At 39.3% G+C, this 144,179-nt stretch overlaps 2 protein-coding genes across 2 annotated transcripts in view; both read right to left on the bottom strand.

Annotated features, from left to right (window-relative positions):
* Positions 1 to 10,064, bottom strand: part of SLC39A12 (solute carrier family 39 member 12) — a 68,621-nt gene extending 58,557 nt beyond the window's left edge. Inside the window, exons 1-2 of the mRNA XM_027122110.1 lie at positions 9,657 to 10,064; positions 1,539 to 1,820 (exon numbers count right to left, since the gene is read on the bottom strand). Of these exons, the coding sequence (XP_026977911.1) occupies positions 1,539 to 1,820; positions 9,657 to 9,917 (543 nt within the window). The 5' untranslated portion in view covers positions 9,918 to 10,064. The remainder of the gene's footprint in view (positions 1 to 1,538; positions 1,821 to 9,656) is intronic.
* A 19,522-nt stretch (positions 10,065 to 29,586) lies between these two features.
* MRC1 (mannose receptor C-type 1) lies at positions 29,587 to 125,613 on the bottom strand. Its single transcript, XM_027121983.1, has 30 exons — positions 125,479 to 125,613; positions 112,118 to 112,519; positions 108,332 to 108,505; positions 104,242 to 104,406; positions 95,828 to 95,941; positions 92,533 to 92,679; positions 87,907 to 88,092; positions 84,435 to 84,592; positions 81,991 to 82,101; positions 77,033 to 77,148; positions 73,616 to 73,764; positions 70,861 to 71,060; positions 68,392 to 68,519; positions 67,822 to 67,909; positions 66,500 to 66,644; positions 64,558 to 64,599; positions 63,131 to 63,294; positions 62,030 to 62,097; positions 60,651 to 60,751; positions 59,163 to 59,305; positions 58,426 to 58,540; positions 53,831 to 53,997; positions 50,947 to 51,049; positions 47,042 to 47,274; positions 44,692 to 44,857; positions 43,678 to 43,827; positions 33,755 to 33,868; positions 33,064 to 33,228; positions 31,619 to 31,660; positions 29,587 to 30,508 (listed from the first exon to the last, which is right to left on the bottom strand). Exons 1-30 carry the CDS (start codon positions 125,537 to 125,539, stop codon positions 30,258 to 30,260), a joined length of 4,368 nt encoding a protein of 1,455 aa, XP_026977784.1. The 5' UTR covers positions 125,540 to 125,613; the 3' UTR covers positions 29,587 to 30,257.
* Between the last annotated feature and the right edge of the window lie 18,566 nt (positions 125,614 to 144,179).

Here is a 144,179-nt window from a genome sequence, read left to right as displayed (position 1 = left end):
AGGAACCCCATTTTATCCCTTGGAAATAGAAAGAAAAAATATAACCATGTTTGAGAGCCACAAGATTAGAGTTACTGAAATGATAGCCACAAAGTCCTTAGTAAACAGTCCTTCCATTCATTCTGCCAATTACAAGAGAAATTTACAGCAAATTGGAGGACATTTTTGCTGGCATTAAGTTGTAGCATGATTGCACAGATACCTTTGAACTCCTAGAAACCAGAATTGAGGTCAAGAATCAAATTTATCACTATATGTTGGTATAGAATGAATGTTTGTGTCACCCCCCAAAATTTGCATGTTGAAATCCTAATTATCAATGTGATGGTATTAGGAGGTGGGGCTTTTAGGAGGTGATTAGGTCATGAGGGTGGAGCCCTCATGAATGGAATTAGTGCCCTTGTATAAGAGATCCCAAGAGCTCCCTTGCTCCTTCCACCAGGTGAGGACACAACAAAAAGATGACCATCTGTTAACCAAAAAGTAGCCTCTCACCAGACACCACATCTGCCCAGCACCTTGATCTTGGACTTCCCAGCCTCCAGAACTATGAGAATAAATTTCTGTTGTTTATAAACCACCCAGTTTATGGCATTCATGTTATATCAGCCCAAACGGACTAAGACACATGTCAATGAATAATTCAAGAGAAAAAAAAAAAACACATTCTGCCACAGTCTTCAAAATGTGCTGGTGGCTCCTCAATTCATTCTTTAAGAAAATATGGCTTAAAAAACCCCCTGTTCAGAGAACGTTTTCAGCTTAAACTTCCCATCACAAAGCAGAAAGCAAAAAGGTAATTGAAAGGCCAGCTTTTGCTGGAATAGTAATGAAGGCAACAAGACACCCATTTCCTAAGAGTGGGAACTGTGAGAAAAGAAAAGCACTTGGGACCCCTGACCACATGCAGCACCAATTACAAGCCACAAAAGAGATAATGTCTGTGCTGTCATGAATAATGCTTTTTGCAAGCTGCATCCTCAGGGAACTAACTAATGACTAATTCATCTCTCGCCAACTCTTAATGCCTAATCCTTCCCTTGCCAGAAGGCAAGGCAAATAGACACACTGCTCTCACCGCTACAGTTCAGTCCTTGGAGACTGATCAAAAGCCACGAGTCACACTCACTTTAGTGCTCAGGGGGACTCAGAACAGAGCTGCCCCGTCACCTGGTCTGCCTGCCCACCCACCCAGCTTCCGCCTAAAACTCATCTGACAACTGATTAATCATTACATCCACAGCCCCTTCTTTTTTCTTTAAAAACAAAACAGCTTTGTTGAGGTTTATTCTGAATTATTTTAAACAAAATAAAAAATAAAGAAACATTTTTGTACATTCACATGATTAGTTGTTACATTTCCCCCTTCAGACTCAGAATTTTAAATTACATCACTTAACATCCCATCACTAAAAACCACAATTACTTACCTCTCAGAAGTTTTTGAGCATACTAGGAATGAATCAGTGACAAAAAAAAATCATGCTCTGAGACTGTATCTTAGCAGCAGAGCTAGTTAGCAATTCTGACTTTCTTACCTGGCTTCTGGAAGTGTCAAAGTACTGCCTGGTGAAAGCCAGGATATCTTCCGTCTCATTCTGTGAAAGGAAATAGGAGTCTTCATCCTGCCTGAGGCTCAGAAGGCTGTGTAGGTAAAATGTATACTCCTTATTACTCATGTTGAGCTTGGAAGAGCAGATCTCTTCCTGATGAATGATGTAATAGAGGAGGAGAAGAGAAACTCTCTGGACCACTTCCTCTCTGGGCTGATCCTCGAAATCTCCTCCAGCTATTAGTAACAGGGCATCTGGTTCGAAGCACTGTGCAAAAAAACCCCACAAAATAATAATAAAAAATAAAAAACAGAAACAAAGCTTGACAAATAGTCCCAGAACATTAACAACCACAGTCTCTGTTGCTTATTATTTTATGAATAGGAGGGAAAAGTAGGCAGCCTCCATAGCCCATTCAAGTAAGACAATCATGGTTGGACTTTTATATAAAAAGGATGTCCTCCCAGAAGCCCTTATTCCCTAAATGCAACCCTTCTATCTCCAACTATATTAACGCAAGCTGTCACTTCTCTGCCTTGGTTAACACCAGCTGACTCTGGCTTTTAAAGTGATGCCTCATTGCGTTTAGAATGAAATCCAAGCTCCTTATAATTTTCTCCTCAGTCTGGCTTCTGCCCATCCTACCTCTCTTACCTTATCTTAGCCTCCCTCCACCTCTCTCACTCAACTTCTGCCCCTGCGATTTTCTGTCAGTTCCACCAGGCTCTTTCCCACCTGATTTCTCAGGTCTCAGTTTCAAGTGCCACTTCCTCAGGGATGCCTTCCCAGATACCATTTCCAAAGTCCCCATCCCTGCCCCGTGTTCTCCGGCACAGCACCATTCAACAAAAATATCACACAGGCTACAACGTGAGGCACGTTTTAACTTTTCTAGTAGCCACATTTTAAACCGTAAAAAGAAACAGGTGAAATTAATGTGAATAATATATTTTCTGGAAATACATGCGCAAGATATGATCATTTCAACGCATAATCAAAACTCTAAAAAAGTATTAATGAGCTATTTGATGTTCTTTTTGTCACACTAAGTCTTTGAAATCTGCTGTGTGTTTTACATGTATCAGCATATCGCAACTGGGATGACCCACATATTAAGTGCCCAACAGCCACAGGCAGCTCTAGCATTACCATTTTTCCTTTTTTTCATAGAACTAGGATTCTAAGGTTACTATGTCTCCTTGTTTCTTTTCTATTTCCTCTTGAAGACAACTGGCTCATTAAGGCTGGATTTTGTCTCTTCTGTGCACAGGTCTGTCCTCAGCCTCTAGCACCATGCCTGGCACTTAAGAAGAGTCACAGTGGAATGAACGAGTACCATCTGCTTCTCTCTTAGCCTACCTAAGAGAACTGATGTCAGTCCTTTCTGAGACTCAATCAGTTACCACATCCTGCTATTAACAGAAATGCTGGTGGTTCGAGAATTACTAAAAATGCTTCCATGATGCTTTGTTTCACAACCCACAGGCAGACAGCTGGCTTATCTCATCTGGGAAGTTTACATGGCAGAGGAAGGTGTTTGGGATAATGGGCTGGGACAGTGAGAAAAAGATAGACACAGGGGTTGTGGAAGAGAAGCTCTCCCAGCAAGATAAGAGCTGTGTTTCTTCGAAGACAGTTGGGTAGCTTCTGGGAATGCTCCCAGCGTCTGAGAAGCAGCTCATGACACGGCACCAGCCTCAGAGTGAAGGCATCAAGAGATGCCTATCTGAAGGACATCCCTGGTGGTCCTGTGGTTAAGAGTCTGCTCTTCCAATGCAGGGGACGCAGATTTGATCCCTGCTTGGGGAACTAGGTTCCCACATGCTGCGTGGTCTGGCCGGTAAATAAATACATACATACATACATACATAAAATATGCCTATCTTGAGCCCCAGGGGAGTTGTTCCACTGTGGGATAATCTACTATGAAATCTGTTCATCTGTTCTCTGAGGTGGAAGTTTCAGGGGTCCTAATTCCATGTCTGCTGTGTGTCCCACTGGGTAACATCTGGAAAATACCATCTGAGCCAGAAAGAAACATGTCATCCATCCGTGAAGCAAAGCATTAATCACGTTCTTCACAAGCCACACAGATTCCAATTTCTCCCCAACTCAACTGTGAGAGGCCAAAACCTCAGCAAACAGAGGCAGGCTTCCCAACGAGATCAACTCTGAGTGTCAATATTAAACTCAGCCACCAAACCCGCAGCAGCCCTTTCCTGTTCCATCCTCAGCCCCAGAGAAAAGTCCATAGGTTGGTAGCTGTTAGACGGGACTGACAGGACCCAGGGAGGTGAATCAGCTGAATCGAGCTTTGTGCCAAATAACCTCCTGAAACTAAAGTATCGGGAAAACCATCGGTCACATCAGCTACCATTTATCGGAAGCCATGTGTCCAAGACAGTGCTAAGTATCTTCCATATCAAGGCATCCCTCAGAGTATAAATCTCATTGGTTCTGGAAAAGGTGTCGGATGATCAATTTTTCAAAAGGGGGAAACTCATTGCATTATTTTAAATGGAAAAAAAAAAAGCCCACATCATAATCCACCACGTATTTCTGCACAATCAAAAGCATTCAGAATACCAACTACCCAATTACTTAATTCATAAAGAATTAATTAACAGGTACATATATATGCAGTATGCAAAGACCCTGCACAGAATTAAGTATGAAGCATGCTTTCCTTCTATGAGGAAAATATACCCTTAGTATATGCGTCAGCCAAGTTTAAGAGAGGGTGAGTAACGTACCTAAAGCCACACCGTTAATAGTGGCTGCCCAGTCTTAATTCCTGCTCTGCCAGTGATAGACTTTGTACTTGCTGTGCAGCCCCTCACCAGGTAACTTCCTCTCCCTCCTGTTTGGTAGGAAGAGATCTGGTCCATTAGGAGGCTAGGGGATTGGCAAGGTTATAATGCCCATCAGTGAGAACACGGTGCAGCCAGCGGGCAGGACAAGTTCACCTTTAGAGGCTTCCAAGTGCTATGCAGCTCGTCTGATGGCGCCGGGTAGGTGGGAATAAGAGCGCCAAGCACATGTAGGACCTCCGTGAGCCACCAGACCACGTGCATGCGGCCCAGGTGTGGTCGTGTGCTGGTTGCACAGTGTCTGTGGCCACCCTGTATCCCATCCAAGCAGCCCGAGACCCTTGTCCACTCGTGGCTCCTTCTCCAGGCTTTTGCTCTGTGCCTTTCTAGGGGTGAGGCAGGAGGTAGCAGAAAAGAGGGTAAGATAGAGTCCCCTCTCCTATCAGGGCAGGTACAGTCCCCTCTCCTATCAGTCTAGATAGAGTCCCCTCTCCTATCAGAGTAGATAGAGTTCCCTCTCCTATCAGGGCAGGTAGAGTCCCCTCTCCTATCAGAGTAGATAGAGTCCCCTCTCCTATCAGAGTAGATAGAGTTCCCTCTCCTATCAGAGCAGGTACAGTCCCCTCTCCTATCAGGCTAGATAGAGTCCCCTCTCCTATCAGAGTAGATAAGAGTCCCCTCTCCTATCAGGCTAGATAGAGTCCCCTCTCCTATCAGAGTAGATAGAGTTCCCTCTCCTATCAGGGCAGGTACAGTCCCCTCTCCTATCAGAGTAGATAGGGTCCCCTCTCCTATCAGGCTAGACAGAGTTCCCTCTCCTATCAGGGCAGGTAGAGCCCCCTCTCCTATCAGGGCAGGTAGAGTCCCCTGTCCTATCAGGGCAGGTAGAGCCCCCTCTCCTATCAGGCTAGATAGAATACCCTGAACACAATCAGGCAGATGTTCACTCCAGAATTTTTTTGTAAAAGGCTTACATGTTGGAAGGTAAATCAGTTTCTGACTTGGAAAAGTTTAAATAAGTTGTGGAAGCAGCTCATTTTATCTTGCTAGAGATTTTGGTCATCTTGAATGAACAGAGGTAGCCTACCCCTTGCTTAAGTTTTTGAGGCCTGCTGAAATGGAACTTAATGGTGAATCAGAGGACCATGTGGTGAAAACTCTGTGCTCTGATATTTGAGTCTTTGACAAGTTACCTTAATGCAGAAGGTGGTGGCTTGAGGACGGAGTGGTGCAGGGAGAATCGGAAGAGCTAACAAGGTAAAATCTCTTCTGGGCGTGGACGTGACAAAAATTGCTATGGGGGTTGGTGGGGGGCCTGGGATTTTCAGTTCATCACCACTAGATTTGTTTCAGTTGTTACAGTTTTCCAAAGTGGCTCAGTTGTGGTTTGGGAGAGGATGTTTAGCAAAATTTTGCAAATACTGGCACCCCACAGGCAACAGATCTGTCCCAGGCTCTGACTCCAGTAAAGTGATTCCTTTTTTTTTTTTTTTTTTTGCGGTACGCGGGCCTCTCACTGTGTGGCCTCTCCCGTTGCGGAGCACAGGCTCTGGACTCGCAGGCTCAGCGGCCATGGCTCACGGGCCCAGCCGCTCCGCGGCATGTGGGATCTTCCCGGACCGGGGCACGAACCCACGTCCCCTGAATCGGCAGGCGGACTCTCAACCACTGCGCCACCAGGGAAGCCCCTAAAGTGATTCTTTGTTGAAGAACAATGGCCTCATTCAGAAATAATCCATTGACTTCCTTTGAATCTCGTCAGGTGGAGGCATAAGGTTTAAGAGGAAAAGAAAAACACAGATTCTGGGAATTCATTTTTCTACTTCATAAGGAAACAAACTTTGGTAAAAATAAAAAAGACTAGTCAAATTGTGAGAAGTCCTCTCTACTAAGCTAAATGGACTACTCAGACGTTTGGTAGTAATTTTCTATGAACCCTGAAGGCAAATCAGATTGCCTTTTCCCAGCTGCTTAATTCAGCTTTGTTTACTGCTTGTGTATTTCAGGCGAGAGCCTCAGCGACAAAGGGCTATATGAAATCTTCTGTGTTAGTAAGGCAGCTGTCAGAACCTGCAGGGTAAGCTTGAGGAATTTTAGACCAAGAGATGTTTAGAATTTGATTTTGCGTTATGGGTAAGTCAGCTGCCTTCTTTTAAGTTCTTAGATTTTTAAAGTTCTGTTTTAGGAGGGGGTAGGGTTGCTAACAATTGACTATACAACACAAGAGGGAAATTATATTTCTTCCTTTTCCTCCCAGACAAAGATCTGGAAGGATGTCAGCTGATGACGGGCGCTAGCTTTTTGTGGGTCTGTACTAGATTTAGTGGCATTTCTAAGTGACAGAAAGGAAAGTCTTAACTGAGAAGAGTTCAGATAAACTTTCTCGATAAACAGGTTAAGATAAAGCTTGATGCTTTTCAAACTTTATCCCATCACCATTATGACAACTCGGGGATGGGGGAGGGAATTAAATGGAGGACCTAAAAGCATTGATTCTCTCTGAATGTGTCTGAGAATCGCCTGGAGATCTTGGTTAAAATACCCAAACCTCGGGCTTCCCTGGTGGCGCAGTGGTTGAGAGTCCGCCTGCCGATCCAGGGTACACAGGTTCGTGCCACGGTCCGGGAAGATCCCACATGCCGCGGAGCGGCTGGGCCCGTGAGCCATGGTCGCTCAGCCTGCACGTCCGGAGCCTGTGCTCCTCAACGGGAGAGGCCACAACAGTGAGAGGCCCGCGTACCGAGAGGAAAAAAAAAAAAAAAAAATCCCCAAACCTCTGGGGACAGTCGAGGTGGGCGGGGCCGGGGGACGAGCAGGAGGGGGTTGCGGGGGCTGCAGAGGAAAGTCTTGTTTTCTCAGCAGCACTGAAAGTCCTTCACAAAAGCTGCCCCAGAGACCTGGAAAAGGGGGCACTGGACATTTCCACGAATATAACAGGGGAAGAGAGCTTGAGCTCGTATATGCATTCATAGATGGTCATGTGACCTCACAGGGAGCCCCCTGAGAAAGGAATCAGCATCTCGGCATCCTAACAGCTAGACGGTGCCAGAACAAGGATACGGACCCAGTGACGGACTCCAAACCAGATTCTTTTCCCTTCCCCACGCCTGGAACCCAAGGAGGCTCGTGGTTCTCATCATACCTGAAGTGGAATTTATTCTTTCGGAGTTAATTAATCCCTCGTTAAATGTATTTAAACCCCCTTCTCACCCTTCCCGTTAAAAAATTTAAAAAAAGAAAAAGGAAAGCCATGATCAGGCAAGAGTATCCATGTTCAAAGGCGGCAGCTTGAATGGATTTACTTTTAAACGTGCAGTGCCCTTAAAATTCAGTTTTTTTTGAAAATTCAGTTTCTACCTAGATCTGAAATAAAATTGGGAACTTTTTTTTTTCTCCCCACAAATTCAGGATACACACAGGTCTCTTTTTCAGACATTTAAGGACCTGAACTCACTCCCTTGCCCTCTTTTTATCACGGAACTTCCGATAGGTACCCTGCCTCTCAGTGGACAGAGTCCCTAGGAAGACAAAAAAAGATTCAAGAACATGGTGAAAACTTCTGGTTTGCACCAGAATGTGGGTGTTTGTAAAACCAGGGTGTTTCTCCCTGGTTTCTGTGAATTGACACTGAGAGATTCCGTGGGCTCCTTGCTTAGATTATGATGATTTGGGTAAATTGGAGACTTCTGAGCAGGTGAAGCTGAGATCAGCCTCTTTTTTTAAGCTTAGTCTCTTAGAGAAAGAGAAACAGCGGCAGCAGGAGGGTGAAGCTATTACAGACAGCGTTTCACTTCCTAGGAATGGAACAGAAACTAAATTGGCCAAATACTTGTTAATGTCATAGAAATCAAGAAAATGTACAAAACAACCCATTCCCCCCCCCAAAATGGAGAATAATCTTGCCTGTTTACATCCCCCCCCCCAAGCTAAAGTAATATCCAACCAGCCTTAATAAGGCATTTCATGTCATTAGAGAACATTTCTCTGAAGCGAATTCTCGGAGGACATTAATAAGATATGACTCCTAGTTATTTCCGGTGGGAAGTCCTCTGTTGCTATATATATAAATTACTGTCATCACAGATGAGTTGCCTTTACAACACATGTTTTCTCTGGGAACCCTTGGGAGTTTTACTGATTACTGAATTATTCACTGTTTGCACAGAGAAAAATTCTGTTAGCAAGACCCTTCTGTGAAAAAAACAAAAACAAAAAACAAAACATTTGGCCAAGAAATGTTTCCCCCAGAACAAAGCGTGATTGAGAAGATCTGCTAAAATTTATTTTGGGGAGAAATGATTTGCCTCTCTTATTTAGTTAGTTATGTCTTCATTTATTTACTTATTTGTGAGTGAGTTCATTCTGAAAAATCTCATCTCAGGAAAGGGATGCTCAGACTGTTTTGGTCTGTTTTTTGTCTGAAGTCATTTTAAGACATGGGCTCTTGCCTCTGGGGCTGCTCTGGTCATCCCCCCCTCCCCCCACCCAATGGAGACATTCTGATTTTACATTAAATGTTGATTTTACAGTAATGCTGATTTTACATTAAAGTGGCCTGCAGAGATTTTTAAAAATTCCATCCAGGGAAAGTGAAATCTCAATCTCTGGAGAGGAAGCTCCAGCCTGGGTATTTTGTGGAACCTGGCCAAGTGATGCTAATGGACAGCCAGGGTTTGAGAGTCACTTGATACACTAGGAAATGCCTGGAAAATGGGTTTCTGGGGCCCATTTTAGCCCCACTGGGAGCACTTCCCTTCCCCAGCTTAGATTCCTCATTTTTAAGCAGATGATAATCCAATTCATTAACTCCCCACAATGCAAAATATTAGAACACACATACCGATATCCAGGAGAAAGTACTTAAAAAATTCAACATTAGATAAATATCAGATTGGTATTATTATGCCTCAGAAAACAAATGGCATCTATCTAACCAATCATGTTCAAGGTCACTGCAAGCTCATTAAAAGGATTAGCCAATCAGAAAGAAAAGGGATCTAGAAGTGCATACCTGCAAATAAATACCTCTAAACCTGCAGAAGCATTGTAGAAAGGCTTACTGAAGCATTACCATTTTAATAAAAACAAGTTCTCCCTGTCTCTAAATGCCATATGCAGAATGCTGTATGATTTGTCATATCCCAAATATGGGCGTTATTACACCATAATGCATTGCCCACTCGGATACTGGAAGGTTTGCAATGGATTTTTCTTTCCTAAAGTAAGCGGCTAAGGAATGCATGGCTCTCTTTGGAAAATGCCCTTGTCCCTGATCCCATTCTATGGCACTAACCAGACTGCAATCTCCTTGCCTTCCGTCTGTCCTCCGTGGGCACCCGGTTTTCTCTAGCAGCGTTCTGATGAGGCTTCTTGAGTGGTTCAGGGGCGTGGGCTCTTCTGCTGAGAGAACATGTAGGATTTCCGTCAGTTGCCCTGGACTCCAAGTGCCGCTGCTGTCTGGAGTTGAGGGTCTTTCCGTCTCAGTCAAGGGAACCAGGCTGAGTAGCAGGAACAATGACCCCCCGAACACAGAGAGCTTGCTCCAGAAGCACATTTCCACTCTTCCTCTAGCCCAAGTCTGCCTCTGATGGCGGTGGGTGGGTTGGTGTGCACAGTGTCAACTTGTAACTGGAGGAATGTCTGTGCAAAGAGGAAAAATAAAGCCTTTAATTACTGTGCCTGCAACAGGTTTGAAAGGATTCATTAATTGGGTGGCTAAGCTGATTGGCAATGACAAGCTGTTTCTGAACAACTGGGGGTCTGTAGCTCACTTATAACTCCCACCAACCGGCAGGAAACTGTGGTGGGTGTAGACTTTCAAACTGTACAACAGCCAAGAAGTGTGTTATATTGTCTCTCTCTGAAATAGACACAGAGTCAAAAATTAGGAAGAATGCATTTCACTGTCCATCCTGACGGTGCTACAGGTCATAAGACCCGGGGCAGGAAACACCCTCATTTATTTTTTTATTGGAGTATAGTTGATTTACAATGTTGTGTTAGTTTCAAGTGTACAGCAAAGTGATTCGGTTATACATACGTATATATATATTTTTTTCAGATTCTATTATGTAGTTTATTACAGAATATTGAGTATAGTTCCCTGTGCTATATAGTAGGTCCTTGCTGTTTACCTATTTTATGTATAGTGGTGTGTATACATTAAGCCCAAACTCCTAATTTATCTCTCCACCCCCGCCAACAGGAAACGCCCTCATTTTATGCCATTGATTTATGGGCCTCATCAGTGAAGTAAGTAAATAAAAGTAAACAGAAAATACATTTGAATAAATTACAGCTATCATGTTGAGTTAGAAGATTTTTCGATAAGGAAGGGACTAAAAGAAAATAGTAACATCGAGAACATACTGGTTACTTTTTAGTTTTCAGTTGATTAAAAGTATGAACTATCTTGGAAAAACAAGAGAGTTTCAAGGCCACACGAGCCATGATACATCCACATATTCAGGCCTCAGCAAAGAAGTGAAAGGACAGCTTGAGAACCAATCAGCTTTCTGGAAAAAAATTAATATCTTCAACCGACTGCTTAAGGAATGCAAAATGTTAACAGCATCTCATGGCAGATCTTGGCCCAGAGATGAGCTAATAATGACTGTGGGGTAGTGAGAAAAATACTTTCATGGTTTAAAAAGAAAAAAGAGAGAGTTTAAGATTCTTATGTTAGCGTTTAAAAAATGACAGACGATGATACAAACATTTCTAAACCCTGTGCTTACCTTCAGACAAAAGACAAATGATTATTTATCTGGAGCTCTGTGGCCTTTTAAATCTCAGAGAGTATTTCATGGTTACAAAGTCCTCTGTTTTTAAAATTCCTTGACTGTGTGCTGGGAGCTAGAGAGGATTATTTCAGCCCAGAACAGTTTTCAGTTGCTATGGAGAATAACAATGAAGGTGGATAAAAGTGAGAACTTTCTGTCTGGCCGATTTTCAGGAAAACCAAATTAGTGTCGCTAATGAACCTGACTTTTTATATCAATATTGACCAACTGTCTTAGAATTCTGAGAAGAACCTTAGAATTTCCTACAGCCACTTGTCCTTTAAAGGACTGAGCTAGGTCAAAAAAGTTCCCCTTGTAGAATGGAAAGGCTTTTGTGTTAGGTCAAGACATTTTTTCCCCCAGAGGATTCTGTGATAATTGTTTTATCCACATCTCAAACCAACGATTTGTTGAAAAGATAGGCTCATTAGAATTTTATTTTATAAGGTGCAGAGGTTTAAACGATTTCAGGCATTCGTGAATTCATAAATAGATTTTTCAAAGAAAAAGTGTTTGCTGGAGGAATAAAGTTCTTACCTGGGACGTAAGTGGGAAACTTTAAGTAGCTATATATATTCTGATCCCAGAGCCTGTGGTAGAGGTCATTGCATAAGGCCCTCGGGTCCTGTGAAAAGAGCTCTCACTAAGTTATTGGGGAATAAATGACTGAAAGAACAAATGAAGTGGTGAATTTTATAGGAGGTAAGAGACGTCAAGACCCAAGATTTCAAAGTGGACAGTGTACGTGGAAACAGCACACAGGCTATAGACACACCGAGTGAACCTGAAGAGTGTAGGAAATGGGGAGAGGCTTGAGTCTGCTGCTAAGGTGCTAGCTGAGTGAGGAGGGGAAGGAAATACAGAGAGAAGGAAGGCGACATCATGAGTGTCCTCAGCTGCTCATTGGATATGAAAATTGGGAGCAACCGGGTGAGAGAATCCTAGGCCCACACTGATAACCCTGTCAGGAATACGGAAGGCTGACACTCCCAGAAAATGGCCGGCTGCTCTGAATTACACAGCACGGAGCCCTCGGGTTTAGCTAACTGTCAAGGGAAGGGCCTTGGCCTGTTTCTCAGGAGCTCTGCGGGGAGATTACCTGGAGTTAGAGTCCAGAACCAGCGGTGCAACAGAAGAGCGAGGAGGCGGTCAGGCCCTTCCAGCCGTGGATCCCGAGCCCGCAGAGAAGCAAAGGGACTGAGGACCAGAGGGCGGCACTGCGAAGCTCGCTGCAGGCTCCCGCCCCTGGCCTGTGGCCCCGCCCCCCCCGGCGGGGAACACCTGAGCATCGTTCCCAGGCTCCACCCTAGCTAAGTCTCGGGCACTTGGTTAGGAGGCAACTAAGGGAAAGCGGCCCAAAACCCACTGAGCAAATTATCCAGTCCTGCCATCACCTGCTACTATTAAGAACCTCCACTTTGCCTTATTTCCGGAACTAAGCCCTTGCTTCCTGGCCCACCTCCATTAGCAGGTCCCCAGATGGGCCCTCCCTGCCCGAGTCCCACTACATAACCTTCTCGGTTTCGGCAGAACTGGATCTTGACTGGCTGTGACCAGTGGTCCCAGGACAGTGTCCTCTGCTGGGACTTCGGTATCCTTTACCTGATTCCCTGATGGATGTCCAGGCTGGAAGTCCCGTATTTCCTAGTCTGAGATGCCCTGTGCCTAGAGAGCCCCTCCTCATAGGGTCCCAGCGAGTTATCTCCTGCAGAAATTCTTCAACACCCATCCCTAGGCTCAGCTGATCCCAGCACCTCCACCAGCCCAGCCACAAGCCAGGAGGCTCCCAACTACGCGAACTTCTCCCCCAGGTCACAGCCTGTATCATTTGCCCCCCAAGACTTGCTCTCCTCTCACAGTCATACCTAAGTCAGCTAACAACCAGGTTCCTCGTCCTGTCCCAGGGTGAGACAGCCATTGAGGTGGGGGTGGGGTGGGGTAAGGAGAAGCCTGGAAGGCAGGCTGGAAGGCAGGCAGATCCCGGGGAAGAAGCAGGAAGCGAACACGGGGGTGTGGCTTCCTTAGCCTGGTGTGGGTGGTAGCTGTAACTCTACATCCCCAGCCTGCCTGCTTCCCCAGCAAGCCTGAAATCAACCTTCCTTAAACACCATTATACTTGCAATCCAAACCGACCTCTAGGGGTAATGAGTTTCAGGTGTGAACTAACCCACTGTACAAAGAAGGAGCTCATTGACTTCTGATTGACATTTACAAGGATTTAACCCGCATGTGGGACCAGTCTCACCTGATGCAGTATCTCCTGATACACAGACCCTTTTTTTGTGCTAACGCAGGAAGATGTAGTGGATGGGAGGTGGGAGGGAAGCAGGAAGATTGATTAATCCATCCTTCCTTCAGCTCGGATTCTTTGCCTTTTGGGGTGGCCTGAGTTTCAAACTTCTACCTCATGTCAATATAATGTATTTACATGTGTACTCTGCCTTGACCTGGAAAGAATTTAAAGGGGCCACCAGGTAAAAAGAAATACAAGATGTCAACTCCTTAAGAAGAGACTGAAACAAGAGTAGAACCATCTTGTATCGTTCAGGGCTGCCATGTACAGTTTTGCAGGTTGCATACTGTACGACTCTAGGGCTCATCATTCACTTCCGTAATCACCACAGATTTATAGATTTATTAAAACACTTTTCCAGCAAATGTTCTGAGGAAAGGAGGCTTTGAGCTTGTGGTAGGACTGCATGTGTTCCTCTTCCTCCGCGTCCAGCCTACCCCTGGTGGGGCCATCTCTGGCTGTAAGATGCGGTCCTACAATCTGAGCTACCTCTGGGCCTCACTTCTCCCCACGTCCTCCCTTTATGCTGTCTTCTTCCCTCTTTTCCAAGACTCTAACCTCTCTAAATCATAATTATAATAATGTTTATTAACATTTTGGAGTGTCTTTAATGCCTAGGCACTGGGCTAAGTAACCTTACATGTATTTTCTCATGTAATTTCAACTGAACCTAATGAATTTCTCACTGTACATTTCAGAAATCCCCGGGGTCACACAGCTAGTAGATGCCACCAGAAATCCAGGCCTGTCCACATCAAACTGGGTGCTTATACCACCAGGCAACTGTCTGTTGCGATGTAATCCCATGTTTTTATTTGTAAGTCCAAGCTTCTTTTTACAATGAAACCTGGGATACACAAAAGAAGCAGGCAAGAGTACATCATAAAGAAAAGAATCCTTTTCCATATACGTCATTACACAGTATCGAGTAGAGTTTAAAAATTTTTTTTAATTAAAAAAATTTTTAAATAAAAAATTCATGTGATAGAGCTAGATTAGAAAAAATAATAATAATCTGCTACATTGTGATTTTTGCATACTCACCAAACCCCCTTCAGCCCAAAAGTTCTCAGGAAAAAAATTTTTCAGAAAAAAAGTAGAACTTTAAAATGAATAGATCCTCAGGCTCTCCTTTTCTGTATTACTTAACAGGACTACCCAGTAGGCATTTGAAACAACGCTACTCCTTCTTCAACTGCTCTCTCAGAGGAAAAACAGAATATTCAATTAACAAGGCAGCATCTACAGAGTAAATACTAGTTTTATTTCTCTCCTGATTCTACATCAATGTATTTCCAACAATTAGAAAATGTCAACTGTTTTAAATGTAGACATTTAGATTATCTTTGATTTGGAAACTGATAGTAAACATGATTTTTTACAAAACACACATCTCATGTGCAACTTTCAAACAACATCTCTTTCTCCTTATGAAAACCATGTATGATTACTAATAGAAAAAAAAACTGTAGAAAATACCTAAGAGCATTAAAAAAAAAGAGGGTGGTCTCTCCACCAGAGATAACAGATGGATTATGTTGTGTGAATGGTTTTAAAGCTCACTGTTTGTACTCATTATACAGTGTCGGTCCTGCTAGAAATGGATATTATTTTATTAGTCATTTCAAAAATTCACCTTTCAGTTTGGTTTTGATGATCCTCATAGCTGGCTTTCCACATCCTTAATTTCCACTCTTTTTATTTCCTGTCTTTCCATAGTTCTTTCTGTGGGAAAGGAGCTTTGAGTGCAGACGTTGCTAGAGGTCTACCCGATATCCATTCCTCCTGCCTTCATTTGTTGGGCAGCAAAGTGCCCAGCTAAAAACTCTCGCTTCTGCAGACTCTTTAGAAGAAGACACGTGACACAGCTTGGAGATGACGTGAGTGGCAGGCTGCTGGGGGCATCAGAGAGGCCCTCCTGCCTGAGGTGCAGAAGTGACATCACATGTGGCCCAGGGTGAGGTAAAGAGAAAGAGAACAAGAGCCTCCCCCTTCAAGTTGAAGCAGGAAGACAGAAGAAGGGGAGCCTGGGCCCTAGAAGTATCATCCAGGTCACCCCAGGAGCCCTGGTTGCCTATTCTTGGAGCGTTGGTTGAGTGAAATCCACAAACCCCATCTGTGAAATCCTTTTTGTCAAACTCTCTGTTGATCTGCACCAAATGCAAACACTGGTACCCCTTGAGACAACAATGATACGTCTTGCCATCTTTTTCTGCCTCTTGAAATGACATTTGCAGACATGGAGAGAGCTCATGGAAATGGAGAGTTGGAATGAGGAGGCCTGGTGGCCAATTAATTTCCCAGCTACTTCCTGAGTCACTCTGGGTGAATCACTGTGTAAACAGATATATGAGTCATCCATTTCTGTACCGCAGGTTACCACAAGCTTGGGCTATGAACAGGACACGTTTATTATCGCACAGTTTCTGGGGTCAGGAGTCCAGGCGTGGCTCACGTGGGTCGTCCACTCCCAGCCTGGTTTCATCAGGCTGCAATTCAGGTGGCAGCCGGGGCTGGGGTTTCTTTTGAAGACCGGACTGCAGAGGATCCCCTTTCAAGCTCACGTGGTCCTTGGCAATCTAATGAATTCTAATCACAGGGTGACACCCCCTCATTGAACTGGTCAGAAGTAAATTACAGGTTCAGCCCACACTCCAGGGGAGGGGATACCCTAAGGGTGTGAATACCAAGAGGTGGGGATGACTGGGGCCCATAAGGTATCAAAGGGAGCAGAGCAGAATCACTGTGCTGTACACCTGAAACTAACACAAGATTGTAAATCATCCATTTACAGAGCGAGAAGCGTGGGAAATGATGTGGGTGAATATGATAATTAACATTCCAGAGGCTGTGGTTTGCATCTGTAGTCTTTTCTGAGGGGGTAGGGAAGATGGAGCTTCTGACATCTTTCTTCATCTCCTAATCACTCTCCAACTGGTTTCGAAGTCCTCCTGGAGTTAGCTACAGATATTACCAATCAAAGGCTGTATTTAACATTTCATATTTACTCAGAAGCTTGAGTAACAGTCTAAAACACTGGGAATTGTGTTGGTTTTTTTTTTAATTTAACTTCACATTTGTTTGATCCTAAAATTGAGAACTTATCCTTTGTCATTTGAAAAGGATATTTCATAAAGTATATAACCATCAAACATATTTTTTTACTCCACACACTAAAAATATTGCAGTTTCTAGAATATTTTTAGGAAAACAGCAGAATCCTTATTGAACACTTTATTCTGCTTTTAAGATTGAGACTTTGGCATTCATTGTCAAATATGTCAAATTATGTGACTTGGGCTGAAATTTCTATCTTTTGAATATCCTTTAACATGATGACTTTTTAAAAAAATTTCAACTCAAATATTGCCAAGAAAAAGTGATTCAACATTTATGTTGATTAAACTAATGCCATTCAAGAGCATTGTGTAAACTAAATTGTTCAGTGCTTAGTACTCAATGGATTTTAGTCTCAGCATGAAAAATAATCTCATATTTCTAATATTTGTGCAATCTTTAGGCACATGATATAATTTAAAAAGTTGTTGTTTAAGCATTTATGTACAATGTTATATAGATCATAACTATGTCAAATATATTCACGGCAAAAATATTGACTATAAAGTATTAATAGTAGTTCCCCACTGGTGGTAGGAATATAGGTGAGTTTTCTTTCCATTTCCAATATTTTCCAAAGTTTCTATAATAAACATGTATAATTTTGCGCAACAGGGAAAAAAAGCATCATTTTTAAAAGAGAGGATTTGACTAAATCCATGGTTTTCCTTTTTAAATTATTTGTTTAGGCAGCAAAACTCTTCTTTTAAAAGAAATTCTTAGAAGTAACCACATATGCGAATCTGAGAAGAGTGATGATTGTGTTTTGGAGGTGTTCTTTCTTGTTTCTGGAACTCCACAACATCCAAGCGTTCTTCAGAACACATTTTTAAAACCACTAGACCAGACAGTTTCTAGAATTCCTTAGAGCTGGCTGCAGTGGTAATAGGAGCCTAACAGACCTGGGGGAAAGGCCCCAAGTAGGACTTATGGGATCTCTGAGCCATTTTCTCTTCATTTTTAAGATGGATATATCATCTGCCCTCAGGGCATTGGGTACAATGGCACATTTATGAGCTCAGTAAATGGACTATTGTCACACTGCAATCATTATCTAAGCCCTATGGTGTAATTCCATGAAAAGTCACTCTCCGGTCCCTCTCTCTGGCTCTTTCTCCAGGCCACTGAATTTCCCCAGGTTCTAGGATTCATGATAATCTCTCAGGCTGAAATGGTCCTTTCTCCCCTCAGCTGATTAACCTAGAGTTAGTTTTAAGACCAACTCAAATACCACTGCTTTCGAAAAGCCTTCCATGAGTCCCATGTGTGGTAGAACCCCCATCATCTGCACCTTGTGATACTCTTTTATCCTACTTGTCCAATGGTGTGTTAATTCACATGTTTATATCTTGTTTATGCCTCAGCTCACCCATTAATGGGGCACGGGTCTTAATCATTTTTATATTGCTAGCATTACACACTGTATCTGATAAGTAGTGAGGGCCCATCAACAGAAAATAGTGGCCACAAGCAGTGAACAGTAATACAGCCATTTTGCTCCACTAGATATAAGATTATTAGCAGTTGAAAACAAAGAGAGGAATCTACTGATCAATGTAGTATCAGAGTAGGTCTATGATTGAATGGACTTCCTACTGTTATGGACACAGGGCAGGAACTGGCAGTGGAAGATGCCAGCATAGGCAAGATACGAAAGTACAGAAGTGCACTTGAGTCCTGAAGGTGGGCAAAAGTCCCGCCCTTTGGAAATACACCTCAAATCAATCCAGCGAGCAATTTTCCCTACAAGGTGTTAAAATGTAAGTCGTCGAGGCATGAGAACACACTGTCCAGTTAATTTGTTAAGCTTACCTATCCAGTATTGAGGAAAACCATTACTTTTCCAAATGGTTTAAATTGTTCAGTCGCTATTAACTCACAAAGCTACTGAAAGTCCGAGTAGCATACATGTGTGTGAAAAATATGGCTTTTCTTTATCTTCTTATGTCAACTTCAGTCTGACTCTGAGCCTCCACGTCGACTGGCTGCAGAGAAATTCTATCCTAAGCTGGGGCAAAAGTCCCAGGTCAAACACCCGGGAAACCCTCTAATCAGTGGTACACTCTGGTGATTGTTAAGAATCTTCTCATCCCAATTCCTGTGGTCTGCTTTTGTTCACTTCCTCTCCTGTTTCCATTCTGCATCTGGGACTCAGAATCTTTGCTCAGACTGAAGCCTCTCTGTCTCAGTTTGAGGCACTCCTCTGATGTCTTGTCACCCCAAGAGAGCAAATTCTCCCTTCCTTTGCCTTTTTGTCAACAGATGGAACGATGATCCCTACCCACGTTAAGGAGGGCAACCTGCTTAACTCAGCCTACAGATTCAAGTGCTGATCTCATCTAGAAACATCTTCACAGACACACCCAGAATAACGCTGAACCGATTATCTGGGTACCCTGCGGTCCCATCAAGTTGAGGCATAATATAATAGTAACTACCATATCGACATCTGATCGTTTATTATTGAAACCCAGCTTCCTGTTACGTTAGAACTTCTGGAAACTCAGCTTCCCTTGGGGGCTATGTAGCATTTCCCATGTGAACTTCTTTATACTTTAGAGTTTAAGAGAGCATAAATCTCAATCTATTGAGGGCCTGAATAAAACAAAAAGGCAAAGGAAGGGAGAATTTGCTCTCTCTATGTGACAGTCTCTGAGCTGGGCCATTGGTTCTTAGATATCCTGAGGCTTGGCACGGTGGAATACGCCTGGTTGAAGACAGTCCAAAAGAACACAGTGGCTTGGATTCTCTGAAGATCAGCTTCAGGAAAGGCTACCTGATACTGTCTGGCATCCCCAGACTTGTATTCCTTGCTCCTCTCTGCCTGCATGGAAACCCCAGAGGATCGAGATTTTGCTGCTTGTCAAGGAAGAGACGTGGCTTTGAAACGTGAGCCAGGAGGAAGCGAAACAAGCCCAGTGCCTCTACACATCTTGATGTTGAGCTCCGAGGAAAACAGCAGCTTCCCAGGCTCCAGTTGGCCAAGGCCTCTCAGAGGCTGTCCCAGATTCTCTGTCGCTTGGCAGTGGAGTCCGCATCAGCTGCTCAGGCTGAGGTCCCAAACTGGGTCTGCTTCCTTCATGCTCTGCAAGTTTGGCTTGGGTGTCCTCATTGGGTGGGGAGTGGCCCTGTGGATAGTCAAAGCAGGAGTCCCAGTTCCTGCTTTGTGACACACCCACCGTAGGTGCTTGAGACCAGCACAGGTGTATCTGGCCAGGCTGCAGTCCATATGGGGAGGTGGCTCACGGCACAGGTAGGGGGCTGGTGGGGTACGTAGGATATGGAGAAAGACTCCCAACAAAAGCAATTCTTATGTAATCCATCTCTAGTTACAGCCTACCGACACATGGCAGCAAAGGCCCAGACCAAAGCCTGGACATGCCCAGAGAAAATTGCAACATTTTATTATAAGACCCAAGATCAATAACACAAACACAGAGAGACTGTAGAGGTTTAGCCCATCTTGCAAGCTGGTGTCTCCTGGACGGAGTCAAACCTTGCCAGGTAAAGGGAACGTCATACAGAGAAGTAGGTCCCTGGAGACTATCAATCCCACACCCTCCTTTCTTCTTCATTGGATATGTCAAATTCCCCTCCTGTGTCCCCAGTTCAAGAGCCAGGGCCTTTGAGTTTTGGAGTTAAGCCCCTGGGTGGCACATGGCAGTGAGCAGAACACATTCCAGGACAAGCTGGAATTCATTTGATAACCTGTCTCTGTGCCTGACATTTGATAGGTACTTAATCAGTTTCCCTATTAGAGCCTTATTATTATTATTTCCTTTAGAGCCAAGGGTTACTCTGATTTCCAGAAAACTTGGGCAAAATAAGAGACAAATTCCTCTTTGAAAGATTTATGGCAAGTTTTCTCAAAGAAGCAGATGAAGTTTCTTTCGCTCTTTCACTTCTCAAGAGAACAAAGCTGGATTACAGAGTTAAGATGGTCACGAGCATGAGAAGGTTTCCATTTACTTCCTTTTATAAGCTGAGCAAACTCTGACCCAAGGAAACTGACATTTCCATGAGGTGAGCGTCTTTATGGTGATAAACAATTCTCTGTTATCGCCAACAGTGTAGAGAAATGGTTCTTTCCACAAAGATCTAGGGTTCTGCCCAGGACAACATAATGTCTGGCTTTTCCCCTCCTTGAGTTTATGTTCTAAGATTGGATAAGAGGGACAAATTGTCAACTCACACATCTTCATTCATGGTGATTGTGAAGGGAATGTATAAACACTACAGCATTGGGAGAATGTCTTAATCCATTGGGGCTTCTATAACAAGATATATGGTGGTTTATAAACAACAGAAATTTATTTCTCACCATTCTGGAGGCTGGGAAATCCAAGATCAAGGCACCAGCAGATTCAGTGTCTGCTGACAACCTGCTTCCTGGTTCATAGATGGCCATCTTCTCTCTGTGTGCTCACATAATGGAAGGGGCAGGAAGCTCTGTGGGGTCTCTTTTATTTTATTTTTTAATATTTATTTATTTACTTACTTATTATTTTGGCTGCTTTGGGTCTTCGTTGCTGCACACAGGCTTTCTCTAGTTGAGGCGAGCAGGGGCTACTCTTCCTTGCGGTGCGCAGGCTTCTCCTTGAGGTGGCTTCTCTTGTTGCGGAGCACGGGCTCTAGGTGCACAGGCTTCAGTAGTTGCAGCACACAGGCTCAGTAGTTGTGGCACACAGGCCCTAGAGCACACGGGCTTCAGTAGTTGTGGCTCGCAGGCTTAGTTGCTCCATGGCATGTGGGATCTTCCTGCCCCAGGGATCAAACCTGTGTCCCCTGCATTGGCAGGCGGATTCTTAACCACTGCACTACCAGGGAAGTCCCTGTGGGGTCTCTTTTACAAGGGCACTAATCCCTTTCATGGGGGTTCCACTCTCATGACCTAATCACCTCCCAAAGACCTCACCAATACCATCACCTTGGGGGTTAGGTCTCACATATGGATTTTGGGGGACACATACATTCAGACAATAGCAGAGGATATAAGGGAGTTCAGAAAAGAAGTGAAGAAGTGGATTTTAACACCTACAGTTCCTGATTAAGTAACAGAAAGAATAGAAAAACTGCAGCTTTCGTTAACTCCCATGCTGTATGGCTATAAGGCTTTGACCTCACGGATTATGTGAGATTTCTAATAGCTTTGGGGAGAATGAAACCTCAATGTAAAGTGATTCCAGAATGGAGTGCTCATCAAAATCACAGCCTGAGGGCATCAGAATCCCTTGGGATGCTTGTTGAAATGCAGATTCCAGGATTGGACCCAGGTCTACTTAATCAGAATCGCAAGCATGGGCCCAGAGGAATTGGTATTTTGAATAAGCTCTCCATGTGACTCTTATCCCCATCAAAGTTTGAGAAACCCTGCCTAAACTCCAAATCAGGACCAAGCCCAGGCAGTCTTGAACTTTCTTGCCCTTAAAGAAAACAAATTAAGTCAACAGAAAAGAGAACATGGTAGCTTCATAGGTTTCTTGAAAATGAGGGAACTGTATGTACATGAGCTGTAACCAGACCCATAAGGAGAAAGGTTTTCTCAACCCGCAGAGCGAGTTGAATGAGATCAGTAGTTTTTGCCAAAACCTAATCCTGCAGACCTGCCATGAATAACTTTAATATTTTAAAGCCCTCACAGCATAGCCAGGATCCCCAACCAATTCAGAAAGCCTTTCCAATGTTAGTGTCACCTTCTGCTGAAAGAAGTTGCCTGTCAGGGGTCCCTTCTAAATGAAAAACATTATTTACAGAACGCTAAAGAAATTCTAATACCAAAATATGTGCTCCTGGTATGTTGTTGAGAGGTTTGGGCAACGTTTCCAGCAGAAGTCTTCTAAAACATTTTTATGATAACATTTAAAATCCAAAACAATGTTTTAAGGAAATTGTCTTATTTGATAGTTGGAGACAATAAGAAAAACCAGAAGTATGAAGAAACAAATTATAATGTTACTATTTGGGGTCATATCTTCTCTTTGGTAACAAATTAAAAAGTAATTTAAAAAAATGAAATGATATTAAGGGTAGCTTTTCTACATCAGAAAATTCACCAACTGCTCTCCCATAACTGTGAGTCATACTACTGTATTCATGTTGTCAAGAATTTTGAACTAATAAGGAATCCTGAATAATTAACCTTCTCAGTAGTACTATTTAACATATTTCTTCATCACCAAATTCATGGGAAGTTCTTATCTGTTTGCTCTGTTCTGTTTTGCTAGTCAAGCCAATGCCTGAGTACCACACCTAGATTCTAGTTTCATGGGTCTGGGGTGACGTTCAGGTGATTACAATGTATAACCAGTGTTGAGACATCCATTTATAGCCAATGCAATAGGTTTTCCTTAAGTCATTAGAAGACAACTTCTCAGCAATATAGGTGCTTTACATTCCCAATAATACAAAGGTTTCTAAATTCAGATAGGACTCTCCACCTCCAATTTTGTTATGGAGACAAGCCAGTAATTGTTCTATGCATCCCACAGTTATATGACCTAAGTCTCGGGGGGAGGTGGGTCTCTGAGCCTAATTCTTACCAAGTTTACTGGAGTAACTTAAAACTCCAAATTTGAGTGTCTCGGTAAAAAAGAGTGTTATTTCTGAGGGCCTCTCTAAATGAAGCCAAGTCACACATGCAGCTTTGATTTTGTGGGTTTTAAGGCAAAGAAGTAGTTAGACATGTCATCAGGTCAAGTGGGCAGAGCCTGACATGACATCAGGATGCTGTGAAAGCAGGTCAAGCAGAGGGAGGACCGAAGAGAAGATGACTTCCTGTCAGTAGCTGAGCCAGTTCCTAAACTCCAGCCCCTGCCCACATGCATCTCACTTTCCTCCCTAATGACAATGAGCTGCTTCTCATCTCAGTGGCTTTGCTCAAGTGTTTCCTGTCTCTGGCATCCATTCCTACCTTCCCTCCTTACCCCTCGAGATACTTTCTATCATCCCGTCAGACTCTGCTCAGTCTCTACTCAGATGCCACCTCTCAGCAGCTGTTCCTGACACTCAGACTGGTTCCATAGGGAAGCGAATAAAACTTAAGCTTTGGGGCCCCTCACTCACATGGGTCCCTTCCAAACCCCTGGGAGGGGCCCCAGAAGTGCTTTCATGTGGTCATGTTTCTTAAATAAAATCTGCAGAAGTAAGACGTTTTAACCATAATTGTTCCAGACTCTCCACTTCAACTACCCTTCTGTCAAACTTCCTCTTGGGTTAAGTCTTGTTAGAGTGACCATGAGAAATTTTGAGAATCAGGGTAACCCCAAATTCCTACTCCATGCCTCTCCCATCTGGGGTTAGCAGATGCAAACTATTATATATAGAATGGATAAACAACAAGGTCTTACTGTATAGCATAGGGAACTGTATTCAATATTCTGTGATAAACCATAATGGAAAAGAATATAAAAAAAGAATGTAGATATATGTATAACTGAATCACTTTGCTGTACAGTAGAAATTAACACAACATTGTAAATCAACTATATTTCAATTAAAAAATAATTTAAAAAAGAGAGAATCATGGTAAATGGACACTGAATTTGGAATACATGCAGTTTAGGTATAGTGGAATAATATGTTTACTAATAATATAACTAGTGGTATCAGTATAAGAATAGCATGTCAGTCAGGATTCAGAGAAATAGAACCAGTAGAAAATATTAACACAGACAGATAGATAGATGATAGATAGATAGAAAGAAAGATAGATAGATGGTTAGAGGCAGGAAGATGTATATAGAGAAACTACAAGAAATTGCTTTATGCAATTGTGCCAGACTGGCCCAGCAAGTTCAGAGGGCAGCCCATCAGAAAGCGAAGGTCAGGAGCAAGGTGAAACCTCATGGGCCAAAGCTGTTAGCTACAGCAGTAGTCTCTCCCGCCAAAAAAAAAAAAAAAAAGCTTAAGCCCAATTTTAAGACCATTTAATTGATTAAGTCTGGCCCACCCAGAATAATCTCCCTAATTTAAAGTCAGTTGATTAGGGATTTTAATTCCTTCTGCAAAATCCTTTCCCAGAGCTCCTCGATTCATGTTTGATTAACTGAATACTGTAGTTCAGCCTAGTAAAATTGACACACCAAAAAGTCACCTCACAAATAGCTTCTAGTAATATACTTAATCCACTGTACCAAATTATCCAGTCTTGACTGAAAGGTTGAAGACCAGGGTTTACACAGCAATATAAGTGTATTGTAATGTACATGGGACCAAAGTAAGTTGCAATTAGAGGAGAAACAATTAAATACATGAAACCAGAAGCTATAGAAATTCTTTCAATTTCCAGAGTGTAAAAATGTAAGTAGAAATTTCAGTTATCATCAATGCCTAGTCAAAATGGAAGATCTAAGTAACATAGTATATACAATGATAAAAGAACTACACTTATTTTCTTTTTTGATAGGACTGTGATATTGGAGCTTTACCAAATATACGACTTGGAATATGTAACTAGGAAAACATTTTTGGAACATTTCAATGAAACAGCAAATTCTTCCATAGATACTGGCAGACTGCAGATTTGGATGTATAGAAAATATACTTTATTTTTTCATTTTAAAATTTATTTATTAAATAATTAGGAGAAAATGCAAGTAAGTTAAAGGTAATATGAAATAAAGCAAAAACCTAGCCACAAAACCGATAGAAATTATTCTGAGATCAGGATAGAAACAAGAACAAGAGAATTTTCAGATAACTCCAAAAGGAAGGAAGAGCTAAATTTCAAGTTGAAGTAGGGAAGAGACTCATAGGTTTTATGTCAACTTAGTTAATGAAGGGAATGAAGAAAAGTGAATCATATGAACATATTAGAAAAAGATTTCAATTTTTACTGATTTGACACAAAATACCAACCTCACCAAAACAATCAAAATATGCCATTAGAAAAACAATATCAACAAACTGATTAGTGAGTATCATCAAATTCAAAGGTATTTGAGATTACTTATCGCACAAAAAAGAAAAAAAAGACTCAAAATGAGTGCCCTGAAATTTAGCATATGAATATTTAGAAATATTAGAATATGAATATGTATATGAATGAAATTTAATAGAAATGTTCCTATATTTGACCATAATCCTAAAAATTTATATCATGTTATCAATAGCAAGTTGTATGGTTAAAAGAACCTTTTCTAAACTATCAAAGATTTTTAAAAATTCTGATCAATTGTACTAAAGACTGCATCATCTTTCTTTTCCCTTTATAAAAAAAAATGACAAAACCATTGCCATATAAAGTGGTGTGATGGTTAATTTTATGTGTCCCCTTGGCTGGGCCCTGGTGGACTTTTAGTAAAGCAGATTACCCTCCACAGTGTGGATAAGCCTCATCTAATCAGCTGAAGGCCTGAAGAGAACAGAGAGCCAGAAGAATTCTGCTACCAGACTGCCTTTGGGCTCAAGCTGTAACTCTTCCCTGGGTCTTCAGCCTGCCGACCTCTCCTGTATATCTGGGACTTACCAAGCTCCAAGTTGCATGAGCCAGTTCTTTAAATAAATCTATAGAGTATGTAGGTAAGTAGATTAAAATATGATAGATGATAGATAGATAGATAGATGATAGATAGATGACAGATAGACACAGATAACTGATGGATAGATGTATAGAGCCCTTTGGTTCCACTTCTCTGGAGAACCCTACAAATACAAGGGACAATCAAAAAAAAAGCATTATAGAAGTATGTTATGGGCTGAACTGTGTCCCCCGCCAAATTCATATGTTGAAGCTCTAACACATAGAACCTCAGAATGTGACTGAATTCAGAGGTAGTGTCTTTAAAGATTCCATTACGTTAAAAATGAGGTTTTGGAAGTTCATATAATTCAACATCAAAAAAACAAACAACCTGATTTTAAAAAATGGGCAAAAGGCCTGAATAGACATTTTTCCAAAGAGGAAATACAGATGGCCAACAGGCGTATGAAAAGATGTTCAGTGTTGCTAATCATCAGGGAAATGCAAATCAAAACCACAATGAGCTATCACCTCACACCTGTCAGAATGGCCACCATCAAAAAGAACACAAATTGCAAACGCTGGAGAGGATGTGGAGAAAAGGGAATCCTTACACACTGTTGTCAGGAATGTAAACTGGTGCAGCCAGTGTGGAAAACAGTATGGAGGTTTCTCAAAAAACTGAAATAGAACTACCATAAGACCCAGCAATTCCACTCCTGGGTATATATCCCAAAAAAGAGAGAAAACACTAATTCTAAAAGATACCTGCACCCCAATGTTCAAACCACCATTATTTACAATTGCCAAGATACAGAAGCAACCTAAGTGCCTGTCGACAGATGAATTCATAAAGAAGATATGGTATATATACACAATGGAATATTATTCAGCCATAAAAAAGAATGAAATTTTGCCATCTGCAACAACACAGATGGACTTGGAGGGCATTATTCTAAGTAATAAGTCAGACAGAGAAAGAAAAACACTGTATGGTATTACTTACCAGTGGAATCTAAAATATACAACAAACTAGTGAACATAACAAAAAAGAAGCAGACTCACAGATATCGAGAACAAACTAGTGGTTACAGGCTGGGGGGCAATATAAGGGTAGGGGATTAAGAGGTACAAACAGTTAGGTATAAAATAAGCTATGGGGATATACTGTACAACATTGGGAATATAGCCAACATTTTATAACTATAAATGGAGTATAATTTTTAAAAATTGTGAATCACTATATTGAACACCTATAATTTATATAATAGTGTACATCAAGTATATATCAACAAAAATTTCCCCCAAAATGATCTTTTGTGTCTGGATGTCCACTAGACTGTGCAGTTCTTGTGGACAAGCAATGCTTCTCACCCATATTTGAATCTCCAGGACCTAGCTCAATGCCTGGCATATGTATTAGGTGCTCATGGAATATTTCCTGAACTAATGGGTAAATGTACAAACAGATGGCTGAGTGAACACTGAAAATGGATGAAGCAAGATATTACCAGTCTCTCAAGATATCATCTTTAATTTTAGAGTTCAAGTTACAGACTATTCACATTGTTTTGAGTTCACCTGGGAAAAAAATATCCTTAAGAATCTTCTGGCTGCGGAATTCTGATGAAAACAAGTGCAAAGCCACTGAGGAGAGCACTTAAACATTTAATCCCCAGAAAGAATTTCCAGTTAAAAAACAAAAACAGGGGCTTCCCTGGTGGCGCAGTGGTGAAGAATCCGCCTGCCAATGCAGGGGACACACGTTCGAGCCCTGGTCCAGGAAGACCCCACATGCTGCGAAGCAACTAAGCTCGTGAGCCACAACTACTGAGCCCATGTGCCACAACTACTGAAGCCTGCGCACCTAGAGCCCATGCTCCACAACAAGAGAAGCCACTGCAAGGAGAAGCCCGTGCACCATAATGAAAGAGTAGCCCCCGCTCGCCGCAACTGGAGAAAGCCTGAGTGCAGCAATGAAGACCCAATGCAGCCAAAAATAAATAAATAAAATAAATAAATTTATTTAAACAGAAACAAAAACAAATCAACTACAACAACCAAAACCAAAAAGAAATGCAAAAAAGCAAACAAAACAAAAACTGCTCTTCTCTGCTTTATAAAACTTCCCCCCCTGCAAAAAAAATGCTTATTAATATGTTACTACTTAATTTGGGTACATATATAGATACAGGTGACTTATCTATTTGATTGTATGTTTGAGTGGATAATGTGAGGGTGTGAAGCATAAAACTCAGCACCCTGCCGAATACAGTTTCTTGAAAGGATAAGACATTTAAGTCTGAGATATATGTTGTTTGAAGTCCAAAATATTTTCTGCAAAAACGCAGCTCTGAGTTATGATGAAAATGACTTGTGTAAAGAATTTGTAAATCGTGCCCACTCATACACTCCTCTTTCACATCTTTCTCTTGTATCTTAAAAGAAAAAAATATGTATATATGAAGATTTTTTTCAGTATAATTAACCACATGCTCCTTTGACACCATAGCCATTGTTTCCACTGGAACTTCCTCTAATGGAATATGTTGTGTTCTTACCAGGAAAATAAAAGCAATTGGTTTTCTATTGTCTGAAGCATGAGAGTTGCTTGTTCTCAGCAAGCTTTCCCACAATTGCCCACCTCTCTCATCCTGTTTCTTTGTACCTGTCACCTATCTAAGGTGGGGTATTGCAAACCTCACCTTACCTCCTGTGTACACAGTACACTACGTAGTCCTTTTTGAATTACAGACTCTCTTGAAAATCTAGCTATTTTCTTCCCAGAAAAAAAAAAGGCATAAACACAAATAGAGATTTTGCATACAATTTGGGGGGCCTTCATAGACCCCTTAATGCCATCTAAGGAGTCCTGTTTAGGGACCTCAGGTAAGGAATTTCTGCCCGTGAGCAACCCCTTGGAAAAGGCAAGAATGAGCTGGGAGCGTGGTACCCTGCAAGATGTGACACCTCCAATGTATTTCACAATGTACATAAAGCTTTATCTAAGGCAAAACTTTTTAAGCAAAAAGGAATTGTTAAAGTGAGAAAATGATATTAAAGACCTAATTCCCAATAACAGCGCCTTTGATTGTTGAATTCTGAAATAAGTCAGTGTTACAGGGGAAAGATCCAGGGAAACTGGCCAAGTCATTACAGTAAAAAATTCATTTTATGCACAGTGTTTTAACAATCTTTTTTTTTTCCAAACAGATGAAGAGTTTAAAGAATTCCTCTACTAATAATATCATTTATTTTCAGAGTACAGTGAAGTGTAAAGTAAACGGATAAATAAATCTCAGTTAAAAGAAAATTTACACTTACCAAGATCACCAAAATACAAATCCATTAAAAATAGACCTTGTTTTTTTTTTTTTTTGCGGTACGCGGGCCTCTCACTGTTGTGGCCTCTCCCGTTGCGGAGCACAGGCTCTGGATGCGCAGGCTCAGCGACCATGGCTCACGGGCCCAGCCGCTCCGCGGCATGTGGGATCTTCCCGGACCGGGGCACGAACCCGTGTCCCCTGCATCGGCAGGCGGACTCTCAACCACTGCGCCACCAGGGAAGCCCTAGACCTTGTTTTTGATGTCTATTTCACATTATCTAAATACATCCAGTTATGCAAATTTATATTTTTATTTCACATCTTTGCATTCTTGATATACATAAAACAGGACAAAGAACACATTTGCAATATTCAGCCTGGAAAATCCTGCTTGGGGCAAACAAGATTCTCAGCTGCCCTATTCTTTCTGCACATGTAAAAATATAATTCTAAATCATTGGGGTAAAAATCAAGATGGGTATAAGAAAAAAAGTGACTAAATTTTTGTGTCACCCGAGGTTATTTGTACTTGGCTTTTAAAATGCTCATCTAATTACCGAATAACTATTCAATGGGTAACAGTTCTTTGGGAGCTCCTTAAACGATTTCAAGAAGCTTAGCTGGTTGTTTCTGGGGTTCTTGTAATCTGTATGCAGTTGACACTAGCTACACACCAGTGCTGTATATTCACCTAAGATCTTTTTAAACATAGTAGTCAATGTCGTTATCCTTTTTTTGTGAAAATATCTTGCCAGGCTAGAAAATAAACAGTTATTTTTTCCATGAGGCAAAGGAAAAGGACAGACCAGTGTAATACAGCACTAATTTGAAAGGAAATAATCACATTGAATGAAAGACTTTACCATTTTAGTTATAATCTTATGAAATTCAAATATACCTAAATCACACCGTGATTCTAGATGACTGCGTGTTCATTCTGTTCAATGTTGCCCATGAGATCTTTTGTATCACTAGTTCCTGGACTCGATCCACTATTAAAATAGAGAGTGTTCTCAAAAGTGTCCTCTCGAGGGAAAGGCACACGTCTTTTCTTATAAAAGAAATACGCAGCGAAGCCAGCACCCGTTATAATCAGGAGGACCACTATGACTACCACTCCTGCCACGTTGGAAGATGGTTTGGAAGGGCCCATCTTCCTTGGGTCAGCTGTAAATAAATAAACATGTTAGGAAATGAGTTAAGGGGAGGCAGAGAGTAGAATGCTATGGAAACAATACAACTTTCTTCTTAGGAAGACTAAAATTCACAAATTTTCTTTCCAGTGACATTTGCCAAACAGAATGCAGGACATGAAAACAGAAGTCCATGTGATACAGAAGATTATTTTACATGTTAAGATGATTATGCAGTTGCAAGAATATTTCATGTATCTACGTAGCCCTGAACTGGTATAATATTTTATTTTATTTATTTTGTGTGTGTGTGTTCCTGTGACCCTTATTTTATTTAATAATGGCCCCAAAGCCCAAGAGTAGTGATGCTGGCAACTCCAATATGCCTAAGAGAAGCCATAAGGTGCTTCCTTTAAGTGAAAAGGTAAAAGTTCTCAACTTAATAAGGAAAGAAAAAAAGTTTGCTGAGGTTGCTGAGATCTACAGTGGGAATGAATCTTCCATCTACGAAATTGTGAAACAGCAAGAAAGTTGTGCGAGTTTTACAGTTGCGCCTCAAACTGCAAAAGTTACGGCCACGGGGCAACATTTTATCATTTTAAAATATTTACACCTGTTTCAAAATAATTCGGGGAAAAAAGAAAGTGAGTGATGGAAATCTGAACACATGAGTATTAGTTCACAGACAGCACTTACGAAGTTAATAAGGGGGCTTCAGGCAAGCTATAAATCTCACTTTGAGATTTATAGCAAACAACATGAGTGAAAGAGGATCAGTTCCTTATTCAAGCTGTCCATAAAATCAAAACTTAAAACATTGCTTAAAAAAAAAAAGAAAAGAAAAAAATCACAGGGATTTCTAAGAGAAATGTCCTCGGTGGGTTCTCATAGGGCAACCCTTGGTAACAGAGCGATCAATGTCCTCAGTAAGATCTACGATAAAAACACCCACCTGACGCCAAGGCCTGCTCTCCTAGGGCATCACTTAAGGAAGGTCGATGTCATAATGACAAAGGCTAGTATAGCTCAAGAAATGCGACTGAGAGTGCAGGGCGGATAGGAAGGGATTACTGTGGTTTTTAAAACAAACAAATTTGATTGATATATTACTAATAGGGAAATTAAAATTTCAAAATGGTCTTACCTTTTGTTGTAATTAATGTATGAGTAGGTTCAGCATCAACAACTGTTTGTAAAATAAGAAAATAATTAAATACTGTTTGTAAAATAAGAAAATAATTAAATACTTATTAAAAACCCATAATAGTTGCATGTAGATAGTGAGCATTATTTGGTTTACCAATACATCAAACCATCCGTGTTGGATTGATGGTGATATATGATATAGACAGACAATAAATAGATGATAGATAGGTAGATAGATAGATAGATGGATGATTGATTGATAGATAAAATCTGCATATTTATACAGATTGATCTATCTATCCATCCTATAACAGCATCCTATAGCTGCATGATGAGTTTGAATACATTGGAAGATCTGAAAATATGATCTCCCCGGTTGCATTTGAGCCACTGATACTCACCCTCAAAATATACCCAATCTACCCATAAATAATGTATCCTAGGCTAGCAGTTCTGAAAATGGCTCACTGAAGCATAAGGTACTACAAGGCATTTGAATGAAAAATAAAATAAGATTCCAACACTGCACCAAAGGGTGTGGTATCTTAGAAAAGAGCTTTCAAAGAATGAAGAACTACGCAATTCTAAAATAAAATAAAAATCTACTGGGGATGGAGTGTTAATTTATCCAACTCATTTATTTAAATCTCTTATCTAATTTATAATTTTGTCTCTTGGGAAAGATATTACATGAAGTAGAATAGCATAAAACATTATGGAAGTCCAGAGAGTATCACAGCATGGGCATATAATATTATTAATTCCCCCAGCCCCTGTCCTGACATGGTCTGTCATTCACTCTCCAAAGGACACTTAATTGGTGTTACATGATTTATTCCTTAATAAATTCTCATTCCTCCTCACCGTCCACTTTGGTTTGGCCAGGGTAAGTATTTCACCCATTCTTCTCGCACGCCATAGGCCTGGCTCTCCTAACTGCTCACAACTTTGCAAATCCATATGCATGGATATCCCATTATAAATGTATTGATATACCAAAATCATTATGTCAGTTAAGCAGAAAGAGAGTGTTTTGTGCTCACTCAAAACTGCAGACAGCAACTGATCACCACGGCAGATTGGATTTCTCACTTATAAAGAGGGAGATGGACTTCCCTGGTGGCGCAGTGGTTGAGAGTCCACCTGCCAATGCAGGGGACACGGGTTCGTGCCCCGGTCCGGGAAGATCCCACATGCCGCAGAGCAGCTGGGCCCGTGAGCCATGGCCGCTGAGCCTGCGCGTCCGGAGCCTGTGCTCCGCAACGGGAGAGGCCACAACAGTGAGAGGTCTGCGTACCACAAAAAAAAAAAAAAAAAAAAAACCAGGGAGAGGTTTCAAGGAACCTGTAATCGCATTATATTGATAATTACACACCTGATATCAATATGTGAAAGAGATGGGAGCCTGGAAACACACATACCATAGGACAAATTCTAACTTACATTTTGGTCTTTTACAAATGTATCCTTTGTAGGAAGAACAGTGAATATTACTCCAAAATCCAGAAGATGCATACAAAGCGACACAATCATTTCTTTCTCCAGAGGGATCTCCTGTCTTCCAGTTGACAAAAGAGAGTGGGTTGTTGTTTATCCATAGCCACATTCCTGATTATCAGAGAAAGCCAATAAAAATAGAAGTTAAAAATAACTTGCCTTAAAATAAATTCAACTTATTCATGTAAAATTTCTAAACATGTTATTTTATACTGCAATCAACAGCTGTTTTACAACCAAACTTTTCACAGGCAAGAAAATAGTAACTAGTTGTTACAGGGAAACTGAGAATGTGTTTCTCATGTAGTTTTAGTTGAAAATTTATTCCTAATTAGTATAAATATGTAAACTTATCCTCCCCTAATTGTTTTTTTCCTGGCAAGAGATAGAAAATATTTTTTAAAACTTCTTTAACTTAGCTACAGTAGATATTCTTTAATTAGCAACTTTCAAGATAGTCTAATATGTGAGTCATTTAAATTTTCACTTCTTACCTCAAATGAAAATATGAGTTTGAATTTTCAAACTCTTCACAAATTAATCATTACTTAAGGCAAGACTTTCTAGGACTGAAAACTTGTTTTACCTACAACATTTTGAAATGTTTGTGATTCAGTAATCATGGTGCAAAGATTACCTTCAACGTTTCTATACAATCCTATCCAAAAGTTGGCTTTGCTTTGAAGTGGCTCAACTCGATATGACAGGAAACTCGATTCAGCAGCACTTTCAATGGTAACCAGAGAGGAACCTGCAGAGCACAAAAGGGTAAATATGATGGCAGTATATTTAAGTAGTTGAAAATATTTTTATCATGATAGTATTGATATTAAGAGCAATAAAAATCATCCCACTATCTCCACTTAAGGAGAAGAATTTCAAAGAGTGGCCATTTGGCTTCTAAGAATTTGTTTCCATTCTGAAAATATTATTTTTTTAAGCATCATTTGTGTACAAGCACTTAACGACTCACTGCAGGATATACAATGATGAGTAAGACATAGAATGTTTAAGAAGGTTATGGTTCAGTGGGTAGTAATGAGTTGAGAGTACAAAGAAATGTATTAGGAGAATATTTGTTTTAGGGGAAGAAACTAAAAGGGAGCATGGAGGAGACAGAATTTAAGATACTAGGGAGCATAATATTTCAAGTAGAAAGGATAGAAAATAATTCCAGGAAGAGGAAGAATAAGAGAAAAGATGAAGAGAAAGGGAAGCATAGAGCTTCTTCATGAACAGAGATAGCTCACAGATGCATGGAATTCTCCATATTTGGTTTTTAGTAACAGGATTTGAAATAGATAGGTAGGTAGGTAGGTAGATAGATAGATAAGGCAATTATTGGGGTAAATGAATAGTGTTAATAGATAGTTCAGTTTGGCTGGATGAATCTGGTCAATGGGTGAAAAAAGACTTGGGTTAGGTCTCACTGCAGATGGTAGGAGACTGGTATTTAGGGTAATGTGGTGATTAAAAAACAGTTTTTTTTCAGGCAGCAGAATGATGCAATGCACTCTGGGAGTATTAATCCAGCTGCACAAAAAGGAGAGAGGAAACAGAAAGACTGCTTAGATGACTATGGCATTGACAACCCAGTCAAAGATTGATTCAGAGCCAGCACTGTATTTTATAGTTAAATTACAGAATTTTAAATAATAACAACTTAAAATATAATTTAAGCAGTTTATGCCAGACATTTTGCTTTGGGCTTTATAAGCACGATGTCACTAAAATTTTACAACAATCTTATTAAATTAGTACTACTGTTACTCCATTTTACAGATAAGGAACCTAAAGTCCAGAGGGTAAGTAATTTACCAAGATCCTAATGATAGAGGAGGGCAAAGTCATGGCATGATCCAGGCATCTGGACCTTGAGGACCTATACTTAACCATATGCTTGCACCCCACGTTACTGGGTCCTGGATTATTCTCTTGATGACTGTTTTCATTGCATAATTTCATAATCCATTATTAAACATATTTCACAGACAATAGCCATTTCAATATATTTGTGACATATTTTGATGAATGTGAATCATTCATTAATAGGAAAATATAGTTATCTAAAGTTGAAAACGAAGTTTCTACACATTCACTGCAAGATTTTTTAAAAAAAATATTCAGCAACATGAAAGAAAAACATTTTTTTAATTAAGAGAAAGCAGGTTTCAAGTGACATCATAAGGACTGGCAGAGTAAGTACCCCTGAAATTCCTCTCCTCTACAAAAGCAATAAGAACACTAACAAATTTTTCAAAATCAACTTTTTCAGAACCCTGAAAGTTAACCAGCAGCTTGTAACAATCCAGGAAGCATTTATTCAAGAAAACGCTTGACTCGCAGTAAGAAAATAAGCTACATGGTGTTTTAACTTGTCCTAATCCCATAGCTTTATCCCTAGCTCTGTGACTGCGTTAAAAACCAACGGCCTCAAAATCACAGTGAAAACCAGAAGCCAGGAAGACACTGGGAAAGTCAGAATGGGATTGGGGTTCTTTATAAGTCACATTCTCAAAGAATTTCCATTATTTGATCTCTCTGACATTTCCCTGGAAAACCTCACTTGCCTTGATTTGACCTGACTCAGAGCTCATCCAATGTAAACAGCCTTTTCCTTGGGGGTATTTGTCAAAAACTAACAGTGGCAAGTACCTAATATCACAGCTGCCTGAAGCAGTGTGGGAAACAATTTTAGGTTAACAACAAGGTAACCAAAAAACTAAAAGGAAAAACTATGGAGTAAAATGTCCATAGGGAGCTTTAAGAAGCATTGACCTATTCCTGGGAGCCTAGAAGGCCACAGACACACATTGGGGTGTGTACACGCCCAGGACTATGTGCATGCCCGTGAAAGATCTGAAAAGTCCCTACGCTCTCACCTCTGGCTGACCCTGAGGGTCTGCACAAGCAGGAAGTGAAGGCTAAGGCAGAGTTTTTAACTGCCTATATGAGTGTTGAAGGCATGTCTTCAGACCGAGCCCTTCAGTAAAACCTGGGGAACCTTCTGGTTCTAGGCACTAAGGAAATACGTTCCCAATCATTAGCTGACCACTAAACTAAGTAGGCAAGAGACTTCAGTAACCGCACTTGAAAAAGAATACAAAACTTTACAGAATTCATGAGGGAAAGTTACTGAACAAGCAAATAACAACAAACAGCAACAAAAAACCTTGTGGAGTGGAAATAAACTTATTTCCAGAGTTAAATAGTCATTTTTCAACAAAAAATTATAAGAAATGTAAAGAAACACGGAAATATGACCCATACCAGCAAAAGAAGCAGTCAATACAAACTGTTCCTGAAACAGCCACACCTCTGACTTACTGGACAAAGACTTTTTAAATCAGCTATTTTAAAGATGTTTAAAGAACTAGAGGAAAAAATGTCTAAAGAACTAAAAGAAAGTATGAGACAATTGCTCACCAAATAGAGACTATTAATAAAAAGGTAGAAATTGTTTTTTAAGAAATAAAATTCTGGAGTTAAAAAGTATAATAATTGAAAGGAAAACTTCACTGGAGAGGCCTAACAGTGAGTTTGACTAAGCAAAAGAAATAATCAACAAACTTCAGATTATCCAGTCTGAATAATGAGGGAAAAAAAGAAGAAAAATTTACAGAGTCTCAAAGATATTTGGAACATCACCAGTCAAATCAAGATACACATAATGGTAGTCCTAGGAGAGGAATGAGATAAAGAGGCAGAAAGAATACTTGAAGAAATAATGGCCAATAGCTTCCCAATGTTGATGAAAAACATTAATGTAAACATGCGGGAAGCTCAACAACATCCAAGTAAGATAATCTCGAGAAGCTCCACATCATAATCAAATCAAAGATAGAGAATCTCAAAAGTAATAAGAGAGAAGTGATTCATCATGTCCAAGAGATTCTCGATATAAGTAACACTGCTTTCTCATCAGAAACCCCAGAGACCAGAGGCAGTAGGATAAAATATTCAAAAGGCTGAAAGAAAATGACTGTTGACCAACAATTTTCTGTCCAGCAAAACTGTCCTTCAAAAATAAAGGAAAAGTTGACATTCTTTTTTATTTTTAACATCTTTATTGGGGTATAAATGCTTTACAATGTTGTGTTCGTTTCTGCTGTACAACAAAGTGAATCAGCCATATGTATACATATATCCCCATATCCCCTCTCTCTTGAGCCTCCCTCCCACCCTCCCTATCCCATTCCTCTAGGTCGTCACAAAGCACCGAGCTGATCATCCTGTGCTATGCGGCAGCTTCCCACTAGCCTTCCATTTTATATTTGGTAGTGTATATATGTCCATGCTACTCTCTCACTTCATTCCTGCTTCCCCTCCTCCCCATTCCCTCAAGTCCGTTCTCTACATCTGCATCTTTATTCCTGCCCTGCCACTAGGTTTATCAGCACTGCTTTTTAAAATTCCATATATATGTGTTAGCATACGGTATTTGTTTTTCTCTTTCTGACTTACTTCACTCTGTAGGACAGATTCTAGGTCCATCCAACTCACTACAAATAACTCAATTTCTTTCCTTTTTATGGCTGAGTAATATTCCATTGTATATATGTGCCACATCTTCTTTAAAGACATTCTTAGATAAACAAAAATGGAGAGAATTTGTCACTAGCAGATCTACTCTACAAGAAATACTAAAGAAAATCCTTCAGGCCAAAATAAAAAGATAGTTGACAACAACTTAAATCCACATGAAGAAATAAAGACCACCAGTAAAGGAAACTACATAGGTAAAAACAAAAGACAGTACGAATTTATTTTTTGTTTATACTTTTGTTTAATCTTATATGATTTAAGGACAACTGCATAAAACAATAATTATAAATCTGTGCTGATGGGCATACAGTGTATAAAGATGTATTTATATGATAATAATAACACAAAGGACTGTAGAGGGAAAGGGGCTATATAAGAGCAAAATTTTGTACTCTATTGAAATTAAATTTATATTGATTTGAACTAGATTGTTGCATATTAAGATGTTATTTATCATCCCCAGGGCAACCACTAAGAAAATAACTAAACAACACATAGTAAAAAATATAACAAGGAAATTAAAATGGTACACTAGAGATTATCTATTTAATGTTAAAGAGGGTAGAAATGGATAAATAGAGGAACCAAAATACATAAGACAAATATAAAATAAATTAAAGGGCAGATTTAATCCTACCTTATCAGTAATTACATTAAATGTAAATGGATTAAGTACTCCAATCAAAAGACAGAGATTGGCAAAATGAATAAAAAATAAAAATAAATTTTAAAATAATACAACTATATTTTATCTACAAAACACACATTTGAGATTCAAAAACATAAACATGTTAAAAGTAAAAGCATGGAAAAAGATATTCCATGCAAATAGTAAATAAAGAAGAGCTGGAGTGGCTATACTGATACTAGACAAAAGATTTTAGACAAAAATTGTTACTAGAGACAAATAAGGATGTTTTATAATGATTAAAGTTTTAATTCATCAAGAAGATATGACAAATATAGACATATATGCACCGAACAATAGGCCTCAAAATACATGAAGCAAAAACTGACAAAGTAGACTTCTCCTGACTCAGAATTTAAAGGAAAAACTCATAGGGAGTTTTTAAACTCCCTGTGGCAACATATAAGTCTCCTGAAATTCCCTTCTCCCACATACACACCAGCAAACACCTACACATAGAGCAATTCTATCAGTAAAATCCAGAAACTCAGTGACTCCTACATATAGGGCAACTGAGAAAACACAAACATCTAAATGAGTAGGAAAGGCTGAGACACACTCTCTTCATAAACCCCACCCATGGCACAGTGCCGTATAATCAGGAGGGAGCCCCTAATTGCCAGCTTCTCCCTGAATAGAGAAGGGTTTCAACCATACATCTAGCACCCCAAATTTTTAGGCTCCTGTTCCTCTATTTGAAGGAATAGGCCCCCCAAATGCCTAACTCTGGAAGCTAATGGGGTTTGCAGCCACGAGACCCATAGGACCACAGAAAATGAAGCAGCCGTTGTTAATGGGCACCGAACACCTGCCATGGCTATTCTCCCAGGGCTCAGCTAAGAGGGAACAGATAAAAATGCCCGTCCCTCAGTCTTTCCCTAGAAGGGGACTGACTGCATACTTTACAGCCTGCTGCCTGGGGGGTCCAGCTGCTAATTTGCATGCAGCAAGGGGCTAGCTGTGATCCTCCTGGGGGAGCTGGTGGGCCCTTCTGCCACCTTCTTTCTCCGACTTGCTGCAATGATAAAATCAGGTCACCAACAGGTCTCTGGAAGGAGCTTAGACACACACCTGGCTTATCTACTTTCCCAGGTGCCCGAGGGTCCAGTTTCTAATCAGTCTGCTTTTATGTGCTAACTGTGATCCTCTCCTTTGGGATATCATCAGGTTTTGGCACACCCTCAACCACTGGGAGCCACTAAAAACAAAGACAACAGCTGGTATAACCACAAAGTTTTGAGTGACAAACAGGAACTTGGGCTGGATTGACTGATGAGGTTCATCTCCCACACAAGACCACTCAAGACTGGGAGAGGTGCCTCTTTTATCTAATGTGCAGAAACCAACACAGAGAGTCAAGGAAAATAAAGCAAAATGTCTTCCAAGCCAAAGAACAAGATACATCTCCAAACTGATATTAATAAAACAGAGACAAGTAATTTACCCAATAGAGAGTTCAGAATAACAGCTACAAAGATACTCAGTGAGGTCAGGAAAGTAATGCATGAGCAAAGTAAGAATTTCAACAGAGAGAGAAAATATTAAAAAGTACCAAAGAGAAATCACAAAGCTGAAGAACACAGTAACTTAAATGAAAAGTTCAGTAGAGGTGTTCAACAGCAGACTAGAAAACTGGAAGAAAGAAACAGTAAACTCAAAGAAAGGGCAGTCAAATATATCCTGAAGCAAAAAGAAAAAAAGAATCAAAAAGAGTCAAGCTAGCTTAAAGGACTTACAAGACAACAGCAAGAGGATCAATCTACACATTACAGGAACTCAAGGAGAAGAGAGAGATGGGGGCAGAAAGCTTATTCAAAGAACTAATGGCTGATAATTTCCCTAACCTTGGGGAAAGAAACAGACATCTAGATCCAGGAAGCATACATAAGGAGTACCAAATATAATGAATATAAAGAGACAAACACTGAGACACATTATATTAAATTGTCAAAAATTAAAGACAAAGAGAGATTCTTAAAAACAGCAAAAGAAAAGCAACTTGTTACATAAAAGGGAACCCTTGTAAGACAAAACAAATTTTTCAGGAGAAACTTTGCAGGCTGGAAGGGAGTGAGAAGATATATTTAAAGTGCTTAGAGATAAAAGCTTCCAGCCAAGAATACTCTACCTAGAAAAGCTGTCATTCAGAATTAAATGAGAGATAAAGAGTTTTCAAGACAAACGAAAGCTGAAAGAGTTCATCACCAATAGACCAGACTTATAAGAAATGTCAAGGGGAATTCTTCAAGCTAAAATGAAAGGACACTAATTAGTAATATGAAAATGTTTGAAAATATAAAACTCAACGGTAAAGGTAAATGTATAGGAAAATCCAGAATATTCTGATACTATAATGGTGGTAAGTAAATCACCTATAACTGTTGTATAAAGGTTAAAAGACAAAAGTATTAAAAATAACTATAGGGCTTCCCTGGTGGTGCAGTGGTTGAGAATCTGCCTGCTAATGCAGGGGACACAGGTTCGAGCCCCGGTCTGAGAGGATCCCACATGCCGCGGAGCAACTAGGCCCGTGAGCCACAACTACTGAGCCTGCGTGTCTGGAGCCTGTGCTCTGCAACAAGAGAGGCCGCGATAGTGAGAGGCCCACGCACCGCGATGAAGAGTGGCCCCCACTCGCCACAACTAGAGAAAGCCCTCGCGCAGAAACAAAGACCCAACACAGCAAAAATTAATTAATTAATTAATAAACTTCTACCCCCAACATCTTAAAAAAAATAATAACTATAAATACAATAATTTGTTAATGTATACACAATATAAAAAGATGTAAATTGTAACATCAACAATATAAAATGTCGGGGGAATGTAAAAATACAGACTGTTTGCATACATTCAAAGTTAAGTTGTTATCAGCTTTAAATACACTGTTATAACTCTAAGATGTTTCATGTAATCTTCACAACAACCACACAATAAAACCTATAGTAGATACACAAAATAAAAGGAAAAGAATCTAAGTAATACTACTGAGAAATCATCAAATCACAAAGGAAGTGAGCAGAGAGGAAGAAAGGAACAAAAGAAGGTCAGGACAGATAGAAAACAATTAACAAAATGGCAATATTAAGTGCATACCTACCAATAATTACTATAAATATAAATGGACTAAATTTTCCAATGGAAAAACATAGAGTGGCTTAATAGATTAAAAAAACAAAAAACAAAAAAACACAAGACAACTATATGCTACAAGAAACTCATTCCAACTTTAGGACATACATAAGCTTAAAATGAAGGGATTAAAAAAAATTATTCCATGCAAATGGTGTTGAGAAAACTAGACACCCACATTCAATAGAATACAACTGGTCCACTCTCTAACACTATACAGAAAAATCAACTCAAAATGATTAAAGACTTGAATGTAAAACCTGAAATCATAAAAATCCTAAAAGAAAACACAGGCAATAAACTCCTTGACATTAATCTTTTTGTATTTGACACTAACAGCAAAGGGAAAAAAAGCAAAAATAAACAAATGGGACTACATCAACCTAAAAAGGTTCTGCATAGCAAAGGAAACCATCAGCAAAATGAAAATGCAACCTCCTGAATGGGAGAAATTTTCTGCAAACCACATGTCTTAATAGAGGTTTAATATCTAAAATATACAAGGAACTTATACAACTCAATAGCAAAAAAATAACCCAATTCAAAAAACGAGCAAAGGACCTGAACAGATTTTTTTTTCCAAAGGAGACTTACAAATGGCTGAGAAGTACAGGAAAAGGTGCTCAACATCACTAATCATCAGGGAAATGCAAATCAAAACCGCAATGAGATATCACCTCACACTTGTTTAGGCTAGCTATTATTAAAAAGATAAGAGATAACAAATGATGCAGAGGATGAAGAGAAAAGGGAACCCTGCTAGTGTGAATGTAAATTGGTACAGTCCTTTTGGAAAACAGTGTGGAGGTTCCTCAAAAAATTAAAAATAGGACTACCGTATGATCCAGCAATCCCACTTCTTGGTATATATCCAAAGGAAATGAAACCACTATCTCGAAAAGATAGCTGCACTCCATGTTCATTGCAGCATTATTTATTATAGCCAAGACATGGAAACAACCTAAGTGTCCATCAACAGATGAATGATGAAGAAAATGTAGTATGTATATACAATGGAATATTATTCAGCCTTTAAAAAGAGGGAAATTCTGCCGTTTGCAACAGCATTGATTAACCTGGAGGGCATTATTCTAAGGAAATAAGCCAGATAGAGACAGACAAGTACTACATGATATTACTTATAGGTGGAATTTAAAAGTCAAACTCACAGAAACAGAGGGTAGAATGGTGGTTGTCAGGGGGTTGGGGGGTGGGAGACATAGAGAGATGCTGGTAAAAGGGTACAAACTTTCAGTTATATGATAAATAAGGTCTTAGGATCTAATGTATAATATAGTGACTACAGTTGATAATACTGCATGGTATCACTGAAATTTGCTAAGAGATTAGAACTTAAGTGTTCCCACCACACACACACACACACACAAAGGTAAATATGTGACGTGATGGTCATGTTAACTTGACGGTTAGGAATCCTTTCCCAACAAATATGTGTATCAAATCATCATCTCTTACACTTTAAATGTATTACAACTTTATGTCAACTATACCTCAATAAAACTGAAGAAAAAAACTAAACATAAAAGTAAAAAGAAGTGAAAACTCCAGACTGACTTTTGAGTGAATCTGAAGGAAATGAGCATGTAACCCTTGCTCGCCACTGCTGAATGAAGAGCCCTGACTTAGGACATAATCAAAATTTAGCCACAAAGTAATTCAGTCAAGTATTCGGTGGGATTTAATTAAGTAAATTTTTTAATGCACCCTGAAAAGTTCACTTTATTTGACATTTTTATTTCAGGAGGGAAATTGTTCATCTATGTCATGTCACTTGAGTTTTGTTTCGTATTTATTCACAAAGATAATCAGATCTAAATGCTTTTCTATTCATGGGAAAGCAAAATGGTTCCTGGGCACTTGTGAAGCCTGAGCCGATCAGTGATAAAAGATGAACGCGACACTCTGAATAATAATCCTAACAATTTAGAATATTAGGGCAGCAAGACTTGTTCAGCGAGTCACTGCTTTCTGGCAGAATTCTTTCACCTTTTGAGGCTACGTTAGAAATTATATTTGGGGGGCATGATGTCGACCTTTCTGTTACAATATAAATTATTAAGACAAAGAAACAAGTAATTTTACTTTCCTTAGGTTTTTAATATACAGTGTTACTAGCATCCTGGTACTCTACATAGATGATTGTGGGATTTTCTGACGGTAAATGTGGTACTTACCCATTCGAAGACATTCCAGAGAAGCTTGGCCCCAGTTCCTTGTATATGAAGACTCGATATAGTAGCAGTGACCATGGAAAGGAATCCACGCTGTGTGCTCTGACTCGGGGCATCTACCAGGCAGCTGTGGAGGTTCAGTGGCAGGGATTTCTGTTAATAAAAAGACATTTCAAATAAAGTAAGACCTGAAGTTTCTTTAGTACATAGAATAATATATCAGCCATTAAGGAAATTTTCATCGCCTATCATTATTTTTTTTAAGCTCTAATGGTAATCATTTGGATATGCCATTTCTATTATTGAGTATTCTTTTTACTTTATCATTTTGTTTTCATACAAAATGTATTTCCATAGAAGGTACTATGGTATAACGGTGGTCAATCACATTCATAATTAAGCATGAGGATCTATAGATAACCTACAAAGACATTAATAAGTTCCCCTAAAAGGTCAACCATAAATAATTTGCAAAGGCAGTCTTCCTTCTAGACAGTTTTCTTTTTCTAGGATCCTAGCCCTTATAAAACCTTCTTAGCTATGGCTGACATTGATGTTATAACTAAATGGTATAGGTAGAATTCTAGGACTTTACCACTGTCCGACTCTATAACTGTATTCTAGGACTGTATCACTGTATTATCACTGACTCTGATGAACCTAAACATATTCTGATAAAATTATTTTGATATAGCTGTGCCGTCAACATCAAAAGTAATCATCATTTCCTGAGGACTCTGACATCATAGATTCAGAGGCCTGTCCCAATAATAAAAATTCAGAAATGTATAAAGAGGAAATAAATTCTAGCAACGAAGAAAAATTTCTCTCTCTGTTATTTTGATCTCTCTATATTTGTTTATTGCCAGGTCAGTCTTTGGTTAGGTGAAGGAATATGTTTTATATTATCCTTAAGCCACCCCAAAACATGTGACTGTTTAAGAATATCAACGGTGGTTTGTATTAGCTTATTGAGAAAATTTCAAATCCCTTGATTGTTTTCGTGGATTCAATTACCGTCTGATCTTTTGCAGAGAAAATAAAAACTTTCATTGCAACGTGCTGTCTTCCAATAGCCGTCAAGATCCATATAAACACACGCTGACTTCAGTCTGGGCTCATCACTGGCCCAATTAGTGTATCTCACCCTCCATTTATCGGTCCAAACATACTCATTATTGGTCTGCAAGAACAAGAACAACTATTAACATGGAGCCTGGCTTCGTTTAGAAAATACCAAAAGAACCCAGCAAGGAGTAAAAAGTATATTTAAGACTGTGATTTGACAAAGAATCTTCAACATTTGGGAATTAAAAGAACATTATAAATTTTTTCTACCAAATCAAATTCAGCCTTTTTTAAGAAAAAATGACTTCTTAAAGCTCCCCATGAAGACATCGTTGGAAGCTATTCTGAAAAACACAGACTTAAAATCCTATGTCTTATTCTAGAAAACTCTCTTTATTTGCAGGCCCTCAGTGCAAAAGAGGGGTTTTACCTTTGGAACAAATAAAACACGTATTATATTATCACTGAAATGATAATAAAAACGAAGTCATTTTCCTTGCACTCATGGACCCGAGAGAAACACTTTTCTAATCTTCTTACTGTTTGGCTGTTGAAACAGGGCCAACAACAAATGACTTATGCAAGGTGACATGGCTGGATAAGAGAGGAGCCTAGGTCTCTTACCTTCCAGTTAGGTGGTCTTTCAACCAACTGAATCTGATGGCATCTTTTAAAGATAATTGTTTTATTCAATTTGCATACTTCTTATTAAATTTATTGGGGCAAATTTATGGTCACATACAAATTAACTGACAACATCAAAAAGACTACTTATCAATAATGTTCTTTTGACATTTTACAGGTAAAACCTCACAACAGATGCTGTATAACTTTAATCAGAGATAAGTGAATTTTTAAACCATTCAAACAGCTGTCCCCTTTTTAACTGCATTATTTAATTTACCAAAGCAATTACCAAAGATTTAATGACAAAATCAAAAGCATGCATTATCTCGAGTTAGAATTTTGTAGTATTCTACCATATTTAATCAAATAATGCTGGCATAATCATTAACTCCATAGATGTAATAAATAGAACAGTATTGTTTTAGCTATAAATGTTGGGATAATGGAAAGCTATTTAATCTTTCTAACAATAAATAAAAGCCTATTTTAAACTCGTAAGAGAATTGGGACCATATTTGTGAGAAGAAAATATATGAATTATCAAGAGAATTAGTTACTAAAAATAGATTCAACATAGAAGTAAAGATGCCGTGCTTAAGTTTAAACACAGAAATCATTGTGTAACTACTTACTTTTAAATGTTTACTAACCTACTCGGGAAATACGCATTGCAAGAAGTGTAAATGTTGAGCTCTGCATCATGGTGGAAGAAGTTCTACAAAGTCTGGCACCAGTCTGCTTTCCAGCTCTACCCCCTTACCTCCTTTTATTTCTTCTTGGTACTGCTTCCTTATGAGCCACCATCCTAGACCACATCTGTAAAGTTTGACTTTCTCAGAGAAGCCCTGTTGGTCCTCTCCCCTTGCACAAATGATCGCTTTTCTCTCCTCTCCCAGCACTTTGTATATACCTCTCTTTGACACTGTATTATCTCTTGATTACTTGTTGACATCTCTATTTATTGTACTAGGAAGTTTGCTGATTGACTAGTTAGATGGATGGATGGATGGATGGAGGATAGATGGATCCCCTGGCATCAGAGAAGACTCATTTCAGGAAAATTTTGGCAACTCCCACACCACTCTTAGTTCTGTGTCTCAACCCTCACTCTACACCATCTTCTGCCAACCTTCCTTCTCTGTTATGGAATACAGGGAATTGACCGCAATGAAATCTGTCACACACGGATGGAAGCGGCCCAGCTTCAGAACAGATAGCAACTCTAGAATGACTTTCCACAAAAAATAAGGAATATCCTCATCGCCCAGGAACTATGCCCCTGACGCTTTCTTAATTCCTTTCTTAATCCCTATGGCATAGTTGTAATCATGACACTAGAAAGAAATAAGTTAATAAATAAAACTGTTTAGATGCAGAACTTAATTTTCATACTCAAAATATACAGTAACACTGTATATAAAAAACCTAAGGAAAGTAAAAATAATACTTATCAGTTAGGTAAGTCTTAGTTTGATTTCTGACATAACATCACGAACTTGCTAGATCCTTGCACTGGGTCCTAGAGAGATTGGGTCTTGTACATGTCAGTATCATTTCTAAAGCCCAGCAGGCTTTTACACACAACAAGTATTCAACAGAATGAACAGAAGAGAATCATATTCAATCACAATTTATCAATCATGTCAAGTCGCACGTGTTTCCAGCATCTCACCAAGTTACTGTTCAGGGCGATCCACACAGGTTCATTCAGCATCTGCATCTGCATCCACGCAAACGCATTACTATAGGGATCTAGAATGCTAGCGATCAGGGAAGTGTGAAGCTTGCAATAGTCATCTGCTTCATGCCACTGCAGCTTTAATTTCATGAGTGAGTAGCTACTTTCGCCATATTTAATAAAGCCATCTGTTGGAATTGTTGTTGGAGAACTAGGCAAGGAAGGGTCTGGAATAAAAAATTATTTCCATTAATATTAAACATTACCTGAGCGCCATCTGTACATGACTTCTGTACCTCACACATCCTAAAAAGAATCTGAACAGCACCATTCAAACTGTCAGGGGTTAAACATATTTTCATGAGCCATTTCACACCAGAACACAAAGTTCTATTTTTTAACCAGTATGCCTGACTGAATTAAGTCATTTCCAAATGCTATTTAGAATATTAAGGTAAATACACGATCAAGTTTCTAAACTCTAAAACCAAAAAGACTTGCAAATACTATGAGATCTAGTATCTGGATGAAAGACACGCCACAGTTTAATCTCATAAATTAAAGAACATCTATCATCCTGTCAACACGAATCTTTTTTTTTTTTTCCATCTTGGTCAAATCTTAAGGTCAAGAACAGTCTTCCTCTCCTTCCCTTCCCCCACCCGACTCTGTTCCATTCCACCCATGAATTTGCATCTATTTGTATCTATTTGACTTCACCTGTGAATCCTGTACCTTCAAGAAATTGGTTTATGGTCTGGAATGAAGCCATATAACAGTTTCCACTTCATTTAACCTTGATCTCAGGATCAAGCTTTAATCTTATGATGATTTCCCATGTGAGCCCCATATCTTATCCAAACTGAAGCCTTTGCAAGCTGGCGTCACTCTGGCTTTCTGATCTTTCCTCCTCAATCTCTCAGCATGAGTTTCTAATAACGACTCTAGACCCACCCATACTTTGGGCCACTTACTGTCAAGACCCCAAAAAATCTTGTTTCTGGGCGCCTTAGCTGATGCCTTAGGGCAACAGAGGTCAGCGGATGACAGCCAGAGGGTGAAATCTGGCCTGTTGTCTGTTTTTGCAGCCCATGAGTTTTTAAATGGTTGGGGGAAAAAAAACAATGAAAAATATTTTGTGACATGTAAACAATACATGAAATTCCAATTTGTGTCCATAAATAAAGTTTCAGTGGAACTCGGCCACGCTCATTTGTTTACATACTGTCTGTGATTGTCTGCGATCACAGCAGAGTTGAGTCATTGCAACAAAAACTTCATGGTCTACAAAGCCTGCAATATTTATAATCTGTCTCTTACAGAAAAAGGTTGCCAACCCCTAGTCTAGGGTTCTAGATGTCCCTGCCTACTGATGTTGTCTTGGTCAATTCTCCAACCTGTTCCACTGCATACCAACCCAACCCACCATGTGCCCTGTTCTGTCACTCCAAGAATGCCAAACTTTCTTTTGAAGAATCTGGTAAGGCAACAATTTTAATTCAGCAAGGAGGGCAGCCTCCCCTTTCTTCTGCTGTTGCTGCCACCGTGTGTTGATAGAATAGCATTAAACCAAGAGATCCAGCCCCGGATCCTTACATGTTACAGCCAGTAGGAAGTAAACAGTCTCATCGTTTCCCAGCTTGGAGAGAGCTGGGTTTGTCTTAACAACATGGGAAGAGTTTTGGACTGCTATAAGTGCCCAATGAAGCTTGAGAGAAAGCTTTAAGAAGCTTCGCCAAAGGCTATACGCAGCCAGGAAATTAGCTCATTTATCCAATTCGCTTGTTTATTAAAACACTCATAGAAAAAATTATAAGGAAAAAACTAAATCACTGAGAGGTTACTTTCAGGTGGTTAGATTATGGGTAATTTTTTCTCTTTATGCTTTTCTGTATTTTCTAAAATTTCATCAAGGGATTGTTCTTAAGTGTTTTATATCCATATGTATTCATTCACGTTTTTATTTAGGTATCTTTATATATTTACATGAATTCATATATATTCATTCATACATACTCATATATATGAATAAAAGCAACACTGTTTTACTTTTTATTTATTTAATTTTATTCTTTTGGCCACGCTGCACAGATTGCGGGATCTTAATTCCCCAACCAGGGATCAAACCCAGGCCCCAGCAGTGAAAGTCCTGAGTCCTAAACACTGGACCACCAGGGACTTCCTGAAAACAACACTGTTTTAAAAAAATACTGAACACACATTCTTTATTGAAATTTTAGAAAATATAGAAAAGCATAAAAATGAGAAAAAAATTACTTAGAATCTAACCACATCAATATTTTAGTGTTTCCTCATAATTGTTATATATATAGAGAGAGATATAGATGTATAGACATATTATATATAATATAAATGCAAATATATATACATAGAGAGAGAGCGTTAGAAAGAGACAGTTTTTGATAAACGAAGAAAAATACAGTAGTACAGTGAAGGAACGAAAGGTCTTAATCCCACGATGCAAACACATCCACTATTCCTATTTTGATGCATTTCCATCGCCTTCTTGTTCTTTTTCTTTAAGGGGGTTCAAAGTGTTTTTTGCATCATCAGTAGTCTACAAAATTTCATATTCTGCCTTTTTCACGTTAACACTGTCGACCTTTCCTGAAACCTAAGTCATTAAAAATTGTCAAAATATCTTTTGTTGGCAGCAAATATTCTATCCCTTGTGTTTACAGGAAGAAGAAAAAGAAGATTTTAAACAAGTTTAGGAACCATCATTCCCTCCTGGAAGAGGACTCCCCTCTTTCCCCAAAGTGTGGAAGCACAGATGCATTACCAGTGGCCTAAGATTCTGGTGCTCGAAGGGTGTAGCAGAGAGAGAAAAGTGGCATGGCCTGGACCTTCTTTTGGATCAATAGGAGGTTAGAATTCCTGCAGGACTTTGCAATCACCTGAAAATATCTTCAGTGATTTTCAGTCGTTGTCAGAAATTGATATCAGTTCCCTGATTCCCCAGAAAGTATAGAAAAATTTGTTAGATCCGGGAGATCAAGCAGCTTCTAATTCAAGCTCCTCTGAGAGCTCTGCTCAGGGTGACAGCAACCCACCTCAACTTCAACCCTCATCTCTAATCTTTTATTTTCTGAACCTCTTCTTATGTAGCCAAATGTTTCTATTCTAATTTCACTCAAAACTAAAATGCACACGACCATAATCTTGATTCTTGGTCGATATCCACATATCTGTTTTATTTTCTTTGCACCATAGTTAGGCTTCCTAAGATGAAAAAAGGACCACAAATAAAACATCTACATTTTTAGAGACACAGAATATATAACAAGTAATGAGGCATATAGGGTGTTTGGGGGCAACGGTTCTCAAATTACACAAATTGAAGTGAGGTATCCCTGCTCTGACATTTTTTACTTTTAAGGTAGAGGTAAGCAAGCATCCCAAATTTCTAACAGGATTAGAAAAAGTTTCAACCTCTAGTTTAACCTGTGCAAACTTTCTGGTAATGGATGAGGGGGCACATTCATGAATAAATTACGGAAAATATCCTTTTTGTCTGTCACAGCCATCCATGGATGAAAGTGAGAATCAAATAAACATGTTGATGGGGACTTCCCTGGCGGTCCAGTGATTAAGGCTCCGTGCTTCCACTGCAGGGGGCGCAGGTTTGATCCTTTGTCGGGGAACTAATATTCCACATGCCACACGGCACGGCCAAAAAAAAATTTTTAATTATTTAATTAAAAAAATTTTTAAAAAACAACATGTTGATGTGCAAGGGAAGGGTCACTTTTTTAAAACAAAACTTAATTTTTTTAGAGCAGTTTAAGGCGCACAGCAAAATTGAGAAGAATGTCACTTTTTAAAAAGTATGGAAAAACCCCACCTCTTCCAGCCCAGCGTGGTCCAGTAGGACTTACCGGGAGGTGTTCGGCATATATAACCTCGCTTACTGTCACAGGTGTCATCCATCCATTTTCCTGCGTCCCTTGACTTCCCTCCGATAATAAGAACACAGTCAGCCTGTATATTCATGGAGAAGAAAAAAAAAAGCCAAATGTGGATGGATAATTATTTAAACCAATTCATTAATAAGCAAAAAAAAAAAAAAATCCTTTATCCCTAAACTCCAACTTTAAGGATAGTCCTAATTCATCTACAGCACGTTTAATTCATCCCTACTTTCCATGCTACTGGCCAATTTTCACGCAGATCCCTCACTGAACCCTTGCTATTTTAATTGAAAATTAAGCAGAGTTGGATAAACTTTGGAGCTGGTTCTGAGAAACGCTGCTGTCAGAAATCTCATTAATTCCCTGAAAGCTACCACAGCTTTCACCAGGGCCAGAGACATCTTCTCAGCCTCCAGCCTCATTATCCCATGAGCCTCAACTATCAGGAACCCCTAACCGTACATTTCAAAGATCCTCTGCTCATTCCCATCCCCCTTCTTAGCTATTCTTATCTTTCATTATCCTGGCTCAGCATCTCTGCTCTAAACCAGGAAACCTACACAGAACAAGGATGTTTCCACTACACAATGCACGTGAACATTTCTCTCCCACTCTCTTTATCAAACTATATTTAATCCTCTTCATTTTATAAGTCCTGAAATTGTAACAACACAATATATGTGTTTTGATTCCAGTTTTGTGGACTACAAACTTTATATTTTTACACACACTAAGAAAAAAATCTAGGAATAAAACCAACAAAACAGTGTTGTTGTTTTTTTCCTGGAAGGTGAGTTTACAGATTTTGTTTGTTTCTGTTGTTTCTCCTTTTCATTATGTTCTAAAAACAAAAAAACTTGTGCAACATTGAATTTTTTTAAATGAAATTTACCACTCATCCAGGAAATCTTTCTAAGCAAACCCTATCTCACTCCAGTCTACTTTTCAGCCCTCATTTATGTAATAAGGATTGAAAGAATTTCTCCCCCGAAAGTCACTTACCCACAACTAGAATATATCTACCCTACACAGAGCTACCAAATTAATTATCATAAAGATGCCATCTTGATGAGATTGTTTTTCTGCTCAAACCTTTTTTTTTTTTTTTTGCTGCCTATCTGACAAAGTCCAAACTCTTTCTCAGGGCATCTAAATTTCTCTGAATTCCGCTTTCCACGTTCTAAAGTTGATGCCTACTTCTTTTCTGCATGACACTCCTACTATATTTAAAGCTCTTTACTTCCGCCCAAACCCATCTTGTGCCTTTTTCTTAAAGACTTTATTCACCTTTCCCACTTAACACAACCTTCCCCAGCCTCTTGCCATGATTCCCTAATCATGATGTTTTAAACTTCTTGGAAAGAAGACCCACATTCTTCCTCACATGCCTTCTTTCCATCAAATGAAGAGCTCCACAGATATGTGCTGCCTGATTAGATCACTACATCCCACGGTAAGTTTCTTTCCTCCTAACTACTATCATGCTTTATAGCTGATCTCATTACACACTTTCATATTGTTCCTCTCGTCTTTCTTGCAGAAGACTTGGGGTCTAGCTTAGGTGTAAGCTTCTTCAAGGTAGAATAAAATCTTATGTGCCTTCATGGATTCCACAATGCCTAGTATGGTGTTTAACACTGATTAGTCAGCTTCAATGATGTAAGATTAAAAACAGGGAAATAAAGAAGCAATTGTCATGTACCACAATGTTCATTGAAGCTCTATTTACAACAGCCAGGACGTGGAAGCAACCTAAGTGTCCATCGACAGATGAATGGATAAAGAAGATGAGGCACATATACACAATGGAGTATTATTCAGCCATAAAAAGGAATGAAATTGAGTTATTTGTAGTGAGGTGGATGTACCTAGAGTCTGTCATACAGAGTGAAGTAAGTCAGAAAGAGAAAAACAAATACACTATGCTAACACATATATATGGAATCTAAAAAAAGAAATGGTCATGAAGAACCTAGGGGCAGGACAGGAATAAAGACAGACGTAGAGAATGGACTTGAGGATACTGGGAGGGGGAAGGGTAAGCTGGGACGAAGTGAGAGAATGGCACTGACATATATACACTACCAAATGTAAAACAGATAGCTAGTGGGAAGCAGCCACATAGCACAGGGAGATCAGCTCAGTGCTTTGTGACCACCTAGAGGGTGGGATAGGGAGGGTGGGAGGGAGACGCAAGAGGGAGGGGATATGGGGATATACGTATGCATATAGCTGATTCACTTTGTTATGCAGCAGAAACTAACACACCATTGTAAAGCAATTATACTCCAATAAGGATGTTAAAAAATAAATAATTAAATATATTTTTTTAATTTTTTAAAAAAAGAAGCAATCGTCTGTGTCTTAGGTTAATGCACTTAGCACTTAGCAGAGTGTTTGACACATAGTTATTAGCACTCTGCAAACAGTAGCTCAATCATGATGATGACGACGACGATGATAACTTCAGAAGCAGTAGGAGCTTGCAGAACTACACCCCAAATACTACAACACTTTCAAGAGTTTAGGGGTAGCTGATGCAGAGAACATTGCTAACTCTGGGTGCAAGCGTACATGCTGACGGCAGCCTGGGCCCATACTGGAGCTGGCTTTCCCTATTCCTCGCTACCATCACCGTCTATGTCCTCCCACCCCCAACCCAAAGATGAAGAGCTCTTAACTGAATGTATACCCCTTCCTTCAAGGCCTGCTCAGTCTGAAACAGTTAAAATGTGCAAGAATGAATCGGATCAAGGAGTACTCTGGCAGAATTTTTCACAGATTAACCACTAATACGTCGACCTGAAGCAAACCGACAGTGTATGGAGAGGTGACGGAAAGCGATATTTACATCTTCATAAGAAAGACTACTCCTTCTCCCACCAGGGTAACCTTTCCCCCAGTTTGTGTAATGCACTCCTCGGCCATCCGTCCAAAGGAACGTGTGCTCTGAATTGACATCATTCAGCCCAGTCCAGGTGTGAAAAGTGGAGTTTTTCATATGATACGTAAGGAATGCTGAAAGAAAGTTTCACAAGATCATTGTGAACTTTGAGGGGAAAGACTCCAATATCAAAAATACTCAGAATACAATAATTTATAAATACCGAGCATGTGATCAATGTCTTTATTATCATTTAAAAGCACTTACCATGAAAACAAACACTTTCTAACCTGAGCAGCATGTTATCACGTCAACTTTGGACTTTGTTTCTCATAAGAATAGTCTAGGTTTCATCTGGGTCACTGCAGATAGTTGTATAGGTTGTGCCCTACCCAAGGACCCTGGGGCGCTGGGGCCGGGGAGGCTGAAATCCACCCTATGCCCCACCCTCCATTTTGTACACCCAGATCGGAGTTATGGCTGCCTACCGTCCTGCACGAAGAGGTACATTTTTCTAATTCACGCACGGTCATCCTGTACTAGTTAGCACGTGTCCTGTTTCTATAAATAAGATAACCTGATTATACTGGGTTGACCAAAAAGTTCGCTCGGGTTCTTCTAAAATGGATTAAAGACCTAAATGTAAGGCCAGACACTATCAAACTCTTAGAGGAAAACATAGGCAGGACACTCTATGACATAAATCACAGCAAGATCCTTTTTGACCTACCTCCTAGAAGAATGGAAATAAAAACAAAAATAAACAAATGGGACCTAATGAAACTTCAAATCTTTTGCACAGCAAAGGAAACCATAAACAAGACGAAAAGACAACCCTCAGAATGGGAGAAAATATTTGCAAATGAAGCAACTGACAAAGGATTAATCTCCAAAATTTACAAGCAGCTCATGCAGCTCAATATCAAAAAAACAAACAACCCAATCCAAAAATGGGCAGAAGACCTAAATAGACATTTCTCCAAAGAAGATATACAGACTGCCAACAAACACATGAAAGAATGCTCAACATCACTAATCATTAGAGAAATGTAAATCAAAACTACAATGAGATATAATCTCACACCGGTCAGAATGGCCATCATCAAAAAATCTAGAAACAGTAAATGCTGGAGAGGGTGTGGAGAAAAGGGAACCCTCTTGCACTGTTGGTGGGAATGTAAATGGATACAGTCACTATGGAGAACAGTATGGAGGTCCCTTAAAAAACTAAAAATAGAACTACCATACGACCTAGCAATCCCACTACTGGGCATATACCCTGAGAAAACCATAATTCAAAAAGAGTCATGTACCAAAATGTTCATTGCAGCTCTATTTACAATAGCCAGGACATGGAAGCAACCTAAGTGCCCATCATCGGATGAATGGATAAAGAAGATGTGGCACATATATACAATGGAATATTACTCAGCCATAAAAAGAAACGAAATTGAGATATTTGTAGTGAGGTGGATGGACCTAGAGTCTGTCATACAGAGTGAAGTAAGTCAGAAAGAGAAAAACAAATACACTATGCTAACACATATATATGGAATCTAAGAAAAAAAAAAAGGTCATGAAGAACCCAGGGGTAAGACGGGAATAAAGACACAGACCTACCAGAGAATGGACTTGAGGATATGGGGAGGGGGAAGGGTGAGGTGGGACGAAGTGAGAGAGAGGCATGGACATATATACACTACCAAACGTAAAGTAGATGGCTAGTGGAAAGCAGCCGCATAGCACAGGGAGATCAGCTCGGTGCTTTGTGACCACCTAGAAGGTGGGATAGGGAGGGTGGGAGGGAGGGAGATGCAAGAGGGAAGAGATATGGAAACATATGTATATGTATAACTGATTTACTTTGTTATGCAGCAGAAACTAACACACCATTGTAAAGCAATTATACTGCAATAAAGATGTTTTTTTTTTAAAAAAGGCATGGAGATTAAAAAAAAAGAAGGATGTTATGGAAAAACCCGAACGAACTTTTTGGCCAACATAATAATAACTAGGGGCCAAAGAGAGCTCTTAACCTTAAAAAGTTCTGAAAATAGAAACTATTTGTCAAAACGAAAAAGCATTAGGCTGTCAAATGATCACCACCTTGGACTGACAAACCAAAAGAGCTACCCGAATGGAACTCCTCCAGGACAGCCAGTTCCTAAGGGGTCAGCAGCCATCCACACCCACTGCGCATGCTTGGACCCAGGGGGCATCCCGGTGCTAAGTGCTCACATCACTGGGAGAGAAATTCAGAGAAAGCAGGACAAATATGGCCTCTTGCTTCTTTATCAATTCTGTGGCAGACAGGATGGTGGCAAATATCCAGAAACTCTAAGAGGCTTAAATATACATGTTCCCCATCCCTTCTCCAGCAGCCCATCCCCATGCCTGCCACACCATGGCAGCCGCCTTCTGAGGCCAGCAACCTCACCTGCCAGGAGCTGTGGATACCAAGGACACTAGATGGGACCGAGTAAATGAGCACGGACTCTACGGGACAATTTCCAAACTCTGCTTAAACATGACTCCTGAATGCAAATAGGAAACCAAATGACTAAGCACTTGGGTTACTAATAGAAAATGTAAAGTAGAAAGAAGGCCACAGAGATCATCTGTTTATTCATGAACAAACAGTTCCACAGAAGGATCATTGCTACAGGCTTACTCTTCAGCAGAGTAACAGACGCCACGACACTGCTCAGAGATTTGCTTATTTCTCTATTAACTCAAAGTAAAAAAAAAAAAAGAAAAGAAATTTCTTATAATATTTTTCAGAAAGAAAAGAGCATGGGTAGATATTTACTTTGTTTTTTTTTTATTTCCTAAATAAGATCATAACTCTTGCCTTATCCCCAACTTGAAATGAAACGTGGAAAAGCTCTACCTGCCAATATTTCTACACTGACTTGTTTTCTGCCAAGAACCACAAAAAGAATTCAACAGCGTGTGCCTGTGTTGCCAGGAATAATGTTAGTTTATCTGAAAATTGTTCCCTTCTGCACATCTCTACGACCCAGGTTCTAATATTGTTATGGCAAGAATCAGCTCTTTGTGGTTAAGAGAGGGAATCAATTATTGTGTTTCTCTGCTGGGTAGCTAAGCCCAGAATGTGGTAGACCAGTTAGAGAAATGTGAGTGTTATATTGCTGAATTTTTTTTATTGTGTGCTATGGTTTGACACTTTTCTTTCAGTGTCTGGCAAGCTGCTGAACTTGTCAAAGGTTCTCAGTGAAAGCCTGGTTGATTTACTGAAGAATGTGTTCCAAGAAAGCACATGGTAGCATTTATGGAGTGAAACTAACACTTAGGAGAGCGCCACACAGCGTTCCAAGGTCTCTCTTCTTTCTTATCTTTTTTGAGGTATATCATTTTTTCCAATAAATGATTTTAGAAGTCAAAGAACCTCTGAACCAAAAGGGAACTTAGAAATCATCCAGTCTACATCTTTCCCCAACGACAGCTCCTAAATTCCTACACACAACAAATATGCATTGGGCATCTTCCATGCTACATACCAGTCAACACATGTGACTCTGCAGCACCCATTTCAGTACCTTCCAACAAAAGCATTTTCACAGCCCTTTACAAGAACTCACGAAGCATCCCATCCAATTCGTTCTAATTGTTAGAATAACCTCCTAATTTTGAGCCTACGTTTGTTTCCCTGTAACTGCCACTCATGGGTTCTAAGTCTTCCTTCTTTAGTGGGACGATCCTTCAAAGTTCACATCCTCTTTTCCAGGCTGTGAAACCTAGTGTCTTTCAAACCGTCCTCACTCGCTGCTGGCTGTGGTTTCCAAACCTTCATCAGTTTAGCTGCTGTCATCTGAAAGGCCCGCAGTTGGTCAACATCATTTTTAAAGTAACTAATTTAACCTAATATCTACTTCCAGTAAGGTAGCCCCAAAAAGACCATGTGAAAGGGGTCAGGTACCTTTCTCTTGACCACAGTATAATGAATTTTACAATCTGCTGTATGTAAGTGGTGTGTTTCTTCATCCTGTTCTTCAAAGTTCTGGCTTATCCTTACGTTTTATCAAATGTTTTTTTCTCAATTTGTTCAAAGTTCATATTGAAAAATTAGTTTTATTGCATTATAAATTCTATATCAAGTGACTAGAAGAGCAGTAAATGGAAAATGAGCAATTTCTAATTTTATTCCTGGAACTACTCTTCTTCTTTGACTCTTTGGTGAAAAAACTGGTTTGGCAGAAACAGATGGAATTGAAGCTGGAAGACCCAGTTTGATTCCCAGTCCTACCCCTTGCCCTGTAAGCTCCCTGATCTAAGGCTCCCTGAGCACATTTCCTCATTCACAAGGGACTAATGATTCCTGCTTCACAGACTTGTTAGGAAAATGGAAAAGCAACTTACATGTAAAACGCTCAGCATAAGGCCTACAGCTAATAAAATAGCTCCCAACATGTGCTTGTTTTCCCTTCCTAGTCTTTACTCTGGAACACCAAAAATTCATTTACTATAAGCAACATTCTACCATTTTAGGGGAAAAAGTTACATATTTATGTTCATCACCGACTGTAAAACGGCCCACACACCTTGCTCTTTTTCATTGTGTATGGACACCAAATTTCCTCCAAATCCTATGCAAGCTTTTCGTGCCTCTTGCCAATTTTTTCTTTCTTCTTCCACAAATCCAAAGATTTTGAAACACTCGGATGGAAGGAGAAAAAAATCATAGGGATTAGATAAAGATAACAGTATTTGCTCTAAAGAAATCAAAATGATCCATGAAGATTAGAGCTAAATATACATTTGCTCACAACTAAATAGAAATGCAAAAAATTGTTAGTTTTAGGGCTTCCGTGGTGGCGCAGTGGTTGGGAGTCCGCCTGCCGATGCAGGGGACACGGGTTCGTGCCCTGGTCCGGGAGGATCCCACATGCCGTGGAGCGGCTGGGCCCGTGAGCCACGGCCGCTGAGCCTGAGTGTCCGGAGCGTGTGCTCCTCAGCGGGAGAGGCCACAGCAGTGAGAGGCCCGCGTACCGCAAAAAAAAAAAAAAAAAAAAAAAGGAAAAAAAATTGTTAGTTTTATTACCCATCAGCTTTCTTTGCAAAGTTTTTTCTCTCTTGGGACTAACGGCATGACTATTTGGGTAATACCGTCAAGTCTACTATCAATTCCCACAGAGAATTTAACATGGAATTTCCACATATTCTTGCCTAAAATTTTTAAAGTGATGAGCCAAGCAAACGTTAACTTGAAGCTGAAAGATCTGCATTGCTGCTCTCCACACTAGTCAGTGACATGACTACAACTAAGTTTTCTTAGTACCTTGTAATTATAAAAATTCCAACCTTCCTTACAACCTCCTGGGACCGAGGGTGTGGTAGGGAGAGCCGTGGCATTGATACTACTGTTATGGCGTTGACAAATGAAGGCATTTGGAGAACCACAGTTAATGTCATTCCAGAACCCTGACAAAAAACAGAATAGTTAAATTAGGTTTACATGCTTAAAAACACTGTTTTTTAAAAAAAACTTTTTTAAAAACATTTTTTTTTTAAAAAAAACACCTTTGTATTGAAGTACAGTTGGTTTACAATGTTGTGTTAGTTTTGGGTGTAAAGCACAGTGACTCAGTTATATATATCAAATTCTTTTCCATTATAGGTTATTACAAGATATTGAATACAGTTTTCTGTGCCATACAGTAGGTCCTTGTGGTTTATCTATTTTATATATAGGAGTTAAAAACACTTTTTAAAATGTGTTTAGTTTATAATAGCCAAGACATGGAAGCAACCTAAATGTCCATCAACAGAGGAATGGATAAAGGAGTTGTGGTATATGTATACAATAGAATATTGCTCAGCCATGAAAAAGAATAAAATAATGCCATTTGCAGCAACCTGGGTGGACCTAGAGACTGTCAAACTGAGTAAAATAAGTCTGGCAGAGAAAGAGAAATATCATATGATACTGCTTATATGCAGAATCTAAAAAAAAATTGATACAAACGAACTTATAAAAAAAAAAGAAACGGACACAAAGACTTAAAAAAAGAACTTATGGTTGGGGGGTGGGGGGGGAAGGGGGAGGGGGATAGTTAGGGAGTTTGGTATTGACATGTATACACTGCTGCATTTAAAATAAATAACCAACAGGGGAAAAAAAGATAATAAAAAGCTTACCCCTCCCCCAAAATAAATAAATTTTAAAAATGTGTTTATATTTTATAAAGATTCTCAAAAATGGTTTATGCTACAAACATCATTTTTACACAAGAGAAAGATCCATGTGATACCCTTTTGCGCTTTCACTTAAACCAATAATAGTTCAACTTTATAGAGAGTTTACTATGAGCAAAGCACATACTAGATGTTGCAGGTTATTATCTAAATAGCCAGTAATTGCTAATAATAATAATCTAATAAACTTTATATACAAAGCATTTGCTTAGTGTTTTAGATGTCTTATCTCAATCTTCTCAACAACTGATACATTCTGTTATTATTCCCATTTTACAGATAAAGACATAGAGATAAAGGAGATAGATAAACATTCTGGATACTTTCCTCATTCAGAACATGTTTCATAAAATGAGAAGTGAGCAGATTGCATCATTTAATTAGAGTAAATGTTAAGCATCCATTCTCCTTACAAATTGAACAGTTATGTTGCTAAAATCAGAATTCTCCTTGATTCTCTCTCCTTTTCTTGTCTGATTTAAGCACACAACTTGCTACTTTTAGCCTAAGGACGTAGCAAATGACACGTCACACCACAAGGCAGATTCAAGAAGATTGTGATCTTATCTACCTGAATTTGAATACATGGTGACACAGTTTTCATCATCATTTGCAAAATTGGGTTCCCCTGTGGCCCAAGCCACATAATCCACTTTGCTTCCGTCCATCCAACTGGAAAAGAAAATTCAGCCGTTCAGCAAAAATCCAATCAGAAGAGTTGGCTACAGCCTAGTGGTGGGAACAGGCAAGTCAATCAAGATGAAGACAGCACAGCATCCGAAGCAAAGAGAAGAGAGGTTTCTAGAGAGAGCAGCAGGAAACCCCCACAGGTCATGGGTGCTCCCCCAGGGAACTGAGGTCTCCTGTAGTAACTGGATGCCTGGCTCGTCTGCTTTCTTTTCCCTCCCTGGAAGAAGTACTTTTATTCTTGATGTGAGAGAAGAAATGGAGATCCCAGTTACCCTGGAAGTGCACCAGAAGTAAACATCCTCCCATAGGACTTCTTAGGCATGAGTCCCACAAAACAAAACCACCCACAGACAGACGGAGAATACAGAGTTTCTCACTGGGCCTCTTCTCTGATCTTCATGTTTACTCTGGTTTCCCCTAAGGTAGGTGAGCCAATACTCATTTTCATAAATTATGGAAATTCGGGGGCCGTTCGTGAGCTGGAAGGAGACCAGGAGATCACCGAATTCGACCCTCTCATTTGGAGGGTGGTTAAAACGGATGCTTGTCCAAAGGAGCATCACACATTTCTGATCTTTAAAAATAATGAGAGTGAGTTTGGGTCTTTCTTGCCAAAAATGCAATAGCAGTCACATGGAACATATGTGGTTAATACATCTATGCAGGAGCCAGGAAGACAAACTTGCTCTTCAAACTTAGAAGCACGTGGGTACTGATGAACAAGGAAAGAAACCCCCCAAAATGTACTAATTTCCTCCCTCCTGCAGCTCTTGCTGGTCCCTGAACCTAATGAAAAACAGTATAGTCATTCCTTTGAAGGGAAAGCATTTCAGGCAGTTGAAAGAATACTTCAAAAGCAGTGCTCCGAAAGCAGGAAGAGGGGCAACACGAAAGGCCCCTTTGGTTCTAGGCACCAAGGACCGTCCAAATGGGAATAATTTTTCAAATAGCTTCAATATTCATATCTGTATAATACATCTTCCTAGCAGACGATTTACTAACAGTTGATGACCTCCTGAAACAAAGAGAGGTGACATTTTGCAAGATTCAATCAGAGTCTGAGTTGTTTGAGATTTATAATGTTGAAATATTGAACAGGATTTTAAAAAATTGGTTTGTGTTTTTAAGATGCTTTGTAGATGGAGAGCCCAGCAGGATTTTTTTTTACATTCATTCAGCAGAACCAAAATCTGAAAATCACTTTTTGTTGCTCATCACAGCACTGTCCTAAGCAAAGTTGTTGTATTTTGATTTACTTACATAAACTTTTTATCCAAGCTGATCAATAAACCAATAAAATATGCTGGCTGTGCATCATTCCTGTTGACCTAGAACATGGAAGTTTACATGTAGTTCAATCTGTACTTAGATGATAAGCAAATTCTTAAATAAAACCTACAGATTAACGAGGCAGGCTATTTGGGGACTTTTCTAAGGAGGCATTCAGACAGAAACTTTGTTGTATATTCAACGGTTTTCATAGAAATAAAAGGAAAAGTATGCACATTATATAACAACCTGCATTTATATAGCAAATACCTTAAGACATTCTCTGTAACATCAGATGTCATTAGACACTATTAAAGACGTTCTTTAAAACAAAGTAGCCATTTGGGATTATGTGTCTAAGGAAAGACTTCTCCACCCACAAATATACTGGTGCAATATTAGGAAAGATCCTGAGAATTTCAAACCACGGTATATCTACGAAGATGGAGATAAGTCGTGCTACACTCCAATACCTTTGTGATCAAATGAATTTTTATTCTTTCGTTACCTTTGAACTTATTTTTTTCCTTCTATCCCTCTTACCTCCTTTCTGGAAAATAATAAAGATGCCATGAAGATTTTTAAAGAGAAAGATCAAGCCAAGGACGCTTGGAAAGAAACCAATTATACCTTCACTGTTAGCTGACAATTTTGGCACAACCAAAAAAGACTTTTATATGAATAATCAAGCTGTACTATCTATTAACCAAGAATCTGGTTAAGATTAAGACATAAATTATAATCAACTTGCACTAAACACAAAGGGTCCAGGATTGATATATTAAGAATGATAATCTTTGAAAATCAAATTAGTAAACTCAAAGCCATCAAGTCTGGATTCTCCCAAAGCCCAGGCTAAACACTGTTTCTGGGTTCTCTGATTCTCCACTGAATACTCCAGCAATCAGGTCATTCACTTCTGCGATGGCCAATACCCAGCACCCCTGCCCTGACACTCACATCTTTACCCCTGACCTTAGGAGGTTCAAATTCAGCACATAATTGGAAATTGCACCATGGGGTAGCAATCGTAGACATTGTCTTTGCTTAGCACATGTCACTGTTCCATTCTTAAATTAATCATATGCTTACATATTTCCATAGAAACTTCTTTTCGCTTTCACTTCGGATAGAAACAAGATCACCAAAATTCCTCTTGCAAAATTCTCGTGCCTTGTCCATGGTTTCCTTCTCTTTGCTAAAATAATACTGGTAGTCTTTGTAAATAGCCCACCCATCGTCAGTGACTGGTGGATCTGAAAAATTAGTGAAAAAAAGGTGATGAGTTTTATTTAGACAAATTCAAGAATCTGGTATGTATGCCACACAAAAGCGAAAAGAGCAGAGTAGCGCTATCAGAGGTATCTGCAGCTCTGAGAGCTCAGAAGGAGAAGGAAGTGGATGCCAATACAGACTGAATCACCTAAATCCAAATATCTACTTTCCACTAACTCTGTAAAAAAGAGTTACTTTTCTTCTCAGCTAAGTTCCATGATCATTATTGGGTAAAAGAACTCCCAATGTTACATTCATCGATAGGAGCTGGAATGATTGACATACACGCACCCGTGATGTTTTAGGTTCAAAGAGTGGAAACTGTGAGAAAGCAACTTTCATCTTAAATCTAACAAAGAACTTGTAAAAGATGGACTTGGGTGCTTCAATGTGTAATTGAAGAACTAAGGAATTCAGGTACCAGGAGGGCTCCGAAGGCTTTTTCCCAACTATGGAATTCCATGATTCTGTGCTATAGTAGTTTGAGTAAAAGCCCCAAAGATGCCCAGGTCTTAATCTCTGGAATCTGTGACTGCTATACAGGAAAACGTACTTGGTAGACATGATTAAGTTAAGAACCTTCAGGTGGAGAGATTACCCTAAATTATCTGGGTGGGCCCTAAATGTAAATGGTCAGTATCCTTACAGAGGGAGATGTGAGTACAGAAGAAGGTGGTGATGTGACAAACGAAGGAAGATGCTACACTGCTGGTTCTGAAGATAAAGGGAGGGGCCATGAACCAACACATGCAAGGAATGCAGCTCTAGAAGCTTGTGACAAGGAAGTAGATTCACCCTTAGAGGCTCTGGAGGGAGCATGGTCCTGCCTATCCCTTGATTTCAGCCCAGGGAAACTGAGTTCACATCTCTGACCTCCAGAACTGTAAGGGAATATATGTGTGTAGCTTTAAGCCACCAAGCTTGTGGTAATTTGTTACAGCAGCCATAGGAAACTAATACATGAGGGCCTTGGATTTGATTCATGAAAGCTGAGAAGTGATATTAACATGCCCTACGTTTGTGCATGGAAGTATCTGTCTGGAGGAGTAGAGCCAAACTTTCATGAGATTCTCAAAGATATTAAGAACCTCTTCTCTCCACCTTCCTAGGGTAAGGTTTTTGGTTTGTTTGTCTGTTTTGGTTTTGGTTTGTTTTTTTTTTCCATTGAGAAAGGAAAGAGGAAAAAAACGAATCTATTTTCTATTTCTATCAATATAGAAATCAGGAAAAAAGGAAACACCTACTGTCTTGAGGAGCTGGGGTTGGCTCAGGCTTTGGTGTTTGTCCTGGAAAACAAAAGAAAATTAGATATAAACAGTGCTTGAACTTGTGCTATTACATATCCTTCTTGTTTCACTATTTTCACGGGTCAATAGAGCTAAAAACTTAACTGCTCTCTCTTTCTCTTCCTCCCTCCCAATCTTCAATTCTCCTATCAGTTGTGGGGGAGAAGAATAAAGAGAAACAGAATTAGGAGTTAAGAGTTAATCAGATCAGGTTCAACAATACCACCAGAAATTAGAAGACAGTTTTTTAGGCCCCAAAAGTAACATCATAAAAAAGAAAGAAAAGAACATGAGTTTTGGAATCAGAAAGTCTACGTTCAAATCCCAGTTTGGGGGTTAAATGCCTTACCCTTAACTTTCTCAACTGCAAAAAGGAGTTAGTCACACACGTAAAGAGATGGGGTAAAATGTGAGTTCCTTGTGCTTAGAAAGTACTCAATAGATGTTCGTTTTGCTGTGGTGCATCTTATAACGAGCTGTGAAAGTACTTAAATTTTCATTATTTGAAACCATTAAATACGAACTATTTATTTACAAAATATAGTTTCTTCCAAAAACTTATTCTTGGGGCTTCCCTGGTAGCACAGTGATTAAGAATCCACCTGCCAATGCAGGGGACATGGGTTCGAGCCCTGGTCCGGGAAGATCCCACATGCCGCGGAGCAACTAAGCCCGTGCGCCACAACTACTGAGCCTGTGAGCCACAACTACTGAGGCCACACAACACAGCTACTGAAGTCTGTGCGCCTAGAGCCCGTGCTCCGCAGCAAGAGAAGCCACTGCAGTGAGAAGCCCGTGCACCGCAACGAAGAGTAGCCCTTGCTCGCTGCAGCTAGAGAAAGCTCGCCTGCAGCAACGAAGACCCAACGCAGCCAAAAATAAATTAAAAAGAAAAGAAAACTTATTCTTACTAAATGTTTTTTTTATGAAACACTACATAAAATATTTTTCTTTCCAAGTAGTTACTAATACTTGGACTTTGCTGGAATCCAAGAAAAGGACTCAAGTTACTTAGCTTTGGGTTTAATGAATTTAACATCTGTAAGAACAGAGCTACTAATAATACAAAAGGAAATTAGTCTTTGGTAGCTAAGAGACTTTTAAAGAAAAACTGGCCACTATTTATTCTTCCATTCTGAAAACATTGGAAACACTCCTCTAAGCCAGAGTAAGGAAAATAAGCAGACAGACAGTAGGAGAGCAACACAGCATCTTTAGCGATGGAGCTGGAACAGCAGCCAAGGATCCCCGACAGCAGGGGGCGACGTGGTTCCACTTATCTGTGCACAGAAGAGGAAGTGATACATATTTTGGTTCAAGGGTGGACCTGTTTATCTGAAAAGAATCTGACTTGGACATGTGGAACTTTCTGAGTCACAAATCATGACGGATAAGTGTGCATTGATCATTTGGGGCCATCAATAACATGGTGGGTCTTACAGCATCAGGGGCCTCAAAATGGTACCAGTTCTTTGACTGAACATTTCCTTGAGAAATCCATAAGCAGCATATTCAGGCTGAGGGAGACTTTCACCTATTGGATGACTAACGTGGGTCAGAGGGTGGAAATGCCCAAACAGAAACTGCACCCTCATTACTCTGCTTACAGAGTAGAACACCTACCCACTCCCATGCCTATAGGACCTGAGCGAGAACCGCAGCTCGTGGGGATTATTTTGGAGGATGTGACTCTGGTCCAGGACTCCCGGGTGGCCTTTTGATCTTCTGTTCCTTTGGAACATTTATCTGTGCTCAGCGACTTCATTCTTATCCTGTGAAATGATGGCCCCTGCCAATTCCCTTATTTTGTTTGTTTGGTTCCACAGATAAAGGGAAGATATTGGGATCACTGGAGGTTAGTTCTCCAATCTGAGATAAAGGAGAGGACAGATCATCATACCTTTTCGTATCTGGCAAATCCAGTTGTTAAGATGTTCACAGTTAATATCGTTCCAGGACATACCAGGGTCACCTTTCAACTCACCACAATACTCAACATTTTGATAATTATTAGGTTCTCCATAAGCCCAATTTTCATATGAAACCTATATTAGAAACATTACATTACAACCATTAGCCATTTTTATCAGCCAATGCCAATCAACCATCCAAACACAAAAGGAAAGATGTTTACATTTCTTAATCGCTTCAGTTTTTTTTCACAATAGGTTTGTTTTGCAAACAAGTTTTATGAACACAGCTGGGAAAGAAATAGCTTTCATTAAATGAAACTTCTGAAGTCAAATAGAGTATGCTATTAAGTATTATAAAATTTTCTTCTCCCCTTATTAAATAGAATGGATCCAGGGCCATGAAAGTGGGATTTGTATACAGGAAAAACCTGGCAAAAAGTTCCACTTCTCAGTATTGGGAGTTCCTCAATTTATAACTCATTCTTAAGGGATAATATTTCATTGTGATACTGGAAACTTTCTTTTTACTAGAGGGGTAGGAGACAGAAATATAATTAGTTCTCCTTACAAAAGAAAAGACATGAAATGTTACTAAGGAAGCTACCAAACGTTGCCAAAGTGAACAGTGGAAATAAATGGAGGGCCGGGATTAGGTCCTCTGCGGAGTTCTCAGAGTGGAATCATAGCCCACAAGGTTTTAGAATAAGCATCACGATCTATTTTCCAGAGATCTAAATATAAAATCCATGTTAACAATGGAGCCATCAAGTATAATCCACCCTACCGAGCACCTTGAAAAGTTGCTGATGGGTTGGGACAGGAAGTAGAACTGAAAGTATACAAAATCACTTCCTGTGATGATGGCCAGCACGTGCCACAGCCTCTCACTTCCCCGTTCCTGAGAATGGAGAAGTCTGACAAAGCCTAATGGTTTCTAATGGAATATCAAAAGTTGTTTCCATACCTCCTAGTCTACAAGAGGTCACAAAACACTCAATTTTTAAGAAGTCTAGCTACTTGCATACCAACTTGGCATGAGAGAATGAAGACATTATTTTATATCAATTAGGGGAATGAGTTTCCTAATTTTTTTCAGCCAGTCCACCATGTTCCACCTTGGGTGAACAGGAGAACTGTCCTGGGACAGAGGCAGAATAATGGTCCTAAAGTGCATTCATTTTGCATAGAAAAAGGTCTCTAGCTCTCATAATAACCCATCTTACCAAAAATTTGGAGTAAGCCAAAAGGTTAACACCAAAATAAATACATGATAAAGTAAGAAAATGATATGTTAAGTCAAATTACTCACAGGAGATCCATCACTCCAAGTAAAGCCCTCAGAAGGACTTCCATATGTCAGTCCCAACCAAAACAGTTCGTGGTAGCTTCCACTAGCTCTGCAACATACAAGATATAAAGGTAGCTTATGAACCAAGTTTGGTTACCTGTGAGTCCTAATCCAATTTGAAAATGACCCCCAAAACATAAATTAGTTAGTACACAGGTAAAGGGATTCAATGACTAAATGTAAGCTTTATGCAACAGTTGTGCATTTTGGTACAACCTGTAAATATCCTGAAAACAAGCTGCTGTTTGAAAGAACTGTAAAGCATTGGAAGGTACTCATTCATTTATTCATTTAACAATATGTACTGAGTGTCTTATACGTTTATAGAGCAATTCATCACAGGATTTATATCTATAAAATTAAAGCATTTAGAAGTGAAACTAAATCAAAAAGTGCCCACGGATTCAGGATAGGATATACGTATCCAAAGCAGCATAAGGAGCCAACAATTCTGGAAATATGAGAATTTTCTCAACATCATTAACACCCAACGGGTCAAAGAAAGGAGTATTGTATAGAAAAGCTACTTACGTTATTAATCGCCATATTGTTTGCTGTTCCTCCTTATTATTGACACTAGCTAGATCTCCACCCAGAGCTCTACAAAAATCTCGAGATTCAAACCATGTTTTCTTCTCATGTTTTCCTTTTGTAAACAGCTAAAGGTGATACAGATTCAGAATTTATTTTACACTTCATAGCTTATCAAACCAAGAGAAATAATCTACTTGTGATGAGATTTCATTTATAGAAAAGCAAGACATTACAATGGCCCCAATTTGGGGGATGATTTTGTTGAGAAAACCTTAGAAAATGAACTTATTTTATAGCACCTGGAGAAGTCAGATTAAAAGCTTTAGGCGTATGCGTTTGGCATACAGCTTCTTGTAGAAGATAGGATTAATTTGGTTAAGTGTAAAAAGTAGCGTTGAGATGGAAAAGAATGAAAAGAAACTTGATATAGAGAAAGTAAACATGAATTTCAAAAATTTAAGGGTAATAACCTCCCTAAGATTGCGTCACAGTTTGTTATCCTGTTTAGCTTAAACAATGAATAACGCGGCAGCCTTCCAACACTTTGTTGTTGTGTTCTTAAAACTGCCTTTCCCTTTTTCCTTATGGATGTATATTTTAACAACGATTGGAGAACGTGTCATGACTGACACTTATCGGGGAGAGCATCTAAAAAGATGGGATATAAGCTAAATTAAAGCTAAGATTTATAGAATGTAAAGAATATGTCATATTATCCATAGTGATAGTATGGGAAATATCCATCAGGATGCAAACAGTAAAGGAGTTCATTGTATCCACCAACTTTTATAATTTTCATTCATTATTTCTCATGAGACGTGGCGCCCACCACTGCACGCTTGTAGAAAAAGGGATTTGCTTCCAGTGGACTATGTTTGCCCAGTTGTCATAGAGCAACCCAAGGCGATCTTCACCTTGACCTTACTTGAGTTATCTGGATACAGGTAACCTGAGCAACTTTCCACTGCAGTAATTCTCAAGACTCCTGTGAATATCTCAAGTTGCTAGATGGTGATATAAGATTTTATTTTCTTAAATCAATTTACTAACAGCTGAATTTTATTACTAATTCTCACATCTTAATATGTACAAAGATGGTCTATATGTTTTCAAACAAACCCTACCCCAAGCACCTCTAAAACCATAATTTCTAGGGAAGTACATACTTGGATTCGTTGAACATCCACCTGGATAACATCTGCTGGAAGCCCTGGTTCACTTCCCAGCTCTGGAGAATTCTACTCCTTCTCTCAAAAATTCTGCAGCTCATCTCCATAGCCTCCCACCCTCAGGCGAATGGCTGTGCATAGGCCGAACCTGGCCCTTGTGCAATAACTCAAAAGTTTCCAGAGGCAGCAATCAAATACCTGATTGGCTTTGCATTAGTCCTCAATCCATTTGTAAAATCCTCTCCTGTCTTGGCTCAATATGTTCCCTTCTATGTAAATTATGCTTTTAGCTTTGACTGGCTAATCTGGATTGAACAGCTAATGAGTCTCTGTTGCTGCTAAGTAGAAGTTACCAGCTCAACTAGCCCTTGAGTTAGAGGAGACTAAACAACCTCATTCTGACACATGTTAGTAACTCAGGTTCTTCATCAGCTTTGCCTAACTGTCTTACAAAACATACCAGGGCCATATGCCTCAAAGGACTGAACAAAAGAAGTCCAGAGAACTGGCCTTTAGAGAACAATGTCATTAAGTGGTAGAGAAGTACATTGCTATATTTGGCTAAACCCAACCTTCTCTAGAAAGAATATGATTTATAAGAGAGAAAAAAAACCCAAATGCTTAATTCACTGGGGTATGGGGTATGTTTTTTGTTTGGGTGAACTTGATTGCATAAGGAGAAAACGGATGGTCCAGTCTAGGAATGTATTGGTGGATAGCAGGATATCAAATTGTCATTTATAGGTCACTGAACGGCCATGTGCCCCTATGGGAAGTCTTTCATCTCTCATCAGGCATAATAATCAGGGGTTAAATCAGAACAAGGGAGTATACTCTCCAGAATCCCAGTGTGACATGATCGCAGATTCGTTTATCAGTTCACTTAGCCTAAAGCTTGGGCTCCAAGAACAGAGCCAAAATGCGATGCCACAGGCTAGCATGAGGGGGAGCAGAAATTTTCACTAAGATAGAAAGAAGTGCGAGCTCATACTAGGGCAAGCAAGCATGGGAGAGAGGAAAGACGCCAAGAGTGGGAGGTGAAGAAGGAAAGGAGGCGAAGAAAGGTGAGTTGTGTTTGTGGTATGGGCTATGTTTGCTGGTCTAAAAGCAACTGGTCCTTAGCAATCCACCCAAGGAGAGCTCTTTAAAAACAGTGGATGCCCCAGCCCCCTGCCAGATCAATAAAATCAGGATTTCTACAGGTGGAGCCTGGGCATTGGTTTTGTTTCAATTCCTTAGGTGATTTTAGGCTGAAGCATATCCCCAATTCTTTAAGAGCTCAGCAACTGAGATTTACCTTGAAACACAAGCTGGTTTTACTGGAGGTGCCCCAATCCTCTGGACATTTGGGTTCCGGGGTGGTTGTAGGCTCTGGTGGGCGAGTTACTCCTTCTGCCCAGTGTTTGCACACAAATTTTGCCTTTTCTTCACATCTCAAGACATCCCACAAGCCCCCTGCAACCCCAGTTCTCATGGCAACACACCCGGCTTTCCGTCCTGCAGGTAACAAAGCAGAATTCACTCAACAAGTGATTGTGAAAGCCAGCTATGTTCACGGAAGACCGTTCAACCCTGAGCCTCAAGCTGTGGGATCGAATCTACATGTGACGAGAAGATGTAGAGGATCCTGCAGCATTTGGCTACTGATTTGTGCTATTTTTGAACCATTATTTACCTTTTATTTGTGTGGCCCGTATCCCCAACTGAATTATAATCTCAAATGTCAGGGTTTTGGTAACATTTTGCATTTCTAGTATCTGGCAGGGTGTCCCCCTCAACACAGACATTTAACAGTACAATAGTTTTAGTATGATAAAATTTACCGTAATGACAAAAATAACATTTTGGGTTTCTTTTCCCAAGGAAGTTGATTTTTTTTGAATTTATTTTTTATTTTATATCGCTGTCTAGTTGATTTACAATGTTGTGTTAGTTTCAGGTGTACAGCAAAGTGATTCAGTTATACACGTACATATACCCAAAAATAATGGGGTTTTGATGTTTCTTTCTTTTTTAAAAAAAATTATTTAAGATCTGTTATTTTTTCCCCCTGGGGTCCATGTAGATATCTGAGAACAGAAGTTCTTTGGACTTCAAAATGAGACACGCCTGAGCTAGAGATTTTAGATCAATTACTCAACTACTATGAACCCATTTCCTCGTCTTAAAATGCAAATACTGCTACCTACCTTACGGAGTTGTGATGCACGCCAGCTTTAATGGATAAAAAAGTACATAAAAGACAGTGTGGACTACACTAAGCTTCATGGTTTGAAGCTTTCTGTTTTACTATCATCATTATTTCGAAATAGTAATTAAGATAGAGCTTTGGAAACATTAGGATTCCTTGCTGCTAACATGAGATAGTCTTTGGTTGCTGTCCTTTTAAAGGCAGTAAATGTTTAGAAGTAACGCTCCAAGTTCTGGGGAGGTATATTTTTCCCAAAGTATTTTCTGTAAGATTGCTAATTCCCTATGACTCGGGTTTGATCCATTTTTATTCCCTAAGGATGTTACAGGATTAATCTCTCAGAATCCTACTCCTAAATGATCAACACCAGTGAAATGAAGGAGTTTTGCCTGGAGAGTAAGAATTACCACCCTTCAAAAAAGCAAAAACGTGCACACAGTTCTTAATATACTGCCCTGTTCTTTCAAAATAAACTGAAGTCTTACTATTTTTCAGAATGTTCAATAATTAAACAAAAATCACACCATCCAAATTACTGATCTCTTTTCCTTATTGACAGCTGAGGATACAAATTTTTAAAACTTCTGAAGATTAGGACTTATTAGGCCAAGTAGTTAATTTGTGCCCTTAAGCTATATTATTCCTTCTTTAGCTTTTTATCCAGGCACAATGAAACACTTGCTATAAGGACATTGAATTTCCTAAGTGCAGTCATACTGAATTATGTCACAGGCTAGACACCAGTGCATAAAGAAAGCAAAGAACCTTTCAAAGTCTACTTCAGAAACTTCTTATTAAAGAAGGCAAATCGGGCTTCCCTGGTGGCGCAGTGGTTGAGAGTCCGCCTGCCGGTGCAGGGGACACGGGTTCGTGCCCCGGTCCGGGAAGATCCCACGTGCCGCGGAGCGGCTGGGCCCGTGAGCCATGGCCACTGAGCCTGCGTGTCCGGAGCCTGTGCTCCGCAACAGGAGAGGTCACAAGAGTGAGAGGCCCACGTACCGCAAAAAAAAAAAAAAAAAAAGAAGGCAAATCAAAATTTATAGGGAGGGAGGGTGATCTTAGTGCAAACAGCCTGGATTTGGAAATTACAAAGATTAGTCTAAATCCGTGCTTATAAATTTTTCAAGTTCCAGTTTCCACCTCTTTACAATGAGGATACTTAAACTTACCTTGCAGGTTTCCTATAAGGATAAAATTAACTCCAAGGCATATCAAGGGCTAAACGGGGTAGCCCATTCAAGATATGGAAATAATGAGTTCCACACAAGCACTACATCTTGTTCCAGATTTAGCGCAGTCATAATTCCATTCATAGTTACACTGAAAAGCTTTATACCCCTTGAGGACAGTTTTAAGTTCTCAGAAGTAAGTTAACCATTTGGAATCTTTATGACCATTCAGGATTTCATCACTGTTTCATAAATACTTCAAATAGAGCGGTACCGGATAACCTAGCAGTTTTCTCTTCCCTTTTTTTTTTTTTTTTTTTTAGACCACTGCAAACTAATGGGAACATTTTTAAAAGGAAAAGCAAAAAGAGAATGAAATATGAGATAATAAAATCTAAAAAGCACAATTAATTTACATAAGTCTGTTTGGAAAGGTGCTGTGAAGGAATTACAGGCTTGGCCCGATGGACGTGTAGGGTGAATGGAAACGCAAGACCAAAGTGCTGGGACTTCCCTGGTGGTCCAGTGGTTAAGAATCCACGCTTCCACTGCAGAGGGCAGGGGTTCCATCCCTGCTCGGGGAACTAAGATCCCTCAGGCCACATGGTGCGGCCAAAAAAGCAGAAAAAAGAACACAGATTCTTGGTCCGCTCTCCAGACCACCTGAAACAAGACCGAAGCTCTGAACATACCTGGCATATCTGAATTCCAGTGGGTGAACTGAACCCCTTCCGCGATGGTCCACTGAAAAGTTCCTTTGTTTTGTACATCTGAAAGTCCTATCCAAAAATATCTTTCAGGCCTCAATCCAACCCAACTAGTCAGAAAGGCTTGTTCATATCTTAAAAAAAAAAAAAAAGAACTAAATTTTAGAAAAATGTGAATTTTTCTAATTATCCACATGAAAAGTATCTCAATTGTATGCCTGAGCTATGCTTCAGTTGGCAAATCAAACCTATTGTGTTCTATTTACATGTCATTTAAATAATTTTCAAATTTTCACTAAGGAAATTTTCACTAAGGAAATGTGATCTTATGAAGGAAAAATATCATACAGCTGATTGAATAAAGTCATTCAAATGTACCCGAACTATTTTTCTCTGTTGCTCACCAGTCCCTCTGCTCCTCTCAAAGTGAAAGAGAACTCAAAATGCAAAGGAGAAAACTATCGCCTTTTAAAATACATTGTTTGAAAATCAGTCCACTTTTCAAATATTTCAAATGCTCTACACAATTCTTGGTGAAGTAAGTGGAGAGGTTGTAACATTATCGAGGACAATACAATTAGAAAATCTGTGTGGATTTTCCACTCAATTTCATTCTCATTTTTCAGCTCTGAAACAAGAGAAAATTATCAAGAAATACAGAGAACTAGAGATTCAATCTCTAGAAAGAACTGGGAGCAGAATCACAAATTCCAGCGTTCGCTCTCCTCTGGATCCCGTCCTTATATTTGACGTAATCTGGTAATAATACAATGTAGTTGGTAAGGCAAACAAAATTTGTCTTAATTGATAAACAGACAATGGCGCAGCAACATATGCAAAAAAAAATCTCTTTGGAGCAAAAGAAAAGTGATGTCCAGAGTTTCCAGGAACAAAGGGAGCTGTAGATGGCTCCAGTGAGAATAGAGAGAGAAATGGAGAGAAAGCCACAATAACAGAACATTTGTTTGACCCTAGTCCGAATAATTTCATTCCCTAAACTGAACAAACCAAAAAAGTTAAAAAGTAACAACTCAATTTTTCTTAAGGCCCCAAAACCAAATTGAACCACAGAGTTAGTGAGTTCCTGAACACAAGTATTACTGAAAACACATAAGGAAAAGCAAACTTAAAATAGAAAATCTAGGGAAATCTCTATTCCAGTAGACCAAAGACCAACAGTACAGATCAGAACATGCTCCCACAGTACTTAAAAATGTATAGCTCACTTCCAGGTCATAAGATAAAAATTATCTATGATCTTATTTTCAGAGGTTAGCATTGTATCAGGGTATTACAATGTATCAGACATTTAATTATACATGAAAAAAGAATGTTGAAAAACAAGTTCTTTTATAAAGACTATATAAATTCTATGACATCTTTCACTTTATCAAAGAATTTTTAATATCAATAGCATCCTCTACATTTTATTGGGTCTGTGTTGAAAGGTCAATAAATATAACTTACTGTATTAAAACTCAATGATTTTTACCTATTTACTTCCAATCAAATGGACATTTTTAAAAATTTCTTTTAAGTTTCTTCTGTGCCTGATCCAGTACTTTGCAAAAAGCAGGAGAAAAATAAATACTAAAACCTAAAGAAAGATGGGACTCTAGACGTTAAAAGTTACATAAAGGCTTCCCTGGGGGTGCAGTGGTTGAGAGTCCGTCTGCCGATGCAGGGGACACGGGTTCGTGCCCCGGTCCGGGAAGATCCCACATGCCGCGGAGCGGCTGGGCCCGTGAGCCATGGCCGCTGAGCCTGCGCGTCCGGAGCCTGTGCTCCACAACGGGAGAGGCCATAGCAGTGAGAGGCCCGCGTACCGCAAAAAAAAAAAAAAAAAAAAAAAAAAAAAAAAAGTTACATAAAATTCTCTGTGTCCACATCATTTTCTGGACTAATAATCTGGACTAATTAATCTGGACTAATAATCTAGTAAAACTAGCAAAGCAAAGCAAAACAAAGAATGGAAGACTGGAAAGAATGAATAAAATATTCAGTAAATCTCTCTGCCTTCTTTTTTGTTGGAGGTGGTAGTAAAGATAGAAAGTATGATTTTGGACCTGACAAATTTTACTTACTTTTTTTGCTTTAAAAAATTTGAGATCTGCTACATTTTTAAAAAGTTAGATCTCTCATGGAGCTCAATATCAAAAAAACAAACAACCCAATTAAAAAATGGGAAGAAGACCTAAATAGACATTTCACCAAAGAAGACATACAGATGGCCAAGAAGCACATGAAAGGATGCTCAACATCACTAATTATTAGAGAAATGCATATGAAAACTACAATGAGGTATCACCTCACACCAGTCAGAATGGGCATCATCAAAAAATCTACAAACAGTAAATGCTGGAGAGGGTGTGGAGAAAAGGGAACCCTTTTGCACTGTTGGTGGGAATGTAAATTGATACAGCTACTACGGAGAACAGTATGGAGGTTCCTTATAAAACTAAACATAGAACTATCAAATGACCCAGCAATCCCACTACTGGGCATATACCCTGAGAAAACTGTAATTCAAAAGGACACATGCACCCCAACGTTCATTGCAGCACTATTTACAATAGCCAGGACATGGAAACAACCTAAATGGCCATCAACAGACGAATGGATAAAGAAGATGTGGTACATATGTACGATGGAATATTACTCAGCCATAAAAAGGAACGAAATTTGGTCATTTGTAGAGACGTGGATGGTCCTAGAGTCTGTCATACAGAGTGAAGTAAGCCAGAAAGAGAAAAACAAATATCGTATATTAACGCATATATGTGGAATCTAGAAAAATGGTACAGATGAACCTATTTGTAGGGAAGGAATAGAGATGTAGAGGTAGAGAATGGACATGTGGACACGGGGGGGAAGGGGAGGGTGGGACAAATTGGGAGATTAGGTTTGACATAAATACACTACCATGTGTAAAATAGCTAGCTAGTGGGAACCTGCTGTATAGCATGGGGAGCTCAGCTTGGTGCTCTGTGACGACCTAGATGGGTGGGATGGGGGTGGGTGGGAGAGAGGTCCAAGAGGGAGGGGATATAGGTATACATATAGCTGATTCACTTCCTTGTACAGCAGAAACTAACACAACATTGTAAAGCAATTATACTCCAACAAGTAAATAAATAAAGTTAGATCTATAAACAACATTTACCAGAGCATTAGCAAACTGTTCTGAACATCGTTTTATGCTACTAAAAGTAGCAAAATATTTTATTGTGTTTTCAATGAAGAATCCAAATAAAAACATGATTTTTAATGCTCCTATATTTACAAACCGCACTTCAAGATTCAATGGAATTTACTCAGAAATTTAGAGCACATTGATATGCTTTTTTGGAAATGGTTCATTATTGGATACATTTTTTTAAAAACATGAAAATAGTTGCATACCTGTCTTCAATAGTTGTTAGGTAAGCCTTCTCATTCACACAGGTTTGGTTTGCTTCTGTAAATGTTGAAAGTGTGTGTCCAATCAAATAGCAGTAGAAGCCATGTCTTTTCCAGCCCTGTTGATGTTATGAAGCAGATTATCATGCATATTTATTATATAATATCATTTTAATAATTCCTCTATGATGAAACACAAATTGATAAACAACAGAAGTGTGTAAAGAACACAAATAAGAATCATTTGACATGCAATGAAAACAATTTATGTGAATAAGGAAAACAGGAGTGCATTGTTCCTCAAATGGCAATTATGATACAAAATGGGGTGAGGGGAGTCATTCTCTCCACTTCTGATGCAACTTCCAACAAAAATCATTTGTGACATGTTTACCCAAGAAACTGAACAAGATGGCTAAGATCTCAGTTTTAGAATAGGTAACCACAGGAAATAATTTGCAGAGTAACAAGCCTAGTCACCTATTGAAGCCAGTAGTAGATGGTGAGTATAAAGCTGCACCACCTGGTCACAGGATAGCACTTATCAAACTTCTGGCAACATGATTTGACGTGCTTCCTCTCCCACACTTCAAACACACAGAAATAAAAGCATGCTAAATAAAATCATAACAATAAACAGAAAATCCATACTAGAGTTTGGGAGAAAGAAGGGGAAATCTCCAGGTATCAAAAATAAATACTAGAAAACTAAAGAGCTGGGATGGAAAATGCACAAGCTGAGACTGTAGTTGCCTGGTTACGTATCAGACCAAGATTAAGGTCCTGGAGTCCAGGGGCTGGGGTATTAATGTCCATACAGGTTAGATATTTGGCCATCAGCCCACCTGAGGCAGGGAGATAGAACTGAAGTCCTTGTGTAAAGATGATACCCACGAAGGGTAGCCCCTCTTTGAAAGGAGAGTGAGAAAACTCCACCCACAGAAGGAGGAAATGACAGAGATTCTTGTCACCTGCCTGGGGTTCTGGGTGAAGGAAGAAAAAAAAATTCTTCTGTTTGAAAATAAATACCAATTCTGTGCCATAGATGGGTGCCAGTCCCAACTTTACACTCTCCACATTGTATGAGAATCTAAGCCCCAAAAATAAAATATAAAATGTAGTCTACAGAAGGAGGATCTTGCAGGCACTTTGAGAAGTAAAATGTAAAACCACATGACAGAAATACGTCCACAATCCAGGTCACGTAAGACTATGACATTTGAGGGTCAGGGTGGGGATGGGATGGGGACAAATTCACAATCAAAAATTATAAACCATGTGAGAAAAATGCCTCATTTTAAGGGAGAGTCAACAGTTTAACATCATAAAACAATCTGGAAAAAATATAAAAAGAAGCATGTTGAGATGATTTAAGTGACAAAAGAAGAAACAGAATCAATGATGAAAGATCAAAATACTATGAACAAAGAACGAGAGGATTCAAACACACACAAAAAAGAATTTCTAGAAAAGAAAAATATGAAGTTAAAAACTCAATGGCCAGATTAAATATAGAAAACACGGTTTCAGAAAGATTAGTAAATTGAATGTAGGAGAGATGAGAATATGAAAAGATGTTTTAAAAATCATATTGATAGAAAATATAAATGATAGAATGAGAAGGTTGAAAATCAACCTGAGAGAAGTTTCAGAAGCACTGAATAAAATTAATGACTGGTAATTTTCAAGAATGGAAAGATACAAATCCTCAAAATGAAGAGGCACACTCAATACCAAATGGAACCAATAAAATAAATCCAAAACTGAACACACTGTACTTACAGACAGAGAAAATGAGATCTTAAAATCAATCAGAGAGAAAATACAGAGTATCCACTTTTTAAAAAAAGATTTAGTCTAGTAGGAATTCCAATGGCAAAAATAAAGGCCAGGAGAAAATGAAATAATATGTAAAGTGCTGTCAGAAAACAGCTATCAATCTAGAATTCTAAAATGACCTACATAAGTTACTACGCAGGGTGAAGATGAATTCAAGAGATTTCCAAACAAAGACTGAGAGTTTTCCACTCCCAAATCCCAGGGAAAGAAATTCTAAAAGATTTACTTTGGAGAGAAAGGAAAGACAAGAGGAGCAAGTGGGCTAAAAGTCTACACTGAGCAAAGAAGTCAATAAATGTTAGTAAATCCAGGTCTAACTGCCTGGACAAATAGCAAAGATACCTAATTGGTGGTGGGAAGTTAAAGAATGGAATAGTAATAAGATCCGTAGTTTAGTCAATAATATTGTATCCATGCCGACTACCTGTAGTGATCATGTACTCTGGTTAGAGAAAATGCTGTCATTGGCTGAAGTGGAGTGGAGGATACAGGGGAATTCTCGGTACTCTTTTTTTCAACTTCTTGTGAGTCTAACATTACTTCAAAATTTGAAAAATTTTGAATGTTTGAGTGGAATAATTAACATTCATTTTGTTCATGAGGCAGAGAGAGATATTGGTTAACTTCAAGTCAGGAATGCATGTTAAAAATATAAGGGGGGGCTTCCCTGGTGGTGCAGTGGTTGAGAGTCCGTCTGTTGATGCAGGGGACATGGGTTCGTGTCTGGGCCGGGAGGATCCCACATGCCACGGAGTGGCTGGACCCATGAGCCATGGCTGCTGAGCCGGCGCGTCCGGAGCCTGTGCTCCGCCATGGGAGAGGCCACAGCAGTGAGAGGCCCGCGTACCGCAAAAAAAAAAAAAAGCAAGCAGCTGGAGAAAGAGGTTCCAGGCAAATACCATGCAAAAGATAGTTTCTGTGGCAATATTATTTAAAATTGACTTTATGATAAAAAAGCATTACTATGAATGAAGAAAATAATTACATAGTTGAAGGACTGATTCACCAAGAAGATATAATACAGATCAAAGTACATAAATCAAAACTTGATACAATTACAAGGAGAATATTTTGTCAAGCAGACAAAATATTAGAAATACAGAATATCTGGATAATATAATTGCTAAGTTCTATCTAGTCACCATATATAGACCCCTGAACCCCCAGATCAAAGATCATTCTGTCCAAGCACAGATGGAATATTTATAAAAACTGACTATTAACTAGATAATGAAGAAAATCTCAACAAATAACAACAAAAACTTTATATGAGCACAATGCAGTGAAATTTAAATCAACAGTAGCTCCCAATTATTTAGGAACTAAAACACAAACAAACCCCCATCACTACCAGCAAATTCTACCACTATGAAAACACACACACACACATTTCTAAATAATTCATGGGTCAAAAAAACCTTCATGGAAATAAAAAATCTTTACAATTTAATCATAGGAAAACACCACATAACAAAACTTGGTGGCTGGTCCATCGTTTCAATTCCACCTTTTATTTCTGTAAGCATTTTAATACACATTCACTTTAATGTCATCTCCATTAATTCCACCGTCTAAGCTCCTGGTGGTATGTTTTATAATTCTGGATTTCACACTCGTCTGTGGGATTCCCAATCAGCCTGGGAAGGAGGACTTCTGCATAAAGAGGATTTACATTTGCGTCCGTCAGACATCCAGGAATATTAGCAACTTGAGACCACTTCATGTTAATTTCTTAGATCAAGGTTTCCCATGCAGGTAGCAATGAATTGAAAACTGAATCCCAGATCTTTATGACAGAAGGCCTGTAGTTTTGAATTCTCAGAAATACGTCTACACCACCAAGTACCCAGGCCCAGACAAAAAAACTATTATCTTCCTTTGTTGACAAGTGGATTCGTTTTCTAGACTTTCCAGTGATTTGAGGAAATCAGTGCCTAGAGCATGTGTTTTTAAACCGGCTAAATTAATATCTCTGAGTTCTTGTATCTTCTCCTGTTTAGTTAGAAACATAATGTTTATCTTTTAAGATCACTGAAAGCATAATAACCACACTCAACAAACAGTTGGCCAATATTTTCTTCTTCTTATTATTTAACCTAATGATTAAATTGGATTTTATCATTATAGACATAACAGTTCACAGAAAAAATATACACAAAATTTTGATTGTGTAGAAGTAATAAAATTTGAGGATTGGTTTATTACTTATAGAAAATTACAATAATAGACAATCTCCTGTACCTGCATATGATTAGGCAAAGAATATGTAAGTATACTGGTAGTGAAACCAGCAGTGAAAGTGTACTTGGCAGGAAACTTGGGTTCTAGCCTTACCTCTGTGTGACTCATACAAAGTTATCACTTCTCTGGGCTGAAATTTCCAGAACGCAAAAATTAAAAGGGGTTCTTCAAGCATCACTAAGATCCTTTCTGTCTCTCACTGTATGATTTTCTGTGTTTGCTCTATTTTTCTTTATGGTTTAATTGGTCAGTACTCAAGTATGTTTCATGAATTCTGGTGTTTGTTATGATTTGATCACAACTTGACACTCTTGGACAGAAAATCAGTTTCTACTTTATTTTTATCCAAGAGAAGTGAGAAAGGAAAAAAGAGGAAGATGGGCAACTCAGCGATCAAACAGGAAAATGACAACCATACGCCCCGTATTTTGCTTTTAGAAACAGCGCCACAGAAATCAGTTACTTTAACCTCAAAGAAAGATAAGACCTGCGGGGAGGTATTACTAACTGTGCTGCAGGTGAGAATAAAGCACGACAGGACTGCATGGTTTGACTTGGTTTAACTGAGTTACTACCTGGTACTACCAACTAGAGTCTAGACCTCCTGCCTCCCAGACCCTCAGGGATCTACTGAGAAGACTCCCCACCAGAAACAGGCTCACCAGAAATATTATAAATGGAAAAAATGACTAAGGATTGTTTGCTATCTGCAAATTAAGGTTGTCCACTGGAAATGTCCTTGATGACCCATCGCGTCATAGACTACCACTACCTGTAAGGTGAAGCAGTTGGCCCCTATTATTAAGTACCTTCACAGACAAAAATAAAGCTATCACATCATATCTGCTGATCTGAAACCACTGCGTGCTTTCTGTACTCACTCTCCGGCAGCCTGTTTCCACTTCCACTATTCCTGGAGTTTGGGCTTGTGATTTCATCTTACAGATGTAGCCAAGAGACTGTTCACAGGCCCGATCCGCCCAGTACCCATCCTGCAGAAAGCAAAGGAAAAAAAAAACCAAAAACTCAATGATCATCAGTTGTTTGGTGCTATTTCCTCATAACTGCACCTCTGAAAAGGGAAATAAAGGTTCGAGGTTATTAAGAGAAAAAGGCATCTATGAAAAGGAAAGGTAAATGGACATTTTACCAGGAAACTGCAAATTTGACTTTGGCTACAAAGATATAAAGAGATTGTAGCCCCAGTATGTTTTTTATATCTTCGCTGTCAAGCCACTCTGGAGGGGGATCTAGAGAGAAATGAAAAATGCTCATAAGCCCTTAAGAGATGGTCCCAACAGAAGGTTTACCTCCTCTTCCATCCCTATGGGCAGCTGTTTTCAAGTTAACTGAGTACGTTTAAAGCCACCCAGAAAGAAGGCCCAACCTGAAAACACACCTGAAACCAGTTTTCTTCCCTCCATTCTTCCCATTTCTATTGATGAGGGTCCCCCCGGAGCTCAGGTACCATATTTCACTCTACTTCAAATTCCACCCTTTCTGCCTTCCTTAGAGACTTCACGTTAAAAGACTTCTCTTCTCCTTCCCTTAACTGCTAAACACCTTGAAAAATGTTTTCCGTACCCACTACAACCTGGTATTCAACTCTTCAGCCAGTGTAATATTTGCAAATTGCAGATTAGGTTTGGCTACTCTCAGGCTAATGCATGTTTTCTCATGGCCAGTATTTTCCCTACACACCCCTCTACCTCTCACTCCATGCTTTCAGCCACACTGTCTTTTGAGTCCCCTACAAGTACGATGCTCTCTGGTTTCCCCTTCCCAGGACACACTTCTGCCTATTCTTTCAATAATTAACACATACTCTTTTCTTAAGCTTTCAACTTATCACCATGGTAAGAACCACAATGATAAAAATAGTAGCTAATACTTACTGAGCAGGAAGTTTGGGCCAGGCACTGTGCACGTTATACACCTTAACCCATTTAATCCTTATACCCACCATATGAACTGGGTATGATTATTATTATTATTTTACAAGTGAGGAAATAAGCCATACATCAAAACCAAGCCCCTGAACCACCATCTTCATTCTCTATTAACAAAAGATCACTTGATGATATACTTCAGTCGCTAAAGGGATATTTAAGACACGGAAGCCATTTTTTCATATTTGGCATCTCTTTGTAACCTAAAAAAAAATCTGTAGCTCTCCAAGCACAGACTCTAGGCTGTTGGACCCAGAGGAGATCTAGCTAGGTCTCCATCCACTCAGGGCAACCAGCTAAAAGTAGGACCAAAGCTCTGAATTGATTAATCAAGCCATATAAAAACATGTGCCACCACCTGTGGAGAACAGGGAGCCCTCCTACACCATCAGTGGGAATGTAAACTGGCGCAGCCACTATGGAGAACAGTATGGAGGTTCCTCCAAAAAACAAAAATAAAACTACCCTATGACCCAGCAATCCCACTCCTAGGCATATACCCAGAGAAAACTATAATTTGATATATGCACCCCAATGTTCATTGCAGCACTATTTACAATGGCCAGGACATGGAACCAACCTAAATGTCCATCGACAGAGGAATGGATAAAAAAGATGTGGCACATATATACAACAGAATATTAGCCATGAAAAAGAACAAAATAATGCCAATTGCAGCAACATGGATGGACCTAGAGATTGTCATACTGAGTGAAGTAAGTCAGACACAGAAAGACAAATATGTATCACTTATACGTGGAATCTAACAAACGTGTACAAATAAACTTATTTACAAAACAGAAGCAGAGTCACAGATGTAGAAAAAGTATGGTTATCAGGGGAAAAGGGGGGAAAAGGGGGAAGAGATAAATTGGGAGATTGGGATTGACATATACACACTACTATATATAAAATAGATGACTAATAAGGACCTGCTGTATAGCATAGAGAACTCTACTCAATACTCTGCAATGACCTATATGGGAATAGAATCTAAAAAAGAGCGGATATGTGTGTATGCATCACTTTGCTGTACAGTAGACACTAACACAACACTGAAAATCAACTATACTCCAATAAAAATTTAAAAAAAAACAAACGTAGAACCAAGCATAGGAATGATATGAGCGTTCGTTATTGGTTAATTTCATCTTTGAAATGAAAGTTTCTGTCTGTTGCTTTTCTAGTCCTCTTGAGAATTTGGGTGTGCCAGACAATTGAGAGACTCAAAAAACTGAATCCGAATTCTCGTTCAACCTTGATCTATGTCAATTCAGTAGAATAGAAACAATGGAAACAATCGTACGTAGTAAGTGGGGCAGAAGGAAAATTTCCCTGTGGCTTTCGCTAGATATCAGTAACTAAAGTTGCCTTACTTTGCCTTTCATCACCGCACAGTCTTCCTGCCTATTGTTTTCATGACTTGGTTCTCCACGAAGCCATTTGGTAAATGTTACAGGGGATCCATCACTCCATTCAAAGTACATTTGAATCTTGATGTCATTTAAGCCAATCCATAACTCATCACTTGGCTCTAAACAGGAAGAAAAACACAGAAGTCATTTACCCAAAGTTTTCTTTCTAAACATCAGAACGTTATCAGGAAAAGAAGACCCGTTCCTTATCAACAACTCCCTTGATATTATCACTAGCATGAAAGACCATCCTCTTGAGCTTCAAACGGATCTACCTCTGCAGACTGAGATGTCAACTACATTATATGTTGTCGATTTTTTTTTTTTTTTTTTTTGTGGTACGCGGGCCTCTCACTGCTGTGGTCTCTCCCGTTGCGGAGCACCCCCCCCAGACGCACAGGCTCAGCGGCCATGGCTCACGGGCCCAGCCACTCCGCGGCACGCGGGATCCTCCCAGACCGGGGCACGAACCCGTGTCCGCTGCATCAGCAGGAGGATTCCCAACCACTGCGCCACTAGGGAAGCCCCTATGTTGTCAATTTTAGTTTAAAATGTGTAATGTATTCTTCACATTGTGGATATGACTGTATTCTTTTGTTGTGTTACTGCAATTTCTATCTCCTGGGAGTTGTTAAACAGAAACTGAAGTGGGTCTATCATGATCCTCTATCTTGTGAAGCTGCTTTTTTGTTATAAATCATTTACCGACCACACTCATGGTGCTGGAAATACGGCAGCTTCTTTATACGTAAATCTATTTGACTACTATTAAATCTTATTGAATGTTTTAAAATAATAAAAACTAAAAACCACTCCTATTTTACTGACGATGTTATCAAGAACATTCTAGGTGTTTCTGTTCAAGTTTAATCACTGTAATAGGAGTGAAAATGATCCATACAGTGAGAAGATATATAAACTGAAGGGCTGGGCTGTCTTTGGCATTTAGCACTTATTTATTAGTCTACGTATATGAATGAAACTGCCACCATTTTCACTATGAAACACCAGAAAAACCCAAATAACAAACAGAAGTTAAAATAAAAACAACCAGGTATAGATATAAAAGAGGATCATTCTGTTTTGAAAATTCTATGAAGAGCATTATTGATTTTATCAGTAGTTTTAATTCTAAGAATTCTAAATATCATAAGTAAAAACGGGACCAAACAGAAGGCCTGAGGTCTCGTGACTAAAATCACACACATTTCCATATTTTAAAAACTGAAGGAATACACAATTCAATATCTATTTAAGTTTCATATGTTCTTTAAACAGTTAAATAAAATTACTTGCCCAAAGTTTGTAAAGATGATGTTGTAGTAGAAAATGAGAAATATGCCACATTGTATAGGAATTTCCCTAAATGGTTTAGTCTCTTCCTCCTAAAATTGTCACTCAACTTTGCTTTTGGAGAAGTCCCTGACTGGCCTGGTGCCAGTCCCAGCAGATGTTTCCAGCACCATGAAACATGAATGGCATTGCCAGGATGATCCCTTTTCCTTTCACTTAATCTGGCAGATCATGTTCTTTGGGCAGAAAATATAGGCTCCAAAATGACTTCATGTACCCCTCAAGGTTTTTAGGTTCAAGACCAGTGAAAACCTAAACTCCCAAGTCCCACGATTATAATAAAGTATTAAGAGTTTCTGATAAACATTCTTCTCACTAAACTGTTCTCCCCCTGTAGCTTCTGTATGCACAAGCTTGATCCTACAAAAATATATAAGATGTGAGCATAAAGTTGTTAGATGGACTTATCAACCTGTTAGGAAAGCTGTCTTTGTTGATGGAGTCATAACTTATATGTGTAGGTCCCAATTTATCCCCTGTATTTCCATGATTAACATGAAAGATATCAACTCAACTAGCTCCAAAAGGTTTTCTAGGCTTCTGACTTAGAAACAATCATTTTAATTTTATAACTTTCCTTTACCTTTATCAATATGATTTGTATTGTTTTAAATAAATAAATCTTTATCAATAATAAAAAAGAGGTTTCCATAGTGAAAGTTTACTAATTCTCCAGCTGAGTTTAAAAGCAACCTTCGTCATCCAAACTCCTAAAATAACTACAGCAATAAATATATAAGGTTCTCCTATTACTAGACCATATTATATAAAGTAGAGCACAATTTGCACGTTAGCCCTACAGCCTCTTAACTAATGTGTTTCCCACCGATTCCCTTGCAAACCTTATTCCCTACTATTCACTTGCAAACCTTATTCCCTACTATTCCCTTATTCCCTTATTCCCTAGAGTATCATGCCATCTCTGTCACGATATTATTCAGATACACTGGTTTTGATTACATTAGTATCGTGTAGTCCAGATGCTCCAGGACAGGTAAATGTAGAATAATCGAGAAATTATTTACGGGCTGTAGCAGAATATCATCATCACCCTACCGAACTCAGTGAGGCGCGCAAAGGAGAAAGGACTCCGTTCAGCACTGGCACTGACAGCAGCAGTGCTGGGGATGTTCTACATCTTTTTCTGAGACTAGTTTATTCTTCTCATCTATTTGTTCATTGTTTTTTTTCTTCTCCCCTACCCCCACTCCTATCCATTTTCAGGCAGTAAGTGTCAGGAAGCAGTCCCCACCATCGCCACCATCCATTTCCTCTTGTTTTGCTCTCTGGAAACGAAAAGGTCCAGCTATTCTGCAGTAGCATAAGTGGAAGCAGAAAACGATCATGGTTGAATCAGCAAGTACGGCTGAGTGCCCGTCATCATTACTTCCTTCCTCAGCCTCCTCCTCTTCAGGATAAGCATATTCCCAACTCACTTTACTCACTTTTGAAATGTTTTTGATAGGGCCAATCTTTTAAAACTTTACAATATTGAGTTACTACATTTTCTCTTCGTCTCTTAGAGTCCTAAAATGGAGATGCAAATTTCTTTAAAAGGTTTAGGCCACCATCTAACCACTCCAATCAAATAAATTCTTTCTTTCCCTGCTCATCATTCTAGCAGCCTTAGCTAGATTAATAAAGAAAATAAAATTCAGAGGATGAGATGGTTCATTTAGAGACCTTTCCTGTGAGACAAAACATGGGCCTTAAAAGAGAAAATACATCCGTACACGCAACTAATTCCAACTAGTGAAATATTGTTCACAAATTTAAGGTAGACTGCTCTGAATCCAGATTATATAGAGAAACACAGTATTTTTTTTTGAAACACAGTATTTTTAAAACTATGCATACGTTGATCCCATATTAAAAAAACTCAAATGTTCTCTTAGGGGTAAAAATTCTTTAAATTACTACATAATTTTAATATTTGAGGCCTGATTGATATTTGTTACTAAATTGTTCATTGAATTGTTAACTTGAATTTATTAGACTTAACATTTATGATTAAATTTCCCGAAGATGGGTGGTAAGTCAGGAAGATGAGAATCAAGTGTATTACAGACGAAGTTCCTACCATAGCCCAGCTGGGAGATAATGAAGTCAAATTCCTCGATGCTGTGTATACTTGCTAGGTCACCACCTTCCTTCCTGCATGCAATCGAGGCATCTCTTTGGAGTTTCTTCTCTTCTCTGTAAATCTTGTAACAGTGACCTGCATACGGCCACCACTGACTTGGACAGTTGGTAGGCACATCACTTTCTAGAAAGAAAAAAAAAAAAGAGTTTGGAAAACATTTAAAAGGAGCTTTTTTTTATTGTTTTAAAAAGTTTTTAATTTAACGATATTTTCTATCATTCTCTACAGGAAACAGTTCATAGTCATAGGCAAATATAGCTAATATTTATTTTTCCATTTTTTGGCACAGGTATTCACGAAAGACGACATTGTGTTTGCTTTTACACTAAAGATGATATGGAAGTCATCATTCATTTTAAAATAAAGCCAAATGAGAAATCTGTTCTTATTTTCAACTGTACCTACAACAAGGCCACAGTAAGATACAATAGATTGTCTCATTTCGTCTGCATTTTATCATCGGCAGACCTGTCCTAAGCATGTTCTATAAATACTGGAAGCACAAGAGTTTTGTCATATAATGTATTCATTCCTCAGAAGATTTCAAGTTACCTCTATTCTACGGGCATTAGGAAGCCACCCATTCCTCAGAGGATGGGCACGACTCACAAGGCAGGCAGGAGAAAGACGTGCTGACACAGGGCCTAGAATGGGTGGGGGGCGGGGGGGGGCACCAAGGAGCTTCTGAAACCATGGCAGTGTGAGCTGGCCACCTGTGCCTTTGAACTAACCCACTGCCGTGCACTTGCTCCCAAAAGATGACACGTAACTGCAGAAATCACAGGGACTTCGATTCCAAAGTCTTTCAGGCAAAATCTGAATCTGCCACAAGCTGTGTGATGGTGGGTCAGTCACATCACATGAACCAAACTATCCAGGTATGTAAAATATTGTACATCATAGGAATACTAGTACTAATATTAAACTACCCATCCTCACTGTGCTCTGCACTTGAGATAATATGACTATAAATTACAACAATGTTTAATCAAACCAGTAGCAGTGACCAAGGTCCTAATTATTGCTACTAGTAGTCAGGGTCAAATTTCATGACCTTGATTATACATTACAAACATGACACAGTAATAAGCTAGGGAAAGTGACAGTAACAATGTTCGAAGGCAAGAGACTCGCTTCATTCATCCTCATATAGGCCCTGAAATGGCACAGGGCCTGGCACAGAATAAGTGTCATGAATTGTTGGTCAAGAAAAAGAATTGAAGTTATATTTACTAGACAACAGCTTATTATGACCATTTTGTGGATACTATTTCAAACAGCAATTGAGCGATATATCTTGTGTAAAGAGGGACTATATTGCCAAATGAATGTCAACTTCTATATTTAAGTTTGATACTAAATGTTCTCAAATGTGCTGCCTTAGTAAAGGTTCAGTACAGGGCACCTTTGTTACCCGTTTCATGTATCAGTTCCATAGTCTCTCAAAGTCTGGGAATGTCTGCATCACCTTCGTATAAGCTCAAGATTCTGTGTACGGTCATTCAAGTAAATAGGCAGTCCTGAGATCCAAACACTGTATTATTATAACAGAAAAGTGCATATTTTTAGAAAATCTATTCCTTCTATACAGTTCCAGTGGTGACCAAAAAAAAAAAAAAAAAAAAAAAAGTTAGTATCACTCTGGAGCCCTCTTGTGGGATATTTTAATTTTGCTGCTCAAGAAGTTGAAAATGATGCCAGCACATGCTGAGGGCTTCAGAAACTAAACAGATGCACTTTAAAAATATTTCAAAACATGGAAACAACCAATGTAGAGGCGTCCCCTGGGGCAGCCACAAAAAATGGCTTATTCCTGTACAGCAACACTGTCTGACTGAAATATAACATAATCCACAAACGGGAGCCACGTATGGAATTATCATACATTTGCCAGTTGCCATTAAGTACAAGTCTCAAGAGAGACACGTAACTTCCATTATAATAATACATCATATTTAACCCAATATACCCCAAATATTATCATATCAATATGTAATCAATTAAAAAATAATGAGATCGTTCACTTCTGTTTTTCATGCTGTGTCTTGTGAGTCCAGCGTGTATTTTACACTCACAGCAAATCTCTGTTGGAACTAGCCGCACTTCATGTGCTCAGTGGTCACGTGTGGTTAGTGGCTACTGAACTGGACAGTGCAGCTCTAGCAACCTAGGGATCATGGACGCACAGGGTGGCATTGCAAAGACAAACAGGGGACGAGGTGGAACCCTTGCCCAAGAAAGTCACCAATAATGTATGCTGCATAATCCTAACTCTGATATGCTTTTCCAAGCTCTGGTTTATTTGAGTTTACAGATAAGATAGAATGATTAATCCAGGAAGTATAGAGAAATATCAAAAACCAATGGGAAGTGAAAGTTAGCAAGTGAAGCAAGTAAGGCATGTAACCAAGCAGGACTCTAGGGGGCCTTCCCGGGACAGACCCCCTCCCCCATATCCTCTGCTGTAGCTCCTCTCTGAAGTACCCAGATAATAGTATCTGAGGGACATTTCCTGAGTTGTTTTACAGATGCTAAAACCACCACCAAATGGAAGAAATTAACTACTTGATGGTCAGGAGCGTGTTGGCACCTAAGGACTGATAACATCAACCCCTGGGACACTGCCATGTTCCCTCACCATCAACCAATCACAGAATTTTGCACAAGCTGATCACATACCCTGCAACCCACCTCCCTTGCCTGGACTTTACAAATGCTTTCCTGAAACCCATAGGGGAGTTCAGTGTTTTGAGTACTAGCTGCCCTGGACTCCTGGCTTGGCACCTGCAATAAACCCTGCAATTTCCTTCACCACAACCCGGTGTCGGTAGATCTGGCTTTACTGCACGCAGACCAGCAGACCCAAGTTTGGTTCCAGTAACAGGCATAGCACAGAAATAAGAATAATGGACTGAGTGCTTGACAATATGAACAAACATTCACAGGAAGAACAAGTGTTAGTATTTCCACTTAATAGACAGGAAACTAAAACTGGGGTGTTAAGGAACAAGGCCAAGTTACAGAATTCTACCTCCTTACCTCAGACATGATAAAACCACCATTCTCCTCACCCCCTAAGTGGTAATTCCAAACCTTCTGAAGGAGAATTATAGGAGCTCTTCCAAGAGGGAAGGATTATATCAGTACCACTTCTCATATGGGAGGAATAGAGGAGACGAAATACAAAAATGACTGAGGTCTCCCTGAGGCGTGCCCACAGCCATAAGGGTGACCCTGTAAAGGATAATCAAACCCAATAATGGGACCCTCGTCTATATGCATTGGAGAGCTCGGCCATATTTGTATCCATCAAAATGGCAAACACACCCACTCTTTGATCTGGCAATTCCACTTCTAGGAATAATCACACATATCAAATGACATATGTATAAAGTTACTCACTGTGGGATTGTTTGTAATAATAAAAACTTGGAAGTAAACTAAAGTTCCATTAATAGGGGACTGGTTAAAAAAAAATATGGTCTCTCCCTGCAATGGCTAACGTACAGCCATAAAGATGAGCACAGAAGCTACCTATGTACTGTATGGAACGATGCCCCAAATTGTTATTAAGTGAAAAAAGTAGAGCAAAGTGTATCATATGCTGCCATTTGTATAAAACAGACAAAAAGAATTACAAACATATTTATTCATATATTCATAGAATAACTAGGTAAGGATATACACCCAGACACAGTTATTCAGAGAGGAACTGCAAATCTGAAGTAAGAACTGGAAGAAATTATTATTATTTATCATGTTGTACCACAGACTTTCTAGCCATGTCGATCATATTTTAAAATAAATGAAATTGCTTTTAAAAGTCAAGGAGCAAAAAAAGTGAAGAATGCCACGCTGTCAGATTTCCCAAGAAGAATATATATATACATACATAAATGACCATGAAGTATTAAGTGTCTCTCCAAAAACAGGTGATGGTGAAAAAAATGTATCAATAGTTAGTTTGCTTTTTGTCAATTTGAAGAAAAAAATGCATTCTGGGCTCAGTAGCTTAATTCTTCTATAAAATTATAATAGAGAGCATAATTGCATTTTTTCCCGCTGGTCTAGCCTATATATAAAATTCAGTGACTACTTCTGGGATGTTTTATTCCATTTTGGTGAAGACTTCAGTGTATATGTTAAACTAAATAACACTGGCGCCTAGATACGCCATTAAATAGTGAGGACATAATAAAAACATTCCTTTCAGATACTGATTTCCTAGCTTGGATTCCAGTTTTGTCACATGTGCGAGTTTTTTATATCCTCTGAATATCTTTTTCCTCATCTAAAATGTGTGAATAATAATACCTACCTCACAGGGCGGCTGTGAAGATAAAATTTTTATTAATGCTGTGTCAAAGGCTTTGCTCATGCCCAAACACTCCAGCACACTCAGGAAAGGTTAGCAACCACCAAAAAGACATTCTGTAGGAATATCATTAAGTTGATACCATAAATGATCAACAAAACCTGTCACTGCCTACAGCTAGGACTAGACTGTAATTTGATCTTTAAATTATAATATTTTATACACTTCAGATCAAATAGATCACTTACCTGAGGGGATAACAAAAGAATTCAAAGTTGTGTTGCCCTTTTTACAAATATAGCCTAGCTTCTGAACACATTGCAGATTTTCCCATTTAGCACTTTTCCCGGGATTTAGTGACACACAGCTTTTTCCTGGTTCCGCTGATGGACTTCCTTTGGGGAAAAGAAAAAATAAAAGTGGGACTATTATAGGAATTACAAGTAAATAGACCCCCCAGAGCCCCGTGCGTTTATCCTTGGCATTTAATGGATCCCCACCCTTTCTGTTACACATTCACAAAGAAATATTTAGTGCCTGCAGAGCAAAAGACATGTTGGGTGTCTATTTGTTTTCTCATTGTTGGATCATTCCAATACCTGAAATGTTGATTATATAAGTTTACTTCTTTGAAATAAATTTTTCCCCACAATATCAAACAATAAAGCTAAACCGTAAACCCTGAACAATCTTCACACTGGGTTACTTTACGTATGATGGGGGGTAAATAACAAAAGAATACACGACGTTCCAAATCAGCTATATTCAACATTGTCGATACCTCCCCAGAAACCTAAGTCAAGCTAACTGTGGACCAGGACATGGGAAAACCTCCTCCAGTTAGAAAGAAGAGGCAGGAAAGAAGGCAATGTGAGGAGAAAGAGAAGCAAAGAGATGCTAGAAGCAGCAATGTGCCACAGTAAACGCTGATAAAGTACTCCCAGAGCTCAGACTCTCTCTCAAGATTTTCAACTCAGCCTACTGAAGAATACTTCTAGCAGCTAACCTCTCATCTCACTGCTTACTGGAAACGGATTAAAGAACGAGGTCAGGTCAACTTTCTTAATGCAATCGATACATGCATAGATGCCCACATTTCTCATGCTTTTCCACCACTTTAATAAATGATTTTGAAACCAGTGCTCTAAAACCTTGCTCCATCTCACAAGAGAAGACAGGGTGATGAGTCACATTTTGTCAATGATTCTTCTTTGTGACCTCTGACATCTTTACGACCTGGACCTGGACCACACCTTCCCTTCCCGAAAGATGGGAATCACATCACCTGTTCCACAAAGCCTTCGTCAAAAATTTTTGGAAGTTGCTTGAACAGCACACAAAGAAAAAATTGTTAGTGATAAGGATAAAGATGTTTTTTAAATGTGTTGATAGTATGACCAAAATTCCAGTATAACTGAACTAACAGATCAGGTACCAGTACTAGAAAGAAACTTTCGGAAAAAATAATGTATTTTACAGCTAACGGTTATTATTTAATATATGAGCTGGTAAATCGTAGTAATACAGTCATTTATCAATAGAACACAAGACCTACTTTAACAAATCAGCTCTTTGTCTTTCAATGGTTACTAGAGTTACATATTTGAATTCACACGTCTATACCTTTTGCGTAAACTAACCTCACTTCAAATGTAGATGTATTTTAATAGGTGCTTTACTTGTCAAGTACTCAGTTGAAGGCTGATTGAACAACTTATACAATAACAACTTCTAATGTTCCACAAGGTTTCTAATTTTCATTTGAAGAAACTCTCCTATTATTTCAGAAGGTGGTTTAATTTTGCGCCTACTTCTCAGGAATTGGTGTAATAAGGAAGGACATTTCTTTTCCTTTCTCATTAATATTCCAATTTTATTCCTCACTTTCCCAGAATCTAGACCCCTGAATTTTCTCACTGAACTCTCAGAATGCAAGTGGTTAAATATTACAATAATCATCACTTAAAACTGAGTAATAAATAAAATGATCTGCCTACAATAATTAAGCAGCAAAGAATAAACTCTAATCCCCCAACAAGTGATTATTATTGTCTAATGATCTGACTGAGCCAACCGGCATTCTCCAATAGTGTGACTGAGTCAGTAAGCTGACATACGCAATTCTCACTCATAAATAGCACCTCTTATATTCCCTTGCAGCAGTGTTTACTTCCCATATTCCAGAGGAAAGCGGAGCTGACGCTTAGTGACAGCCCTGCAAACACCATGCCTTGAAGGAGGACATTGAAAGTCAAATTTCATAGTAAAATCTAATCAGTTTAAACCGACGTATGGGCTCTAAAAATTCCCTCTCATGTTTTAGCATATTCCGAATATTATCTATTTATTTTAAAGTTTTTCTTTTTAATACCATAAGTCGGTAACATGGAAAATGTGGAGAGTTTAATTTTCTAAGCCAAATGCAAAAACCATTCGATGGCTTTAAAAAAAGAAGTTTGACCATATGAAGAAACACCACACTAGTATCTTCCATAGCAGAACTGGTAAATGAAAATGTGACCCGTCCTTTCTCACACCTACGGCAGACATCACTAATCCTTACCTGCACACTTTCCTAATAAATCAAGATTAGTACAGGATGGGGCCTGGGTTGGGAGTGGAGAATCATACTCAGTAGAGTGCCTTAAGCAGCCACTAACAATGGTTGGTATTGGTGAATAAGATGAAGACGTTTTGTCATCATTGGTCCTTTTGTTTTCTCAGAATAATTTCTGTATATGTAAAACATCTTTATCATCTAGTCTCCTTTTATGTTCTGTTACCTCTATGTTACAACAGTACAGAAATAATTAGCTCAGAGTATTTTCTGTCCTCCAAAAAATGGGAAAGCCGTGGAAGGCTTGATCATCCCCTGTGTTTTTCTACAACTAAACTACAAACTGTCAACAAAACTGCTCATGAATGATTATGCTAGTATGGAATATTACAATCTGTGGCTGGTATTATTTTTAATCCAACTCTAGTCGATTAAAAATAGGAGAAAATGGCATCAACGTAGACCTTCAGATCATTACAACGATGACAGAAATACTGCAAATATCTCATGGCTCAAGATAATGAGAAATTCTCCAGCCTAAAACAATTTAAATTTCTTAAATTCATAGTGTGTGTGCAGATATAAATAAATATGTATAAAATCTTTGAATATACTATGTAGCATTATATATTATATATATATCATAAATATAAAATCAAATATTTGAATATAATACCTAGCAAATCAAGGGTGCTCTGCGAATGTATACTTTAACAAAGTCCTCTATTGACCTGTGTGATTATCCTTCCAGACAAGTCCTTATCCCAGAAAGCTGGAATAACCTACTGGTGTTAGAGTATTCAAATCTAGTTGGCAGGTTTCAAAGCAAGGTGAGAAATAAACTGTACTTGATGAAATCTCCCAGTTCTTCTCTTTGATATCTACATGTGAGCTGATGAAGGTCTCCATGGTACCTAGCTAAATTAAACGCAGATGAATTCAACCAGCTTAACGCCACCAAGTTAATCAGACGAGCTTAACCCTACCTGGTAACCAGTTCAAGTATCGGAACGGACTGCCCCCACTCCACTGCCATCCACTGTTGAAACTCAGACTGTTCAGTCCAATCCAGAGTCCGGAAGTCAAGGAACTGGTTAACCCTTTAGGACAAAAGCAAAACAAAAACAAAACTGACATTCGGAAAAGATGGTGACATCAAACTCAGAATTAGGTACTTGAATCAAAATGTACTAGAAAGAAGTAACGAAGATCGTGCCGAGCATGTCTCCTTTGATCCTCTCCTCAGCGGGAAGCAAGTACAACCATTACCTCCACGGGCACGTAAAGAAACAGAGGTGAGAACACAGATAAGCCAGCAACGGTCTCGCTAAGCGTCTGAGGATCCTTGCTAAGGATCGTGTGAATGTGCTTCTAATTTGGAGAAGACTCTTTGACTATCGTCAAACAAAAACATGTTTACTTCATTTTAGAGTAAAACTAAGATTTCTTTTGTACCAAAGTCACCGTTTTCTATCATGAAAAAGTTTAATACACACTTCAGTCTATTTCACTCTCATAAGTTATTACCCGACCTCATATTTTAGAACTTACGCTCAGAATTTTACTCGATGACATTTTAAAACATCCATTTTTTTTCCTCATTAAGATGATGATTAAAAACTAAACACTAAGTGCTTGTGCTACTATGAATAACACTTAGGCAGCTAATAAATCATAATTACAATGTTTCAAAGTCTGTGCTAGGCCTGAGACGCAATAAAAAACAAAACAGAAGCAACATGGACCTCAGTCCGCCCAGGTTAAACAACTCTAATGTGTTATTACCTGTAACTTTTTAAAAACCATGGATTTGCTGTTCTCTCTATATTCTTTTTAGTTGATTTAAAAGAATTAATGGAAAGGAAAACTATCGTTTGTCTTCAATAAAATACCAACCTGAAGTGTCTATAAACATAAAGGGTAATCATAAATGGACCACTTCATATTTACTGTTCTCTAGAGGATATATTCCCCAGTCAAATTTTTCAATGGTGAGAATAACCACTTACTATATTCAGGGCACTGTTTTCGCTCGTTTTCAATCCCCACAAACTCTAATTAGGTACTGCCATCTCCATTGTACAGATTAGGAATTTCACACCCAAATAGTTTAGATGACATGTGCAGAGTTGAAATTTAAACCTAGGTTCTTTCTGGGATTTAATTCCCCGACCAGGGACCAAATCCACGCCCCTGCATTGGAAGCACAGACTCTTAACCACTGGACTGCCAGGGAAGTCCCTAAATCTGGGTTCTTATGACATCAAATCCCAGACCCTTTAGCTCTGATGCAACCAACTAAGCTATCCAAATTCACCGAAATTTTCCCCAATTTTTCATTAGCTGATATATACGCACATTCATGTCACAAATTCAAATGAAAGGGGATTACAGTGACTCGATGCCCCAGAATCCTATCTCACATTTTTTGCTCCCCAATGCCATAAAAGCACAGATCATGTTCTTGGAGAAATGTGACCGGAATGCTGTCAGTTTATTCAGCACCTGGCAGAAAGGCACTGACAAAGGGAGAACCCAGCTTGAGGATACTGACTAGGTTGATATTGATTAGGTAGGTTGATGCTTAATGAACTGAACTGAATCCAATACTGGAGTTATTTACTGAAAAGTAAACCCTATTGCGTAATTTCTTTAAAGTAATAAAGATGGGATGAAATTAACTACTAGCATGTTAAAAGTCAGTGAAAATTAATTCAGATCCACTTATCTTTATCAAGTGTTGTAGAAAAAAAAAGTCTGAGTTAGTACAGCTCTTGCCCTTAGGTACTTTATACACTTTGAGAGGTATCTCGTCCAGGGCCTTCATTTTACAGATGAAGAAACTGAGGACAGAGAGGTTAAGAAACTTGTGGACAGTGAAACAGAGGATGAGTAAATTAGAACTTGCACTCAGGGTTCACTTTGGTGTTTCCAGTGAATTCAACCCTTGCTTAAATTAAATTTGCCTGTGAGTTACTATTATTGATATAATACATTTTCCAGATAAGTTTAGATGTTAGAGCACCTTTAAATAAAGAACCATGAACTAAAAAGATATTTCTGATAAATGTCATCCCTCCCCAAACAATAGTCCATGGCAGAACTCACTCTGGTTTACCTGTGAAGACTCAGCATTTGGTTCTCCAAAGTTGGAATTTTACCAAAAAATAAAATACTTATTACAAGCTATGTCAAGGGAATGACATTATCAAACGGGAAAATCTTAATATTTCTCTAGTCTTAAATCTCTGCAATGAGCATCATCGACTATGACTGCATTCATTACAAAGAAAATACTGATAATGAAGTGATAGAAATTCATTCATAGTAAATCAGTTTTATAGTTATTCATCTCATTGATGGTTTCCCTTTAGTTCATTAATTATTTTACATAGTTATTAAAACTCTTTTGAGTACTAAACTATTACTTATGTCTCTTTAGGGTAAATTAAAGAAACCAACAAAAACGGCCATCTCACCTCGTTCATGTAAATAGATAACTTATAAGGTGTCAGGAGGAGATGCCCGTCTACTAGTCTGTACCTTAGAAATGTCATTCTGGGATCAGTGTCATGTTGATACTATATTTTATGTTAATAATTATTCTATTAAATACCACTGAACATTGATTTTTTCATAAATTATTTTTCTTATTGAAATATAGTTGACATACAATATTACATTAGTTTCAGGTATACTACATAGCGATCTGACATTGCATACATTATGAAATGGTCACCGCAATAAGTCTAGTAACCATCTGTGCCCATACAAAGTTATTACAATATGATTGACCATATTCCTTATGCTGTGTATTACATCCCCATGACTTTGTTATATAACAATGGAAGGTTGTACCTCTTAATCCTCTCTATTTCACCTACTCCCCACCTGCCCTCCCTTATGGCAGCCACCCATTTGTTCTCTGTATCTATGCATCTGTTTTCATTTTGTTTTGTTTTCTAGATTGCATACACAAGTGAGATCAAGAGGTATTCATCTGTCTCTGACTTACTTCACTTAGCATAATACCTTCTAGATTCACTCATGTTGTCACAAATGGCAAAATTTCATTTTTTATGGTTGGGTAATATTCCATTGTATGTATGTATATATACCACATCTTCCTTATCCGTTTGTCTATCAATGGACGCTTAACGTTGTATCCATATCTTGGCTACTGTAAATAACGCTGCAGTGAACACTGGAATGCATATGTCTTTTTGAATTCGTGTTTTTGGGTTCTTTCCAGGTAAATAATCAGAAATAAAATTGCTGGATCCCATGGTAGTTCTATTTTTAGTTTTTTGAGGCCCCTCCATACGGTTCCCCACAGTGGCTGCACCAGTTCACATCCCCACTGACAGCACATGAGGGTTCCCTTTTCTCCACATCTTTGCCAACACTTGCCTTTTGTTGTCTTTTTGATAATAGCCACTCTAACCGGTGTGAAGTGGTATCTCACAGTGGCTGTGATTTGCATTTCCCTGATGATTAATGATGTTGAGCATCTGTTCATGTGTATGTTTTCTTTGAGAAAACATCTCTTCAAGTTGTTTTGGTTTTTCTCGGGCTTTGGGGGTCTATTTTTGATGTTGGGTTGTATGAGTTCCTTGTAGATGTTGGATATAGCTATTCCCCAAAATCAAATATCCTGGTATGTTTTAAAACTTATAATAAAATACGCATATCTAAGTTTTCAAAACTATGAATTTTTGAACAGAACTGTAGGAATAAATAAATTAGATTTTGCCTGAGATTGCTTAATTAAATTACTATGTTTGGCATGATGGGAAAAGATGATCACTCTTTAAGGAAATTATCCTTTGAGACTCTCCTTGTCTACTCTAGGTACTCCTAGGCTTGTTTTGAAGAATTAAATTAAGTAATACTTCTTAAAACAGGGCCTAATACACAGTATATGCTCAATAAATGTAAGCTATTGCTATTATTAATATTATTATTATTGTTATTACTCCATGTTGAATTCGGGTTGGCAAAAAGTGTGATTTACAAACAGATTTCAAGCTTTGTGTTAAATATATCACTTAAAGCTGATGAGTGTCATACACAATTTTTTCTCTAATGTGTTTTTAATTTTATAAAGAAGATGACCAAATTTTCATTTCTTTTTTTTTTTTTTTTGCGGTACGCGGGCCTCTCACTGTTGCGGCCTCTCCCATTGCGGAGCACAGGCTCCGGACGCGCAGGCTCAGCGGCCATGGCTCACGGGCCCAGCCGCTCCGCGGCATGTAGGATCCTCCCGGACCGGGGCACGAACCCGTGTCCCCGGCATCGGCAGGTGGACTCTCAACCACTGCACCACCAGGGAAGCCCCCCAATTTTTTTAGTATTATTACACAAAGCATCAATTCCACATGCTAAACTTTTTAATGTTTAATTTTCCTGCATGTATCGTCTGAAACAGTTTATACCTACTTTTGAACTTAGTTGTAATAGAAGACGTATTACTGTCCAATAGTACACTGTATTGTTCTTTTCTATACTGTGGTCCAATGTGTTCTCCACCCAGCACCATACGGAAACTGGCAAAAACAATCAAAGTAACTAGCCAATTTCACTTCCTATATCTTATTTCAGTTCTATAAATCCTAATCCTATGCATACATAGTTATAAATCTGATTCAGGAACTGAGGATTCAATAGGGTGTTCCAACATTTTTGAGGGTAGAAGAGATGATGAAATGACTCTGGGTGATATAAGAATTGGCCGCTGGGCAGAAGCTGTTAACCCAGCAGATAATGTGAAACCAGATTGCCAGTTTAGAATAAATTTACTGGAGCAAGGAGCTGCTGACACCTAAATTAAAGGTTCTCTTTAGTGCTTGGGGGGCCACCAGATCCTTGCTTATTTTTAAGTGAGACCCAGGCAGAGCGTAATGGAAAGACAGTGCTGAATTCCAATTCAGTTATTTTCAGAATGGGTGGCATTAGGCAAAATTCCTACCTTCTCCCTCCTAATCTGTTATCTATAAAGTGGGGACAATATTACTCATTTACAAGGTTGGTGTCAGCTTTAGATATAAAGCTCAGTGTCTGCCACACAACAGCTGTTTAATAAATAACAGCTAATTTGATCTCAGAGTCATAAGAGGCTTATACCTTTTAGAAAAGTGAAATTCACTACTCAAAATTCTCACATAAAAGAAATCATATTTTAAAAGCGTAACTATGTGTGGTTTTTAAAAAATGTTAGCGCCCTATTTTCCAGAAAGGAGTAGATGACAATCCCTCACTCACCCCAGGATTTTCTAGTCTTCCCCAATATATGCCGATAAATCCCAAATGTCATGAATATCTTCCCTCTAGAAAGCAAAAGTCTGGTTTGTTTTTTAAATTCCCCGTCAGACTTTTTTTGTCCCCTAATGCATGGCATTTTTGACTTAAAGAAAAGCAGGAAATATTACAAATCTCATTCGAGAAGTCATTCCTACCCGGATTTCAGTTAAAATTTGCTGACTGAAATTCCGGAGGCTTGGATAAGATTCAAATAAGTATCTGAGGTGAACTCAGCCTCCCAATCTCTTAGGGCTTGTTTGCGCTCCTGGGGACACAGTAATAGCCCTTGCTGATTAGAGAAGCATTTCCTGCAGCCAGAAGGCTGATAGCGGGGCCAGGAATGAGGAAGTGAGTGGCCCAGAGATGCTGTCCTGCTCACAGAGCCTCTTTCCCCTAGCAACTGGGGAAGAGTTCAAAAGTAACCTGTGCTCTGTCCCTTGGCTTCCAGAAAGCCAGAAAACAAGCAAACCTCAGAAGAGTCAAGATAACACAACCCGCAAACAGATTCCTTAAAAAAAAAGCCAAGTGAAACCATTTCAACTCTGAGGTTTCTCTAACCCGTGCAAGCCAGCGCAAATCACACCAGGATTGTCTCAACTCATTCTCTCTCTTCCTTAATCACCTACATAAATTTTGTCTTATCTCTGTCTCTGTTTTCCTCTTTTTCTCCTTATTTTTACACATGGTTGCAAATACTGGTCCCTCTGTACTTTGCCCCAATACTGCATACAAAGACCCCAAGGACCAACACAAAACAGAATCACTGAGCAGACAGAGGCGTAATCCCATCTCTGAGCTCACGAATGCCCATAGTGAGGTCGCATTGCTTTTCTACTGTCAATCTCTTTAATGATGGCTGAAAGAAAATGGTGGCTTGCAGCCTATACTGAAAGCAGAAAATTTTTAAATGTTATACTTGGTACAAGAAACATTTCATTACAGTGGAGCTAGTACTCATGATTTAGTCCTCAGAAATGGACTAGAAAAGTCTTTCTTACCCAATAATGCTTTGTGTATTTCACACGGTGGTGCTAAAAAAAATTCATGTGACATTTTTTTCTGCCCAAAATAGAATGCAATCAACATCTTCAAATTCAATTAAAAAATAATAACTTATAGGAGAAGTGTGTTCCAATTGGTGGAGAGGATCACCCGCAAAGAGCTGGAGAAAGGGAATCCTAGGTGATGAGACAAGGCTGGGGACAGCTCTGTCCCTTGTAACAGTTCACACACACTCTCCCACTGCAGCACAGCAGCCTCAGGTCATCGCCCCCAAGGTCCCCCAGCTTCACAGAGCCGGGGCCCAGGCGGTCAGGCTCCTGAGTCTATGCTCCTTACTCCTGAGCTCTGCTGCCTGCTATCCAGGCAGATGCAATCTGTAGGCTTTGCTGATACAGCAGGTACTGTACCCAGTGCTTTGCCAAGTGGGGTCCCCATCCACTTGCCCTAGAATCACCTGGAAATTTGATAACATGCAGATTCCAGGACCCCACATCATACCTACTGATCTACAGTCTCTGGGGTTTGCACCCAGGCAGGCTCACTTTAACAAAGCTCCCTGGTGACTGATAAGCAACTTCACACTTAAGAACAACTGTCTTCTCGCCATAAACTGACCACTGGTCCAAATGTGAGGGTGAATTTCTAAATAATGTTTTTTCTTGTGCTGCATCCTCACTTGTCAGTCAGCAAACATCCCTTGAGACTGTATTCCCGGAAGGTTCTGTGTGAATCTCTTTAGGGGTTCGGAGGACATACATATTCACAAGACATTCCTCACTTTCAGCCATCTGCCTCTCAAATCCATTCTCTACACAGCCTTCAATTTGCTTATAATTTGTATTTATTTGCTTGTTTTCTTGTCTATGTGTTTTCCCCATTGGACTTTAAGCTCCATGTGGACAGGACATGGCAGGCTTTGGTCACTGCTGTGTCCCCAGGAGCTAGCACAATGCCTCACACAGAGAAATCACCCATCTTGTAGAATGAATGAATGAATAAAAATTGAACGTATTTATAGTCTTGTAGGGGAAGTGGGACATATGTAAGTAACCACTGTAAAAGTGGTAAACAAATAAGAGAAAAGCAGATGGAAATAGAGAAGACTGCATTTCAACTGTATAAAATGTGGGGAATTCCAGGTACAAGAAATGCCATGGGGACAGATGTGGAGGTGAGAAAGTATGAGACATAGATGAGGAACCCAAAAGTTTTCTCTTGTCAAGACTGCGAAATGCACAAAGGGGAACAGCAGTCAGTGGATAGGTGACAGCCCCCGAATGTCAGGCAAAGGTGTGTTGTTAATTATTTGATAGGCGATGAGAAGCCACTAAGAGTTTTTGAACATGGTGGTCACTGGATCTGAGATACTTTCAGCTAGTAAGCAGGGTCAGGGTGAACGGGAGGGAGGGGATTAGAGCAGGGAGTCGGATGCTCTATCTCCCACACTCGTTTCTGGTCCTGACCGCTCCGCTCCTCAAGTGTGGATTGCAGAAGCTAAAACAGACCCTCTCATCTCAAGCAAACATTAGCCCTTTTCATCTTCACAACCTCATAAGAACAAATGCTAAAAAAACAAACATTGTAGAAAGAGTATCAGTAAGACCTGAAAACCATCAGAGTCTGGGAATTTGAAAGACAGGAGGCAAAAGGACGGCTCTTCACTTGTCCCTGTTTGTGGTGGCAGCTCTTCAGTTTATCGTGTTAAATTCTCCCACGCTAATGGAAAACCAATGGCTTCGAGCTATAGACCTAGAATATTTGACCAGTATAGCACCCGTGTCTTGTGTCCAAGAACAGCATCGCTAACTGATTGCAGCATCTTCTACTCTGAGCCCAAATAAATCCTCCGAATCGTTCTCAGCACAAGTTCTAGACACTGACACAACGGACAGAAGAAAGTTGGCTCATGAGTTGAAACCTATTCGCCATCCCAGGTGTCTGGTTCAGGGTGCACATTTGTCAAACCCTCTGCACCATCTGCTTAGGACTGACTCTATCATGATGTCTCAAATGATTCGTGTTGTATGCTTTTAAGTTAAACTATACGGAAATAAAATAATCATGATGTCACAACTCTGTTTTCTTTTCGCATCTTTACCTGTCAGGTATGTCTGCTCATGTATCTCTGTGATGCTCAAGAGTTCGGCATCCTGTTGCTGGCAGCTCTTCCTCGCCTGGTGCCAAGTTAAAGCCGATTTGGAATTTATCTGGTAGGAAATGCTGGTCAACGGATCTTTATTCCATAAGCTTTCACTGCCCTCGACTGTAAAAGAAGTCAAAAGGAATTGACTACCTTATGCGTGGAAAGAATTTTCAGTGAACAATATCTTTTAAACAATCTTGGTAGCATTATTGCCTAAAGCATTAACTTTCCCTTATTTTCTTTCTTTTAATCAGTTTTAAAGTGACTATGAGATTTTCTTTACTCCTGAAATGAAGAGGGGGAGTTTTCAAAGATCGACCGCATTCCATCTCCTTCATGTGCCTCCAGAAAGACAGGGACTCACCATCTCTATTTTTCCATTAGGACATTTGAGATCAGATGAGTTGGGAAGTGAGGCAAATACACAGACTAAGAATAGAGATGCCAGCCCAACTTCCTTAATCTAGAAAAACAATAATAAAGGGAGAAGAGAAAATAAATATGTCTTCTCTCAGCAACGGGTATTTCACCTGTACATTCTAGTTTGGTCTTTTTAGACCAAAGACACAGGCATTAGAGGGGAAGGTCATAGACTCCACAGACAGACTGACCAGGACCTGCCTCCAGACTCTGTCACTCACTGGTGAGTCACCCTTAGTTAAATTGTTAGCCACCTCTGGAGTCTCACGTTCTTATCTCTAGCACGTATTAAACATAGGCAGCTCCTGGCAATAGCTGATTGTTAGCTCTTCTTCGCTCAGAGTAAAACACTTTTTAATTCAAAATTTTTTTTTTTAATTTTTAAAATTTTTACCTTTGCTATTTTATGATTCCCAATATACTCTATAAACGTGGCTACAGTCTATGAAAGGCCAATAATATAGATGGATAAATATTATTGATTGCATTTTACACATAAGATGTTTGAGAAATGAGTCAACAGATGAAATATTTTTGTGTGCTTCATGATATAAAAACTTCTCTTTTGTCTTTTTAATAATGTAAAATTCTACTTACAAGTCATGTGAAATCATAATCCTTTCATTTTTTTATAAGGAAAAGATTACGTAAACTCAAATTCTCTGAGGAGTATTCAACTTGCTAACAAATTGGACAGTTGTCCGTGTGTATAGAGCCTACACCATATATATGCATACAGTCAACATTATACATACACATATAGCCCACACTTTATATATGCATGTAATTGTGATTCTTTGTATCTGAAGTGACCTTTTTCATATACTTACCACACACTATGATATGAAATTTGTGGTTCATGAAACACCAAAGAGGAAGAAAACTATATCAACATTTCATTTGGGCAACAGCATAGACATTTCTAAGAGGTTTTAACTATAAAATTATTATATATTCACATAAAAAATATATTTGAATTAGTAATGTTAAATTTAAATTACCACAGTCTGAGGTCTTACTAGTTTAATGTGCAAATGGATTCTTCGCCCTGTAAGTGAGATCACTCAGATGAGACTGGTTTGAGGTTTACTTGAAGTCGGAGCTATTTTAAATAAATATTTTTAGAAATTTGGAGGTTTTGCTTGTAGTGTGGTAGAAAGTGTGAGCTATAAAAGAAGGAGGGGATGATTTTCTCGTCCAGAAATGAAGGAAAGGGCTACAAAGGACCAAAGAAAGAAATGCAATTTGCTGCTTCTCTTCATTTAAAGAAAGGGTATTTTGCATTTTCAATCAAGGGATTAAGACCTATTTCTCAAGGCATGCATAGGTTTGCTGACTCTGTATCTCCCCAAGTGGTTCAAATTCCCACAGTAAACCAGCGCAACTGACTCTGAAAGCTAAAATTGCAAGCTATGGGCAATTGAGAGAAAGGAGTCTTTTCCTTTTCCTGTTCTCCTGATACTTGAAAATAAACGTCTAAATAGAAGGAAAACATTACAATAAACACTACAGAGGGCAGTGAAGAGCATGTACTGGGTGTCACTAGGTCAACAGCCGGGACCTCGTCTTCCTGTATTGAATCTGCTAGTTTAAGGCTAACATCAAATAAAATGTTCTTTTGAAAAAAACACACAAAGCAAAGACAACGAAAGAGTTTGGGAAAATGCAAAGCCCTTCAAGAAAGGCATGGACTGTATAAAATGTGCTTTAAAATTGTAATGCATGTTGAAATCAAAAGTGTTTTAAATTTCCAGTTATTTTACCTTTACAATGAACTAGGCCAAATATATAATTTGCTTTGGAAGACATAAATTGGAACCAATGAGACTAAAAGCTTATTCTAGAGCCTACCCAGTTTATCTCTAAAACACATGTCTAGCCAAGGTGTTGTTTTTTTTTTAATGATTGGTGGCTGGCCATTTGTCCTCCATTTAATGACTCATTAAATCATACGGGCAGCCAGCAACGTCCCTGTCAACACCATGTAAGTGCAGGATGTTACAGCTGGACCCGTGAGATCTGTAGCCCCAAGACACTCCATGATAACGGATTTAGAAAATACCATTCCTACAAAGTCCAGAGGAAGATGTTTCTCAATCACTGAAAAACAAGTCTTGCCTTATCTCATGAGGAAAATGTTCAGTTTTGTTTTCAGACAAAAAGCCTTCTAATATAGAGATCAGACATCAGTCAACCTTTCATGGGAATCAAACCTTTAAAAGTTGTTATAAAACAGAAATGCATTTACCTCACCCAAGAATGGGAGAGCGGTTCCACCATGAACACAGGAAGACTGAGTTTTTGTGAGTATTCACCCAGAACTGAGGGACTGGACCCAGAGGGGAATTACAATAATCCATGGGGCTGAGAAATCAAATTAATTTTTAGTAAGATGTTTAGGGATTAAAAATCAAAAGAGATAAATAAGCACAATTCTTGGAATTCTGTCTTTAACTTGACAAACTAAGATATGTTTGTAAATTGCACTGTTTTTTACAGTAACGCTTGGAATACCGCGATGGTATGTGGATGTGTGATCCTGAAAGTTTAGCGGGGTGCGCGGCACTATTGCAACGCAGGTGGTCTCACAATCAGCCCAGACTGTATCTGAGGCTCTGACCCAGCGCCCGCCCCTTGGCAGGACAGCAGGAAACAGGAGCTCTGATCCACAGAGTCTGAAGTAGCAAGTGGTTGGGGGTAAGAAGTTCAGGGGGAAGGAAAGGAAGGCCGATGCTGGCAGCAGGAGGAGGGTGTGGGTGATGGAGAGAGGGAAGCCAAGAACCCTTCCTCCTCTGTCTTCTTCAGCCACATCCCTGCCTTCCAACACGAATGCCCTTGTCCACCCCACCCAAAACCTGCTACCCTGCTTCTTTATAAATTCTAGAGCATGGAAAGGACACCAAGAATTTTTATGGCCCCCTCACTTCAATACGATGCAATGCCACTTATTCTGCATCATTGCAATAAGACTTACATTTTCATTTTAAAACCCCTCCAAGCATAGACGTAACTGACTTCCATTGAAGCTATGTTAAATTAAATAATAGTCTTCTTAAACTTAATTTAAGAAGAGTAGCATTACTATCATTTTCACAGGGAGGAACCCTTTTCATTACATTGACACAAAACTCAGGAGCCACTCACATCTCTCTCTCTCTCTCTCTCTCTGTCCATCAAAACCAAGGCTGTGGCATTGCTTAAATCCTGTTTTTGATCTATAGTTTAATAAAGGTAAATCATTGGGGGGGTTGGAAAATGGGATGCCCACCTGTGGCATTAAGTATATATTGCATCGTATACAGTATAATTTGCCCTGAAGTCTTAGAAAATAACTGACAGTAACAGTGAAATTTGAGGAGAAGTCGTAGTTAGTGAAAATAAAGGGGTCATTTGAGGCAGCCTAGGGCTGAGAGTCAGAAGATCTGTGTTCTTGTCTTTAGCCAATATGGATCACTCCCTCCATTATAAAATGGGACAATGACATCTGTAGAGGGTGTGGTGGGGTATGATGAGATAGGAAATGAGAAGTCACTTGGAGGAAGAAATGTTCTCGATAAACGCAAAGTCTGATCACTAGGTTGCATACTGAAAGTGCCAAAATTGTCTTGATGATAAAGTTACTTACATTTCAATGGACAATATCCAAATAGCCTATCCACGTCATAATCTGTAGTGGTTCCACACCAGAGCCATCCGTCTGATCGCCCAGCAGTTGTGCAATCCGCATACCACTTGTTTTCAAACTTGAATGGAAATGCACAGGTTGCCCCATTGGCATTGCCCAGGAGTGTGTACATGGCTAGAAGAGACACATTGACTTGTACTTAGAATGGATGTGAATCTGAACGATTACTTTCCAATCACAAGGTTACTGCAAGGATCGGTCTTATGCTTCTGATCACAGCTCTTACACTAACACAGGGAATTCCTTTGTATTTCCCTTCTCTTGCGACTCCTGTCTTTTGCTGGATACGTGTGTCCTCGGGAAAAACTCTAGCACCACTTCTATGCTGCTGTCTTTTGCAATAAGATTTCCCTCTTTGCTCTCTTGAGCCAAAAACAGTCAGCTCTACTGACAACAACTTTGACTTCTGCATTTCCTCCAAACAGGGAAAAGGCCATCCTTCCCCTCGGTTGGAATCAGAGAATTACTGAATCTCTAGATTGAAAAATAACCTTATAGCTGTGTAACCCAAACACACAGTCAAAACTTCAATCCCCTCCAACCACTCCTGTCCAGACAGACTCCGCTTGAGTCCCTCAACAACGGCTACGAGAAAGGGTAGGAACTTTAGCATAAATCTCCAATTCACATCATGGAAAGAAATCACGTAAAACCCTTAGATACTATCTATAATCAGTATTTGTCTTTTTTAAAAAAATGAGTCCAAACAGATCAAAATGTGAAACTCTAGGTTCACCTAGAAAGGAAAGTTGAAACAAATATAGAATTGTGGACTTCGCTGGTGGCGCAGTGGTTAAGAATCCGCCTGCCAATGCAGGAGACATGGGTTCGAGCACTGATCTGGGAAGATCCCACATGCCACGGAACAACTAAGCCCGTGCACCACAACTACTGAGACTGTGCTCTAGAGCCCGCGAGCCACAACTACTGAAGCCCATGCACCTAGAGCCTGTGCTCCGCAACAAGGGAAGCCACCACAATGAGAAGCCTGTGCACCGCAACAGGCAAGAGCAGCCCCTGCTCGACGCAACTAGAGAAAGCCCGCACGCAGCAATGAAGACCCAACGCGGCCCAAATAAATACATTAATTTCAAAAAAAATAGAGAGAATCGTTATGGATCACAGTTTGGCGTAAGTCAAAAGGAAGCTCATATGTCCATTGACAACCAAACCACTCAAGTAGCTAAATGCTCCAGTATGTTCAGTCTACCTTTGTAGGGATGCCTCTTTGGGTGATAATAATCCTCTATATTGAAATATTCAGTCTCTTGTGACAAGTTTATATTCAGAATTTTTTCTAGGTAGGAATACTCTTTTCCTAATTAAGTTTCATAGATTCTATGACTTTAAAAAGTTCGTTAAAGACATCTTGAAAGTCACTAAGATAATATAACATTTGTAAAACACATAGCACAGCATCTAACATATGTAAAGAGCACAACAAAAAAAAGCTACTTACCTCCTTTCCTTTTCCTTTGCTCGTACTTATTTTGTCCACCTTAAAAGCTAGGTTTATTCTCGGTTCCCTCAAAATGACTCTTTTGCCAATTGCCCAGCTGTTAGTAACTTTAAAATGTGATTCTAGCTTTTGTTGCACTAAGTTACAGGACTAATTTTCCGAATCATAGACTGTATAAAGAACATGCTGGATTTGTAATAATTACACCATTGTTCCTTCATATGAAGAAAGCGTGATAAGACCACCTAGGGCTAGTGGTACTGTTCATTCAGCTAGCCAAGGAATTCTCAGGGCTCAGTTTACAGATGTCAATCAGAAATGGCTTTTTAAGGACTAACTTGATTTATTAAACAAAGCACTGATGAGGCCAACTTGACTAACAAATCACGTCACTGCACTCAATTGACTCTTCCTCTTGAGGGCCACACTTCCAATCCTCAGATCTGTCCAAGTCTACAAAGTCTGAGTCGATCACTCAAAATTAAATCCTTGGCCTCAGACAGTTTTCTTCCCCAAGTGTTCTTTAGAGAGACAAAGACTCTGCATACATCCTCTCTGCACTGTCTTTACTTCTAATGCATATTCCAATGAATCGATTGCAAGATCACTCTGAAGGGCTAGATCTTCTAGCAGGAACATCTTAAGTATTGGGAGAGACTTAGGGAGTATGCAAAGTGTGGTCGATGGACCATCTGCATCCAGCCACACAGTATTGATAAAATAATTCAATAGATCCCTAGGCCCTTCCCCCAATATGCTAATTTAGAATCTAGGGGGGGGGGACCTTGGGATCTGTATTTTTAACAAGCTCTCCAGATGACTATTAAGCATCTTAAAGTTTGAGAACCACTATACTAAATCCTATGCATATTTTTCTCAAAGCAAACAGAAGACCAGAAAGTAGGGGCAGGGGGTGGAGAGAGGACTACAGAACTTCAGCGATATCTTTTAAAATAAAATGAGAATTCTGACCTCTTAGCACCAAACTTCCTTGTGTTGGATTCCTCAATTAGAACGATTGTCCCACCTGTGGAATTTGACTCAGTCAAGTTTGGTTCACCTTTGTCCTGCCCTATAATTTTCCGACAAGTTTCTCCTGAAATGCTGTGTTACTTAGGTTGCCTCTTAGGTAATTTCTAATCCTACATTATGTTCAGTAAAAGCCTTGGGATAACTTCTTTCTGAGCCCTGCTTCGCACTCTTCTTCAGTCCCTACTCTCTTCTTCTCTTTATACAACATAGAAGGAAAATGGAAAGCTGTCAGATCATCACCTTGCAAAGAGCTGAACTCCGATGATCTGCGTACCTGCCGTAAGCTAAGTTCAACCAACATTTGCAGCCTCAGTAACACAGTAATTTTGCAAACAGCTTAATCTCTTGCCCCAAGAGGCAGACTCTTTCTCTGACCTTGAGGTCGTTCTAGATCACACTTCACAGAAATCAAGTGTCCAAACCTGGAAAGTGGTTACAACATCATCTGACTCAAGAAGCCTTTGTAAAGGGCTTCAAGTTCTTTTTTGGTTTTTGTTTTATCTTTTTTCTGTGCAGCCACTAGAGAATGAAATTTGGCCAAGATGAGAGAAGACTAGATACTCTGATTTTATTTAACCTTCAAGAGTTGAAGGAACCAACTACATATACAATTATTTCCTGCCCCACGGGTGCTACCACTTTCTCAAACAGCAGACTAAAGACGCTGAAGGTTAGTTTACAAGCTAATTCCTTAGCTTTTCTAATTTGCTGATTATTACATAATGTCTCTAAATACCCATAAGGTAACAAATAAATTAGAAACATTTAGAAACCAAAATTGTCAAGATTTCATTTTACACAGTCTGAATTGGTAAAGAATGTTGTTCCACGGATCATTTGTTCAGAGGTAATGTAAACCAAAGGAAAAGAAACATTTCGTTAAACTCTTATCACGACAATCATACAGTGTAAAATGGAAGACACCGGGTCAAAGATTACAGTGAAAAGTAATTTCTAAAAACGGTAACCCACTGTTAAAAAAAAAATCTTAGCAAAAGTTACAAGAAATGTCTTCTCATTAATCACAAATAGCTAAAGTATCATTTAGGACTTTGAACCACATTTACTCATTCACAGAACACAGAAGAGTTCCAGACACAAAAGTAATCAATTAATACTCTTCTAGTCCAGACTAAACAAGAATATGCTTATTTCCTTGAATTCGTTTCCAACCAAGAAGATGAGAAAGACTTGACAGAAAGGAAAAAAAAAAAAAAAAATCCCAAGCTTCTTACCTTCATAACCTCTAGAGCATAAATCATCTGTGGTTCCGTAAACTTTCCATCTGCTCCATAAGCCTGATCCCTTGTAAAGCATAATGTTCTTTTCTTGTCTATTGCCATAGTTAAAAAATAAATCTTCTCCCTTGATTCCCAAAAGCGTGTCATTTTTGCACTCCCATCTCTGAAATTCACTCTTGGAGTCACAGGCATACAGAGTGACGGCAACCCAGTCACTTTTTGATGGTACCCCTAAGCATAACTTCAAGGCAACGCTCATGATCTGCGATTCAGACACCCATCGGAATTTCTGCGCTTCGCTGTCTGGGTTGCAAACTGCAGTTTGAACTGCACTGGGAGTTAATGCTTCCACGCAGCGCCTGTGATCTTCATTGTATATTAAAAATTGCCTAGTGTCTGTTAAAAAAAGAAAGAAAGAAAGAAAGGATGCTTAAGTGGATACATAGGACAAAGACAATATTTTAGGTCAAAAGTTCTCAATGTTTCCATTTCCTGAAAGACCTGTGATCACAGGAAAAGGGTTGAAATTGACTCAGCCTGGGCCGGCTCTGCTCCCTCCGTGGGTCCCTGAAGCTGGAGAGAGACCGGGTTGAGGGGCCTCTTGGGAGCATGTGGCTGGACATCTTCAAGATGTCCTAGTTCAGACAAGGAACCTTATGAAAAGACTTAAATGCACACAAACTGTAGTGGAGTAAACACAAAAGGTAGGTAACGGAGGAAGAAATAATACTCATCTGAGAAAAGCAAATTTGGGGATGAATACAATAATTTATAAAATTAAACACTTGTGTATCCTGGAATAGAATTTTGAAGTCCTACTATCCCTACCCTTTTTGAGATAGATGAAACCTATACCCAGTGATTCTAACCATGACATTAATTAGTAAGGTTTTTCGTATTTAAAAAAACAATTTTGGGCTTCCCTGGTGGCGCAGTGGTTGAGAGTCTGCCTGCCGATGCAGGGGACACGGGTTCATGCCCCGGTCCGGGAAGATCCCACATGCCGCGGAGCGGCTGGGCCCGTGGGCCATGGCCGCTGGGCCTGCGTGTCCGGAGCCTGTGCTCCGCAACGGGAGGGGCCGCAACAGTGAGGGGCCCGCTTACCGCAAAAAAAAAAAAATAATAATGTCCAGCAAATTTGTGAGCTAAGTATCTTCTGGGAAGCCCAGAGGTCTGGGCAACGAGAGAAGTTTTTTGTTTTCTTTCCCATCCAACAATAGGTAACTTGGACACCTAGTGTCTTTCATTTCATTGGCATATTCAACCTAACCTCTGCATAATAAAAAGATACAAAAATGCATTTGATAGTGTTATAATTTGTGAAGTTTGCAGTAAAGGTTGAATAAATGTAGGTTTTATATCATTTAAGGTAGTATTTATGAGAGTAACTTTATAAATAACAGTTTTTTTATACTTGTAATTTGGGGCTGGTACTTTAAATAAGTATGTATAGATAATTTATGCTTACAGTACATAGCTGCTAGCTGGCAAAACTCAACTTCCTCTTGACAAAAAGAAAAAAAGAATAAAAAGATCTGGTAAGCATATTTTTGTCCTTTAAATCAAAAGTGATTTCATGTTTCATCATGTAAAGTTTTTTTCTTTTTTGTCTATTTTTTTAATAGACAAATGAAAGGAACTGACTGTTTTTGTGGCACAAATACAAATTAAACACTTTTTGTGAAGTTTAACTAAATTCTTTCTACTTACGAGGTTCTTTCAAAATGAGCTGGGATAGTATCACAGATGTTTGAGTGTCTGGCTGAATGAGCTTGGTATTTTTTTTACACTTGATTTCAACTTCAATTTATTTTTTTAATTGATTTGATGGAAGTATAAATTGATTTACAATGTCGTGCTACCTTCTGCTGTACAGCAAAGTGACTCCGTTATACATATATATACATTCTTTTTCATATTCCTTTCCATTATGGTTTATGCCAGGATATTGAATATAGTTCCCTGTGCTATCCAGTAGGACCTTGCTGTTTATCCGTCCTATATACAATAGTTTGCATCTGCTAATCCCGATTTCAATCAGGTCATCCCAGCGAAATTATCAAAGTAATCACAGTGCCACTAAGAGAGGCCTTTGCTTCCACAAGCCAAATTCTATCTACCGTCCTCAGCACCCTGTGGGGTTGGCTCCACTTACACTCGGAGATCAGTCTTGGACTATCAACTTCAAGGTCCTAATGGATCTTTGCCTGAAAAGACTATGTTCTCCGGCTGCATCTGCTCTTGTCTACACTTGTTAGAGACCTCTTGCCTCTGTCTTGCCTGGGTTCCTAATTCAGTGCTCCTTCGAACCTCTGCCTAGATTCCTTGGCTGGGTTCCTCATGTCTGCTGGTTTGATTTCTTGGAATCGGGACTCACTAGAGCCTGAATTCAGAAGATCTGCTTCTGCTGGCATCTTTGGGATTGACGCCTGTCAACAGAACATGCGGTGTCAACCAAGCTCCTCCCATCTAACTGAAGGCCTTCCCAAGCCTGATCTTTGTGAGGCAAAATGAGTAACTCTGTGCGTTGGTAATACAATTAAAATGTTAATAATATTTTGTTTTGTTCACAGTAAAACCCAGGAAATAAGAAGAAAAAATGTTCTTTAGAAACAGTTATAGGATAAATTACCATACACAAATGTAAATGTGCTCATCTAAAAAGGTACTGAACTCTGAAAATGTTACCATAGATACCTGTAGACTCAGCTATATTGCCCTTCACACTTCATTTGTGTTGGCTATTCCACCTGTTATTTTCCTATCTAGACTTACCTTCCACATTTCACAGTTTTTCTCAGTACCATCCCGACCATAAATCTCTCTTCCACCTCCTACTTCAGCCATTTGATTTTACTGTTGAGTGGCCAACACTTAGTAACTGTCTAAATTCAGTCAACCAACGAGTTGATAACCAACCATTTAAGGTAAGGTGCTTGGAAGTCATATTGCATGAATAGTGTTCCTCTTTCAGAATTTTTATACTTATCTGACTTTTATTTCGTGTACTTAATTTTTGTCTGTAGTTCCATCTTAAGTTCACTCTAAATATGATGGTATTTAATGAGCAAACATCCAATATTCTCTTTTTCATTAATGGCACCATCATCCACCTAGATCCATAAGCCAAAAACCCAGGAGTCATCTGGATTTCCAGCTTTCCTTCGCTTTCTAGGACAACAGTAGAATCTGTTGGCTCTACCCCAACACATACCATGATGGTTCCTTTTATGTGTCAAATTGGCCAAGACATGGAATGCAAATATTTGGTCTGTGAAGGTTGTTTTGGGAGGTTTTTTGTTTTGTGTTCTTGTTCTAGATAAGGTTAACATTTAAAGCAGTAGACTTTTAGTAAAGCAGATTACAGTCCATACTGTAGGTGGGCCTCATCCAATCCGTTGAAGGCCTTCAGAGAAAACAGACTGAGGTCCCCTCCAGAAGAGGAAATTCTATCTCTAGATTGTCTTTGGACCTGAACTGCGGTATCAACTCTTTCTTGAGTTACCAGCCTGCCAGCCTCCACCACTGCACGAGGCAATTCCTTAAAATAAATCTCTCCAAAAAGATATTGACAGATAGATGACAGATAGATAGATAGATAATAGATAGATAGATAGATGATGGGTAGAGAGAGACACACAGAGAGATACACACACACACACACACACACACACACACACACACACACACACACACACACACACACACACACACACCCTACTGGTTCTGTTTCTCTGGAGAAACTTGACTAATACAAATACCCTAATCCATTCTTTTCTCTTCACCTCCACTGCCTCACCCCAGACTAAGCCACCATGTTCTTCCTCTGATCTTCCTCACTTTGAAACTGGAATCATCAGAGATAATGCCTGATCTCCCAGTTTCCTGGTTGACATGGGCTTAACATGTCACCTGACTCCAAACTGTAAACCCTACCTAATGTCATGGAATGTTTCTACTTAGCCATATAAAAGAGGCAGATTTCTCTCTGTTTTGCAATCCCTTTAGCAGATTGACGGTGCATATCACAGTCGGCTTGAATAGTTATTCAATAATAAAATTATTTTTTTTCTTCTACTTTCAGGGAGAGGTTTTCTAGGTTAGAAGAGATTTTGCTTTTTACCATATCTCTTCCCACATTTAAACCCTTCAAGAGGACCACTGCACACATGGGAAAAAAACCCTCCAGTCTCCATGTCACAGCTTACTAGATGGGGCTCGATCCAGCCCTGCTGACCCTCTGCTCTCACCTCCTCCCACCCTTGTTCTCACTCACCACCTGCCGGCCACAAAGCCTTTCTGCTCCTCAAGAACTTTAAGCTCATTTTCACTGTAGAGACTTTGTATTTCAAGTTCCCTCTTCTTGAAGTACTCATTAAGGTTCCAACTCAAGTGCCAAATCCTTAGTGAGCTAACAATCCAGATTTTACTCGTTTATTCTCTATATACTATTCATAACCATCTTAAAATATATACTTTTAAAATTTTGTTTACTTGTGTTTTGTCTGTGCCCCTACTGGAATGTAAATTCGCTGAGTAGAAAGACTTATCGTTCCAATCCAGTACTGTATTCTCTCTTTTTGGAGCATAATAATCCCTCAACAAATATTAGTTGAATGAATAAAAGAAGAGTCATTAAATCTGAAGCATCTCCTGACTGTAAACCCAGTTACATTCTTTTATTTAATAGTTGATTAATGATGATGGTTCTATTTCATAAGACTTTTTCCCTTGAAATTTTATTTTTACCAAAGAGTGATTTATAAATGTTTATACTTATAAAAGGAGTACTTGGGGACTTCCCTGGTGCCGCAACTAAGGAGCTGGAGAGGCACAACTAAGGAGCCTGCAAGCCGCAACTAAGGAGCCCGATGCAATGAAATAAATAAATAAATAATTTTTTTTTTTTAAAAAGGAGTACTTGGAAATGAAAAGCTTCTATTTCAATACAAACTTATCTCTTCTTGCTTCCTTTATTTATCTTTGACATTAGGAAGCAGTGCAAGTTTGATATTGCCTTTGCTAGACAATACAAGGAAATGTAAAATCATTGCTTTATGATCCTGCATTCATACATTATTCTTCTCCTCAACTAGTCAACATGTAAGTTTTGCTTTTATCACTGTCTCTGTGCAATGTCTCTGAGTTAAAATGTCATACTTCTTCCTCTGAAAATGATTCAAGACCTTGACCAAAAGACAGCTTGTGGCATTTTTGTCACTATTAACCAGACCAATGTTTCATTTGGATAAACATTCGATTTTTGTTTTCTATACTAATTTTTTTTTGTAACAGAAATATTGCAAAGCTGAACAAATGATAACAGATGATACTTACACATTAGAAATGTATTTACAGAATTGAAGAGACCCGTCATCCATCTTAACTCAATCTTACTAACCTCACACTTATTTTTCAACAAATAGGTGCTGGGCACCATGCTAGCGACAATGCAAAGACAAACCAGACACAAATTCCTTGCCACAAGGAGCCCACACTTCAAGGGGAGAAATATCAAAGGTCAAAATACATTTAGGAAAGAAGCAAGAAGTTTCCACACAATGCCTCAGGTTAAAAATGGCTGAAACCTAGATATCCAATATCACAGGTACAAATTTTCTTTTAAGCACATTTTAACCATTTTAAAATGATAACATTGAGCAAGTCATTAAATTTCCAAACTTACTGGCAAAGAAAGTTACGTTACTAAAGGTGACAAGTTAGAGATATAACTATTATATGCTGTACTTCCTTATATGTGTTTAGGCTTTCCCCACCAACAATACATAAAATGCTGACATGAAAGCATAAAAGCTAATAACTTCTGGAAGACAGAGAAGCTGGATAAGAGGAAAATAAGTGGGTATTCTGTAGCAGATGCTACCAGAACCATTTCTTCCTGCCTTTTGCCATTTCAGTGAGCGCCAGCCCCAGGCCCCAGTGGCATCACCACATCTCTGGGCCGGAGGGCATTTTCTGGCCATCAGAGAACGCTTCACACACTGCGAAGACCAGTAGGGTCAGAGAACGAACTCCTCCTAGGAGTAGCCCTTTGCCAGTGACCAATGGCTACAGACGAATAAACAGCCCCAATCTTTGCACCGTGGGTAGGATGATTCTGAGGCGTACATCCTACATCGTCACCCAGGGCACCTAGCAAGGCTGAGCTACAGCTGTTCACAGGGGCCGTGGCTCCTGGACCCACCATGGACCAGCAGCCTTTATTCTGGTCTCATGTCCGCACCCTTCAGCTAGTCTTTCCCAGGACTGGCTCCCAAATAAACTACTTCACTCAAATCATTGTCAGAGGTCACCACCTTGAGCCATCCAGACTAAGAATCTATCTATTAACCCCTATAAGTGAATGTACACCCACAGATGTGTCTCCAAAGAACTGAAAGTAAGTTAATAAATAAATATTTATTTTTATAAATTTATAATGTTTATAAGTTAAAAATAAATATTTATTATGAACCTAGTATATGCAAAAAAAAAACAACTACAACAAGTGCTGGGGGCAGGGGAAAAAACTAAGGATCACACTATTAGGTTTAGCGATGTTGAACAAAAGGATAAAGGAAAAATTGAGAATGATTTTATTTACCACTTCAATCCTTCATTCATTCATCAAATCTCCAGAGAACCTACTAATTTAAGTCCCTGCATTTGGCTATCTGGGGAGGTCCAAGTATGAATCCAATATGGGTTGTGACCTCAAGGAAAGAATAGAGGCTGGGAAAAGGAACTCTGCCAACTTCCTGCCTCTCCTCCTAAAGACAGGGATATCTACACCCTCCCTGGGTTCGTTCACTCCTATCTCAGTAGCTCTCCCTCAGCCTGCTGATCCCTTTACCTGTGTCCTGGATTCCATCCCCTCCTGAGGCTCTACTCACTATCCTTCCCTTTCTCCCCTATATCCTCAACCTCAAAATGCCAGCCTCTCCCCCAATTTCAAGACAAACAAACAAAACCTGTAGGTAAGACGTTGACTCTACACAGCTTTTTCTTCTTCCACTCAACCACACTAATTAATCTTTATGTATCATGTTCACCTGATTGTGACATAATCAGCGCTGTACTGCTCACTGGCTGTGTGACCTTGGTCAAGTTTCTAAACTACTCTGTGCTGCCTTTTCGTCCCCTCCCCCCACAAAGAATGAGGAGGAAAGCACAGGACCTGCTAGTTGTTGTGAGAATTAAATGAGATCATCTAAATAAAGCACTGAGAACAGTTCCTGACACAGAAATTGCTTGATACGTGTAAGTGTATTCTTATCACTAACTTGGAAAAATCAGTCTTAAAGGCAATGTGAAATGGTCCAGAACAGGATGAAACTGGAGAAACAGAGAACCTTTGCAGCAGCCCGAAGAGAAGGACAGAAGGACAGAGACAATGGAGACCCCCAGAGTTTCCAGGTGATGTGGTGGAGAGAGGTATATTCTTCCAGGTCAGCAAACTTGCAGGCAAATGCTCGTTCCACCGTTCACTAGCTGTGTTGCCTTAGTTAATCATTCTAGTCTCAACTCCAGATCTGTAAAATGAGTATAATAATGCTCTCTGATAGAGCTGCTTTGAATTTTCTAAATGAGATTAATTTAAGCAAAGCACCCAGCATACCATTTTGCAGAGAGTAAACCTTCAAATGTTAGTGTCCTCTTTCCCATCTCCAAGTGAAAAGTCTAAACAATTGATACAAAGAGAGGGACTAAGTAAGTCCTTCTTTGACAGACTGTTGTTTTGAAGCACGCTTATGTCTTTCCTGATGGACACACTCCAGCTGGTAAATTACATCTACTTCTTAGCCTCAGAGCCAAAAGACCATGGTCAAGAATTAGCTCTGGTCCTTAATGGCTAGCTGACTTCCAAGCCTCAGTTTCCTCGTGTAGTAAAATGTGGACTGTAACACCCACCCAACCCATCTCACTGGGATCTGATTAAGGATCTGATTAAGGAACTGCAAGCAATTACTTAAAGATCTGAAAGGGCTCTGTGACCTTATCTTGGTCTGTAATTAGAAGAACCTGTCCAACAGGGCTTACTTCTCTGTCAGTTTCCATTCCTTTTGAAAGGGCACTTGCCTTCCTATCTCCTTTTACTTTCACTTTTATTCTACCTGATCTCCACTAGTTCCCTCTATGGACCCATGTAACCATATGGTATTTCCATTCAATAATGCTTGATGGTTGCCAGGAGGCAAGAGGACACTGCCGTTCTCACATCGACATCAGCTTCCCTCTCTCTGCCATGCAGATAACAAACCACTTCAGAAGCTGCTTTCCTGTGCAACTCCCCTTGTGATCTGTGATCTCCTGGTTCTCCCCTAGCTGCTCAAGATTCAGTCTCAGACCGGGTTTCAGGATCAGTGTCATCACTGTAATCTCCAGGTCCCTTTGAAGACAAGGGTCTTTGTCTTAACTGAGGTTGAGTGTATTTGATTCTTTTTTTTTTTGACAGGTTACCGTCTGTATTTTCTTTTTTTAAACTTATTGAAGTATAGTTGATTTACAATGTTGTGCTAATTTCTGCTGCACACAGTGATTCAGTTATACATAGATATATATTCCTTTTCATATTCTTTTCCATTATGGTTTATCACAGGATATTGAATATAGTTCCCTGTGCTAGACAGTAGGACCTTGCTGTTTATCCATTCTATACATAATAGTTTGCATCTGCTAATCCCAAACTCCCAAGCCATCCCTCCCCCACCCCCCTCCCCCTTGGCCACCACAAGGGGGCCTGTGAGTCTTTCTGTCTGTGAGTCTGTTTCTGTTTCATAGATAAGTTCATTTGTGTATATTTTAGATTCCACATTTAAGTGATATCATATGGTATTTGTCTTTCTCTTTCTGGCTTCTTTCAAGCGTATTTGATTCTTTAAAGCTCACATTTAACCAGTGGTGACTCTTCCTACCTAGAAATTAGGTCCAACACCCTCAGAAGCCACTGAAATGTCACTCAACAAAGCAATTGTCTTCTTGCCTATATCTGGAATATCCTACATCCACAGATCTTCATCTCTGAATTATAGAAAAATCAGAGGTTATTTGGGACAACAACATGAAAAATAGACAACTACAAGAGCAATTGAAAAAAGAAAGATGACAAAAATTTGGTTTGGGTCAACAATGTCTGAAAGTATGTTTAAATCTGGTATCCAAAACAAGTCATATGTATGAAGGAAGAAATGAGAGACTAGAAATGAAGAAAAGTTAGAAAGGAAGAAAGGAAGGAAGGAAGGAAGGAAGAAAGAAAGAAAGAAAGAAAGAAAGAAAGAAAGAAAGAAAGAAAGAAAGAAAGAAGGAAAGAGAAGAAAGAAAGAAGAAAGAAAGAAGGAAAGAAAGAAAGGAAGGAAGGAAGAAAGAAAGAGACAGAAAGAAAGAAATACAGGAAGGAAGGAAGGAAGAAAAGAAAGAGAGAAAGAAAGAAAGGAAGAAAGAAAGAAAGAAGGAAAGAAAGAAAGAAGAAAGAGAGAGAAAGAATAAAGAGAGAGACAGAAAGAAAGAAAGAAAGAGAAAGAAGGAAAGAAAGAAAGAGAGAGAAAGAAAGAAGAAAGAGAGAGATAGAGACAGAGAGAAAGAAAGGAAGGAAGGAAGGAAGGGAGAAAGACAAGAAGAAAAGTAGAAATATTATAAGGAAAATTTTATGAAAAACGAAAACTAGTAAGGGAATAGGCAGTGGGCAACTGTTCCCTGAAGATGTCCAAGATTGGTATGAAACCAATCATCTGTGGAGCAAAAACGCATTGCTTCTGTTTGATAGAAAGAACGCTGCCCTGGGAGTCAGCAGGCCTGAGCATTCAGCAGGTTGTGCCACTAACCAGTGAGACCCTGGAAAGATCACTTAACCTGTCAGGACCTCAGTCTTCTTACCAATAAACGAGGAGGTTGGATGCAGTACAGCAGTGGGCTAGAGGTCACATTCACTCTGTTAGTTTTTGTTTTTTTTCACCCTCACGGGCCAGTGAGAGCCTCTTACTGACACCTCTTCCCAACTCTGCTTCCAGTGGCCTCACGTTGGCAGTTTGAAATCAACCATGGTGGGAGTCTCACACCGTGGAAATCGCTCCATGCCACAAATCAGTGCTTTTTCTCTTCTGAGAACCAACTGTTACGTTTACCACCACTGCACTGCCTGTGAGCCAAACCGTCCCAATTTCAAGCTAAACCTCTGTGCCTGAGCAACTCTCACTGTATCTCTACCACGATTATATCCCCCACTGAGGTCTAGACGTTGGCACAAGAACTGAATGCAGTTCTTCCTGCTAAAGAGATCACTCTCCCGCTGCTATGCTTGGCCACCCGGCCCCATCCAGGCACAACACGGGGTCTCGTGGTGTTGACGATGCAGGATGTTCTCAGGAAAGTGGGAGAAAGGGTTCTGGGTTGGAAAGAAACCACAGGAAGCAGGGAGATCTTTTTTGGGGGGTTGTATAAATGGGAAGGGAGTCCAGGGGAGGGGGTACGGAGGGTTTGTATATTCTTTATTCTACCGCTAAGTAGGTGCTCTGCTTTATCCAGAAACCTCCGTTCATGTGCCACTTGGGCCAAGAAAAGGTCAAATAAGAATTAAAGGCTCTCAAGTTAATAACAAATTTTCTGGAAAGAGCTCCCTTATACATGTTTTTGTTTTGCTTTCATTCTTTAAGTAAAGATCCTTCAGCACTCTCCTCCTTCTCCCATAGTTGTGTCTGTGAAGAGGAAGACATTCATCAGAGCAAAAGGCATCCTGCTGTCTCCAGGAGGGAAAACTGCCTAAGTAAAGTGAGAAAGACTTTTTGCCCCCAAAACATTAAGAGCAAATTTAAAGAAACTTAGGGAATTCCCTGGCAGTCCAGTGGTTAGGACTCTGCACTCTCACTGCCGAAGGCCCTGGTTCAATCCCTGGTCTGGGAACTAAAATCCCACAAGCCACGCAGTGTGGCTAAAAAAAAAAAAGAAGAAGAAAAAAAAAGAAATTTAGGGGCTCTATCTGTGGTATCTGTGCTGCTCAGTATGGTAGCTATTAGCCCCAAGGGTCTAGTGTACACTTGAAATGAAGCCAGTCTGAACTGAGATGCCCTGTAAGTATAAGATGCACATTGGATGTTGACATTTTAATTTTTAAAAAATGAATGTAAAAATATCCCAGTAAATTTTATATTGATGAATGCTGACTAATAATATTTTAGATACATTGGGTTAAATAAAACATATTCATAAAATCAATGTTTCTTTTTACTTTTTTAAAGGTGGCTGCATAATGTGGCTGACGATGTACCTATTGGAAGGTGCTGGGTTAGGGTCCAGGTCTCATCCAGTGTCTGTCTGAAGACCTTTAGTGACAGAGAACTTACCCCTAAGCAGAACATTCTATTTGAGACAGCACAACCGTTAGAAGATTTTCACTGCTCTTAGTTTTAACCTTTGGGGTCACAAAAAATATATTAATCCTCCTGCACAATACTGTTTTTCAAGATGAAGACAGGGGTGATGTGGAGCTCACCTGCCCTGCTGTCGCACTCCTCACTGTCTGAGGGATGCACTCTGCAGCCAGGACTCAGGTAAAACGTGTCCTCAGCCTCCAGGACTCTTTCCTCGGCATTGTTTTTTTGGGAAACTTCTCCTTTAAATGCTAACTCTACTGCTTGTATTGAACAATTGATTGCTATCATGGGACTAAAAAGAAGTCACTACTATTGACAGCTGACACTTAGGACGCAACTACTCTGGGTCATATTATGTTCTAAATATTTTACACAGTTCAACTCATTGAATCATTGCCACAACTGATGAGGCAAGTAATACAATGCTCCTTACTTAACACACAGAAATTAAAGCACAAAGAGATTAAGCAGCTTCCCGGCAGGGGCCAGGTGCAAACCCTACTGCCTTTGCTTGTGTTTTTATAATCCCCACTACTTCGGGCTCATGGTGAGTTAACGCTTTCTGTGATGGAACACTGTCCCTGGGAGGCTTCCTGGTGGTGGGGAGTTTCCGTCTCCTCCGTGGCCCCTACTCACACCCGCGTCCAACTCAACAGGGCATGGAGCGCCCTTTCGCACAGGCTGGGCGCAGACGGCGTTTGCTGATTTGAGAGGAATGAAGGGGGATCGGGGAGCCAGCATTTCCAAGTTGAAACCCCGTTTATCCCATGTGAAAAGAGACCTGGAAATAAAAATTCCTCCAGGCACTCTCATTCCAAGGGTAAAGCAGGTTGAGACTGAAATAGAAGAGAGAGTATTTCTTCTATTTCTCCATAAAAGAAATAGAAGAGAGAGACTCCATAATGTCTTTGGGCTTCTGAAAAGCTCTGAATCTATGCCTCACGAGTAATTATCAGTCTCCAGGAAAAAAAAAAAAAAGGTGAGGGTGGACAGGAATAAATCAGTGTGAACAACTTAGAACAAAGATGAGGATCAACGTGGAACATAGATAAGGATGAACTCTCCGGCAGTAAAAGCTAGATCAAACGGTTCATCCACTACTGAGTGAAGTCAGTCAGAGAAAGACAAATATCAAATGACATCGCTTAGATATGGAATCTAAAAACAGGGTACAAATGAACTTATCTACAAAACAGAAATAGAGTTACAGATGTAGAAAACGAAAGTATGGTTACCAGGGGGTAAAGGGGGGGAGGGATAAATTGGGAGACTGGGACTGACATGAGCACACTGCTGTATATAGGACAGATAACTAATAAGGACCTACTGGATAGCACAGGGAACTCTACTCAGTACTCTGTAATGACCTATATGGGAAAAGAATCTAAAAAAGAGTGGATATATGTAGATGTAAAACTGATTCACTTTGCTGCACACCTGAAACTAACACAACATTGTAAATCAACTATAATCCAATTAAGCAAACATGTAATGGCTCATTCACAGAAACAAGAGATGAGTTCTAAAACTCCCATGGAATCTTCGGGCGGGGGGACGATCTGCGATCCATCCTTAGACCTACCATGAAGAGAGACACCAGTGACGCCTTCCTTTTGGCCAAAAACACTCAGAAGTTGTTGGTGGGGGGTTAGATAGAAACTGAAAATTAGAATCGGCCAACCACAGAGGAAATCGCTCTAAGAATAAAGCGGGGAAGAGGCAACGGCAGATGAGAGAAGAGGTAAGAGGAAGATGGGGCTCTGTGGCGCTCAGGTCAGGCTGCCCCTCTGCCCTGCCAAGCGGCCGCCTCCTCTGGGTGCCCCGCTTCCAGGCCTGGGGACCAGGCGTAGGTTTGCCGCAGAGCTGGTGGTGCGGAAGTCCTGTTTTCTCTTCCCCGCAGGTGTGGAAGAAATCCCTCAACCCTGACCCAGAGGGGAGGGGGTACCCCAGGCCCCAAGTCAGAAAGCTTGCAGGTCAGAGCCCACTTACCCAGGAGCTGCACGGCAACCGGAAGGAGAGAAAGGAAAGACAGGAGCGCGGACAGCTTCATGGCCCAGGGTTGATCCTCTTCTTGCAGGGATGGAGAGCAGAGAGCCGGGAGAACCAAGACAGTGAGGGCGCCGGCTCGCCCTGCCCCTCCCCCCTTCTCTGCACAACCGGCTGAAAAGACACTTGGAGGCAGGGCCCACTTTTAAAGGGCTTCTGAAATTAGGGAAAACCTCCAATAAGGAGATATCCTGTCACATGAGGGCGGTTGGAAAAACAGGAATTCAAAGTTACAACTTTGCTTTGTAAGCTAACTTCTGAGAAGAGCAGACACAGGGGAAGGGGAGAGAGGGACACGTGGGGGGAGAGCGATGAGGAAGATGGGGGAGGCGAAAGGGGGCTGGTGAGAAATGAGCAGCCGGGCCGGACTGCAGGGCAGTGGGAAGTGAAACTGCTCTGGACCTCCTGGTCCTGCTCGGAGGATGGGGCCATGGGGAGGGCAAGCTGGAGGCCACTACCTGGCCCGGAAAAGTCAGGTTTCCTCTGGGAAGCCACTCGGCAGACAAATCCCACCAGAACATGGTAGAGAGGGTAGGCACTAAGAAAAAGGACAGTTTTCTGGGGGAAACATACTCTTAAGAGCTGAAACGGACCCACCTCGTTCTCCATATTCAGTGCTTAGAGCCTCCTTTTTCCTTAGAAATCTTCAAAAGAAACTTCACGTGGAGCTTTGTTCCTTTTGGCTAGAAGAAAAGTGAAATAGAGACTAAGCCTAGGAAAGAATCTCAGTCATAACAGGAGGGAGAAACTTCTAGAAGTCTTTTTCTAGAAATTTCTCTAGAGAGCCAGAGAAAACAGTGACAGGATTTGCAGTAAAGCCTCGCTGCCCATCCTCGACCATAGTGATCTTCTTCAGGTTCACTAGGGTCCTCTTGCTGGCAGAAAACCTGCTCATTTGGTCAAAAAGATGTATATTCATTACAAGATAGGCAGAATACTTTCTTTTAAAAAAATGGAAACAGGTATTTCATTAAGCACCATATTAACCCTAAACATCTATTTTGTTATTTTTTCAGAAGTGAAATATGAATTAAGAACATTTTGAAGAAGATATTAGTAATTAGATAGCCAACCCACAACTGGCGTGTGGGAAATGTTAGCCAGTCAAAAAGAAGCTACTGGAAACATTGTATTCTTTGAAATTTTAAATGAATAGTTTGTCTTCAAGTGGAAAGCTCACACAAAGATTCACACCTCTGTGATAATGTTATAAACTTTGCTTCCTAATAAAAAATGTGACATTGTTCTCTTACTGAATTTTTTTTTTAGCATTCTAAATTTAAGATTATTCTGACAGGATGAAAAAGATGGTAAAAATGTAGGGCACAAGAAAAATGTTTCATTTTTGTTAAGCTAACTCTTCACTGACATAAAGAAGTTGGTTACAAAACAGAGCAGATGAAACAAAATGTTGTTTTCTAAAACAGTGCTTCACTGATTTATCATGAGAAAAAAAATATTTTAAATGAGGCATTCATGGTTTTTAAATGTAAATCAATTCTATAAATTAAAAAAGTTTGGCCTAATTTGGATTTCTATTAATTTCAGAAGCAAATAAAACCTAACTGAATTCTCCCTACACTCACATTCAGGGTTTTTTAAATTACACAAGTGTGTCATATGACCAACCAGGATCAGTGGTAGAATCTGTGACTTTGAAACAAAAGGAGGCCAACTGTCCCACAAAGAATTTACCCCATAACACTGACCTTACTGAAACAAAGATTTAACAGGCTAAAAGAAAAAGAAATCCAACTCTTGGGGGAGTGAAGGTGGAACTGGAAGCTCTAGAAATCCATCATTCTACCTCAACAGCTACTGAATTGGCAGAAAGTGTCTGGAGGAACTATTTTGGAACTCTAGACTCTAGTGGAAACCTGGGAGCATCCGGTGGAGAGCTTGGTGGAGAGGCTGCTAAACATCAGTGAGTTTCAACCTCTCCCCTGTGGTAGTGGCTACCACCCTCCACTCCCCCATCTCTGTGGCAGGTAACAGTGAGGGTGGCAGACTGTTTGGTGCAGCTTGCCAGAACCAGGACAGACCGTCAGGAACTTGTCCTCCAAATATCAGAGTTGTGTGTTCTGAAGGCTGACTGCGCTCTTCATTGCTTTCATCACTTCTGTTCAACGTAGTACTGAAAGTTCCAGCCAGAGCAATTAAGCAAGAAAAAATAAAAAAATAAAAGCATCCAAGAAGATGTGGCACATATATACAATGGAATATTACTCAGCCATAAAAAGGAATGGAATTGAGTTATTTGTAGTGAGGTGGATGGACCTAGAGTCTGTCATACAGAGTGAAGTAAGTCAGAAAGAGAAAAACAAATACCATATGCTAACACATATATATGGAATCTAAAAGAGAAAATGGTTCTAAAGAACCTAGGTGCAGGACAGGAATAAAGACGCAGATGTAAGGAATGGACTTAAGGATGCAGGGAGGGAGAAGGGTAAGCTGAGATGAAGTGAGAAAGTGGCATGGACATATATATACTACCAAATGTAAAATAGATAGCTCATGGGAAGCAGCCACATAGCACAGGGAGATCAGCTTGGTGCTTTGTGACCACCTAGAGTAGTGGGATAGGGTGGGTGGAAGGGAAAGCAAGAGAGAGGGGATATGGGGATATGCGTATGCATATAACTGATTCACGCTGTTATACAGCAGAAACTAACACAACATTGTAGAGCAATTATACTCCAATAAAGATGTTAAAAATAAAACAATAAAAATAAAAGCATCCAAATTGGAAAGAAAGGAGAAAAAGTATCGCTCTTCACAGATGGCATTATTTTATATGTGGAAAACCCTAAAGCTTCTACAAAAAACAAAAACAAAAAGAATGCTAAAGCTAATAACCAAATACAACAAAGTTGAAGAATATAAAATCAAAACACAAAAATCAGTTATGTTTCTATACACTATTAATGAAAAATCTGAAAAGGAAATTAAGAAAACAATTCTACTTACAATAGCATCAAAAAGAATAAAGTACTCAGGAATAAATTTCACCAAGGAGACAAAAGACTTATACAATGAAAACTACAAAACATTGCTGAAAGAAATTAAAGAAGACCTAAATAAATGGAAAGCTATCCCATGTTCATAGAATGATAAACAAAGCACTGTTAAGATGACAATACCACCCTATCTCTTAGAATACTATCTCTTAGAATACTACCCTAAGAGATCTACAGGTTCAATGCAATCCCTATCAAAATCCCAATGATTTTTTTTGCAGAAATAGAAAAACCCATCTTAAAATTCATAAGAAATCCCATTTAGCCAAAACAGTTTTGAGAAAGAACAAAATTGGAGATTTCACACTTCCTGATTTCAAAACTTACTACAAAGCTACAGTACTCAAATAGTGTGGTACTGGCATAAATGAGTCATAATGACTAATAGAATAGAACAGAGAGGCCAGAAATAAACCCTCGTATTTGCAGTCAATTGATTTTTTTACAAAGGTACCAAGGCCATTCAATGCAGAAAGGATTCAAAATGGATCAAAACCTAAAGTTAAGAGCTAAACTATACAATTTTTATAAGAAAACATTAGGAAAAAAACTTCATGACATTAGATTTGGCAAATGATTTTTTCTTTTTGGACATGACACCAAAAGCAGAGCAACAAAAGAAAAAAGTAGATAGATTAGGCTTCATCAAAACTAAAAACTTGTGTATCAAAGGATACTATCAAAAGAGTGAAAAGCCGACTCACAGAATGAGAGAAAATATTTGCAAATCATACACCTAATAAGGGATTAAGATCCAGAATATATAAAGAAATACAACTCAACAGCAACAGCAAAGCAACTTATTCTTAAAATGGGCAATGGACTTCAATAGACATTCCTCCAAAGAAAATATACAAGTAGCCAATAAGCGTGTGAACAGATGCTCAATATCATTAGTCATCAGAAAAGTGCAAAGAAAACCACAATGGTATAATGTTTCACATCCATTAGGATAGCTATTATCAAAAAACAAAAACAGAAAATAACAAGCATTGATGAAGATGTGGAGAAATTGGAACCCTTGTGTATTGCTGGTGGGAATGTAAAATGGTATAGCCACTGTGGAAAACAGTTTGGCAGGTCCTTAAAAAGTTAAATGCGGAATTGCCCTATGATCCAGCAATTCCACTTCTAGGTATATACACAAAACAATTAAAACCACAGACTCAAACAAATATTTGTACACCAATGTTTATTGCAGCATTATTCATAGTAGCCAAAAGGTAAAAGCAATACAAGTGGCTATCAGTAGATGAATGAATAAACAAATGTGGTATATATATACAATGGAATATTATTCAGCCATAAAAAGGAATTCTGATATGTGCTACCGCATGTACAGTCTTGAAGTAATACAGAAACAAGAGGACAAATATTGCATGATTCCACTTCTATGATGAACGTAGAATAGGCAAATTCATAGAGACAGGAAAAATAGAGGTTACTGGGGACTGGTGTGGGAGGGGAGAATCAGTGCTATTGTTTAATGGGTTCAGAGGTTCTCTTTGGGATGATGAAAATTTCTGAAAATAGTGGTGATAGTTGCATAACATTGTGAATATACTTGCAACCACTGAATTGTACATGAAAATGATAAATTTTATGTTATGTATATTTTATCACATTAAAATGAAATCCAACTCTTAGAATCCTCTTTATACCCTTCTACTAAGTTTTGGTTCTAGTTTTTGGTTTGCTATTGATGACAGTGGTTGTTTTCAACTAGTACTTCCTTCAAGCTAAAGAAGGATTTCTATAAAATAAAGGAAATCCTCATTTTTTCTAATTGGTAAGACAATTGCTGAACTATTTCATTTCCTCTTAGACTTTCCCTTCACACCCACGCAATTCCATATAAGATGAACTTAGTGACTCCTCTCTTCTGAAACAATTTCAAGAAAATTAGCTCCACAAATTATTTGGTAACCTGTTCTACCATTTCTCCTAGCTAAAACTGGTGACTGATGCAGAAGTTTGTTTTGTTTAACCATCTCTATCTTTTAATGGGCAAATTTGCTCAAATGATAACAAGATAATTTCAACTCAGAAGGAAAAAAGAAGATACAATGACGCAGTTAAGTAAAAACTTTAAAAATGTAAAGACAGAAAACTGGTTTTTTATGTTCTTATTCCTCGATTTTCCAATCCTATCAAAATACATCAAAACACCAATAATGCATTTGCAATTTAATAGAAAATAATTACCTTATAGCAATCAAAAAATCTTTGTATTGGATTATTTATCTAAAATTTGACTTTAATTTGTAATTCTCTTCAGATGGTATATTTAGATTCACTGTAATCTACAGTATATGCAGACTACTTGAAGAGCCTATGAGTTTTATAGTTTTGCAATCAATGTGTTGTTTTGTTTTGTTTGGCATGGCATACATCTTTATAATATATTGGGTGGGCCAAAAAGCCTTCGGTTTTTTAAGTAAAAATAAAAGACACATTTTTCATTTTCACCATGAACTTTATTGAACAACGTATTCACCCTTTCATTCCACTACTTTCTGCCATTTTTCAGGCAACTTCATAATTCCATCTTCCCAAAACTTTTTGAGCAAAGAACTTTCCCAGGTGCCTTTTACAGTCTTCCAGGGAATTGAAATTTTTTCCACTAAGAGAATTTTGTAAAGACTGAAATAAGTGGAAATCTGAAGGCACGATGTGTGGTGAATACAGAAGATGAATAATAACTTCCCAGCCAAAGTGTAATAGTTTTTGCCTGGTCATCAAAGACACATGCAGTCTTGCGTTATCCTGATGGAAGATTATGCGTTTTCTCTTGACTAATTCTGGATGCTTTTCGTCGAGTGCCATCTTCAGTTGGTCTAATTGGGAGCCGTACTTGTTGGAATTAATGTTTGGTTTTCTGGAAGGAGCTCATAATAGATAACTCCCTTCCAATCCCACCATATACACAACATCACCTTCACTGGATGAAGACTGGCCTTTGGTGTGGTTGGTGGTGATTCATTTCGCTTGCCCCACAATCTCCTCTGTTCCACATTGTTGTACAGTATCCACTTTTCATTGCCCATCACAATTTGTTTTAAAAACAGAACATTTTCATTACATTTAAGTAGAGAATTGCATGTGGAAATATGGTCAAGAAGGTATTTTTCACTTAACTTCTGTGGAATCCAAACATCAAATCAATTCACGTAACCAGGCTGGTGCAAATGATCTTCAATGCTTGATGTCGATATTTTGAGTATGTCAGCTATCTCCCACGTGTATAACGTTGACCGTTCTCAATTATTCTTTCAATTGATCGCTATCAACTTCAACTGGTCAACCCGATAGTGGAGCATCATCCAGCGAGAAGTCTCCAGCACAAAACTTCACAAACCACTTTTGATATGCTCTATCAGTCATAGCACCTTCTCCATTCACTGCACAAATATTTTTGTGCGTTTCATTTGCGTTTTTACCTTTCTTGAAATAATAAAGCATAATATTCCAAAAACGTTGCTTCTTTTCTTCCATCTTCAATATTAAAATGGCTACACAAAAATTTACCAATTTGATAAGTCTTCTTTTTTTAATTGGAGAATAACTGCTTTACAATGGTGTGTTAGTTTCTGCTTTATAACAAAGTGAATCAGTTATACATATACACATGTTCCCTCTTGTGTCTCCCTCCCTCCCACCCTCCCTATCCTACACCTCCAGGCGAGCACAAAGTACCGAGCTGATCTCCCTGTACTATGCGGCTGCTTCCCACTAGCTATCTACCTTACCTTTGGTAGTGTATATATGTCCATGCCTCTCTCTCGCTTTGTCACAGCTCACCCTTCCCCCTCCCCATATCCGCAAGTCCATTCTCTAGTAGGTCTGTGTCTTTATTCCTGTCTCACCCCTAGGTTCTTCATGACATTTTTTTTCTTAGATTCCAGATATATGTGTTAGCATATGGTATTTGTCTTTCTCTTTCTGACGTACTTCACTCTGTATGACAGACTCTAGGTCTATCCACATCATTACAAATAGCTCAATTTCGTTTCTTTTTATGGCTGAGTAATATTCCATTGTATATATGTGCCACATCTTCTTTATCCATTCATCCGATGATGGACACTTAGGTTGCTTCCATCTCCGGGCTGTTGTAAATAGAGCTGCAATGAACATTTTGGTACATGACTCTTTTTGAATTATGGTTTTCTCAGGGTATATGCCCAGTAGTGGGATTGCTGGGTCATATGGTAGTTCTACTTGTAGTTTTTTAAGGAACCTCCATACTGTTCTCCACAGTGGCTGTATCAATTTATATTCCCACCAACAGTGCAAGAGGGTTCCCTTTTCTCCACACCCTATCCAGCATTTATTGTTTCTAGACTTTTTGATGATGGCCATTCTGACCGGTGTGAGATGATATCTCATTGTAGTTTTGATTTGCATTTCTCTAATGATTAATGATGTTCAGCATTCTTTCATGTGTTTATTGGCAATCTGTATATCTTCTTTGGAGAAATGTCTATTTAGGTCTTCTGTCCATTTTTGGATTGGGTTGTTTGTTTTTTTGTTATTAAGCTGCATGAGCTTCTTATAAATTTTGGAGAGTAAACCTTTGTAAGTTGGTTCATTTGCAAATATTTTCTCCCATTCTGAGGGTTGTCTTTTGGTCTTGTTTATGGTTTCCTTTGCTGTGCAAAAGCTTTGAAGTTTCATTAGGTCCCATTTGTTTACTTTTGTTTTTATTTCCATTTCTCTAGGAGGTGGGTCAAAAAGGATCTTGCTGTGATTTATGCCATAGAGTGTTCTGCCTATGTTTTCCTCTAAGAGTTTGATAGTTTCTGGCTTTACATTTAGGTCTTTAATCCATTTTGAGCTTATTTTTGTGTATGGTGTTAGGGAGTGATCTAATCTCATACTTTTACATGTACCTGTCCAGTTTTCCCAGCACCACTTATTGAAGAGGCTCTTCTTTCTCCACTGTACACTCCTGCCTCCTTTATCAAATATAAGGTGACCATATGTGCGTGGGTTTATCTCTGGGCTTTCTATCCTGTTCCACTGATCTATATTTCTGTTTTTGTGCCAGTACCATACTGTCTTGATTACTGTAGCTTTGTAGTATAGTCTGAAATCAGCAAGCCTGATTCCTCCATCTCTGTTTTTCGTTCTCAAGATTGCTTTGGATATTCGGGGTCTTTTGTGTTTCCATACAAATTGTGAAATTTTTTGTTCTAATTCTGTGAAAAATGCCAGTGGTAGTTTGATAGGGATTGCATTGAATCTGTAGATTGCTTTGGGTAGTAGAGTCATTTTCACAATGTTGATTCTTCCAATCCAAGAACATGGTATATCTCTCCATCTACTTGTATCATCTTTAATTTCTTTCATCAGTGTCTTATAATTTTCTGCATACAGGTTTTTTGTCTCCTTAGGTAGGTTTATTCCTAGATATTTTATTTTTTTTGTTGCAGTGGTAAATGGGAGTGTTTTCTTGATTTCACTTTCAGATTTTTCATCATCAGTGTATAGGAATGCCAGAAATTTCTGTCCATTAATTTTGTATCCTGCTACTTTACCAAATTCATTGATTAGCTCTTGTAGTTTTCTGGTAGCATCTTTAGGATTCTCTATGTATAGTATCATGTCACCTGCAAACAGTGACAGCTTTACTTCTTCTTTTCCAATTTGGATTCCTTTTATTTCCTTTTCTTCTCTGATTGCTATGGCTAAAACTTCCAAAACTATGTTGAATAAGAGTGGTGAGAGTGGGCAGCCTTGTCTTGTTCCTGATCTTAGTGGAAATGCTTTCAGTTTTTCACCATTGAGGACAATGTTGGCTGTGGGTTTGTCATACATGGCCTTTAGTATGTTGAGGAAAGTTCCCTCTATGCCTACTTTCTGCAGGGTTTTTATCATAAATGGGTGTTGAATTTTGTCGAAAGCTTTCTCTGCATCTATTGAGATGATCATATGGTTTTTCTCCTTCAATTTGTTAACATGGTGTATCACGTTGATTGATTTACATATATTGAAGAATCCTTGCATTCCTGGAATAAACCCCACTTGATCATGGTGTATGATCCGTTTAATGTGCTGTTGGATTCTGTTTGCTAGTATTTGTTGAGGATTTTTGCATCTATGTTCATCAATGATATTGGTCTGTAGTTTTCTTTCTTTGTGACATCCTTGTCTGGTTTTGGTATCAGGGTGATGGTGGCCTCGTAGATTGAGTTTGGGAGTGTTCCTCCCTCTGCTATATTTTGGAAGGGTTTGAGAAGGATAGGTATTAGCTCTTCTCTAAATGTTTGATAGAATTTGCCTGTGAAGCCATTTGGTCCTGGGCTTTAGTTTGTTGGAAGATTTTTAAATCACAGTTTCAATTTCAGTGCTTGTGATTGGTCTGTTCATATTTTCTATTTCTTCCTGATTCAGTCTTGGCAGGTTGTGCATTTCTAAGAATTTGTCCATTTCTTCCAGGTTGTCCATTTTATTGGCATAGAGTTGCTTGTAGTAATCTCTCATGATCTTTTGTATTTCTGCAGTGTCAGTTGTTACTTCTTTTTCATTTCTAATTCTATGATTTGAGTCTTCTCCCTTTTTTTCTTGATGAGTCTGGCTAATGGTTTATCAATTTTGTTTATCTTCTCAAAGAACCAGCTTTTAGTTTTATTGATCTTTGCTATTGTTTCCTTCATTTCTTTTTCATTTATTTCTGATCTGAATTTTATGATTTCTTTCCTTCTGCTAACTTTGGGTTTTTTTTGTTCTTCTTTCTCTAATTGCTTTAGGTGCAAAGTTAGGTTGTTTATTCGAGATGTTTCTTGTTTATTAAGGTAGGACTGCATTGCTATAAACTTCCCTCTTAGAACTGCTTTTGCTGCACCCCATAGATTTTGAGTCGTCATGTCTCCATTGTCATTTGTTTCTAGGGTTTTTATATTTCCTCTTTGATTTCTTCAGTGATCACTTCGTTATTAAGTAGTGTACTGTTTGGCCTCCATGTGTTTGTATTTTTTACAGATCTTTTCCTGTAATTGATATCTAGTCTCATAGCGTTGTGGTCAGAAAAGATACTTGATACAATTTCAATTTCCTTAAATTTACCAAGGCTTGATTTGTGACCCAAGATATGATCTATCCTGGAGAATGTTCCATGAGCATTTGAGAAAAATGTGTATTCTGTTGTTTTTGGATGGAATGTCCTATAAATATCAATTAAGTCCATCTTGTTTAATGTATCACTTAAAGCTTGTGTTTCCTTATTTATTTTCATTTTGGATGATCTGTCCATTGGTGAAAGTGGGGTGTTAAAGTCCCCTACTATGAATGTGTTACTGTCGATTTCCCCTTTTATGCCTGTTAGTATTTGCCTTATGTATTGAGGTGCTCCTATGTTGGGTGCATAAATATTCACAATTGTTATATCTTCTTCTTGGATTGATCCCTTGATCATTATGTAGTGTCCTTGTCTCTTCTAGTAGTCTTTATTTTAAAGTCTATTTTGTCTGATATGAGAATTGCTACTCCAGCTTTCTTTTGGTTTCCATTTGCATGGAATATCTTTTTCCATCCCCTTACTGTCAGTCTGTATGTGTCTCAAGGTCTGAAGTGGGTCTCTTGTAGACAGCAAAGATATGGGTCTTGTTTTTGTATCCATTCAGCCAATCTGTGGCTTTTGGTGGGAGCATTTAGTGCATTTACATTTAAGGTAATTATCAATATGTATGTTCCTATTCCCATTTTCTTAATTGTTTTGGGTTCTTTATTGTAGGTCTTTCCCTTCTCTTGTGTTTCTTGCCTAGAGAAGTTCCTTTAGCATTTGTTGTAAAGCTGGTTTGGTGGTGCTGAACTCTCTCAGCTTTTGCTTGTCTGTAAAGGTTTTAATTTCTTCATCAAATCTGAATGAGATCCTTCCTGGGTAGAGTAATCTTGGTTGCAGGTTTTTCTCCTCCATCACTTTAAATATGTCCTGCCACTCCATTCTGGCTTGCAGAGTTTCTGCTGAGAGATCAGCTGTTAACCTTATGGGGACTCCCTTGTGTGTTATTTGTTGTTTTTCCCTTGCTGTTTTTAATATAATTTCTTTGTATTTAATTTTTGACAGTTTGATTAATATGTGTCTTGGCATATTTCTCCTTGGATTTATCCTTTATGGAACTCTCTGTGCTTCCTGGACTTGATTAACTATATCCTTTCCCATATTAGGGAAGTTTTCAACTATAATCTCTTCAAATATTTTCTCCCCTTTCTTTTTCTCTTCTTCTTCTGGAACCCCGATAATTCGAATGTTGGTGCATTTAATGTTGTCCCAGAGGTCTCTGAGACTGTCCTAGTTCTTTTCATTCTTTTTTCTTTATTCTGCTCTGCAGTAGTTATTTCCACTACTTTATCTTCCAGGTCACTTATCCGTTCTTCTGCCTCAGTTATTCTGCTATTGATCCCATCTAGAGTATTTTTAATTTCATTTATTGTGTTGTTCATCATTGCTTGTTTCATCTTTAGTTCTTCTAGGTCCTTGTTAAATGTTTCTTGCATTTTGTCTAGTCTTTTTCAAAGATTTTGGATCATCTTTACAATCATTATTCTGAATTCTTTTTCAGGTAGACTGCCTATTTCCTCTCCATTTGTTAGGTCTGGTGGGTTTTTACCTTGCTCCTTCATCTGCGGTGTGTTTTTCTGTCTTCTCATTTTGCTTATCTTACTGTGTTTGGGGTCTCCTTTTTGCAGGCTGCAGGTTCGTAGTTCCCGTTGTTTTTGGTGTCTGTCCCCAGTGGCTAAGGTTGGTTCAGTGGGTTGTGTAGGCTTCCTGGTGGAGGGGACTAGTGCCTGTGTTCTGGTGGATGAGGCTGGATCTTGTCTTTCTGGTGGGCAGGTCCACATGTGGTGGTGTGTTTTGGGGTGTCTGTGGACTTATTATGATTTTAGGCAGCCTCTCTGCTAATGGGTGGGGTTGTGTTCCTGTCTTGCTAGTTGTTTGGCATAGGATGTCCAGCACTGTAGCTTGCTGGTCGTTGAGTGAAGCTGGGTGCTGGTGTTGAGATGGAAGTCTCTGGGAGATTTTCGCCGTTTGATATTATGTGGAGCTGGGAGGTGTCTTGTGGACCAGGGTCCTGAAGTTGGCTCTCCCTCCTCAGAGGCACAGCACTGACTCCTGGCTGCAGCACCAAGAGCCTTTCATCCACATGGCTCCTTAATTTGGGATGAGTCATTGTCTATTCAGGTATTCCACAGATGCAGGTACATCAAGTTGATTATGGAGATTTAATCCGCTGCTCCTGAAGCTGCTGGGAGAGATTTCCCTTTCTCTTCTTTGTTCTCGCAGCTCCCAGGGGCTCAGCTTTGGATTTGGACCCGCCTCTGCGTGTACGTTGCCTGAAGGCGTCTGTTCTTCGCTCAGACAGGACAGGGTTAAAGGAGCCACTGATTCGGGGGCTCTGGCTCACTCAGGCCGCCGGGGAGGGAGGGGCTCGGAGGCGGGGCGGGCCTGCGGGCGGAAGAAGCCAGCGTGACGTTGCACCAGCCTGAGGCGCGCTGTGCGTTCTCCCGGGGAAGTTGTCCCTGGATCCCGGGACCCTGGCAGTGGCGGGCTGCACAGGCTCCCCGGAAGGGGGGTGTGGAGAGTGACCTGTGCTCGCACACAAGCTTTCTGGTGGCGGCAGCAGCAGCCTTAGCGTCTCCTGCCCGTCTCTGGGGTCCGCGCTGTTAGCCGCGGCTCGCGCCCGTCTCTGGAGCTCCTTTAAGCAGCGCTCTTAATCCCCTCTCCTCGCGCACCAGGAAACAAAGAGGGAAGAAAAAGTCTCTTGCCTCTTCGGCAGCTCCAGACTTTTCCCCGGACTCCCTCCCGGCCAGCCGTGGCGCACTAACCCCTGCAGGCTGTGTTCACGCAGCCAACCCCAGTCCTCTCCCTGCGCTCCGACCGAAGCCCGAGGCTCAGCTCCCAGCCCCGCCCGCCCCGGCGGGTGAGCAGACAAGCCCCTCGGGCTGGCGAGTGCCGGTCGGCACCGATCCTCTGTGTGGGAATCTGTCCGCTTTGCCCTCCGCACCCCTGTTGCTGTGCGCTCTCCTCCGCGGCTGCGAAGCTCCCCGCTCCGTCACCCGCAGTCCCCGCCCGCGAAGGGGCTGCCTAGTGTGTGGACACTTTTCCTCCTTCACGGCTCCCTCCCACCGGGGCTGGGCCTGTCCCTATTCTTTTGTCTCTGTTTTTTCTTTTTTCTTTTGCCCTACCCAGGTACGTGGGGGGTTTCTTGCCTTTTGGGAGGTCTGAGGTCTTCTGCCAGCGTTCAGCAGGTGTTCTGTAGGAGTTGTTCCACGTGTAGATGTATTTCTGGTGTATCTGTGAGGAGGAAGGTGATCTCCGCGTCTTACTCTTCCGCCATCTTCCCGGAAGCCCATAAGTCTTTTTTAAAATGCACGCTAAGAAAATTGTTTCCAATGAAGTTAAAGACAACTGTAAGTGCTACCAGAGCCATCCTACAGAAAAAACAGAACGAACATTTTGGTCCACGCAATACTTATTTAACATTACAAAAAAATTTAAGTATAAGATTATGTGACCCATTTAACATTTGAAAAACATTTAAGAATAAGGCAAAAAATGTACTTTTATGATCTAAAAATGACCCAAATTTTATAGATGGAAATCAAGACCAATAATAGTAGGCATCTTCTTCAGAATTACACCAAATATGTAACACTACCTATAATTTTTATCTATTTAGAAGGTAATATTTTTTATTTATTCATTAAAATAGTCTGGAAAATGTATTCCCTCAGGTATCTACATCTTTAAAAAGAAAAATAAAGAAATCATTGTAGAGAAGGCTTTTCTGAAAAATCCATTAATATTCCAATTTCAATGCAAGGAAAATTATGACATTTTTAATAGGATCATTCTGACAAATTAAGATTTGTAAATGTGTAAGTGCAGATTTTCACAGCAAATAGTACTTGAGTAATTATACCTAAAACATATGAAATCATTTTTATATATTTACGACTACACTACTTTTTTAAAACATCTTTATTGAAGTATAATTGCTTTATATTGTTGTGTTAGTTTCTGCTGTATAACAAAGTGACTCAGCTATACATATACATATATCCCCATATCTCCTCTCTCTTGCGTCTCCCTCCCACCCTCCCTATCCCGCCCCTCTAGGTGGTCACAAAGCACCGAGCTGATCTCCCTGTGCTATGCGGCTGCTTCCCACTAGCTATCTATTTTACATTTGACTACTTTTTTTAAAAAGACTATTTTTTTAGAGCAGTTTTAGGTTTACAATAAAATTGAGATGAAGTTACAAGACTTCCCGTCTCCTCCCCTGCTCCCACACATGATAGCCTCCCTCATTTTCAACATCCTCTGTACTCTTCCTGTTCATCTCTTTTCCCTCCCCACCCCACCCCAACTACTGATTTTTTTATTGTCTCTACAGTTTCACCTTTTCGAGAATGTCACATAGTTTTGAACCATATAGTAGGTAGCCTTCTCCAGTTGGCTTCTTTCACTTACTAGTATACAGTTAAACTTCCTCCATGTTTTTTCAAGGCCTTATAGCTGATTCTTTTCTAGAACTGAATGGTATTTCATTGTCTGGATGTACCAAGGTTGATTTATCTATTCCCCTACCAAAGGACATCTTGGTTGTTTCTAAGTTTGGGGAATTAAGAATAAAGCAGCTAAAAACATACACGTTCAGGTTTTTGCATGGACGTAAGCTCCCAGCTCCTTTGGGTACATGTTTAAGGAGCATGACTGCTGGATCAGATGGTAACAGTATGTTTAGTTTTGTAAGAAACCATCAAATTGTCTTCCAAAGTAGCTGCACCATTTTGCATTCCCACCAACAATGAATGAAAGTTCCTGTTGCTCCACATCCTTACTGGCATTTGGTGTTGTCAGTACTTTGATTTTGGCCATTCTAAATGGTATGTAGTGGCATCTCATTGTTGGTTTAATTTGCATTTCCCTGATGACATATGATTTGGAGCATCTTTTCATATGCTAATTTCCCATCTGTATATCTTCTTTGATGAGGTGTCTGTTCAGGTCTTTTTTCCGTTTTTAAATTGGATTGCTTGTTTTCTTATTGTTGAAATTCAAGTGCTATTTGTGTATTTTGGATAACAGTCTTTATCGATTTGTCTTCTGTAAATATTTTCTCCCAGTCTGTGGTTTGTTTTCTACTTCTTTTGATATTGTTTTTCACTGAGAAGATGGTTTTTAATATTAATGAAGTCCAGCTTAGCGATTATGTCTTTCATGGATCATATCTTTGGTGTTATATTTTAAAAGGCATCACTACACCCAAGGTTACTAAGTTTTCTCCTATGTTTTCTTCTAGAAGTTCTATAGTTTTGTGTTTTCCATTTAGATCTGTGATCCATCTTGACTTAATTTTGTGAAGAGTATATCGTCTGTGTGTAGATTCATGTTTCTGCATGTGGATGTCCAGTAATTCCAACACCATTTGTTGAAAACACTATCTTTTCTCCATTTTATTAATTTTGCTCCTTTCTCAAACTGGTTGACAGATTTATGTGGGTCTATGTCTGGCTTCTCTGTTCTGTTCCTTTGCCAATAAAATTCTGTCTTGACAACTGCAGCTTTATAATAAGACTTGAAGTCAGGTAATGTCAGTTCTCCAACTTTGTTCTTCTCCTCGATATTGTGTTGACTATTCTGGATCTTTTGTCTCTCCATATAAACTTTAGAATTAGTCTGTCAACATCCACAAAGTAACTTGCTGGGATTTTTATTGGGGGTGCATTGAATCTATAGATCAAGTTGATAGATATAGACCAGTTGATACAATTGCTATAGAGATACAGTTGATCAACTCTGGATCAGCTCAAGTGAAGAACTGACATCTTGACAATATTGAGCCTTCCTATCCATGTACATGGAATATCTCCCCATTTATTTAGTTCTCCTTTGAAATCTTTCATTTTATAGTTTTATAGTTTTGCTCATATAGATCTTATACATATTTTGTTAAATTTTCACCTAAGTATTGCATTTGGGGAGGCGCTAATGTAAATATTAATCTGTTTCTAATTTTTAATTTCACTTGTTCATCCCCTGATATACAGAAAAGTAGCTGACTTTTGTATATAAACCTTGTATCCTGCAATCTTGGTATAATCACTTTTTAGTTCCAGGAGTTTTTTTGGCCAATTTTTATGAATTTTCTACGTAGATGATCATGTCATCTGTGAATAAAGGAAGTGTTATGTCTTCCTTCCTAGTCTGTATACATTTTATTTCCTTTACTTGCCTTATTAAATTAGTAAGGACTTCAAATATGAGGTTGAAAAGTAGTGGTGAGAGGGGACATCCTTGCCTTATATCTCACCTTAATGGGAAAGCTTCAAATTTATTACCATTAAGTATGATGTTAGCTGTAGGCTTTTTGTAGATAGTCATTATGCAGTTGAGAAAGTTCCACTCTATTCCTAGTTTATTGAGATTTTTTAAAAATCATAGATATTGGATTTTTTCAAACACTTTTTCTGCATCAATTGATAAGATCATGTTATTTTTCCTATTTAGTCTGCTGATATGATGGACTGCATTACTTGATTTTCAAATGGTGAACCAGCCTTGCACACCTGGGATAAATCCCACTAAATTATGGTGTATAATTCTTTTTATAGCTTTTTTTTATTGGAGTATAATTGCTTTAAAATGTTGTGTTAGTTTCTGCTGTACAATGAAGTGAATCAGCTATATGTATAACTATATCCCCTCCCTCTTGGACCTCTCTCTCACCCACTCATCTAGGTCATCACTGAGCACTAAGCTGAGCTCCCCAGGCTATACAGCATGTTCCCACTAGCTAGCTATTTCACACATGGTAGTGAATTTATGTCAAACTTAATCTCCCAGTTGGTCTCACCCTCCCCTTCCCCACCATGTCCACATGTCCATTCTCTACATCTACGTCTCTATTCCTGTCCTGCAAATAGGTTCGTCTGTACCATTTATCAAGATTCCACATATATGCATTAATATACGATATTAGTTTTTCTCTTTCTGGCTTACTTCACTCTGTATGACAGATGCTAGGTCCATCCATATCTCTACAAATTACCCAATTTCATTCTTTTTATGGCTGAGTAATATTCCATTGTATATATGTACCACATCTTCTTTATCCATTCATCTGTAGTTGGATATTTAGGTTTTTTCCATATCCTGGCTATTGTAAATAGTGGTGCAATGAACATTGGGGTACATGTGTCCTTTTGAATTATGTTTTTCTCAGGGTATGTGCCCAGTAGTGGGATTGCTGGGTCATATAGTAGTTCTATTTTTAGTTTTTTAAGGAACCTCCATACTGTTCTCCATAGTGGCTGTTTCAATTTACATTCCCACCAACAGTGCAAAAGGGTTCCCTTTTCTCCACACCCTCTCCAACATTTACTGTTTGTAGATTTTTTGATGATGGCCATTCTGACCGGTTTGAGGTGATACCTCACTGTAGCTTTGATTTGCATTTCTCTAATAATTAGTGATGTTGAGTATCTTTTCATGTGCCTCTTGGCCATCTGTATGTCTTCTTTGGTGAAATGTCTTTTTAGGTCTTCCGCCCATTTATGTATTGGGTTGTTTTTTTGATAATGAGCTCCATGAGCTGTTTGTATATTTTGGAGATTAACCCTTTGTCCGTTGCTTCATTTGCAAATATTTTCTCCTATTCTGAGGGTTGTCCTTTTGTCTTGTTTATGGTTTCCTTTGCTGTGCAAAAGCTTTTAAGTTTCATTAGGTCCCATTTGTTTATTTTTGTTTGTATTTCCATTACTGTAGGAGGTGGGTCAAAAAAGATCTTGCTGTGGTTTATGTCAAAGAGTGTTTGTCCAATGTTTTCCTCTAAGAGTTTTATAGTGTCCGGTCTTACATTTAGGTGTCTAATCCATTTTGAGTTTATTTTTGTGTATGGTGCTAGGGAGTGTTCTAATTTCATTCTTTTACATGTAGCTGTCCAGTTTTCCCAGCACCACTTATGGAAGAGGATGTCTTTTCTCCATTGTATATTCTTGCCTCCTTTATCAAAAATAAGGTGACCATATGTGTGTGGGTTTATCTCTGGGCTTTCTATCCTGTTCCATTGATCTATATTTCTGTTTTTGTGCCAGTACCATACTGTCTTGATTACTGTAGCTTCGTAGTATAGTTTGAAGTTGGGGAGCCTGACTCCTCCAGCTCCATTTTTCATTCTCAAGATTTCTTTGACTATTCATGGTCTTTTGTGTTTCCATACAAATTGTAAAATTTTTTGTTCTAATTCTGTGAAGAATGCCATTGGTAGTTTGATAGGGATTGCATTGAATCTATAGATTACTTTGGGTAGTACAGTGATTTTCACAATATTTATTCTTGCAATCCAAGAACATGGTATATTTCTCCATCTGTTTATGTCATCTTTGATTTCTTTCATCAGTGTTTTATAGTTTCCTGAGTACAAGTCTTTTGTCTCCTTAGGTAGGTTTATTCCTAGGTATTTTACTCTTTTTGTTGCAATGGTAAATAGTATTGTTTCCTTAATTTCTCTTTCTGATTTTTTGTTGTTAGTGTATAGGAATGCAAGAGATTTCTGTGCACTAGTTTTGTATCCTGCAACCTTACCAATTTCATTGATTAGTTCTAGTAGTTTTCTG

This window comes from Aethalodelphis obliquidens, unplaced genomic scaffold, assembly GCF_003676395.1.
Source record: "Aethalodelphis obliquidens isolate GAN/ISIS:26980383/991018 unplaced genomic scaffold, ASM367639v1 scaffold23, whole genome shotgun sequence".
Lineage (NCBI taxonomy): Eukaryota > Metazoa > Chordata > Mammalia > Artiodactyla > Delphinidae > Aethalodelphis > Aethalodelphis obliquidens.
The sequence above is the reverse complement of the archived record's forward strand: the minus strand, read 5'-3'. Positions and strand labels throughout refer to the sequence as shown.

Coding starts and splice junctions, on each gene's coding strand:
- MRC1 (XM_027121983.1), bottom strand. CDS start 125,539: ATGAAGCTGTCCGCGCTCCTGTCTTTCCTTTCTCTCCTTCCGGTTGCC. Junction 112,520..125,478: donor GGTTGCCGTGCAGCTCCTGG/GTAAGTGGGCTC, acceptor TTTTTTTAACAG/ACACTAGGCAATTTTTAATA. Junction 88,093..92,532: donor TTCTTTTGTTATCCCCTCAG/GTAAGTGATCTA, acceptor TTTTCTTTCTAG/AAAGTGATGTGCCTACCAAC.